Here is a 144,179-nt window from a genome sequence, read left to right as displayed (position 1 = left end):
ATTAACAAATTAATCTTTTGTAGTTGTTAGTCTTTTTATTTGTTTTATATTTAAAAGAGTAGTTTTGATATTATAACAAAATAATATTTAGTTGGTTTCATTTCTTTCTCAATCTATTTAGTTTTGGAGAGATTGAAAATAAAAGTTATGAGAAAAATGTATTTCATTTGATAATCCAAACAAGTGATTGAAATTTAATTTTGTCCATTATATATATATATTTTGAAATCACTCAAACAAGACGAAAAATAAATAAATAAATAAAAATAACTACGTGTAATTTATTATTATTATTAGGTACGAGCTAAAAGGGGCATTTGTGGATGGAGGCATTCCATTTAACAGGGTGCATGGGACACATGCATTTGCCTATTGTGGTAAGGACCCAAGATTCAATGATGTTTTCAACAAGGCAATGTGCGACCACACAAACATAGTTATTAGAAAAATCCTAGAATCCTACAAGGGTTTTGAGCAACTCAAACATCTTGTTGATGTCGGTGGTGGTCTCGGTGTCGCCCTCAACATCATCACCTCCAAATACCCATCTATTAAGGGTATTAATTTCGACCTGCCCCATGTTATCCAACATGCCCCAACCTATCCTGGTATGTTTTTTTTTTTGTTTTTTTTCATTTACAACATTCATTATATAGTCGTCTTCTTCTTCTTATTTTTTAATAAAGTATATTTTTTTATGACATTTTAATTTCTAATAGCTCAATTGTTTTAATTTCATTTTCAAAGAGTTAAATGCGTGTCTAAGTGGTACGCACATGTTCGACGTTGTCAATATTCTTTGCTAGAATTTGAGATTTTTGGAGGAAAAAAATTACACCTATACATAAAATGATTAATTATTGTTTTGGTTAGGAGTGAGCATGACTTGGTTTAGAAGAAAAGCAATACCAAATCACTATGGTTACATGAAGTTTTAAAATCAAATCAAACTCAACCAGTGAAACGCGGTTCAAATCAGTTTGAAGCCACACTATAACAAATAAAAGCTAGATTATTACTATTATTATTATTTTAATCTCAAAAGTTAAAAATTTTTTACAAAAAATAATTGGGAACCAATTCCTGTTGTCGGGAGAATAGTGACTAAAAGGTCAGATGCAAAAGTCAAAATAAGACTTTTACCAATAAAAAAATGATAATGTTACTAACAAATGTACTTTTAAAAACAAAATAATTTGGTGCAAAAAAATAGTAATTTATCAGTAAATGTTTGATTTTGTCACTAAAAATGCAATATTGACATTTGTGGCAATAAAAATATTTCGTTTCTAAAAAGTGATTTTATTATTAAATTTTTATCTCTAAAATCTTAACTTATTGTAGTGACAATTTATAGAAACATGTCATGATTCACAACATGCACATGTAATATTTTTCAAACATAAATTATTTAGATGATTGTTTACGGTTAGTTTTACCACATCAACATGGCTGCAGGTGTAAATGCACCCCACTTTTCTTGAATTTAAATTATTTCAAATAACAAAAATTGTACATTTATATATATATATATATATTTGAACAGTCTACTTTCAAACCAGAATCATAACTATAAAATTATAAATCGAATAAGGAATTACAGTTAAGCTATTTTTAGAACTAAAATCAAATCAAACCACATGATTTGTCCTGAATTAAATTAGATTCTGATTTTTTTTTTAATTCTTTTTCTCAGCCTTAGTTTTGGTCCCAACATTGGTTTGTATTAATTTTTCAAGGTTTGATTTTTATTTATTTATTTATTTATTATTAATTTTTTTTTCTTTTTTTTTTTGGCTATTCTCATTTTTGTTGATAGCTTTTATACTTTGAGATGAAATTGACAGAATTAAAAAGTTAAGAACCAAAATGACACAAAAAGCATAATTTACAAACTAAAAGTGTAATTAGCACTTTTATTATAATTGTTGTTGACATTTAAAGTCCATTTTGATGCAGGTGTGGAACATGTTGGGGGAGATATGTTTGTAAGTGTTCCCAAAGGAGATGCCATTTTCATGAAGGTAAGGCCTATTTTGGCAATTTAAAAAAAAAAAAAAGAAGAAGAAGAAAAGAGAGAGAAGAAAGAAGAAGAAGAAGAAGAAGTCAGTTTATTAATGTATTTGGTTAACATCATCTCTTTAATTTTTTTTTTTTCATATTTTTTCAAAAAAAGTCACTTCCCAAAATAGGCCTAAGTCATAATTTTGCAAGAAAATGTTCTGTTTGGTTTAGTTTTTGAAATCAGTTCTAAGTTTTGAATTGTATTTTGAAAAATAAGTTGTTGAAAAGAGTTTTGAAAATTAAAAATTTGTTTGATTAATGAGTTCTGAAAATAGTTTTGAGATAATTTGTAATTTATTTTATTATTATTATTATTATTATTATTATTATTATTATTATTTTGTAATTGAATAGATGAGTGTGAGAGAAAATTTGATTGATTGATGTGTAGAATATAAGAGAATGAGAGAGAAAAAGGAAAAAGTGATTGATTTATTTATTATTATTAATTAAAAAAAAGAGGAGAGAGGAGAGAGAAAAAATAATTTTGAAAAGAGTTTTAAAAATTGATTAACCAAACATATTTTTTGCTTTTTTGATCCAAATATTAATTTAAAAATTAAATTAAACACTACCGTGATATTTGCATTATGGCAAATTAAGATTTTAGAGACAAATTTAAGAATTAAATCACTTTTTAAAATGTTATTATTATATTTTTAGTGACGAAATTGAATATTTACTAATGAATTACTTCATTTGGGACCAAAATTTTTATCTTGAAAAACAAACTTTATTAGCACCAAATTATTTTGTTGTGCATTTATTAATCACATTTTAAAAATTTTGTCACTAATGTTTTTACTTTTTGAGACGACAAGAATCAGTCCTATAATATTTTTGCTACAAAATTTTTACATTTAAGGAAAAAAAATTTTGGTCCGTAAAACCCAATTGTATTGCCCACATCTAGCATATATGCATGACTTTATGCTTCACATGAATTTAATTTCACTATATATATATTTTTTTCCTTTTCACAACACTGGCGTGAGAAAATAGCATTTTTTTCAAATATATATATATATATATATTATTTATTTATTTGTTTAATTTGTACTACCCTAATGATGGTGATGGTGTGAATCTGATAGTGGATACTTCATGATTGGAGTGATGATCACTGTTTGGAGCTGCTAAAGAATTGCCACAAAGCTCTACCAGAGAATGGAAAGGTTATTGTAGTTGAAGGAATTGTTCCATTGGCACCACCTGATAATACTATGGCTGCTGCTTCTGCTGCAGCAAAAGTGATTTCCCAAATCGACATGATCATGTTGACTCAAAACACTGGTGGGATGGAGCGAACGCAACCTGAGTTTCAGGCCTTGGCTGCTGAAGCTGGATTTACTGGCATTCGATTTGAATGTTTTGCCAGCAACTTCTGTGTCATGGAGTTTTATAAGTAGGTGGATTATTAGACTCGACCTAATAAACTTTTATTATTCCTGTTTGAGATGGTTTTCCCATTAGGGTTTTCCATGTTATTTGTGTGTCTTGTGTTTTGATCTTTGTTCTTTGAATTGCAAATCATATGGTCGATTTCATAATGTTTGGATATTTCATATATTGAATAAACAATTACGGAAATTTTATAGGATGTACATTAAGAACTTAATTTTTCCAGGTGATGGAGTAGTCACTGAGTTTAATCAAATTATCAAACAAAGAAGAAAACTTGTTGCCTTGGATAGTGGGTGTGAGTGAACAACAAGAACTCTTAATCTTGATTATGCTTCTTTAAAAAACAGGTTATGGTTGCAAGTTATTTTGCAGTCTATCATTATTGTCATGCCCAAGGCAGAAAATCTAATGGAGGACTTCAATAATTTTTTACATTGTAATTTTATTCTGTTACACTAATAATTTTTATTTAAAATTCATAACACTCACAATCAGAACAATTTTATTTATTTGTTGTAATTTTAATTTTTTGGTTGACAGTAATCCAATATCTCTAACTTAACAATCAAAACAATTTTGATAATTAATTAATTAAATCGTGTAAGATTTTTATTTAAAATTCATAACATTCACAATCAAGATTTAATTTGGTAAGACTTTCAAAATTTCCCCTTTTACATTCGAATAACATGTTTGGTAAAAAATTTCAAATCAATTTTATAACACATTTTGAAAACATATTTGGTAAGAGTTTTAATTTTTGAATTTTGTGTATCCGGTCGTCTGCCCAGTTGACCGGAACAATATAAATTTTTTTATTTTTTATTTTTACAATTGTCAATTGCCACCTGTTATTTGGACAAAAAAAAATTATGAATTTGTTTGGTTTGTATTTGAGAAACATGTTTTGAGATAAAAAGTACGAAAATTTGTTTGGTTTAGTTTTTTTTCAAAAGATGTTTTGAAAAATTATTTTGAGAGAGAGTTTTGAAAAAAGTGATTGATTTGATGTGTATGAGAGAGATATTTGTTTGGAAAACTTGTAAACCAAACAAGTTTTGGGAAAAAATTTTAGAAAAATTTGTTTGTTTTGATTATTTTTGAAAACTTATTTGTAGAGAATTTTTCCTAAAATTTTTTGAGAAACACAAACCAAACAAGGCCTATATATATTTTTTGATATTTTTTAAATATAAAAATTATTTTTTTAGACCAAAATGACAAATTATTTTTTTGAATTGAATTTTAAAAAGAGTTTGGTTAGAAATTTTAAATAGAATTTTAAACAGAGTTTTGAGTTGTGTATTTGGTTAAAAGTTATAAGTTTTTGAATTGAGTTTTGAAATATGTCACATCAAAAACTCAATTCAAAACTCAATTCAAAACTTATAACCAAACAAATTTTCTTTTTTCAAATTATAATTTCAAAACCCATAAAATCAAAATACAACTCAATTCTCAAATCATAATTTTAAAATTTTACCAAACATTACCAAAAACAATAAACAGTGAAGTGAATCTACATGTTATAATTTTGATAATCAAGTAAAGGACGCTACTTTTTGTAGTGAAGAAGAGGCAGAGGGCCCCCAAACTTAAACCCTATATTGAGAGGTTGTTTGGGGTGTCTTAAATAAATGTATTTTTTAACTTTTTATACTAAAAAAATAAGGAAAAAAATGATTATTTGGGATAACTATTTGACTTTTTATGAAAAAATGTGTATTAAAAAATTATATAAATTAGTGTTTAGGAGAAGATTGTGATGGAATAGGCTGTACAGTAAGGGACAGCGTGGGCAGAGTAGGGGGAGATGGTTTCGTGCTTTTCGGGCAGTGAATTGAAGGTGCTGTTCGGCCCGTGGGGGCCTACCACAAGTCCCGTTTTGCTAATCAAAACCATTCGATGTGTAGAACTCGTTGAGTACTATATACTTGTAAAAAATCACGTTGATCGGATATCGATAACTATCTGATCATATTAGTTTTTTTTCAACCGTTAACTATAATACCATCCATTTTATAAATTTTAATTGACTTGATCATATAGTTACCGATATCCGATCAACGTGATTTTTTACAGCCATATAGTACTCGACAAGTTCTATACATTGTACGGTCTAGATTATTAAAACAAGAGCTGTGATAGCCCCCACGGGCCAAACAGCACAGTGTTATTTGTGCACCTAAATCAGTGCAATTTTTCCAAAAACTCAGCTGCGCCTGTGGGATGTCAGAACTGTTTGAAAATTAATTTTGTATAAAATTAATTTTTTAATATTTTTTTTGGTAAATAATAATAATTTTTTAACTTTTTGAATAACTTTTTAACTTTTTTTAATTACCCCAAACCAGGCCTAAAATGATTGACAAAATGTAATGGTATAATTTTGGCCCGGGCTGGGCCAGGCCCATGTCAAGCCTTGCGGGCTCCTGCCAAAAAATCGGACCGGGCCAGCCCACGAGCCAGAAAACTAGGCCCATGCCCTAGCCCAGGCCTAGGGGTATTAGGGCTTTGGACGGGCCAGTGGGCCGGGCCCTTGGGCTTGGGCCTGGGCTCGAGCTTTGGGGGAGCCTAAACAATTTTTTTAATTTTTTAATATTTTTTCCACTTAAATTTTATTATTTTCCATTAAAAATAACATTGAGCATCGGATGGGCCGGGTGGGCGGGGCCTCGAGCTGGGCTTTTGGGTGGGCCTTGAGCGGGCCAATGAGCCGGGTCGGGCTTCAAAACGATGGCCCTGGCCTTGGCCCAAGGCATCGGGTTGGGCTCGGGCTCGGGCCTTAACAGGCCGGGCCCACCTCGGGCCGGAATTACACCCCTAACAAAATGGTATTTTGTTTTGATAATAATAATAATAATAAAGGTAAATTATAAATATATTCTTGAGATTTACTTAAAATACAAATTGTCTCATGTGGTTTGAAAAATTACAAATATCTCTCTGTCATAATTTTTTATTTAATAGAATTAATTAAAAAAAATAAAATTTCTAACTGTTCACTTATACAATAATAAAATTATCTGAATTATTAATTGAAATAAAATTTTAACATTATTAAAAACTGTTAATTAACTTGATAATTTATTAATAAAATGACATATTTGTTATAAAATTAAAAACCTTAGGAGACATAATGTAATTTCTAAAATCATAAGGGATAATTTGTAATTTAAGTAAATCTTAGTGAGTGTGTTTGTAATTTACCCTAATAATAATAATAATAATAATATTATTATTATTATTATTATTATTATTATAAGTGGTCGAGCGGTAAAGCTTGGAGAATAAAATCCACAGGTCTCAAGCTCGAGTCATACCTTGGGACCACTAGAGATTTGCCTAATTCAGAGTCCTGAGATTAATTGAGATACGCGAAAGCTAACCTGGACACTCAGTTATCAAATAATAATAATAATAATTTTTTATGCAAATATTTTTGTTCACTTTTTCAAAGGTTGAGGATGCTTTGATTGATGGTTTCCCCTATGCACGGGAAATTTTAGTATACACCCATGTGTAGGGGTGTGCGCGGGGCGGGTCGGTACGGTTTGAGAGAAAAATAGAAATCGTATGACGGGTGGCGGATTGATAAAAGTGTCACTAGAATTTGCCATTTTCCTTATCAAAAAACCAGCGGTTCGGTTGGCAAATAATGGTGGATTTGCCTTGGCGGTTCGGGCGGATTGACGGTTTATAAAAAATATAATTCAAATTACAAAACTTAAATCAAAGAGTAAAAAAAAGACGAGAGATATCGTGATGTTAAGCATCTTGCGAAACTTTCTTCTGATGCAGCAAGTGTAGCAATAACATGATAATATCAACGACTATGCCATCAGTTCATTACAAGAATCTGTGGAAGCTACAATGATCAAATACAATACATTAAATTATATCATTCAGGGTTTACAATTTATTGAAAATGTTTACTGTTGAAAAGTATTTAGATTGAAAAGTGAGCTGATGCAAGTTTGCAACATGGCCAGAAAAAAAAAAAAAAAAAAAGATTGAAAAGTGAATTGGAATCCAACTTTATTTTGGATTACTGACATCGTGAATTCCCCTCGAGCAGTAATGTAATACTATATTCTAAGATATAGAACATCAAGCAAACTTAAGTAAAAAAATTTTTTTAGAATCTTATAAAACATCATTTAATAGCGGTGCGGGTCGGTGCGGTTTGGAAGAAAAATAGAAACCGGCGGATTGATAAAAGTGTAACTAGAATTTGCCATTTTTCTTACTAAAAATCGGCGGTTCGATTGGCAAATAATAACGAATTTGCCTTGGCAGTGCGGTTCGGTGCGATTTTGGTGATTTCGGCGGTATTATGCACACCCCTACCCATGTGTACTATATGTACTTCTGGCTATGTCATTTTCTTCTGAACTAACTTTGCTCAGAACCTTTTATGTGTAATACGCATTTAAGAATGCAATGACATCATTGGGATCTATCGTCAAAATACAAAGCCCAATAAAGATAACTCAAGCCTATGAAGCATGGGTAAATATGCCCTACGCGTTCACATTGCCCATAAACCCTAACCTTGGCAATATTTGAACAAAATGGTTGTCCTTGGATCAAACCAACCTGAAAGTTAATAGGCCAAATTTTAACCAATGAACCAATGGCCCTCTTTGTAAATTGTAACAGTAGAGAAGAGTACACATCACATGCAACAAACCAATCACGCCTTTACACTAATCAATGCCATTACCATATACAGCATCTTCTTCCAAATTACATAAACAATATTGCTTGAGTTGTAAGCTCTGGTCAACATGCAACTCCTTGCAGTCATATTCATCTATCGATTCTACTAGCAGCTAAAACTATAGCTAAAGTAATGTCCATCATCCAATCTATTCTTACATAACCGTTATCAAATGCTAGACTCATCACTAATATGGAACACTCCTAAATCGCATATGATTTCATTTCAGACACACTTATACAACTCAACAATCCAGCCAATCTGAAGACCACAATCCTGAGAACACGAACTGATTCTCTGACCCAATACTATCAATAGTGAAACCAACAAGCTCCAAATGCCCTCATCACACATGCACACCAACATTTTCTATTTACATGCTTTGATCCACATAGAAATAGAACACAATAGGCTAGTATTCTATTCTATAACCATAACACATAGTGGTCAACTCATGACATCCAACAAATTACATCACCATAAGAAAAATATAGAAACCACCAAATTGTCATTAATCGCCTGCTATCAGCCTATGATCAGTTCTGTGATTAGAAGGGCACAAGAGAAAGACGAAACCACCTCCAATATAAGTTTGAATGCACGATTCCCACATTATCAATAAAATCAATTAAATTAGCCCAATCACAGTCATTACAATCTTACAAAGTGTACGAACTCTAATTTCAGTAATCAACATTTCTTTTTAACAAACCCAGTAAACCTTATAAACCTTAACTTCAGGAAAAGCAAAACCCAAAATCGATTATCTGATTCCTTACAAAGCATAAAAACCCTAATTTCAATAATTAACCCTTACAAATTATTCAAGATTCAACAAACCCACATACAATCAATTGCCTTAATTTGGTTAGAACTTCAATTTCCTCAAAAACCCAATCATATTTTCTCTCAATTTCTTGAATGTTCTCTTTGAATCCGAACAAAGACCAACATAGATACCAAATACAGATCAATCTACACACACACACACACACACACATATATACCTCCAAAAGCCTTCAACGGTAGAGAAAGTGTCGATGGGGCGAATAGAGCTACCCCAAGCGGCTTGCTTGGACTTGGCTGAAGGGTTGTCAAACCAGAAGGTCCAAGAGAGCTCCAGAGGGTGTGATTCGGTGACTAGAGCAGCCGTAGGCTTGGCAGATGATGACACGTCGTCATCGCTGACAATCTCTCATTTCTCCGGGGCATCGCCATCATCGTCAACGGCGGCGGCGGCTTGTGGGTTCTTGATGATGGTTGGTTCTTCAGTGGCTGATGAAGATTTCTCTACTTCCTCCACCATTTTCTCTCTCCGTGCTTTTTTTTTCTCACAATTTTATCAACAACAATGATTCAGCCCCCTTTTTCCCCCACCCCTTTGACCCCCTCTCTCTCTCATTGGTTACCTTTTCTTTTTCTTTTTCTTTTTTTTTCCTGCTCCTCCAATCACCACCCGCCACGTGACAAAGGGGGTGAGGGGTGACCCCCAAAAGGGGGTCCCAAGCATTATTCTTTTATCAAATGGAGAAAAGCGTATACAAATGCGGGCTCCATTTTACTTTGAACCCTTACTTCTTTGAACACCCACCTAACAATTTGAAAACTTTATATTTTTTTTAAAGCCCCTACCGTAATACCAATCACTTTGCTTGGTTTCCATTTTTTAAAAACAGTTTTCAAAAAATTTTACACTCTTATTTTTCGTATTTTTTTTTGTTTTTACTGAATTTTTTTAATATTTTATACAAATTTTTTACTTTTTAGACACACCTAACATAAATACACTTAAAAAGTAAAAAAATTGTAAAAAAAATCTTTTAAAAATTCACTAAATACCAAAAATATAAAAAATACAAGAATTTAGTACATTTTTTTGTATTTTTATGTATTTCTTAATTTTTTAAAATATTTTTTCACAAATTTTTTACTTTTTAGACATATCTAAGTAAGGTGCATCTAAAAAAATAAAAAAAATGTTTAAAATTTTAAAAATATTCACTAAAAACAAAAAAACACGAAAATCAAAAAATTCAGTTTTCAAAAAACTTAATCCAGAAAACTCAAACCAAACACAGTGAATTATATCCTTTAATCCCAAACCCAAACCCTAGCCCCCACTCCCAACCACCATCTCTGGTTCACTTCTCCGGCCACCGCAGGTGGTTCTTCGCCCATCAGTTGGGGTACCATTTCTGCAGAACAACCACCAAAATCATCAAATCAAACATATACACATACACGTACAAGTACAGATTATATATATATATATATATATATATATGAATTTGTATATATGGATGAAATTAGAGAATTTAGAATCGGGAGGAGTACCAGAGCGAGCTTGTGATAAGTTGTGCGAATGTCTGAAAAGGAGGCGTCCTTACAAATCCCGAGGATGAAGTAGTAACAAGATCCGTCAGATCCTCTTTCTCAATCCATGTCTGGCTTTTTCTTCTTCAACGAGTCTCACTGTAACTGTTATATATGTACCATATAGATATAGATATAGATACAGAGAAAGAGAAATAGAGGGTTTGTTTTAGAGAAAGAGAAGTTGACGTGTGGAGAAAGCTAACCCATTTGCTTACTAGATTTGGGTCGCGACCCAATCCTCCATCTCTGTCGTTGCAAAGAAATTAGGATTTAAAAAGGTTAGGTGTCACAGTGGTGAGAGGTGATGGGAGGGTGGTCGGATCTGCTAAAGAAGAAGAAGATAAAGAAGAAAATAAGAGAGAGAGAGAGAGAGAGAGAGAGAGAGAGAGAGAGAGAGAGAGAGAGAGAGAGAGAGAGAGGAGGTTGTTGGCCAACTGGAGTGGAGTGGAGGTGGATGGTTAGGGTTAGGGTTGGAAGGATGGAGATGAGTAAAAATGTAAATTGGCGTTAGGATAAAATTATAATAAAAAAAATTTAAAAAAATTGTGGGGGTCTAAAGGAAAATGATAGGTGCTAATAGCAGCATGTGGGACAATCTCCAACCCAACACAATATTTCATTAAATTTAAATTTGTTAAAAAATTTCAGTTTTTACTGTTTTAACTTAGCACCAAATGTTTCATCAAATTTAGAATTTCTTAAATCTTTTATCAAATTGAGGATGAATTTTCCTTTCATCAAATCACTATTTATAGTCGTTGGAGCTACAGATTATTTTCACCACCAGACGACCAGCTGGATATTCAGTTGGTTGTCTCCCAGATGACCACCTCCTTATAAAAATTTGTGAAAAAATTATACTGGCCGGCTGATCGGCCGGTCGTCCCCTTATCATCTTCCCGGTCAACTGGTGTTTTGATGAAACCCCAAATCACTTCGTTCAAACGCGCGATATCAAATTAAGATTTTTTTAATCAAACACATTTTTTTTTATCTTTTATCTTTTTGGGGTCATATCATCTCTCTATTTTTCTGCACATCTTTTCGTAAAAAGTCAAAAAGGATAAAAAAAAATGTGTACTTATTAGTACACCCCAAACTAAGCCAAGTCAAATTTGATGAAAATTTTGAACAAAGCGTTGTAGATGCTCTAAAGGATCTGGTGAGTGAAGGTGGTGTTTAAGAATTGATTTTTTTTTTTTAGTGATTTTTTTTTGGTGTAAATTACACAGACACCCTCTGGGGTTTGGTTCAATTACATTCCACTCCCCGACGTTTTGGAAATTACATTCACACCCCTGTGGTTAATAATCTCATTTCACAAACTCCATGCTTATATAAAAAGCAATAGCTCCTAGAAGAAAAACAGAGAAAATTAGATTAAAAAAAAAATGAAGAAATAAAGCAAAGCAAGAAAGAGAGAGTGGATGAATTCAATGTCTTTTTTCCGTCTAAATAATTACAATGACAGTGGGATTAGTATAATTTCTCAATTGTCAGGAGGTAATATGTATTAAACTCAAACCTCAGGGGGTGTAAATATAATTTACTATTTATTTTTTTAACTAAATTTTCACTTTCCCAAACAAGATCTATAGTTATTTTTTATTTTTATTTTATTTTATTTATTTATTTATAACACGCTATCTAAATTAATCATTCAAACACTGTTTTAAGAGTATTCAATCAGAATTGGTTACAAAATCAATCATATAAAATAGAGTTTTTTAAGTTTAAATTTAAATTTGAGAGAATTTGAAAAGCTATGGAGTTATCATTGATTTGGTTTCGATAATTCGAACTATTTATTTTATAAAAAACTCAATAATAAATTATTCATGAAAAAATATATTTATTTGATAATCGTAACATTTTCATTAATTGTGTTAGTTTTCAAAACATGAATGACAAATATGTTCTAAAAATGGATCATATATTTTATTTAGACAAACACGATAAAATGAAAAAAAAATTATGACTATCAGATTTTTCTAATTTTTTTTATTAGTGATATACACAGAAGATCTTACTACAAGTATCTAACTGTTGATATGTGCTGGAATGAAGATCACAAGGCAACAAGGAGGATGGAGATTGTCACGACCCACTTTTTATTACTCGGAGTCATTACCAAATTCATTAACTTAATTCAGTTTCAGAGATAACATGCGGAAATAAACTCATACATTCAATCCGTATAAGTGATTAACAATACTCTCATTCGTATGCAAAGTAAATATTACATGAACATACTTAATAAATTGCCCTTGGGCTTACATCACTTAAGGTACAAGAAGAAGGGTGTAACCCTTTTTACAACAACGGCATTCTGCCAACATAACTGAGACCCCGTGGCCAGTAAATAAGTAGATTCAATTCTTGTAGCTCAACCTGCTTAATACCTGAAAAAGATTCAACAACGTGGGATGAACATATAGTCCAGTAGGGATTTCAACATGGCCCTCAACAATAACAACATACAGATAACTATGATCATGAATGCTCAATCTCATACTAGAATAGTAATGTGACAGTTTATACAAAATACACATAGGTAAGAACTTTTCTTGAAAACAACCATTTCAATCAACGCCATAAGCGATTCATCTTTCCCTTTCTTTTTATTAATCCCTGATCCCAATCTTTAATAACATTAACAATACCTTAGGAAATAAATTCACTAAGCCCATTACTCTCTTTCGTTCTCCAAACATACACAGATAACCCTTCTCAAAATTCATAATTTCTTTTAAAGAAAATCCGTTTCCTTCCCACTTTCCAAAAGACAAAGATGACATTTTGGCTTCTTCCCGATACAATCAACTCTATATGTGCACCGTTATAAATAGAGATAACAACATACCGACATGCGTAAGATAAACCAATGAGGCAACTCGACCCTCCAAAACCATAATCAACACAATCCATGATATTTCCCAAAACACGGAAACATCAACAACAAAACTTTGCTCTACTAGCTATGTGCATAGTAAGCCAAAGATACACTTCTCACAACAACATGCCAGTTTACCAGGCGCTAGCTGGAAGGGTGTGGTACCTTAGATTCTCAACGCATACAGTTCTCCAGGCGCTAGCTGGAAGGTAACGGTACCTCTGATTATTAGCGCAGGTTATAATACCAACAATCGAAATGCAACAGGGCATAACCAACATGTACAACATATATACATAAACCATCCAGATACAAACAATGTGTTAAGGCATATGAACACATAGGTGTGTGGAGTCCATCCCCTATCTTCTCACACACACTGGAGTACAACCCCTCTCTCATCCCTAACAAGTATACATATATAATGCATCTCAATATTTCGTCACATAAGATGTTCAATCAACAATGGTGTAATGCATACACGACAATTCAACACAACCATGGTAGCTTAAGATACAAATTCCACACATGTATGTGTTCAACACTCATGAAACAACAATTCAATTTTCATACGTATTTCAATGTACTTTTCCCATTTCACAAAACAAGTTCCACATTCTTTTTTGTTTTCACAAAATCAACTCCTTCCCTTTTGTTGTTACAAAACCAAATCCATTCTTTTGTTTTACAAAACCACTTCCATTGATAATAAAGTCATAACTCATATTAGTCCACTACATTCATTTCAAACCATTCCAAAGCCAAAGTTAACCCCTTAGGCATTAACACCTTCACCCATCCCACATCAACACTAGAGATTTACAATATAGATTCACTACCCTCCATTTTAATTTATCAATCAATATATGATTTAGGGCTTTTTCCTCTATCAACTACAACATGCTAATTTACACTCCAATTAGCCCAAAACAATCATCAATAACAACAAAACCATTTTCCAACACCCAACCCTATGTTCCTTCTCATGATTTCAAACAAATCCCACATGGATATGATTTTTATGCAATACGGAATTACCACATGTTTATCTATAGACGAAGTATTGAAAAAGAACAAGGAGAATCCCTACCTCGAATGTAGAACTCAAAGAGAAGATGAGCAAAATTCGGAAGTGCTCCAAATCCCAAATTTCTTGGATCGCCACGAAGCCCTCGACGATCAACACGACTTTCGTGAAGACCAAAAGTGAGCAAACAACTCCTACTAGATCAAATCTAAGAGAGAAGGGCCGGTTTTAGAGTGAGAAGCTCTGAAAATGGCTCTTCGAAAAAGTAAGAGAGAGAAAAGATCTTGAAAAAGTGATCCAATAGTCGGATCTTGGATTTATATAAAAGTCGCCCCGCTCGAGCGTCAAACTCCCCGCTCGAGCGTCACTCACAGACTCCCGCTCGAGCGTCAACAATCACGCTCGAGCGGCGGATACACACTCCCAGAACTTTTACAGACAGGTCTCCCGCTCGAGCTTCTAACTCCCCGCTCGAGCGGCACTCGCACAAACCCGCTCGAGCGGCCAATCCCACGCTCGAGCATCGAACACAGCACAGGAAATACTGGATGGGTGAAACTCCCGCTCGAGCGCCAAAACCCCCGCTCGAGCAGACAGGTCAAAATCTGGGCAACTAGTTTTGATTTCTAATCTCAACCAACCTGTAACAAATCTGCCCAACACATCCTATAACTCAAATACAAAGTAAGAAAGGATGTATACCAGGTAATAATCAACTACTATCATTCACGGACACATGTCCGGATCACTGTACAACAAGGGTAAACCCGGGATTTCTATAACCTCCCCCCTTAAAGAATTTCGTCCCCGAAATTTAGAACACGCCAAGGCACAAGGCCAACAGATCACACAGCAACCAACACCCGAGTACTAGGAAAGAAACTATTCTCCCTACAAACTTTCGATTCTCTCTTACTAAGGAAGAGACTAACCAAGGGAACACGTTCCAAATGACAACACTGTAGGCACAAATGCTACAACAAAACCAAACCGTTCCCGAAACAATTCACCAACAACCGACTAGCGCCTCAAGCCAAGTCACTACCCAACAACATAATTTCCAATAAAAGGGTAATCAATGCAAATTTCCTACATTAATATAAGGAAAACATTTTTTTTTTTTTTGCTCATGACACATTTCAAATAAACCTTGCCTTTTCAACGCAAACTCAAAAGTTTTGTAAACATTTTTCACAATACGGTGTTATCCAAAGCACATAACCATCCACAGTTTATTTGCCAAAAAAAAAAAAATTCATTTGGAATTCCTCAAAGCCCTAGAATTAAATCAATTTCTCAATAACGCCTTTAGATGGCCCAAATACTAGGAAAAATTTTGTTTTCCACTTCTTTCCAAAATAACACCATCACAACCATCACTCACACAGTGATGCCACCACCAACACAGAACATAACATTTCGATAATGATAGTTAATAGAAATAACAACAGTACTATCAACACAAAAGGCATAAGAAATTCATGGCTTTGCAATTTCATTCCGCCTCCCTTTACTTAACCAATTTAAAATCATAAACACCTGGCTCAGAACTTGGCCAAACAATTAAATGAGATAATAACTCATATAAAATAGTTTTCACTTCACAATAGATAAGCATATGAGCTATATCAATCTTTCAACAGATACACATTTTGGTGCTGTATCATTGGAGTCCATCCCCTATCTCCTCCCAAACAATATACATATATAATGTAAAAAAAAAAAAATCCAATCATTCACAATGATCATTCAATACACAGATTTGCTGTATTATTATAACCGTCATATTCAATGACACAACCGGATGATTAGTTTCGGTTTTCCCCCAATCAATACACAAAGTCTACAACGAAGGAGACTAACCTCACGGTGACCGATGTCAACCCAAAATCCGATACCAACAAGCTGACTAATCAACTCAATAAACTCCACACTCAGTAATCCATACACTGATGTGCTACTAACCCCAAACACGGAGTTCTCCACACAAACCCCCAAATTTTGGAATCTCAACGGATCTCCTAAAGTCAAACCACACCAACACTATAACCAAGGGAATCTCCATTTGCCCCTCCCTTTTGCTACCTAGCAAGCTTATTTATCTCCTCGGCTCAAGACCGACATGGTCAACCTCAATTTTGAAGGACAATTTGACCAACGCTATTCTCGCTACTCTAGAACTCAAACTGTTTTCCCTTCAAAGAATGCTGCCAGCATCCACTCACAAACCATACCCCACAATTGATAACCAATCACACCACAAACACTACCCCAATATAACCGATGGAGTTACCACGGACTCACTAAGTAGCAAGGCCCAAAACACGAACCAACATACAGGTACCAAGCAAGCAACAACATCAGGGTCATTGATCCCTTCAACAACTCCTCAACAGAAAAAGAGGATTCGAGATTCCAAACATACATCCTAATACACGAGGGTTAAACAAACAACAATATGCATACATAAGCGATACATAAACATGGTGCCTCAGCATCCAACAGTACATCGGTCAACAACAAAATGATTCGTATAATACATCATCGGCCAATAATACAAAAATCCCCTCCAGGGTAATACCAAAGGACTAACTAATAAGTCGCCCCTCGCGAGGCTCTCGAAGCCTGGCCTGCACGTCTCTGGTACTGATAACGTCCCCGACTGGACGGGCACGACTGAGTCTGACTAGGTTTAGAAACACCCGAAGAATTTACACGCAAAGGACAAGAACGTCTGCCATGGCCCAGTTGACCACAAACAAAACAACCACCAGACCCCCTATTCTGAGACTGGTCTGCAACCTGCACCTCCCCGGACCTCCCAACAGAAGAGTCCGAAACCCCTGGCGAAGAAAAGGAACCAGCCCCTGACTGAGCATGTTTTTGCCTCCACCCCTTACTGAGTCTAGAGTGCTTAGGAACTGTAGGATTTACCGAAACGGTCTCCTCCTTAACCCCATCATCACTCACCACCATGGCCTCCACATGGGCCGCTGTTTCGACTAAATAATAATAATCCTTCCAAAAGGATCCAGCTACCTTCTCCCGAATATCGAAACACAACCGCCTTTCAAACTCAAAACAACGACGCTCGTCTGTTGCCACCAACTCTGGAGCAAACCTCGACAAGCTAGCAAACCGCATCTCAAACTGTGCCACAGGAGTATCATCCTGACGCAACTCCAAAAACTGATCCCTCAACCTTTCCCGAGCAGAAGGAGGGAAATACTTGGCCAAAAAGGCCTCGGTAAAAGCAACCCACGTGCTACCTACCGTACTCTTAACATACTTCCACCAATAACTTGCATCACTCTTCAACTGAAAAGTCGCCAAAGAAACCCTCAATTCCTCATCTTCGACTCTGAGCATATCAAGAGTCTTGGTAATCTGCTCTAGCCAACTCTCTGCCTCTAACGGTTTTGCCTCCCCCACAAACTCAGGTGGACTGGAGCAAAAAAACTCCTTAGTAAGTTTGAGTGCATGCCCGCTGCCACCCTCAGTGCGAGCTAGGGCGTCCTGCACTGCTCTTACAATCTCACGTGCGACATCCTCGCCGACAGCTGATGCTGCAACGGCAGGTACTAAAGGAACTGTTGTGCCTCTCTCGGCACTCCTACTACTCATCCGACCTCTACTCCCTCTTGTAGACATCCTATTAAGCACGAAGGCAAAACACACTTAGCGCAAAACACAATAGCCTTCTCCGAGGCATACTCCACTACTGTTAAGTTAAAAGACACACTTAGTCTCAAAATTTACATCTCTATTGCATATAATCATCTAAACAGGTAAACACATAATCGAATCAAGTCCACAAAGATAGCCACTCATCCCGGAACTCTCAAGGAATTCCCATCAGAAACCATGTTGATCAGGCGTGTTTCCAAAAGGACCTCAAAGCAAGTTCACCGGCTATGAATACTATCCGAGAGACTGAATCCCATGCTCACATAAATGCAACACATAAGTCCTAATTTTCATGATATCTATATGCAACGTCCTCACTATACGTAGTAAACCCACTGTGGTAAAGACCACTTCCCACGAGCCCAAAGTATTCAAACACGGCTCGCTCTGATACCAAGTTGTCACGACCCACTTTTTATTACTCGGAGTCATTACCAAATTCATTAACTTAATTCAGTTTCAGAGATAACATGCGGAAATAAACTCATACATTCAATCCGTATAAGTGATTAACAATACTCTCATTCGTATGCAAAGTAAATATTACATGAACATACTTAATAAATTGCCCTTGGGCTTACATCACTTAAGGTACAAGAAGAAGGGTGTAACCCTTTTTACAACAACGACATTCTGCCAACATAACTGAGACCCCGTGGCCAGTAAATAAGTAGATTCAATTCTTGCAGCTCAACCTGCTTAATACCTGAAAAAGATTCAACAACGTGGGATGAACATATAGTCCAGTAGGGATCTCAACATGGCCCTCAACAATAACAACATACAGATAGCTATGATCATGAATGCTCAATCTCATACTAGAATAGTAATGTGACAGTTTATACAAAATATACATAGGTAAGAACTTTTCTTGAAAACAACCATTTCAATCAACGCCATAGGCGATTCATCTTTCCCTTTCTTTTTATTAATCCCTGATCTCAATCTTTAATAACATTAACAATACCTTAGGAAATAAATTCACTAAGCCCATTACTCTCTTTCGTTCTCCAAACATACACAGATAACCCTTCTCAAAATTCATAATTTCTTTTAAAGAAAAATCGTTTCCTTCCCACTTTCCAAAAGACAAAGATGACATTTTGGCTTCTTCCCGATACAATCAACTCTATATGTGCACCGTTATAAATAGAGATAACAACATACCGACATGCGTAAGATAAACCAATGAGGCAACTCGGCCCTCCAAAACCATAATCAACACAATCCATGATATTTCCCAAAACACGGAAACATCAACAACAAAACTTTGCTCTACTAGCTATGTGCATAGTAAGCCAAAGATACACTTCTCACAACAACATGCCAGTTTACCAGGCGCTAGCTGGAAGGGTGTGGTACCTTAGATTCTCAACGCATACAGTTCTCCAGGCGCTAGCTGGAAGGTAACGGTACCTCTGATTATCAGCGCAGGTTATAATACCAACAATCGAAATGCAACAGGGCATAACCAACATGTACAAAATATATACATAAACCATCCAGATACAAACAATGTGTTAAGGTATATGAACACATAGGTGTGTGGAGTCCATCCCCTATCTTCTCACACACACTGGAGTACAACCCCTCTCTCCTCCCTAACAAGTATACATATATAATGCATCTCAATATTTCGTCACATAAGATGTTCAATCAACAATGGTGTAATGCATACACGACAATTCAACACAACCATGGTAGCTCAAGATACAAATTCCACACATGTGTGTGTTCAACACTCATGAAACAACAATTCAATTTTCATACGTATTTCAATGTACCTTTCCCATTTTACAAAACAAGTTCCACATTCTTTTTTGTTTTCACAAAATCAACTCCTTCCCTTTTGTTGTTACAAAACCAAATTCATTCTTTTGTTTTACAAAACCACTTCCATTGATAATAAAGTCATAACTCATATTAGTCCACTACATTCATTTCAAACCATTCCAAAGCCAAAGTTAACCCCTTAGGCATTAACACCTTCACCCATCCCACATCAACACTAGAGATTTACAATATAGATTCACTACCCTCCATTTTAATTTATCAATCAATATATGATTTAGGGCTTTTTCCTCTATCAACTACAACATGCTAATTTACACTCCAATTAGCCCAAAACAATCATCAATAACAACAATACCATTTTCCAACACCCAACCCTATGTTCCTTCTCATGATTTCAAACAAATCCCACATGGATATGATTTTTATGCAATACGGAATTACCACATGTCTATCTATAGACGAAGTATTGAAAAAGAACAAGGAGAATCCCTACCTCGAATGTAGAACTCAAAGAGAAGATGAGCAAAACTCGGAAGTGCTCCAAATCCCAAATTTCTTGGATCGCCACGAAGCCCTCGACGATCAACACAACTTTCGTGAAGACCAAAAGTGAGCAAACAACTCCTACTAGATCAAATCTAAGAGAGAAGGGCCGGTTTTAGAGTGAGAAGCTCTGAAAATGGCTCTTCGAAAAAGTAAGAGAGAGAAAAGATCTTGAAAAAGTGATCCAAAAGTCGGATCTCGGATTTATATAAAAGTCGCCCCGCTCGAGCGTCAAACTCCCCGCTCGAGCGTCACTCACAGACTCCTGCTCGAGCGTCAACAATCACGCTCGAGCGGCGGATACACACTCCCAGAACTTTTATAGACAGGTCTCCCGCTCGAGCTTCCAACTCCCCGCTCGAGCGGCACTCGCACAAACCCGCTCGAGCGGCCAATCCCACGCTCGAGCATCGAACACAGCACAGGAAATACTGGATGGGTGAAACTTCCGCTCGAGCACCAAAACCCCCGCTCGAGCGGACAGGTCAAAATTTGGGCAACTAGTTTGGTTTTTAATCTCAACCAACCTGTAACAAATCTGCCCAACACATCCTATAACTCAAATACAAAGTAAGAAAGGATGTATACCAGGTAATAATCAACTACTATCATTCACGGACATATGTCCGGATCACTGTACAACAAGGGTAAACTCGGGATCGCTATAGAGATCGTATGACGACCAACAAGGAGGATGGAGGTCACAAGGCAGCTAACAAGAAGGATGGATACTTGTGGTAAGGCAAAGGGGAAAACAAGGAACATGGAAGCAAGAAGGCATCAAAGATATCTACACTGTGTTTGTGGACAACTTACCAAATTCAATGAATCCAAAGAGTCTCTCCAATCTTTTTACAAAGTTTGGGGTGGTAAAGGATGTTTTTATTCGACATAAGAGAAGAAGGGTAATGAATACAAGATTCAGATTTGTGAGGTTTGATTGCATTGTGGCTGCCATAATAGCAGTTCAAAAAGAAAATGGTCTTTGGGTGGATGATAAAGCTCTAGAGGTAAAGTTTGTAGATTTTGGCAAGGAAAACGTAAATGATAAAGCTGTAATAGGTCCAGTATGGACCCAAACTAAGAATCAAAATATCCAAAGTGGGGTAGGAAGAAGTGAAGCAAAACCCCTCATAGAGCAGAGATCATTTGCAGAGGTTATAACAACCAAAAAGAGTGTTAGTGGTGGAAACATTACTTTGAAGGCAGAGGAATTTGGAAATAGGTGGTTGTTTGAAAGTGTAGTGGTTCGTCTGAAGGCTAAATATGCCAATGTTAGCTTGAAAAAGGAGCTTGGATCAGTTGGTATTGAGGATATTCTGGTACGGGGAAGTGGAGGAAGAGATGTAGTTATAACATTTAAATCGAAAGAGGATATGTGACTGAAGCTAATAAAGGAGTTAATATTGCACTGGTGCGATCATATTTCTGTAGGGAAACCAGGTTTAGTGCTGGACCAGGAGAGAAATGTCTGGATTAGTTGCTATGGCATTCCACTAAATCTCTGGAACAGTACTAACCTACAAAAGATTGGTGGATTGTGGGGACAAGTTATAGGCTTTGATAGTGATATAAACTAGCCAGAGTCATTTGTGTGTGCTAAGGTGAAGATCTCCACCAATTTTATGGAACCAATTAACAAGGTCGTATATCTAGAAAGTAGAGGTGCAATGCATCCAGTGAGAAGTATGTGAGGAGTAGTTGGTAATAGTGAAAACAGTTAAAAGAAAGTGTGGTTGTAATAAGCCTCAAGATATGGAAGAGAATTACAATTCAAATGCGCTGAAAAGACAAGAGAAGGAAGGGAGCAGCAGTGAAGAGGAAGAAGATGATGACATGGAGGGGGAAGCAGTGAAGAGGAAGATGATGATGACATAGGAGATGAGTCAAACCATGAAATGGAACATATGTCTAATGTGGCACAAGATCATGAGCCAGGTGGGCAAAGTAGGAGTGAGAAGATAGAGAAGGAGGCGGGCAGGAGGAGTGGGACTGAAGTTGCAAAGTCAAGAAGTGGTATGGGAAAAGTGACCAATACAGAGGGTTGCAACACAACGATAGAGGCGAGAAACCAAAGAAACGACTCTATGGATGAAATGGGTAGGAGTTAGAGAATTGATGGCCAACTACTCACGCCTGGTTATGGTAGAAGTTTGAGTGGCTTGAGTCTGTTTAGACCTGGAGTGAATATTGAAGTGGTATTAGGCCAAAATCAATTATCAAGTCAAGCACATGGACTGCAACATGTTCAAAATGGACCTACAGTACAAGTTACTAACACAAATGTAAGAAATGGGACAGTAGGGCTAGTTATTAGAAACTCAAGCATGTCTGAAGCCCATGATAAAGAGCCCAGCAATAGATCAGTAAGCAATACGAAAGGAAAGCTAAAGATAAATAGCAAAAGGAAATACAGCCAACAGTGGGCAAAGAAGGGATATTGTGATTTAGTTAGGAGGTATGGTGGAAAAGGGGCTTCAACAAGTAGAGCAGCTCCAAAAATTGCAATTTGGAAAGCAACAACAGCAGCAATCTCCTTATCAGTATCGATTGAAAATGAGAGGGATAAATGGAGGTATGTTTTGGATGAAGCTCAAGTAACTCTCAAGATGGGAAAATTTTTGGGAATAGAGTACAATGAGAAAGTAGATGAAGTGTTGACTAAGATTGTGGAGCTCGAAATGAAGGATATAGAAAGAGTTGAAGGGGGAAACAAAACTGGGGCCTAGGGTACTCGAAATAGGGTGTTACAAAGGAGTATTATTATGTTGCTATGAAGATTTTATCATGGAATATTAGAGGATTGGGAAGGACGAAAAAGCAAGGTAAGATTCAGAAGATGTTGAAGGAAAGAAATGTGGATGTTGCAATGTTTCAAGAAACAAAAAAGTCTCAAATCTCAGATGTGGAAGTCAGAACAATGTGGGCTAGGGAGAAAATGGAGTTTATGGGTGTGGATGCTCAAGGTTCAGCAGACAGATTGTTATGCATTTAGGATTTAGATATTTTCTAGATTTTTAGAATGTTGCAGTAATAGAAGGTTTATCATTATCTCAGGTACTTTTTTCAATTCATTTGAGTGTACCTTGTTGAATATTTATGCACCTAACAAAGTGGGTGCAAAGGGAGAATTATGGGAAAGACTGGTAAATTTGAAAGAGAAGTTCCCCAAGCCTTGGTGCCTAGCTGGGGATTTTAATGAGATAAGAAGTATGGGCGAAAGGAAGGGGTGCTCTAGAAGAGATAGGGGTATGCGGGAGTTGAATGAGTTCATAGACAAATGTGAGGTATCTGATCTACCACTATTGGGCAGAAAGTTTACATGGTGCAATTCAGGAGATAGGGAAATGTGGAGTAGAATAGATAAGGTCTTAGTTGATCCGAAATGGTTTGAGGTGTTTAATTTGAAACTGTGGGGTTACCTAGAGTGATCTCATAACATTGCCCTTTATTATTAATGGAGGATGAGAGAGACTAGGGCCCTAGACCATTTCGGGTGCTAAATGCATGGTTTTTTACATAGAGATTTTCAAGCTTTTGTGGAAAATAGGTGGAAAGAGGCTAATGTAGTGGGTTGGGCTCGGTATGTCTTACTCAATAAGTTGAAGACTCTGAAATTAGGACTCAAAAAATAGAATGTGGAGATATTTGGGAATGTGACCAACAAATTGAAGACAACAGAGTCAGATTTGCATAAATTTGATCTCCTGGCTAAAGATAGAGACCTTACTGACTCAGAAAAAGCAACAAGGAGATAAGTTCGAGAAGAGGTTTAGAGATTGAGTATAATGGTGGAATGGATGTGGCTTCAAAAATCATACAAGATTTTTTCATGTAATGACAAAATGTAGGCAAGCAATAAATGAAATTAGCTCTATTACAGTGGGAGAGGTGGTGATTGAAGATCCTAGGCATGTGAAGGCTAAGGTACTTGAGCATTTTACTAACCAGTATTAAGAACATTGGGCATCAAGACCTCAATTAGGAGGGCCTTTCAAATCAGTGGAAGGAACCATGGAGTATGATTTTCTGGAAAAAGAGTTCACAGAAGCTGAAATAAAAGCAGTAGTAAAGGAATGTGATAGAAATAAAGCACCTGGGCCAGATGGCTTCAATATGTTTTGCTTTTAAAAGTTTTGGAAAATTATGAAGGGGGAAGTGATAAACTTTGTAAATGAATTTCATAGGAATGGAGATTGTTGAAGGGAATCAATAGCTCTTTCATAACTCTTATACCTAAGAAGGATAACCCAATAAGGCTATCTGATTATAGGCCTATAAGTTTGGTGGAGTCAATTTATGAGATCATAGCCAAATTATTGGCAAATAGATTGAAAGTAGTATTGCCTCACATAATTAGTGAAACACAATAAGCATTTATGAATGAAAGGAGCATACTAGATGGTGTGTTAATTGCTAATGAGGTTGTTGATGGGCGGAAGTTAACTGAGAAGAAAAGGGTGGTTTTAAAATTAGATTTTGAAAAGCCATATGATTCCATTAATTGGGGCTACTTATTCTTTATGTTATCAAAGTTTGGGTTTGGCTCTAAATGGTCTAGCTGGATTAAGGAGTGTGTCTCAATTGCAAGGATATCAGTGCTTGTTAATGGATCACCAACTGAAGAATTCAGTCCACAAAGGGGGCTAAGGCAAGGGGACCCTTTCTTCCCTTTCTTGTTCAATATAGTAATTGAAGGACTCCATATTCTTTTAACCAGAGCTCAGGATCTTGGATTGATTAATGGAGTGAAGGTAGGTTCAAATGGTGTTGTGCTTTCCCATCTCCAATTTACAGATGACTCATTGTTATTTTGTGAAGCAAATGAGGCAGAGGTGAGAAACTTGAAAAGAGTGCTAAGATGCTTTGGGATCATGCCAGGTCTGAAAATAAATTACCATAAAAGTGTTGTATGTGGAGTGGGTGTATCAGATGATGTTTTGAATGGTTTTGTTTTATTACTTCATTGCAAAATCAAATCCTTGCCCATCATTTATCTTGGGCTACCTTTAGGGTCTAACCTAAGGAAGAAAGCTACATGGAAACATGTTTTGGATAAAGTTAGAAGTAGGTTGGCTGGCTGGAAAAGGAAGTTGTTGTCTTTTGTAGGAAGGTTAACACTTATAAAAGCAGTAACATCTGCACTACCAGTGTACTACTTGTCTCTATTCAAGATGCCTAAGGGGGTAGCCAAAGAATTTGATAAACTTCAAGCTTTATTTTTGTGGGGGTGGGTTAGAACTTAAGAGGAAGATTCATATGATCAAATGGGATGAACTATCTAAAAGGGTGGATCAAGGAGCGCTAGGCATCAGGAAAGTTAAGGAAGTGAATAATTGCTTGTTAATTAAATGGTGGTGGAGGTTTGGTTATGAAGATGAAGCTTTGTGGAAGAGAGTGATCTGTAGCAAATACAAGTTAGAGGTTAGAAGTTGGTTCCCATTATTTACCTTTTCTGGTAGACACTCTACTGTATGGAAAGGAATCCTATCTATTGCTGAGCATAGCAACACCTTAAAAGAGTTCTTTATGATGAATTGTCATTTAAAGGTTGGAGATGGTAGAAGGATCAATTTGTGGACTGATATTTGGTGTTAGGCAGCAAGTTTCAAGGATATGTTCCCAAGTCTTTATAGGCTGTCCATGGAAAAGAGTGTATCATTAAGAACAATCTATGATAGAAAAGCTTTGTCTGGAGAATGGAATCTTGCATTCAGAAGAAAATTATATGATTGGAAGGAGGCGATCTTGCAAGATTGTTAAATCATCTTATGTTAGGCCCTGAAGTGAGATTAGGGCATATCGATAAGATTGTCTAGTCAACATCTCCCTTTGGTGAGTTTTCTGTATCATCAATGTATAAATCTGTTGTGAATAGCCTTGGGCCATCTCTGAGAATCAGTAAATTGGTTTGGCTAAATTATATTCCTCCAAAGGTGCAAGTATTTGGGTGGTTCGCTTCGAAAAAGAAAGTCAAGACAAAAGAGTTCCTTCATAAAGTAGGGGTACTCAATGGGAATATCTCCACAATATGTGTGTTCTATAACAGAGACAGTGAATTTGTGGATCATATGCTAATTTACTGCCCTTTTGTTTGGCAAATTTGGGCTAATATGATGAATTGGTGGGATGTTCAGGGTGCTATACCAAGTTCGGTGGATCATCTATTGGTTTGGTGGGCTGGACAGATGATGAAAAAGATGGAGAGGAAGATCTGGAGTGCTGTTCCATTAGTTATACTATGGTCTATCCGGAAGCATCGAAATGAATGTGTGTTCAGAGCTGCTATTCCAAATCTGAGTGAGCTATGTGAGTTGATTAAGATTAGGATTGCTTTGTGGATGAAACTAGTATTGAAGGATTTTAACTTTTTAGTCCAAGACTTTATTTTCAAGCTAAGACAGATCAGGAAGTGCTTGGGGAGTTGACAAATTGGTTGAGTGCCCAATCTAGCAGGTGTTCTGTTTATTATCCTTTATGCAGCTATTTGGTGCAAGAGAAGAAAGTGTATACTAGGTGAAGTATTGTATCAGTAATGGATGACGAATGCTATGGATTAAGTTTGGTGCCCAGCAACAGATGCTCTATTTAGTTCTGTGTGAAATTGAGAAGGTGAAGTATTATTTTAGTTATGGTGGTTGAATGCTATAGCCTAAGTTTGGTGTCCATCAACAGAAGCTATATTTAGTTGTTTTGTTTAGCACCACCAGTTGGCTATTTGTGTGAATGGTTGATTATTTATCTAATTGGAAGATTTTGCGGGATGGAGTTAATGGTAGTAGGGTGATACTGCTGTAGAGGTTTGTGTTGAATGGAGCTCTTGAGTGATGCTGCTGCTGCAGAGGTGTATTGCTGCTACTGCTAATTGGTATACAATCAGTAATATGTGCTGTGGCAGTTGAGTGGAACATATCAGATTGGAACATACTGGTTGAGAATGGTTTTGATATACTACTAATGGTTGCTGTTTTTGATGCTGCTAATGGTTGCTGCTGCAGTGCTAGTCTTGGTATTGGGCTAATGCTTGATGCTGCAGTTTTGTTGCTGCTGTAGAGTTAGTGTTGGTGTTGTGCTGTTGTGATGGCTTTGGTGTTGTTTTGATATACTTAATTTTGTTTATCTTGGTCTTTGAAAATAGAGGATAGTTGCTGCTGTGTGCTGTTTTGTTCTCGCCAATTTTTTTTTCTTGTCTTTGGTTGGTTTCTTGCCAACTTTGGATGGTTTGCTAGCAAGGGATTGGGCGGACATATTGGTGCCAACCTGGTTGGGATTGGTATGTCTCGCTATGATACTTTTTGCACCCATTCCTTTTCCTTTCTTGATGTAATGAGTTCTTTGTTTATCAATAAAGGTTTTTCTTTTTTTTTTCTTTATTGATAAAAAATAAAATAAAAAATAAAAAATAAAAAAACACAGAAGATCTTACAAAATTAACGGTTTAAATAATCGAAATGAGAGTTGTGGTGTGACTCACAGACCCTTTAAATTCGCTCAAGTTCAAATTTAAACTTAAAAAGAATCCAACTTTATAAAATATGCCATGCAATTTGAATAAATATCTTTTATGATGGACCTACCATATGGTATATGTGATTAAAATTAAATTTTTAGTCCAATTTTGTGTTTGTAGTATGGTAGAAAAAAGCTTCTATTTTCTTTTTTCTTGAAATAAAACATATGGATACGGTATGCTCAGGGACGAACCAAGAATTCATTTGTGGGAGGCCAAGATATGAATAATTTTTTTTATATGAATTAATATAGATTACTATTTTTTGAATTCAAAAAATAAACTAAAATTTAATATTAGATTAGTACGTAAAAAATTAAACAGCCATATATGCAGCCATAATATATAAATAAAAGTAAAGTCATCTATTAAATAATTTTTTATACAAATCAACTCAATCATCTATCGAAATAGAACTCGATATTCTTTCCTATCTTAAAAATGATTGACTTTATGGTAAAACTTTCAATAATTTCCTTTTCAATGTACACAAATAAAGAGTCCATAAGAAATTAATTCTCTATTTAGTTGCGAAGTCTAGTTTTGATAATTTTCAATTTGAAGAAATAAATTTTTTATTATATTTCAATTTTCATCTTGGTTCCATAATGCGAAAAGCTGGGGGCCAATTATATATTAGGTTCAAAAGTATCATTTTTTTTTTCTGAAATCACCCGAAGGGGTATGCTTTGATTGGATTTTTTCGTTGGACAATTTTCACATTGAGCAAAAAATGGAAAATTCGTTGGACAATATTATAAGATGATTTGGTCCAATTTTATACGAATTTTTGAATACATGATTCATCTTCAATTTTTGAAATAACTAATTGTACTCGACAATTCTATTCATCCTCTAGTAATAACAATTTAGGATCGAACTTATTATGATAAAGGAGGCAGGTGTGGCTAATTTCTCTCAAATTTTACAAATTCGTGATAAGTTTGATGCAATTTCAAATATTTATAAGAGAAATAAACATTTTGATCCCTTAGAAATTATATAATTTTATTCCACTTTGAGTTCAAATTGGCATAATAATTCATGTATGCAGTAGATTTACTTTATTCCATTCTTTTTTAATTTTTTTAAGAATGTATTAAGACAAGATAGAGATCTAAATTTAAATTTCTTCTCATTGTCTTACATAATCTAATGATTAAGAATGAATCAAGATAAAGAGATAGAGATTATAAAAATAGAAGATATGTCCAAAAGATTGCTCAATGAATTGAAGTTTTAGGGACACTATGCAACACAATAGTTTCCATAGTCATCCCTGGTCCAAATCTAATAAGAACACCACACTCAAATCCTTCACTAGTGCTTGTGCTTTCTTCCACAACTGATCATTTTCTCATCTCTACTAAAACAAGTATCACACTTGAACTCCACATATTTCCATACTCACTCCACCACCCTGCTCATTTTCAGTTTCTTCTCATTCAACTCAAGTTTTACCTCAATTCTGTCTAGAATTTTTCGACCACCAAAATGAACCATCCAAAACAACGAGTTCTAATCGCTAATCCCAAGAGGACTAAAAGCTTCAACTAAACACTTCTCAATATTATTCACGACTACACTAGATAACTTCTTCAACAAGTAATAAATCAGGCCAATTTTATGTAACCGCCCTCCCACCGCATCATCTGACTTTGGTAAAATCGTTTGATTCACAGAAATAATCTTGAAAAACGGGCATTCGATCAATATATTGGGATTCACACCAACTATGATAGCAGTAGCGCCATCGCCAAAGATTGCATGGCCCACAAGAAATATCCAAATGGGCATGCGAAGGACTGCAACCTTGCCATCAGAGAAAATTACAAGAACCTGAGCACCATATTGTTGTTCTTAGCTAGGTCTTTGGCTAGTCGGAAGACAGTTCCACCACCATAGCAACCCAAGTGGTACAACATGAACCTCTTCACAAAGGGGTCAAGGCCAAGGAGATTGATGAGTTAATAGTCCAAACCTAGCATTACTGTGCCCAAAGTTAAGTGAAATACAAGGTGTGTAATGCTTGATTTGGGTTACCCCCAATCTTTGATGGCCTTTATTGCAGCTTCTGCACCGAGTTTGGGTATTTTCGTAATTTCTATATCTAGGCATGTGTCAAGAGATGGTGTCATCTGGGCAGCTATGTTTGGATTTGGCTTTAAGATTTCCTCAGTTACATGCATGTAACGTTTTGTGATCATTGATTTTTCACCTGAAAACCAAAATCGTCATATTTTAAAGAGTTGATTATCACAATTAGAACTAGAGAAGCTAAAGTGAAATTATTGTAGAAATGTAATAATGATACATGTAACAGTATGTGTCATGACCCAAACCTGCCCCTATAGGTTTAGTGTCATAACTGGCCAGTAACCCTTGGATTACCCAAGGCCTCTTAACAAAAAGACACATGATAAGGGGTTGCGGAAGCAATTATAGAAATACAAATTGTCCATAGAGCTGTGATAACGTAAATGAGATAGAAATTTCCAAAACAAACTTATATAAATATATGTGACGTCGTAGATACATTAGTCTTACGTCACCCATATGTACAGATGTAATCAAAAGGAAACTTATCCCTAAGTACAGATAAGCAAAAATAACAACAAAACATCTTTGCCAGGTTCACAAAACTTGACTTCTTCAAAAAGGGAACCTCCCAGGGAGGCACAGTGGTTGGCTGACTTAACAATCCAAGCAGCAGCTGGGCCTGGTCATGCGCTTGCTCACCTACATACATAAAATAAATAGTGAGCAAGACCCTAGTGAACAATAATAGAGTAAAGAGTTTTAATGAATGATGTCCATGACAGATTCAGAAATCAGAGTTCATATCAGATATAGATTTATAATCATGTTCTTGTTCAAACTACATATAGAAATCAGAGTTCATGCTTAATCATACATAGTACAACCATTAGCGCTAACATGCTTGTTAGTTCCTTTAAGGAACCTTCGGTACCGAGAACTTGTAACTTGCTTGAACCATAGCATTATTACCCCCGGTCAAGGGCCTTGAAAACCACGATATTATTACTCCCAGGCAAGGGCCATGAGACCACGGTATTGTTACCCCTGGGCAAGGGCCTTGTACTTGTAGACCACGATATTATTACCCCCAGGCAAGGGCCTTGTGCTAAGGATGCCACGAATACATTTCAAAAATTTGGACAATCATTCATTCATACAGAACATCTCATTTCAAAAAACTAATCATTTCATAGCATCAGAAAATAATTAAAGTTAAATATAACTTTACAGAGTTATTACTCACAGATGGCTCCACTTGCAAAACAGACAAATCAGATAACTTGTGGCGTGTAACTTACACATATAGCAGAAAGGCATAATGAAACACACACTTGGCTGGTACTTAACTCTTTTCGTTTTATTCTTAGTGTGTTTCTAAGTCTTAACCTCTTAATTGAGTCTTAATCATGGCCTAGGAATGCTTAGAACGCAATGTGGATGCTAAAATGCACTTTGGTACCCTTAACAAAACTTGCTGAAAACATGGGTCACGCTCGAGCGTAGATTCCTTCTCTCGAGCTGACATGCAAACATGTGAGGGGTTACTTGAGCACAGATTCTCTCGCTCGAGCGGTCTGCAAATTTTGAAAAGCATTGGTTATGTGATTTTCACGCTTGACGGACGCTCAATGGTCGCTTGAGCGTGAGGCTCTGGTCCTTGCTCGAGTGCAACTTTTGTCGCTCGAGCGGTCTGTAAAAACATGAAACTTCTGTGAGCTTACATTTCATGCTCGAGCGGACTTTTGGTCGCTCGAGCAGAAGTGTAATATCACAGAGTGGTCTCTCAAGTGTAGATCTTGATGCTTGAGCGGAGAGCAAAATTCTAGGATTTTCATATTGCTCTTCTCAGCTCAAAACTCAAATTCAAAGTTGTAAAACAAGGTCTTTTGGGCCAAAAGCTTAAGGAAACAATTGTAAATGGTGAAACCATAGTGAATTCAAAGTCATTTCACAAGATCAAGGCCTAAAAGGTTGCCAATTGTTTAAGACAAAACGCAAATCTTTGAAAACATAGCAATATATATCATGCATGTAAAGGTGCAAGTTCCAAGCTTTCAAAACATGATCTAATGAGGTATCTAACTCAAAAATATGTTGAATTCTTAGACCAATGCCAAAATGAGGACATGCAAGAGGGAATTCTTTGAAAACAACTTCAAATTATGATGAAATGAGCATGCATGCATGATATGGTTTATTTTCCTTTAATTCTAACTCAATTCTTATATCAGCCTACTTAATTCTTTAGACTTCATGTCCTACACATCATAATTGCACAATTCAAGGGTTGAATTCTTACCTAGGCTTCCCAAGATGTGTGCTAGAGACTTAATTCTTAAGTTTCCAAGTCCACTGCCTTCAATTCTTAGCAACTCTCCCTTCTCCTTGCTTTGATTCCAAATTCCTTCCTTCTCTCACTCTTTCTTACATTTTTCTCTCTAAGTGGGGTGATATGAGAGTGTATAGTGAACTAATAAGTTCACATGAGCCTTATATAGGCTTAATTAAGTTATTGATTAAACTAATTAATCAGAGATTAATTATTCCAATTTAATCATTTCGAATTGAATTTTAATTAAATATATCATAAAATTCTAAAAATCCCAAATAACACATAAGTCAAGTCGATTTCGTAATCAGATGCCGATTAGGCTTTCAATTCGCAAAATGAAACAGAAACGGAAACAAATATTTCTACGATAAATAGATATAAATACAATCACGTAACATAGACATGCAATTAATTCAGAATTTCACCTTAATTACTGATTAGACTTATTTAATCATGAATTAACATTAATCAGAGGATGTGGTCGTTACAGTATGATTTTTGTATTGACAAGACATAAAAAAACTATATCTAACTAATTTCATTAGGGAAAATAACACAACAAGGTAACCTTTCAAATATATATATATATATCAAATTAATAGAAAACTTTATACATATTCATAATTAAATTTATAAATTTTTTTTCATGAATTTGTAATTTTCTTTTCCTGAATTCACTGACCTGTAATAACCCATTTTCATTATGCTAAGTCTTATATGATAAGAATATACAGCAACAACAACCGAAGTCAAAGCTCCTGAAGCCACATCTCATGCTGCTGCAGTCTAAGTCATCAGAGCCACCACTATATCAGAACTCAAGCCCATCTCACAGCTAGAGCTCCAGATCCAGCTTAACATCTATTCATGTATCTGTCTGTTAGAGATATTAGATATTGGTTAGAGTTAGATATTAGTTGGAGGATTAGTTACAAGTTTGTTAAACATGTTGTTAGATTGTTAGACAGCTATTATAGACAATTATTATACAGTGTCTATGTAAACAATAATGTAGGTAGCAATACATTCATTGAATAAAGAATTGAGGGTTTCATTGTTTCTACATGGTATCAGAGCTTTGTGATGCTTTAACGGGCTTCATCGATCTATGGCTTCTCTAATGGCGTCTCTAAGACCTTCATCTTCTCCGTTTTCTATTCCTTCCAACTTAGCTTTGTTGATTACTAATCTGTCATCTTTGTCACAGTTAAGCTAGATGCATCAAATTTTGTCATTTTGGAAGAACCAAGTACAAAATGCTCTTTGAACAACAAATTTTCTCAGATTTGTCCTCTTTTTTTGATTCAGGACTCTACTGGAACAAAGATTCCAAATCCAGGTTATCAAAAATGAGAGGTAATTGACGTTCATCTATTGAGCTGTCTTACTGTAACATTAGTTCCTTCCATTTATTCTACTTTTCTTCATCTCAATCATTGTTTTGAAGTTTGGTCTATTTTACACAAATGATTCACCACTTTGTCTCGAAGTCATATTCATCAGTTGAAAAATAAGTTGAATAGTATCACTAAGAAATGTGATATAATGGAAGAATACTTGTCTAAGATCAAGGACATTGTTAACCAGTTAGCACTTGCATTTGTGATTATTGATGATGAAGACATAGTGCTACTTGTGTTGAATGGGCTACCAGATGAATATGATGCTTTTAAGGTCGCAATCTGAGCCAAATCAAAGACTATTTCCATGGAAGAATTATCTTCATTATTATGTTCTGAAGCACTTTATATGGAGTCCAAAAGCAAGAAGCACTCTGAGCCTACAGTTGCTTTTTCTATTGTTAAAGGTTCCTTTGCCAATCTACCTACCAAAAGTCAACCCTATACCTCTTATGGAGGTAAATCATCTTCTCGAGGTGGTAGATGAGACAGATCACCTGGTTTCTATTGAGGTAATGGTAGATCTAGCTTTGGATCGGCTCGAGGCAGAGGAAGTTTCAATCACAGGCCTGTCAAATCTGTGGAGTTTTTGGTCATTTGGCTCTAGACTGCTAGTATAGATTGGATCCTCAGTATCAATCTTCAAATTCAAATTCCAATCAACCTTTAAACCAATACAACTTCAATGCTTATTCTCAACCACCACGAGCCTTTGTGGCTACTGCAGCTTCCTCGTCTGTGCTTTCCTTTGTTCTTCTCAGGTACCTTGGTATCTTAACTCAGCTACAACAGATCATATCACTAATGATTTGAGCAACCTCAACTGTTATCAACCATATCATGGTTTAGAACAAATAGGCAATGGTAACTCTATTCCCATCCACCATACTAGTAATGGTCTCTTACCTACACCTCATTACTCTTTTAAACTACGAAATGTTTTGCACTCTAATTTTATGACTTCCAATCTTGTTTCTATTTAGAAGTTGGCCTGAGATAATAGTTGTGTTATTATTCTTGATGCTCATGGTTTTGTGGTTTAGGACAAACTTACGAGGAAAATGCTTCACAACGGCACTAACATTCCTGGCATATATCATTTCTTGCCCCTTGCTGCTTCTGCTAACCATGTTGATTCACCATAAGCACATTGTCATTCATCTCCATCTACTGCTTCCACTGCTTCTAGTTCTCTTTTGCACCATAAATTAGGTTATCCTTCTCCTTTGAAACTACAACATCTCACACATCATCTCGGTATTAAGCTTTCCAAGCAACAATGCCTTGAGTGTATAGAATGTTCTGTTGCCAAGAGCCACAAACTTCCATTCCATCTTTCTAATTCTACTGTTAATAAGTCTCTATCTTCGATTCATAGTGATGTATGGGGACTATTTGAGTATTCTTCTTCTTACAAGTATTTTGTTCTCTTTGTGGATGATTTTAGTAGGTTTACATGGTTGTACCCCTTGAACTACAAAAGTGAATTTTATACTAAGTTTCTTGAGTTTAAAGCTTATGTTGAGAAGCAATTTTCTACTAAACTCAAGATTCTTAGAACTAATGGTGGAAAAGAATTTATGAATAATAAAATGAAAGATTTTCTATCCACACAAGGCATTGTCCATTAGTATTCATGTCCTTATACACCACCACAAAATGGTGTGGCTGAGAAAAAGCACAAACACCTTACTGAAATAGCCATTGCTTTGATGCATCATTCATCTCTTCCTTTACAATTTTGTTTTGATGCTATTGCTTGTGCCACTTTCTTGATAAATAGGTTGCCATCTTCTAAGCTAACTCATAAAACTCCCTATGAAGTTTTGTTTCAGACTCTTCTAGATATTTTTTTTTTCTATGCTTAGAGTGTTTGGTTGCTAATGTTTTCCATGGCTTCACCCTTATTCATCTCACAAATTACAGCCTAAGTCTTTTCCTTGTGTTTTTCTGTGCTATCATTCTTTTGGTAAAGGATACAGATGTTTGGATCCTCTTTCTGGCAAGATTTATTTATCTAGACATATGGTATTCAATGAACACATTTTTCCTTTTGCTCTCAAGTCCTCTGCAGCTTCTTCTTCCTCTGGTAATCTTTCTATAGCTTTTTCTTCCTCTGGTAATCTATCTTTTCTTCATTTCTTTTTTTGGTCTCCTATTTCCTCCGCTGTTGTTTCTTCTTCAGTTTCTCCTTCTCCTTCTCCACTCATATTTCTCCTACCATGTCCGTTTCTGCTTCTTTATCTCATGCAGCTTCTTCTCTGCCTCTAGTCACTTCTCCTCTTGCTCCTTGTATTCCCATTTAGTCTATTTCTATTTAATTGCCTATTTCTAAATCCATTCATTCTTCCAATATTCATTCCATGACCACCAAATCTAAAGTTGCTACACTAGTTACCTCCACTACTACTTCTCCATCCTTTACTGCCACTGAGCGTCCATCTCATAAAGAGGCTTTGCTTTCTCCCATTTCGCATCAAGCCATGACAGAAGAACTTAATGGTCTTCATAAACAACATACTTGTTCTCTTATTCCTTTACCATCTAGAAAAAACTACTATTGGATGTAAATGGGTGTTTAAAGTGAGACAAAATTCTGATGGAACCATACCCAAACACAAGGATCGATTGGTTGCTAAGGGATACCTTCAACATGAGGGAATTGATTACCAAGAGACTTTTAGTCCTGTTGCCAAATTGCCTACAATTCAGATCCTTCTTCGTCTTAGTCTTCATCATAATTGGTCTATCAAGCAGCTTGATATATCTAATGCTTTCCTTCATGGGGTTCTTGAAGCAGAAGTTTATATGTTCCGATGTCCTGGATTTGTTATCCTACTCAGTCCACTCATGTCTGCAAACTTCACAAGGCCTTATGTAGACACCCCATTTTTGACCGTCCTCAAGACTTGGACGTCACCGATCGAACACTCGGTGATTACTTATGTTTGTGTTTCGTTTTGAGTTCCCGGAGGTCTCGGCTACGCGCCTTGCCTCAGGATCTCTCAACTCGACTGTTCTGTGTTCGGTTTTGCACCAAACACTTGTGTTTTTGCTTCTGAGGGTAGAAAGTAGCTTGTTAGCTACCCCTAGCACCCACCGGCCGTGGTTTGAGGCCACCGGCTATGTTTTGAGGCTACCGGCCATTGGTGAATTATACCATTGGCCGGTCGGCATTCAGTATGGCCGACCGGCCATCTGTTTTGCCAGTAACCTCCTTTTCTGGTCGGTAATACCTTTTTACCTTCTTCAGGCATGGTGCATGCCAGCTGTGCCAGCTGGAATGCACTAAACCTACTCCGGGGTATACATGTGGCTGTTTTGCCCCTTTTGTCCCCTTTTGGTCAAAGCTTCTTGAGGAAGCTTGACCCTTTGGCAAAGCTTCCTCAAGAAGCTTGCCAGCTGTCCTAGCTTCCTCAGGAAGCCTTGCCCTCTTTGCCCCCTTTGACTCTTTTTTGTTTAGCTTCTTTGAGAAGCTTCAAAGCTTTCCCTTGTCTATATAAGAGCCTCTCCTCCTCCTTTGTTAGGGTTGAGCAAAAAAACCAGAGCTATACACATAGATATCTGATATATATCATCCTCTCTCTCTATATCTCCCTCTCTCTCTTTATTTTGTGTGGTTTGAGGGCCTAAAGTGTGTGTTTGTTCTTAGTTTTGCACACAAACACACACTACTATACCATACTTCAAATTTGAGAGGCGTTGGGGGTTTGTTCTTGAGGTTTTGGACTAGTTTTGATCAAAAGAAGGAGGCTGCATTTGCTGTTCATCAAGGGTTCTTCAAGGGTAACTCTTTTACTTTAGATTCCCCAATCTTGCACTAGACTTTTGCTTATCTTGCTCATTGTTTTAGACTTTGTGTATAACTGAAAAAAGGCTTGTATTTGCATGCTCAAGATATCTCATTTAGGTTGTTTTGGCATTGGGGGTCAACCTCCCCCTCTTAGGCCTTGTTTGGCCCCTTTTTGAGCTTTCTTTATTAAGTTTTGATTTCTTTGGTGTATTAGCCTTCTCACCACTGAAATCCAGTGGATTTTCAGTGGTGAAGAAGGGGGTTTGAGGTCTTGCATAGGGGAGGGACACCCCTCTCCCTTGGTCTCTCATTTTGTTCATGTTTTGGCTCATAAGGGTAGCATGTATGCCTAGCTTTGTTTGGCTTAATTTCAGAGGTTATTTGGTGTTTATTTAGCATGTTTTACCTCTGTCCCATGTTGGTTTTTTGGCCCCTCTCATGCTTAATACACTTGCTTTGTATTCCCCCCATTTTGCCTAGAAATGCATCTAGCCATTGGACCATCATGCTTGCATATTCTTGCCTAGCTTTGTGAAGCTTTTGGTCATGATTTATCATGGTTGAGGTCTGTTGGGTACTGGTTTGGTCGTATTTGATATGTTTGGTATAGCCCCTTTGTATTTTGGCTTGTGAGCCTTGAGTGTGTGAGCCACTAGCATGCTTTAGTTGGGTTGTTTCAATGACTTGTAGTCATTTCATATGCCATTTCAGTCCCTAATCCATGCTTGTATGCTCACATTCATCATCACTTTCTTGCCTTGAAAGGTTGTTCTTTTGTGCCTTGGAAAAGGTCATAATGCATGCCTTGTGATTAAGTCATTTGGGCTGCCATATCAGTGGGTTTTGGGGGCTCATTTTACATATTGAAACTCTTATTTGTATTGAAAAGTGCATGCCATGAGTGGTTGGGGGGGTTGTAGTAGAATGCTCCCTTTTGTGGCCTTGAATGCCCTTGTTTTGGACTCATTCCTTGGCGTGTTTTGACCATGATCTATGTATGATTTAGTCTTGTTTTGGAGTCCCTTGGGACTGTTTTAGGTCATTTTGGTCCTTTAAGGTTTGGTTGACATAGCTTTGGTTTGACCCCCTTTATCGGCTTCAAGTGTTGGTCATTGTTGCATGCCTTGCTTGCTTGTTTTGTTTGATTTGGCATCATTCTCTATTCATTTTCAGAGCTTAGCATGTTGGTTTAATGCCCATATATATCGCCTTTAAGTATGCTTAGAGTTGTCCCCTTTTATGCTTAGGTGATGGACCTGATGTGTGCATGCTTCCATGCATCATTTGTGCTCTTGTGCATCCTCTTAGGCCACTATTTTGGGGGTGGACTGAGGTCCTCTCGTTTCAGTATAAGTCCATCTTTGCATATTTTGCATGCTTGCATGTTGCATTGCATTGGTAGCATGCTTACATTGTATCATTTTCGCATGTTTGCATGTTGTTTAGTTAATGGCATTACATGGTCTTCTTGTATGCTTGATATGTCCATATTGCATTAGTCTCGCATGCAGGATTAGATAGTGTCATGTTGCATTAGCTTAGCATGTTCATGTTACCTTGCATGAGTTGCATCACTTTGCATTGTATATTGCATCCATGCATTACATTTTTGCTTGGTTTGGGGTGTCAAACCAAGTGTGAGGATTGAGAAGTGTTCATACTCCGAGTGATGTAACACGTCTCAACCCTCGGTTGTCAACCCCCTTGACCTCAACATGATAGGGTGTTGGCATTCATGTGTTTTGTTTGCATGCATTTACATCAAAGTTGCTAACTTGGCCTCTTAGGTCATCATGCATCAAAAATGCATAATTGATGGCCCGAGGGTCGAGGGCCATGCTCCCTTGAGTCCATTGCATGATAGGGAGTGTGCCCATGCTCACATTTGCTTGAGAATTCCATGCCATACACTGCTTGCCCTCTGCTGCTGTCAACTGTAGGTTTCAGCAGGAGGATTTGGCCGGACGGCAGTGTTGAGTGCCGACCGGCAAAGAACTTTGGCCGAGAGCACAATATTTAGCCGATAACCTCATTCCCATGGCCGGTGGCCTTTTGATCTGGCCGGTGGCACTCCACTGCACTCAGAATGAAGTTCAGAGCAATTCTGGAGACTTTCATAAATTTCAGAAGGGTGAGGCAGTGTAAACGGAGGCAACAGTGCTATGGCAGCGAGTTTCCGGGCGAGACGAGTCAAGCATGCATCATTCACGCATCCCGAGGCAGGGCTGTGGCCACCTTCTTTCTATATTTAATTTATTAATTAATTAAAAATTCTGTAATAATTAATTTAGTATTATTTATTCGGACTGTAATATTTATTCGGACCCTCCGAGCAAGGGCAATTGTGTAATAAGTGTGTGTGAGTGTGTGCATGTCTTCCAACCCCACGTCTTTCTTCCCTTTTATTTACTAGCTTTCGATGGTTAGTCTCGGGTATGTTCAAATTAGCATACAGTATGATAGCATGTTTGCATTCATTCATCCGTTTTGCATGCACCAGGCTCGGCGCATCATGTTAACTGCATTTGTATTTTAATTTCAAATTGAATACGTGTTAGGTGTAGCATTTCACATGTCATTGTAGATTAGCCGAGTCTGTCCAGATTGCATCCTTGCATGTGTTACATTAGCCATTTTGAATATGAACTAGGATCATGCATATGATTACTAACTAGTTTCTGTTTTGGCTTGGAGTACTCTGTAAGTTCTTTTGCTTTAGCATCCTTGCATGCGTGTGAGTGTTGCCATGACAGCATGATTACCATGAGGCTAGTTGCTTATGTGATATAAACTGCTTGAATGCCTGTGGGTAAATGTTGGATTGTTTGAGTTGGAACAACTCGTTGAAGTCCGTGCTTTAGCTTACTTGCGAGTAGCAAATTTCAAACTGTTTTTCAAACAAGCGGATATGCAACGCTTCGTTCCAATTCAGGCGATTTGGTCTAGACTTGTTTGCTAAGCGCATAACGTAGTAATTCTAGGCTAATAACCGGAATAACAACACATAACGTTTTAAAAACGGATATCACGGTTAGTAGAGGCCGATCTTCGGATCGGGCGAGAGGGGTTGCTCATAGCTGACCTTCCCCAATCGTACCCAAGCTTCCGAGCCGAGGCAACTTTGGTGATGACGGACACGTGGCCTTTGGCACCGAGTCAGGGTTTCCTAAATTCCCCTTATAAAAAATATTTAGGTGGCGACTCTGTATCTGGCAAAGCAGTTCATGTTTGGCACTTCTTTTCTAAAAATCTGTTTTCTCAAAACGATTTGCCGGATTTGGACTCTTTGGTTCAGATTAAGAACCGTGACAATTTGAGAGTTCGAACTGTAGCGGGCCCAAAACGAACAGAACGGAACTCACCCTCCCGGGGTGTTCGGGGACGTCTACACCTTATATGGGCTCAAACAAGCACCTAGAGCCTAGTACTCCAACTTTTCTACCTTCCTTCTTTCTCAGGGCTTTCAGAATAGTAAATGTGATTCATCTCTCTTCATTCAAAAGTCTGATAGCACTATTACAGTGCTTCTAGTCTATGTTGATGACATTTTGCTCACTAGAAATAATGATACTCATATTACATCTCTTATTGCTCATATGCATAAAGCTTTTTCTATGAAAGAATTGGGCAATGTGTCTTATTTCTTGGGCATTTCAGTTCAAGCTACTACTACTAGTTATACGCTTTCTCAACAAAAGTATGCTTATGACATTCTTGTGTGAGCCGGTGTAGACACCTCATTTTTGACTGCCCTTAAGACTTAGACGCTTTATTCCAAATACCCGATGATAAAAGTTACACAGTGCAATCTTTTGAATTCTCAGCGGATAGATTTGGATTCAAGCTCTAACCCCAAACCTTACACCCCAATTTGGACCAAAACTTTTTTGACCAAAATTATTTTAGACCTTAAAACCCTCTCTTTCAAAATATTTTTCCAAATGCTTCTACAATGTTCCGAGGCTCACATTTCGTTAGAAATTACACTTTTCGGTAAACCGAGCAAGTGTAAAGTGGAAATAAATGGAAGAGAGGTGAACTCTTTGAAAAAAATCTTTAAAACATCTTATTTAGAGGTTTGGAGTTGAAAAAAATTGGAGAAGAAGGAAGAAACCTAGTTGGGGAAGAAGTTGGGCAAAAATCGTTGAGAGATAAACATGCAGCCTCACTAAATCAGGTCTATCTTTTCTTACACTTGGACTTAAGTTGTGAGGCAACGACCATTTCAAAGTGGACTTCAGGGGCTTACTTTTTCACCCAAGAATCTACTAAAGCCAAGTCCAGATGAGGGAGATATATCTAGTTGAAGTTAGGCATCAATCTGGTTAAGACAAAACTGAGCAACCTTCACTAAAATAGGCATATCTCCTAGTATACTTAGAATTTTGATGTTAGGCTACTTCTATTGGAAACTAGACTTCCGGGACTTCAATTTAAACTCAAGAATGACCTGCAAAGGAGTCTGGATAAGGGAGATATTCCCGTTTGAAGTTGGGCCTGAATGCAGATTTTGAGGGTCGGCCGTGGATCAGTGAGAGCCGGCCGTGGATCAGTGAAGGCCGGTCGGGCTTCGATGGTGGCAGACAGATAGTTGGCGGGAATTGAACAAATATATTTTTTTTGAAGATATTTATGATATTTTTGGCTCAAATTATATAAATAGAGCCTCTTCTTTCAGAATTCAAGGTTAGAAAAATTTCAAAAAGACTTTGAAGAGCAAAAAGGACCTTCCCCCTCTTCCTTATTCCTTTAACCTTCAAACCTTTTTTGAGCTATGCATATACAATACATACGCCATTGCACACCATTGGAGCTTGTTCTTGAAGCTTTGTTAAGATTTCAAACTAAGTTTCATAAACTTGAGGGTGTTGGAATCAAGTTTGTTAACTAAGAGCTTACCTCTCTTTCAAAGGTATAACTTTGCACTTTTTTCTTTCATTTTCTTCTACTCTTTTCCTCTATTTTTCTTGTCTTTACATGCTGATTTTTAGGGTTTAAAAAGGCTTAAAAATGTGATTTAAAGGTTCCAAAAGTGGAGGGGTTAGCCACCCCTCCTTAGTCTTGCTTACTAGTTTTGTACCTCATTGTTATCTTTTGGTGCTCTTTTAACATGATTTTAGCTACTGTTTTGAGGCTATTTTTGGACTATTTTTGGGCTATTTTCAGAGGCTAAAATATGTTTTAGAAGTCTCAAAAGTGGAGGGGTTAGCCACCCCTCCTTAGCTTTGTTTACTAGCTTTGTGCCTCCTTGCTTTTGGCTTTGTTTTGTGTTCTTTTAACATCATTTTAGCTACTGTTTTTCGCATGTTTAGGGGCTGTTTTAGGGCTGTCTTAGCCTTTAAAATTGTTTCATGCTTTGATTAGTTTGCTTGTTGTCTCATATGTTCATATGCATAGCTCATTACATGTTTGTTCTAGCTTTTCTTTAAGTAATTTCCTTGTTTAAGAACCTCATTTTAATAATCAAATTACCATTTATTACTTTCATTTGTGAGTTGTTTCAAATGGTTGATGGTTGTTCAACACATGAACTAGAGTTTCGCGCTTAATGGCTTAATCTCTACGGAGATTCATTGTCAATGGTGTAATCTCTCTTTCATGTTGAGAATTACTTCCTATTTGACGCTTCTATCCTTTTAGAGGACTTAATCACCATGGACAAATGGACCAATGAATGGCAAGGCCTAAAATAATTGGTTTAAAATTTGGATCAACACACCTAAAGAAAAATGGTTTAAATAGCTTGAACTTGGCCGGACGTCATGCCAAGTTCCTTGTGTCAAGGGTCATCAAACACCAATCCATGGTGTTCTTGATGTCCTTGAAGCGTCTCAACTTCTCTTTTTGAGTTCATTCCATGACAAAAAGGGAAGGTTGGTCTTTTGCATTATATTCATTGATTTTTGGTCCAAAATGACATCCGAGAACATCAAGCAATCATATCGCTCATTGGTGGTTTTAGAGTCAAACCCAACCTTCTCTTCAGGTTTTCCTATGACAGAGGAGGAAGGAAGGACAAACAGAGCTTGAAAATGCTCTATCTGCACTGATTTCACCTCAGAGCACAAAAATAGAGTTTGCACCAAATCAATGCACAACCGGCCCTCTGTAGGCCTTGCCGGCCATCAGTAATGCACGGCCGGCCCTTGGTGTGTGGCTAGCAGTGCAGTTTTGTAGAAATAGAGGCAGTGGTTGAAGGTGAAATAGAGGCAGTCTGGGGTAGATAGAGCAGCTTTTAGGGGACGCACATGCAACCTCCATCCATCTTCCGTCATGCACATATCAAATGCGCTTGGTTATTTAATTGTTGTAATATTTAATTAGCCTAATTAGTTATAGCTAATTAGTTTGTGTTGTAATATTTAATTAGCTTAGCCTAGTTAAATTCTTAATTAATTAGCTTAGATAGTTAGTTAATTACTCATTTCAAGTGTTATAATAATTAGTTAATTAGTTTATCCATTTATTCAAGTTTCGTAATAATTAGATTAGCCTAATTAGCTTAGCATAGCTTAGCTTAGCTAGTTAGCTTATTCATTCGGAGCCTCCTTCGCGAGGGCGTAATGTTTTAATAAGTGTGCGTGCGTATATGTATGTATTTCAATCCCACATCTTTCTCCCTTTTATTTAATCACTTTTGATGGTTAGATTAAGGACATGTTTTGATTAGCATATCATATTCATTCGTATTGCATGCACCGAGACTCGGTGCATCATTTAAACTGCATTGCAATTTCAATACTTTTTTGAACATGCGTTTAATCGCATGTTTTTTAAATCAAATCATATGCCATATTAGCAGCTGAGCCTATTAATTGCATATTGCATGTGTTGCATTAGATACTTAACATAGTTAAGAATCATGCATTATTTTCTAACTCATATTTTCCTAGCTTGGAGTACTAGGTAAGTTTTTACGCTTTAGCATACTTGCATAAGTGTGAATGTTTCCATGATTAGCATGTTTGCCATGAAGCTATGTGCTTACTTGCTAAATTGCATAAATGCCTGTGGATGAAGGCTTGTTGTTTGAATTGGAACGATTCAACGAATGTGCGTTTTAAGCACACTTTGTTGAGTGGCAAATCATATTTTAAGCCCACTATGTTTGGTGGCAAATCCGCAAACTTTAAGCCCACTTAAGGTGGAAAATTTAATCCATTTTCGCAAAAAAACTTGAGTTGAATTGTTCCAAATTGAGCAAACTAGTCTATACTTGATTGTGCACATCACATAGTAAAGTTAGTTTAATAATCGGAATAGGAACACATAATGTTTATAAAAAAACTCATATCATGATTAGTAGAGGCCGATCCTTGATTGGGCTAGCGGGGGTGCTCAATTCATGACCTTCCCCCTTCATACCTAAGTTCTCGAGCCGAGGCAACTTTGGTGATGACGGACACATGGCCTTTGGCATGAGTCATGGGTTTCCTAAATTTTTCCAAATTAAAATATTTAGGTAGCGACTCTGTATCTGACAAAACAGTCCAATTTTGGCATGTTTGATTCAAAATCAATTTTCCAAAATGAATTGCCGGATTTGGATTCTTTGGTGTTTATCAGTTTCACAGTTTACTTGTGAGATTAGATTCAGAACCACGGGAGTCGAACTATAGGGCTTTCTTTCAACCTTTTGAAAGGAGGTGCAAAAAAAGGCGAGTCCACAGTTTCTAGCGACTATGCTGGGGACTTAGAGAACTTGACTCGAACTCAATGATATGTTATTTTATCTACACTTATGTGTTTCTTTGCATTTGTATTTGCATCGATGCGCCTAAGTCACAGTGTTTGCCATTTGCTATTTCTAAGCGGTTTGCTGGAGGCTTGCTTGGAAAAGCTTGCCAAAAGGCTAACCGGTTGCGAGCTTTGCCACGATGGGAACACAACCCTTGGATTTGGACTACCGCTGTACCGTTTGATCCTCCTTTCATTTCTCGGTGTTAGGTGTGAGAGGTATATTAGGTAGTCTTGCTGAGGTACCCTTTTTGACCAACCGACCTAGTTGCATATCGAAAAGAATAGAGACTGTTCGAAACTAGGACAGGTTGCTTACCGAAGTGCAGGAATTGCATGAAACCACTTGTTTTGCATAGTGAAACCTTGGCTCCTAACAAAACTAGAACATGGTAACCCTACCCATCATAGGGGTGTTTTGGCTCTCAATTAACTAGTATGTGCTTTACAGTGAAACTATACAGGAATGTGCATATCAGTTGCGAGTTTGGTATCTGATTTTGGGGTAGAATTCAGCAAAGAGTACAGTCATTCAACTATGCTCATATCTGTTTTAGTGAAATCAGGCTGAGATGCTGTCTGTTTTCTCCTTTGCTAGGTAGTCCTGGAACTATAGCTTCAGACGGCTCCGATATCCCTTGGGTACTCTGGACTAGTGTCGATAGGCTTTGTCAAAATCAAGAGCAACTAGTGTTTCCTTTGCCGGTGGCAGGGCCAAAAAGGACCAAACAGGGCTCACTGGTTCCACTGATCTGACAGTCACCAGTTAGATCACCTTTGGCAACTTAGCAGATCCGTGATGAAACAGAGTCCAAAAGAAGTTGCAGCCATGATAGCGTCATTAAACCAGGGAATCTCCATGTAGGATGAGACCAATGCTGAAATGCAACGCCCATCTGGGGCACCTACCACAATCCAGTCTCGGGATCCCACTGAACTTTGATCTACCTTCGTCAACTAAAAATTTGCAAGGTCCGGATCCTCAAGAATGGTTGGCTCAAGCTCGAGTTTTCAGATCTCTGGTTCATCCTAATGAGAGGCTTTATCCCCTTGATACTAATGATCTCAATCCGACCTCGGTAAAAATTGCTAACCTTGAGAAGTAATTCAAAAAGGCACAGGGCCTTAACTCCATTCCTGACATTGAGGATGGGTACATCGAGGCTGCCGTAAGACTCCTAAACAGGTTCAAAATGCCACGCATTGACCGTTTCGATGAGTTTGGAGATCCTATGGTACATATCCGGATTTTCTTGGACGTTCTGAAACTGATGGGTCTGACTAAGCCTCAGAAACTCTCTCTGTATGGAAGAACCCTGTCGGGTATAGTAGCCACTTGGTATGCCAAGTTAGAGGATATAGTGAAGCAAAACTGGGAAGAGATGGCTGAGGCATTTATCAATCAGTACTCTTACAATACCCAACTTGAAATGACCATTCAATATCTTGAAGCAATCCACCAGAATCCTAGAGAACCTTTTGTGGAATTTGTTGCAAGGTGTAGAGCAAAGGCAACACATATGACAGACCGACCTTCTAAAAGGGACCAAGTGCGAATAGTGGTGCAGAACCTTGAGCCTGATATACTGCAAAAGTTAATAGTTGCACCACTATTCACTTTCAAAAATTTGCATGAATTAGGGGTTCAAATTAAGAGTGCATTTAACAAAGGGATTATTCCTAGAACAAGCGAACCAACCAGGAGGGTGTTTTTCGGGAGTACCAATGCTGGCGGTAGCATTATTTCCAAACCCACTGAAATCAATACCATCACCAATCCCAAAACTGCCAACCCTTTTACCATGACCAACCCACAAACAACCGGCCCAACCCGAGCTCAAGGCAGAACTTTCACCCCCTTCTATATGAGCCTAACTAGCGCACTAAAAGTCTTGATAGAAAAGGGTATCTCAAAGCCCTTGATCCCCAACCTCTTCCTGACCCACTCCTTGCCAGATATAACCCCACCAAATATTGTGTATATCATCAGCAGCGCGGTCATGGCACTGATCGTTGCTACTGCTTTCGTCATGAGGTCCAGAATCTCATCGACAACTAGATGATAGCTCCACCTCAAGACCCGATCGACCAAGTACCTCATCTATACCTCAACCTAATCCATACACTACCATCCACTTACAATCCCAGCATATACATCTCCCCAGCCCATTTAAATAAGCTTGAGGTGTTCATTCCAGAAAGCACAGACTTGTGCATGATGAATGCACTTGAACCCCATCATCTCAAACCCACGAACCCACTACTTCTGAGCTAATGAGCATGATTGAAGATCTTCAGAGAACTGTGGTAGATCTAGCCTTTGGGGTTTTGGCTTCATCATCGACCACATCACATGCCAGAAATTTCACGCCAAAATGCTCCCCAATTTTAGGGTGAGCTGCAAGTGAAAATGGCCAACCTAAAGTTATCTCAGGTCTGGGCAATGACATGTCGACAACAACTAGGCTCCGCTCTGATATAGCGACCCAATCCCTTGGCAAAGTGAAGGCAAGTAGTAAGAACAAGGTCGGGGCAAGTATCGATCCTTACAAATATCTTCAATGGGCTATTAAGGTTTTCATGATTGAAGGACTGAACAAACAGCAAATGCTCGCAGTTGTTGCAAAGACTGTGGATGACACTTTTGCTATTCAAGATGAGAGCATACTGAGTCAAGGGGCAAGCCGGGAATAGGGATGTCGTACCAGAAATGCCCCTTTCAGCTCCAATCCTACACTTGGAAGAGATCATCAAACGTAGTCAGCACCTGCCAACCCCTTTGCCGGAACATCCAACACAACTTCACAAACCTCAAGCCATTAGGCCCGAGGTCAGAGTGTCTTGACCCCGCTTTACATGACCTTATCCAAAGCCCTCCAAATCCTCGTAGGACAAGGCCATCTCAAACCCCTAGACCCTCGGCCTCTCCTGGATCACCTTCCAGCCATGCATAATGCTGCCAAGTACTGTGCCTTCCATCAACAACCGGTCATGACACTGACGATTGTTATCATCTTGGCCATGAAGTTCAAGATCTGATTGACAATGAGGTCACCGTCGCACCAGGTCCTACAAAGTCTATTGGCACATGATCAATGAACTGGAGGGATAATGTGACTATGTGATTGGGGAGGAACCACCTCCTGATGGCACTCATTTTTACTCTAGATATGGCGGATGACACACACTATTTTAAGCAATTTGCATATGCTGTTTATTGTACTTTCTGACTTGGGTATCGAGTCCATTCTATTGTGTTGTATTGAGTCTGTCTTGTTGTATCGAGTCAGTCCGGTTGTGTTGGAGTTAGATGATCTCGGGGGTGTTATCTCAATCGTCACTATCTTGTTTTGTGTTTGTCTTTTATACTCTTTCTTTTGCGTTTGTTTCTGCCATTGAGCCAGTTGCGCTAGAAGATCTGAATGAAACGACAGAGATTTTCACCTACTTTTCTGTGCCTTAAAATCATTGCATTGACCCAAGTTTTTCAAAACTTTTCTAACACTATAATGAAAACAAAGAGGGAGGAATTCCTCGGGATTTGCAAAAATTTGATCAACTGAGAGGAAGAGAGGCATGCTAAGCCCTTAATGAATGAGATCATGTTTGTTAATATGAGTATTGAGAAGGATCCTGGCTTGCTCTAGATTGGTTCTGCATTGTCTTCAACGCGAGCGACTAGTCATTTTCTTAAAAGATTTCAAAAAAAGTTTTGCGTGGTCCTACGAAGACATGCATGGAATTGCTCTCAGGATTGTACAACATAGGATCACTCTCGGCCTCAAAACTCAATCCCTTTGATTTCAAATTTTGGTTCAGAATGTTCAATGATCAATCACAATATAAGGCTTGTATGGCCGGATTAGAAGCAGCCCTTGAACCAGGGGCAAGAAGGTCAGATCGAGAACATCAAATGTCATCAAAGGGAGCTTTCATAGCTAAATGAGAAGTAGCCCTTGAACTAGGGGCAAAAAAGGTCAGATGTGCTCAAAGATTCAAAAGATAAGTCATTTCACAAACCAATGAAGACTGGTAAGAAAGCCAAATCCAAGAAATGGAGAGAAGAAAGTTTATTGCCAAAGGACAATCGAGCTCCTATCCACAACACTAAGGGCAAAATCAGACCTGATTGGATGGACTCCTACATCATCAGCGAACAGCAGCTATTCTATTGTATTGAGATGGCTTCGAGATCTCAAAACCATTCAACATGGACAAGTTAAACTTTTTAATCCTTGAGTGCCTCGTTGGGCTGAAAACCAGGAAGGGCGACCCAGGCAAAAGTTAGAGCAAAGAAAAGAGAAAGAACCAAAAAGGAAAAAATGGAAAGAAAAAAAAAAAGAAAGAAGAAAAGAAAAGAAAAGAAAAGAAAAAGAAATGAAAAGAAAAGAAAAACTAATCTCACAAGGTTGAAAACCTGGAAGGGCAGCTTTGGAAAAAGTTAGAGCGCAAAAGGAGAGTGTTAATACCCGAGTGTACCTTAACCCCGGAACTACATACGGCCTGATTCCCGTCTGTGGGATACGTACGCAACTTCATCCTGAAGTTCGACCCCAATCATTTTCATCCTACTTGGGTCATCCATGTTGATTGGTTTATCCTTGTTCAAACTCAGCTATCTTATTCATGTGCAAATTGGCCTATCTTCATTAAAATTCGGGTGTCCTATTCCGTTACAAGATTTAGCTGCGAGACAAATCAAATTCAGATATGAGATTGTGCATCTCGAGAGTAAATTCTATGTTGGTTAAGCAATGGCCATTTGCAAAAATAGTTTTGAAGATTTTTAGTGAGGTTGACTAGTTTTCTCAAAAATTATTCCATTTTTCCAAAAACTGGACCATTTCTTGGACCCAAAAAAAGAAAATTTTCAGTGCTCACAACCTAACTTGCATGATTTTAAAGTAGAAAGTTGAACAAGCATGTTAATCTAACTCTCATGTTGGTCAAAATTGTTTTAGTAGAAAGCCAAAAACAAAAAATGGTCAAAATGATGAACTAGGGGGCATGGTCAAGTCAAGTTTTCTGTCTTTTCCCTAGAAAGTCCATTATCAACGTACTCGCCAGAAAGGGCACAATTGAAGTTAGCCTCAGGAGCCAAAAGCTCTCTCATTCTCCAAGCAATGAGATACCAAGCCAAGTGCGCAGCACAAACTGAAAATGGAGCTGGATATTCGATTCCCTTATTTGGATGATTACACCCAAATTAGCGTCTGACCCGGAATGGGGACGTAGAAAACACAGCGTGTGAGACCAATCAATTGTATGCATGGCTGGTGGGACATGTTGTAATTCATCTCGATCAAGCTAAGCCAAGGGCATCGTCAATCGATGTCAGTTGCAGATCTGTTGCACATCCATTCACATCACGACCCCTCTATGGGAGAGCTCACTAATTGTGAGAGAAAGAAGGAGAATCTAGTAGAATACAAAAGGCAAGAGCCCACAACTTCCTGCTTATCCATCAACCACCCAGGGTAGAGATGAAAAATAATAAGAGAGATTAAAGAACAGAGAGATGTGTGCTAAGAGAAAAAAATGAGAAAATGGCTTTTCAGAGAAAAAGAGATTGAGTGCCAAAGTGATGTGAGAATCACAAATAAGAAAGGGTGGAAAACAATACCTGGAGGAGTAGGCTCTCCATGAACCGAGAGGTCTTTCGTCATTGGAACATATCCGAGTGTTGTGTTTGTTGTTTTTGTTTGTTTTGATTCTTGTTTGAGTCGTTTTGAGTATCAATAGATGTGTTTAGGTTGTTTTACTTTGTTTTCCCTTTATTGAGTCGTTTTGACTGTGGTCAGTACTAGGCTCAATACCTGGTCAAGAACTCTTTTTCAATTTCAATTTCAAAAAATAAATCGTTTTGTGCACAGAGTGCCGTGCCATTCTCAACATATGTGCAAAACAGGATTCTTTATTTCATAAAGTGCAAGGTCCACCCCCGATCAAGAGAGAACAATCGAATCAAGACCTATCTGAAGCTATATGGGTTCCAGACTATAAAGCAAAAGAAAAGAGGGAAAATTAGAGCATCTGAGTGTGTTTCAACTTTAGCAAATTCCAAGTCTGCATTGCAGATGCACCTTTGCCAGGCCTCGCCATTGCTCTAGAATATAAGTGTACCTCGACCCTGAGTTCAAGCCCGCTTCAAGTTAGAATGGCAATTAAAGCAGCATGCAAATGTTACCTCTCGCCAATATGAACAGGGTGTATTCTTTTTGAGTTGAGCATGTTGTAAAGTCCTCCGAGAGGTAAATCGGAGGCACCAAAGCACATATTCAATTCTCTTCTATTGCGTAGAATGTACACTTTCATATACACTTATGTTGCATACATACCTCGTATCGTTTATGGTTCATGCATAAAATATGCAACATACTTTCAATGTCGCATAGAATCTGCTCTTGATTTATGCATAGAACATGCAACATGCTTTCAATCTTTTGCATAGAACATGCTCTCATTTTGCATAAAACATGCTCTCATTTTGCATAGAATATGATCGTATCTTTTGCATAAAACATGCTCTCATTTTGCATAGAACATGCATCGCACTATTTTATGCATCTTACTTGCACTATGTTTGTGCATTTCATCGCACTATTTTGTGCATCTTATTTGCACTATGTTTGTGCATTTCACTTTATATCGCACTATCCTGTGCACTTGCATAGCACTATCTTGTGCATTTCGAATTATATCGCACTATCATGTGTACTTGCATAGCACTATCTTGTGCATTTCATCTTACATCGCACTATTTTGTGCATTGCATAACATTGTCTTGTGCACTTCCCCTCACGCTATCTTGTGCATTTCATCGCACTGTCTTGTGCATTTCATTTTACATCGCACTATTTTGTGCATTGCATTTTTGTATAGGACTATTTTGTGCATTCATTCACCCTCAATCGAACTGTCTTGTGCACCTTGTTTTTTTTTGTTATATCACTCGCACTGTCTTGTGCACTCCTTGGTCTGGGAGACCTTAAATACGCTGAAGGTACAATTCCTTTAGTGTTTGTCGTGCTCGAATGAATTTCGGTGGTCTAGTATAGCCACTTGCCTGTGTTTGCGGTGAGTTCCTAGGAGATCAACTGAGATGGTAGAAACTAGAGTTCGAATGGCCGAGGCCTAGAACGTAAAAGTTCAGAATTTTTGAGACTAAAATCTAGTTTAAATACCCAGGGGTGTATCCTCGGCTTGAAATTTGTATGGCAGCCCCATAGGTTGAGGTAGCGTGTATGCGCCTCAATTCTGGATACTGAACCAACCTAGTCTGTCACCCTGTTAGAGAATAGGGAAAATTGCAAACACAGTCAGGGAGAAAAGTAGTACCTATGGTTCAACCAAAAAAGGAAAAAAAAAATAGAAGATCCCCAACAGCATAATGTGAGTCATCACCAATTGCCTCTGTAAGGTACTTTCACTTCCTAGCTACTACATTGCATTTATTATCTATTGCATCACATCTATCACTTCTATTACATATAGAATTTATTACATACATCTATTGTATCATACCATTTTATTGTCTGCATCCTTTCCATGTTAAGTTTGGTTTAGCATGTGCCTATACCTTTTCATGTTAAAACATAGCTCTGTATGTGTACGTGCCTATTCTGCAAGAATTGTGGTCTGAGGGTTTCGGTACCTTTTTTGCGTTAGACATGGTTTGGTTTGTGTCCATGCCTTTTTTAGGTAAAACGTGGTTCAGCCTACGCCTTATTCACTGCATCCATTGCATCGTACTTTGTTTTGTTGCATTCAGTATTTAGGATCATTATCTTTCCTCAGCAGATCATTCCTCACTTATATCATCCCACCCAATTACTTGTACTCCTTCTCTTTCTACGAAAAACATAGTTCTGTATGTGCATGCGCCTATTCTGCAGGAATTATGGTTAGAGTGCTCCGAAACCTTTTCTATATAAAACGTAGTTTGATTTGCATTGCCATCCTTTATGATATTTGTGTTTTTTGCATTGCTTGTGGTTTGATTATTTTGTTACATTCTATATCATTTGCATTGTTTCGTTTTGTTGTGTATCATTCACATTCTGCCCCTGAACTACGTTGGTTTGATTCCTTACAAAGGGATACATAGGCAACTCTCGGGTTCAACCAACTGCATCTACATTTTGTTTGTTTGCCCAAGTCTTACGGCCTTGTCAAAATGGGTCGTCTTTGGGGTTTGACATTCACTCACGTGATTTCATGACTTCGAGCTTTGTCAAAGAGGGGCAACTGTAAACACCGTATTTTTGACCGCCCTTAAGACTTGGGCGCTTTATTCCAAACACCCGATGATGAAAGTTACACCGTGCAATCTTTTGAATTCTCAGCAGAGAGATTTGGATTCAAGCTCTAATCCCAAATCTTACACCCCATTTTGGACCAAAACTTTTTTGACCAAAATTATTTTAGACCTTAAAACCCTTCTTTCAAAATATTTTTCCAAATGCTTCTACGATGTTTCGAGGCTCGCATTTCGTTAAAAATTGCACTTTTCGGTAAACCGAGCAAGGACAAAGTGGAACTAAATGGAAGAGAGGTGAACTCTTTGAAAAAAATCTTTAAAACATCTTATTTAGAGGTTTGAAGTTGAAGAAAATTGAGGAGAGGAAAGAAACCTAGTTGGGGAAAAAGTTAGGCATAAACCATTGAGAGATAACTGGACAGCTTCACTAAATCAGGTCTATCTTTTTGTACACTTGGACTTAAGTTGTGAAGCCACCACCATTGAGGGAGATATGGCTGGTTGAAGAATCTCCTAAAGCCGAGTTCGGATGAGGGAGATATGGCTAGTTGAAGTTAGGCATCAATCTGGTTAAGCCAAAACTGAGCAACCTTTCCTAAAATAGGCATATCTCTTAGCACACTTAGAATTTTGATGTTAGGCCACTTCCATTGAAAAGTAGACTTCCAGGGCTTCAATTTAGGCTCAAGAATGACTTGCAAAGGAGTCCGGATGATGAAGATGTGCTTGTTTAAAGTTGGGCCTAAATGCAGATTTTGAGGACCGACCGTAGATCAGTGAAGTCCAGCCGGGCTTCAATGGCGTTAGACAGACAGTTGGCGGGAATTGAACAAATATCTTTTTTTTGAAGATATTTATGATATTTTTGGCTCAAATTCTATAAATAAAGCATCTTCCTTCAGAATTCAAGGTTAGAAAAATTTCAAAAAGACTTTGAAGAGCAAAAAGGACCTTCTCCCTCTTCCTTATTCCTTTAACCTTCAAACCTTTTTTGAGCTATGCATATACAATACATACGCCATTGCACACCATTGGAGCTTGTTCTTGAAGCTTTGTTAAGATTTCAAACTAAGTTTCATAAAGTTGAGGGTGCTGGAATCAAGTTTGTTAACTAAGAGCTTACCTCTCTTTCAAAGGCATAACTTTGCACTTTCTTCTTTCATCTTCTTCTACTCTTTTCCTCTATTTTTCTTGTCTTTACATGCTGATTTTCAGGGTTGAAAAAGGCTGAAAAATGTGATTTAAAGGTTCCAAAAGTGGAGGGGTTAGCCACCCCTCCTTAGTCTTGCTTACTAGTTTTGTACCTCATTGTTATCTTTTGGTGCTCTTTTAACATGATTTTAGCCACTGTTTTGAGGCTATTTTTGGACTGTTTTTGGGCTATTTTTGGAGGCTGAATGTGTTTTAGAAGTCTCAAAAGTGGAGGGGTTAGTCACCCCTCCTTAGCTTTGTTTACTAGCTTTGTGCCTCCTTGCTTTTGGCTTTGTTTTGTGCTATTTTAACATCATTTTAGCTATTGTTTTTCGCATGTTTAGGGGCTATTTTAGGGCTGTCTTAGCCTTTAAAATTGTTTCATGCTTTGATTAGTTTGCGTGTTATCTCATATGTTCATATACATAGCTCATTGCATGTTTGTTCTAGCTTTTCTTTAAGTAATTTCCTTGTTTAAGAGCCTCATTTTAATAATCAAATTACCATTTATTACTTTCATTTGTGAGTTGTTTCAAATGGTTGATGGTTGTTCAACACATGAACTAGAGTTTTGCGCTTAATGGCTTAATCTCTACAGAGATTCATTGTCAACGGTATAATCTCTCTTTCATGTTGAGAATTACTTCCCATTTGACGCTTCTATCATTTTAAAGGACTTAATCACCATGGACAAATGGACCAATGAATTGCAAGGCCTAAAACAATTGGTTTAAAATATGGATCAACACACCTAAACAAAAATGGTTTAAGTAGCTTGAACTTGGCCGGACATCATGCCAAGTTCCTTGTGTCAAGGGTCATCAAACACCAATCCATGGTGTTCTTGATGTCCTTGAAGCATCTTAACTTCATTTTTTGAGTTCATTCCATGACAAAAAGGAAAGGGTGGTCTTTTGCATTACATTCAATTATTTTTGGTCCAAAATGACATCCGAGATCATCAAGCGATCATATCGCTCATTGGTGGTTTTAGAGTTAACCCCAACCTTTTCTTGAGGCTTTTCTATGATAGAGGAGGAAGGAAAGACAAATAGAGCTTAAAAATGCTCAATATGCATTGATTTCACCTCAGAGCACAAAAACAGAGTTTGCACCAAATCAATGCACAGCCGGCCCTTTGTAGGCCCAACCAGCCATCAGTAATGCACAGCCAGCCCTTGGTGTGTGGCCAGCAATACAGTTTTGCAGAAACAGAGGCAGTGGCTGAAGGTGAAACAAAGGCAGTCTGGTGCAGACTGAGCAGCTTTCAAGCGACGCGCATACAACCTCCATCCATCTTCCGTCATGCTCATATCAAATGCGCTTGGTTATTTCATTGTTGTAATATTTAATTAGCCTAATTAGTTGTAGCTAATTAGTTTGTGTTGTAATATTTAATTTGCTTAGCCTAGTTAAATTCTTAATTAATTAGCTTAGATAGTTAGTTAATTACTCATTTCAAGTGTTGTAATAATTAATTAATTAGTTTAGCTATTTATTCAAGTTTCGTAATAATTAGATTAGCCCAATTAGCTTAGCATAGCTTAGCTTAGCTAGTTAGCTTATTCATTCGAACCCTTCTTCGCGAGGGCGTAATGTTGTAATAAGTGTGCGTGCGTGTTTGTATGTCTTTCAATCCCACGTCTTTCTACCTTTTATTTAATCACTTTTGCAGGTCAGATTCAGGACATGTTTTGATTAGCATATCGCATGCTTACATCCATTCATTCGTATTGCATGCATCGAGGCTTGGCGCATCATTCAAACTGAATTGCAATTTCAATACTTTTTTGAACATGTGTTTAATCGCATGTTGTTTAAATCAAATCATATGCCATATTAGTAGCCGAGACTATTAATTGCATATTGTATGTGTTGCATTAGAACTTAACATAGTTAGGAATCATGCATTATTTTCTAACTCATATTTTCCTGGCTTGGAGTACTAGGTAAGTTTTTATGCTTTAGCATACTTGCATAAGTGTGAATGTTGCCATGATTAGCATGCTTGCCATGAGGCTATACGCTTACTTGCTAAATTGTATGAATGCCTGTGGGTGAAAGCTTGTTGTTTGAATTGGAATGATTCAACGAATGTGCGTTTTAAGCCCACTTTGTTGAGTAGCAAATCATGTTTTAAGCCCACTATGTTTGGTGGCAAATCTGCAAACTTTAAGCCCACTTGAGGTGGCAAATTCAAATCATTTTTGCAAACAAACATGAGTTGAATTGTTCCAAATTGAGCAAACTAGTCTATACTTGATTATGCGCATCACATAGTAAAGTTAGTTTAATAACCGGAATAGAAACACATAATGTTTATAAAAAACTCATATCATGATTAGTAGAGGCCGATCCTTGATCGGGCGAGTGGGGGTGCTCAATTCATGACCTTCCCCCTTCGTACCTAAGTTCCCGAGCCGAGGCAACTTTGGTGATGACGGACACGTGGCCTTTGGCACGAGTCATGGGTTTCCTAAATTTTTCCAAATTAAAATATTTAGGTGGTTGTAACAGCGCCCGCGTGGGCCTCGTGCTACAGTTCGGGCTCGATTTGTGTCACGGTTCTTAATCTGAACCAAAGAGTCCGAATCCGGCAAATCGTTTTGAGAAACAGATTTTTGAAAAAGTAGTGCCAAACATGGACTGCTTTGCCAGATACAGAGTCGCCACCTAAATATTTTAAAATGGGAGAATTTAGGAAACCCTGACTCGGTGCCGAAGGCCACGTGTCCGTCATCACCGGAGTTGTCTCGGCTCGGGAGCTTGGGTACGATCGGGGAAGGTCAGCTATGAGCACCCCCTTTCGCCCAGTCCGAAGACCGGCCTCTACTAACCGTGATATCCGTTTTTGAAAACTTTACGTGTTCTTATTCTGATTATCAGCCTAGAATTACTATGTTATGCGCACAGCAAACAAGTATAGACTAGATTGCCTAATTTGGAAATAAATATTGCATATCCGTTCGGTTTGAAAATGCTTTGGAATTTGCTACTCGCAAGTAGGCTAAAATACGGATTTCAACGAGTTTTTCCAACTCAAACAACCCAACCTTCACCCACAGGCATTCAAAACAGTTTAACACATAAGCATCTAGCCACATGTTAAGCATGCTGTCATGGCAATATTCACACTCATGTGATATGCTAAAGCGGAAATACTTACATAGTACTCCGTGCCAAAACAAAGAACTTGTTAGCAAACATGCATGATCCAAGTCCATGTTAAGTGCCTAATGCATCGCATACAAAGTGTTGTTAGAATAGGCTCGGCTATCCTAAACATGTCATGTGAAAATGCACAATTATCACGTATTCAGTTTGGGAATTGAAGTATTGATACAATTAGCGTGATATACCGAGCCTAATGCATGCAATACAAATGCATGGATGCACACATGCATAGCATAAGGTATGCTAAATTAAACGTGCCCTAATACTAACCATTAAAGCGGGTAAGTAAAAGGGAAGAAAGAAGTGAGGTTGGAAGACATACACACCACCCACACACACTTATTACAGAGTTGCCCTCGCTCGGAGGGACCGAATAAATATTACAAATTAATTAACTACGCAAGCTAATTAATATTACAAATTGCCTAATTTAATTAACAAATTAAATAGACTAATTAAAACAGGAAAACGCCTTGGGAACCGCGCCGCCATGCGCAAGCTGCCTCTGTTTTCCTTCTTTCACTCCTCTGGAGGCTGTCAAAACCTCAGGGTTGCATCCCTAGGCACTGGGGAGTACCACCGGCTAAGTGGAATCACCACCGGCACTGGTATATGTCCATCGGCACAAAATTGAATCTGTCGGCAGAGAAAAGGTTGCCGGCCGGCACCTTACACTGCCGGTCGGCAAAGAAAGTCTGCTGGACCTGCAACTCACAGCAACAGAGGGCAAAACAAGGCATGGCAGCACAATTCAAGGCATGTATGCATCAACCATATCCCTTATCATTGTAATGACTCAAAGGGGCATGTGCCTCGATTCTCGGACCACCAATCACGCATTTCCATGCGTGATGGCCCAAAGAACCAAGCATGCAACTTTGATTTCAAATGTATACAAACCAATCAAACAAAACTCCTAATCCCTATCACCCAAGTCGAGGGACAAGGAGTGCATGCATGATGCAATGCAACCTAGGCGTACAAGCTAAGGATGCAACATGGCATGGCAAGGCACTTATGCAAGCATACAAGCATACATATGGCAATGCAAATGGATGGCAAGATGGACTTATACATGAATTAGGCAACTCTAATAAGGCCTAAAACAGTGGCCATAATGACCAAAACAAGAAGCCAAAACACATGCGCACATACACATGATGGAAGGCCTACACTTAGGCACAATTTAAACAACCCTCAAGCACACTTGAAAGGGATAAACAAGAGCAATTAGTATGCAACATAAGCATTGAAATCATGTCATAAAATGATGCCAAATCATATCAAACAAGACAAGCAAATGCATGCAAGCATGGTCTAAGTACTTGAGGCAAGTCATGAAGCTTTGAAGCATGTTTTATCACAACAAACATGGCATGCATTAGGCAACCTAAAACAGGTTTTTAGCACATAACATAAGGCCCAAAAGACCACTTAGATGGCATCTAGATGGCTCAAAAAACAAAGGCATGCAAAGGCACCAAAACATGAAGCATTGCTACACAAGCTTATGAGACATTAAAGAGGCATGCAAGGTAATCAAACAAGCATGGAAATGGGACTGAAATGGCATATAGAATGATCCCAAATCACCAAAACAATGCAAAGATGCTATGCTACACATGCACATGCTCAAGGCCAACAAGCCTAAATACAAAGGAGCTATATCAAGCATGCCAAAATCAACCCAAATACTTATGGACAGATCTAGAACATGGCAAAATAAGCACATAATCTTCACAAGACTAAGCCTAAAACATGCTCCAACAAAGGCTAACAACCTAAGACATGTTAAGGTATAAACAAGGCATTACATGGCAACTATGCTAAGCATGCATGGAGTTCCAAAACCAACTCGAAATCATGTTATATTATGGATATATAAGCATGAAAAACAAACCAAACATGCTCAACACACACTCAAGCATAGGCTTCCTTAAGAGGTCAAAATATGCCCTTTTCAAGGACAACAAGGAGAGGGGGTGGCCCTCTCCTTCTTGGGACTTCAAAACATCATCTTCACCACTGAAATCCCTCAAGATTTCAGTGGTGAAGAGACCTCAACACCAAAATCCCGGAGCTAACACAAAATGGCTCAAAATGAGGCCTTTTGAGGCCTAAGGGTGGTCAAAAACCCTCAAACAACAAAACACTCTTAATAAACAATAAAGAGGGCCTAAAAATAGAACTTTTTTATGTTATACAATAATCACAAAAACAACTCTAAGATAGGTATAAAATCAATGCAAAAATGGGGGAAAAAGGGACTAGAATCTCACCTTTGAAGACCCCTTCACAAATGGTTCTCCAATGGCCTCCTTGAGCTTGAATCCAACACCAAAACTTCAAAACAAACTCTTTAGAACCTCAACTCCAAGAGGAAGGTGAAACACTAGGTGTTTGTGTGCAATAGTAAGACACAAAGCACCTAGTGAACAAAATGAGAGGGAAAGAGAGATAGAATGTGTATCTCACCCAAACCCTAGAACAAGAGCTCAACAATGGCTGTTTTACTCTCAAAATATCCTAAGTCTCTAACCTAGCCTCTCCCTTTTTGCCTTAGAGAGAGCTTCTCTCTATAAGCCTCTTGTAAAGCTTACAAGACAAGCTTTGCAAGAGGGAGATCCCTCCATACACGTGTATGGAGGGGAGCAAAAGCAATACAGCTGTCTAAAAATATCTGCAAAAGCAGATGAACAGCAATCGGCCGGCCAAAAATGCCATCTTGGCCAAAAAGAGTGCCGGTCGGCAACAAATAGTGCTGACCGGCAACAAAGAGTGCCGGCCGGCAAACTATATTGCCGGTGGCAGCAAAAACCAGCCGGTGGCATCTAGCCACTGCCGGTGGTGGGTGGGGATGGTCTACAAGCCCCACCCTACCTCTCAAAGGCAAGATGCAAGTGTTTGGTGCAAAACCAGACACTAAACGGTCAAATTCGGGGATCCTGAGGTATGGAGCGCGAGCCGAGACCTCCGGGAACTCCAAACGAACACAAACATGGATAATCACCGAGTGTTCAAACGGTGACGTCCAAGTCTTGAGGACGGTCAAAAATGGGGTGTCTACAGTTGCCCTTCTTTGACAGAACTCGAAAGTCATAACAATGACGGGAGTGAATGTCAAAGCCCAAAGACGACCCATTTTTGACAAGGCCGAAGACTCAGACAAACATACAAGACAAATAAGATATGCGCCCGGAGGCAGGGGCAAAATGCAAGACAATGCAGGGAGCCGAACATAACTTATGATCATGCAAAGAAAGCTGTAATGAAGCAAACATGCGACGATTTTAAGCTAGCATACCAAACTACACTACAATGCAGAAAGGATGTAAGAGAATTATGGAATTCTCAATACGTCTCACTCGGGAGATACAATACCTATGCGGCTCGTCTGGTTGCACCAGCTTCAAATGAACCGTACATACAATATCGTGCCTGCAAAGAAAACAAACTTAACAGGTACAATATGGTTAGCAACATGCATGACAATGCAAGAATAGTGGTGTACTCGAAATGCGTGACAGCGCAAAGCAAGTGAGGAGCATAATAATGCTGTGAAAATACGAACATGGGAATGGGGCATGCGGTCTACGCAGGCAACGAAATTGATCATAAGCATGCGGTCTACGCAGGTAATGAAATTAAACATGCGGTCTACGCAGGTAATGGAATTAAACATGCGGTCTACGCAGGTAATGGAATTAAACATGCGGTCTACGCAATCAAAACATGCGGTCTACGCAGGTAATGGAATTAAACATGCGGTCTACGCAATCAAAACATGCGGTCTACGCAGGTAATGGAATTAAACATGCGGTCTACGCAATCAAAACATGCGGTCTTCGCAGGTAATGGAATTAAGCATGCGGTCTACGCAATCAAAAACATGCGGTCTACGCAGGTAATGGAATTAAGCATGCGGTCTACGCAATCAAAACATGCGGTCTACGTAGGTAATGGAATTAAGCATGCGGTCTATGCAATCAAAAACATGCGGTCTACGCAGGTAATGGAATTAAGCATGCGGTCTACGCAATCAAAAACATGCGGTCTACGCAGGTAATGAAATTGAACATGCGGTCTACGCAATCAAAACATGCGGTCTACGCAGGTAATGGAATTAAACATGCGGTCTACGCAATCAAAACATGCGGTCTACGCAGGTAATGAAATTGAACATGCGGTCTACGCAATCAAAACATGCGGTCTACGCAGGTAATGGAATTAAGCATGCGGTCTACGCAATCAAAAACATGCGGTCTACGCAGGTAATGAAATTGAACATGCGGTCTACGCAATCAAAACATGCGGTCTACGTAGGTAATGGAATTAAACATGCGGTCTACGCAATCAAAACATGCGGTCTACGCAGGCAAAACATGCGGTCTACGCAGGCAAAACATGCGGTCTACGCAGGTAAAGAAATTGATTACAAACATGCGGTCTACGCAGGTAATGTAATTAACATGCGGTCTACGCAATCAAAAACATGCGGTCTACGCAGGTAATGGAATTAAGCATGCGGTCTACGCAATCAAAAACATGCGGTCTACGCAGGTAATGAAATTGAACATGCGGTCTACGCAATCAAAACATGCGGTCTACGCAGGTAATGGAATTAAACATGCGGTCTACGCAATCAAAACATGCGGTCTACGCAGGTAATGAAATTGAACATGCGGTCTACGCAATCAAAACATGCGGTCTACGCAGGTAATGAAATTGAACATGCGGTCTACGCAAGTAAAGAAATTGATTACAAACATGCGGTCTACGCAGGTAATGTAATTAACATGCGGTCTACGCAAGGAAAGAAAAGATTACAAACATGCGGTCTACGCAGGTAATGTAATTAACATGCGGTCTACGCAAGGAAAGAAAAGATTACAAACATGCGGTCTACGCAGGCAATGTAATGAGATGCGCAAAACCGCGCAACGGGGTGCAATGCACAAAACAGTGCGACGATTTGAAATGCACAAAACAGTGCGATAGTTTGAAATGCACAAAACTGTGCGCCGATTTGAAGTGCACAAAACAGTGCGACGGTTTGAAATGCACAAAACAGTGTGATGCGCAGAACAGCGCGAACAATTTTGAAATGCACAAAACAGTGCAATGCGCAGAACAGCGCGAGGTTTGAAATGCACAAGACAGTGCGATGCACAAAACAGCGCGAGCAATTTTGAAATGCACAAAACAGTGCGATGCGCAGAACAGCGCAAGGTTTGAAATGCACAAAACAGTGCGATGCGCAGAACAGCGCAAGGTTTGAAATGCACAAAACAGTGCGATGCGCAGGACAGCGCGAGGTTTGAAATGCACAAAACAGTGCAATGCTAAGTGCGACATGCATGCCACACGGAATGTAAATGGGCTTAAATGCGCAACAACGCCCGTATTCCAGAATGCATGACAATGCATGGAATAGAAATGCAATGATGATGCATGAGAAATGTGCACGATAATGCAAAGGGGTGCGTGTTGCAACGCATGTAACACGTGCATAACAATGCAAATGTGTGGCGCATGACAGCGCAATGTAGTGCACCGAAGTAGTGTGATGAACTCGTGCAACACACATGGGGCAACTTTTGAATTTAAAAAAAGGATACAAAAAGGATACACCTTGCATGAATTCGAGTGCCACGCACTGGAGACACGGCCCGAAGTCAAAACGGAGGCCGGTTGAATGTCGGAGATGCACTTTCTTGCACTTTCTTGAGCTATGAAGACCACGAACTTCTCATATGGCCTAAACAAGGCCGTGGGAACCCCACCGGCCGAAAGATGAGGCCACCGGCTGGCCATCGGCACAAAAACAATTCCATCGGCACAAAAAAGTGCCGGCCGGCACAAAACATTGCCGACCGGCAAACAGTTGCTGATGCGGGGCAGTTTTGACTTTTCACCTTGGGTGTTATAAAATAGGGCTTCAAGCCCTATTTCCTCATTTCCTCCACGCCGAAATCCCTTGCTCTCTCTCTATAGAGCTTTTTCCTTTCCTCGTTTCTCCGTTTCTTCGCGTTCTACGCCCGTTTCGTCGTCGGATTCACGTTTCTCTTCGCGTTTCGGACATTTTCGACCGATCACATTCTCGTTTCGGTGCCTCGTTTGGCGTTCTCGCCTTTTCGGGGTTTGTTCCCCTCACTTTCCTCTTCATTTCCGTGCCCTTTCACATTCCGGCCTTCCCGGCCATTTCCGACCTTCTCGGGAGTTGACTTTCCGGTTGACTCTTCGTATTCCGACTCGGTTTTCCTTTTCCGGGCCATTTTCACACCACTCTCTTCATGGCGGACGACATTCCACGTGGCGGGACTCCCCCGGACCACGAGATGGATCCCGGGGTCGAGCTCTTACCACTGAGCGAGCGCCCGTTCGACCCGGCGACCTACCGGCCGGCGATCCACGTTCTGCCCCCAAACGGCCTGCGTCAGTTCCGGAGCTTTGAGAGGTACGCGGCGCCTGAGCTACTACTACGCGAGCCTACCTCCCATCTGTCTTTCAGCACTTCCGAGGTAACTTTTCATCTTCTGCTTTACTTTCTGCAATGTAGGATACAAAACTGCCATAGTTAGTTGTATTCTCTAACTGCTGAAATCTGATATGCCGTAGACCGTAGTTGACTGTAAACATACATACAACTGATATCTGCTTGAGACTGACACATGCACACACACTGCACTAGCCCTGAATCACTCAAACACACTGTACTCACTGTATTCTACTGCACACACACTGGTACCCAGTATTTGTCTGAATCTGTTAGATTTGCACATATGCTACATCTGTTCTGAAACACCCAAACACGCTGACACAGCACACGTATTTTACTGTAAGCACACCGGCACCCGGTATTTGCCTGAATCTGACAAACTTGCATACATGCCATATCTGTCCTTTCAAAACTGCATTTTGAATGTTGTCTTGCAATTGTCATTTTCTGTTTGCAGGAGGGTTCCCATACCATTCGCGGGTATGGGAATACTGGTGCACGGGAGTGGTATGATGAGCTCCCTGATGCGGTCCAACGCATCGTGGACCGGGCGGGCTTCGGCACCTTCTACCGAGGGCTTTCTAGGTTGTCCACATGCAGACCTCTCCTTGCCGCTCTGGCAGAGAGATGGTGGGACACCACCTATTCTTTCCACTTCTCTGCTACAGGGGACATGACGATGACCCCTTATGACTTCTCGATGCTCACAGGCATCGGGGTAGGGGGTGATCCGATCCCCTTCGACACCGACATGGATGAGTGGACCGCCGCTCAGGTCCATTTACTGGGGGAGGCCCCACCACTAGCTCGTCCAGGCTTCGTGCGGTACTCCTGGTTCGAGACACAGTTCAGGGTTCAGCCCGTTTTGGAGGAGGTACAGATGACCCCAGAGGACGAGGAGAGGTATGCTCGCGGCTTCCTCATGTTCTTGTTCGGGACTACCATCTTCGCCGACCGGGCGAACACCGTGCCTCTCTGCCTTCTCAGCGCACTGGTGGACGTCCGGGATATTCTGCACTATGACTGGGGCGGCGCTGCTCTGGCCACCCTTTACGGGTATATGAGCTCGGCTTCTCGTGGCAGCGGCCAGCTGCTTGGAGGTTACTGGCGAGCTTGGGAGGTACATTTCTTCTCCACTTTTTCATTCCTGTCTCGTACTTTCTGTACTCAGTACACTGCACACACTGTAGTCTGTTTTACACTTGCTGTATACTGTACACACGGCACATACATACATTCTGCTTTACACTGACTGTACACTGCTCACACTGTACACTGCACACAATACACTGCACACAATACACTACACAACACACGGCTCTGCCATTTCTGCTTCATTCTGTATATCCTGCTTTATCCGATGGTCATACTGACATCTGTTTTGCAGTTGTGGGTTTACGCCTACTTTCCTAGGCTTGCCCCCGTGCCAGTCGCGGAGCCTCCTCCGGCTGTCCCGTTTTCGAGTCGCTTCGACGGGAGATGCACCCGGCGACCACGGGAGACATTCGGCTTCTTCCGCCGATATTTTGACACCATCACCCCGGCCGAGGTATGCTTTACTTTCAGTTCATTTAGCTTCGCTTTCCCACTGCATATTTCAATAACAGTAGATAACAAACTATCTGTCACTTTCAGATCACATGGCGGCCATGGGCCTCCTTGCCGTCGGCGATGCGGGGTCGGTTCCGTGGTGCTGAGGAGACCTCGCGTTTCCGGATCTTGCTAGAGGGCCCGGTCTGTCGGGCTTGGTACCTGGGGGAGCATTTTCTACGCCAGACCCGCGGGTTACCTGAGCAGATAGTCCCGGCTCACCCTCCTGCAGAGATGAGGGAGACCGAGGGGCTGACCACTGAGCAGCTGGATGATTACTCCATCGGCTGGGAGGAGGCCGGCTTCCGAGGCACCGGCGACTATCAGGAGTACGTGCGGACGTACCTGATGCGGCCTCTGAGTGGCCGTCGAGCAGAGGGGGCCAGGCCTGCGGCATCGGCGGTTGGGGCCAGAGCGGGAGCAGGGGTTGGATCCTCGAGGAGGGCCCGGGTCCGTGGTAGGGGCGGAGCGCAGGGAGGACGAGGAGCTGGCTGGCCTGCCCTGCCTGCTGTACTGACTTTCCAGGGGCAGGGTGGGTCGACCTATCAGATCCCCTTCGCCCCTCCACCGGCTGGTCACGAGTTCATTGATGTCCCCGACTTACCTCCGGTACGTATTACTGCATTTTTGTACAGTCATTCATCTCAGTTTACTTGATATTCCACAGAATATTGATGCATCTGATACTTTTGCAGGCCTCTTCTGAGTACACCCGTCAGTCGTTGGCGATGAATGCCTCGATGATGGGGATGCTTCAGCGGACTTTTGACCTCCTAGCCGTCTACAGCATACCGGTATGTCCTTCTGACATTGGCCTCAAACCATTCATATACTGATTTGCATAATCTGATGCACGGCACAACACCTGATACGCTGATCTCACAGTATCTGACACACTGTATACACTGCATTCTGCACCGTACCCTGCAATGATAAACTGCTCACAGCATTCACTCACTGTACTCATACACTGCATTCTGCACTATTATACTGCTCACGACATTCATACACTGTACTCACACATTGCATTCTGCATTGCTAAACTGCTCACGGCATTCATACACTGTACTCACACATTGCATTCTGCATTGCTAAACTGCTCACGGTATACTGATGCATTTCCCTTTTCGTGCACTTTTCAGCCTCCTTTCCAGATTCCCATGGCAGGAGGTGCTCCAGCTAGACCTTCTGTCCCTGCTCAGAGGAGAGATGAGGAGGGCAGGATATTTCCCCGTACCAGGGGAGGGCGTACTCACGTCGGGAGTAGCTCGCGAGCTCCAGTCCCGGACGATGACGACGAGGAGGAGTCAGAGGCGGAGGCAGGGTCATCGGAGGAGGAGACCGGAGACAGTTCTAGCTCGGGCTCTGATGACGACGCTGATGATGCTCCTGGACCCTCGTCCAGGAAGAGGACCAGGACGGACTGACAGCCCTTGGAGCGCTTGACATAGATGCAGATTTTTGCTATCTTTTCTTTCTTTTTTGTACTTTTCTTTTTGGTTGGTAGATAGATTACCTTGTACTGCCGCAGGCAGATTTTGTTTCCAAAACTTGTACATTTGAAAAGATAATGAAATGAAACGGACTTTTTATCTGAAAAAAAAGTGTTTACATTTACACATTTCATGCATTGCATCGCATCTCATCGTGTTACACCTCAATGTAAACGAAATTGATTGGTTATTTGAAAATTGAACACTTGCACTTGTAATAATCAGATAACTTAAACAGCCAACAGCAAAATAACCCAAGCAACCCACTGCCTGATTCTGGACACACAGCCCTTACTCTGTTGGGGATTAATCTGCATACAGCCCATAACACAGCATTCGGTTTATTCTGCACATAGCACACCCCGAACAAACAGCCCAATCTGACAAGACGGAGCTCAAAGATGGAACCGGTTGGAGTCGAAACACGTTCAAATGTAGAGAATGGCACAGCATTCCGAGTGTAAATGATTTTTGAAATCGAATGAGGGTTTTTCAAACCGGGATATCGAGCCTACAACTGAACACAGCGGGGAGGACTCAAATACAGGTACACGACCTAAACACGGCGAGACACGCTCGGGAAAGACTTAAAACAAAAGATGAGACCGCCAAATCAAAAGGACACGACACACAGACGCTTTAGCGAAGATGGGGGACCTCGGACCACGAGGAGCCAGTTCAATCTGGGTATTGTTTCCCACCCTTTCTGATTTGTGATCCTCACATCACTCGACTCTCAAGCTCGGATTTTTCTCTCAAAACCCTTTTTCTCGCTTTTCTCTCAACTCACACCTCTCTATTCTTCATTCTCTCATTTTTCATCCCTCCCCGGGGTGGTTGATGGATAAAAAAGAAAGGTGTGGATTCATGCTCAACATTGTTAGCTCACAGCTATTTCTTCTGGCGGGTAGAGCGCCCTTCTGGCAAGTACGTCGATGACGGGGGAAAGACAGAACGCCTGGCTCGACTGTGCCCCTAGTTCATCATTTTAACCATTTTTCGTTTTTGCTTTTCACTAAAACAGTTTTGATCAAAATGAGAGTCGGATTAACGTACTTGTTCGATTTTTGATTTGAAAAGCATGCAAGTCAGGCAGCAAGCACTGAAAGTTTTCCTTTTGGGTCCAAGACAATGGTCCGATTTTGGAAAATGGAATAGTTTTCGAGAAAATGGTCAACTTCAGTAAAAATTTTCAAAAACTATTTTTCAAACAGCTGATGCTTAACAAGCATAGAACTTACCCTCCGGGATGCGCAACCTCGGATCGGAGGCAATGGAAAATTGCCCCTGGTTTGAAGGGGGGTGGGAGGCAACGGAAAGTTGCCCCTAGTTTGAATGGCGGCTCACGGTGGCTTGTGGCAACGGAAAGTTGCCCCTTGTTTGGGATGGTGCCGCAGCAATCTGTAAACAGTCTTCATCGGCGGTGGTCGAGCTCTTGGACACAGAGATGACGAAGACGGTCACAACAAATATATGGACACAGTCGCCTTTGGAGGGTGTTGGCGGCTGGATTTTGAGATGAAATCGAAACCATTGCATGGACTGAGACGCTATGAAAGCGTTGGGGGCTGGACTTCATGATGAAGTTGCCTACGTATCCCAAACGTGGGAATCAAGCCTTACGTAGTTCCGGTTAAGGTCCACTCGGGTATTTTAACCTTCACTTTGTTTGGCTCTCACTTTTGCCAAGGCGCCCGATGCGGGTTTTCGACCTTGCGAGCTTCTTTTCATTTTCTTTTGTTCGTTTCTTTTTCTTTTCTTTTTTTTTTCTTGCTTTTTCTTTTTTTTTTTCTTTTTCCATCTTTCTTTTTGTATTTTTCTCTTTTTTTGTATTTTTCTCTTTTTTTTGTATTTTTCTCTTGCTCTAACTTTTGCCTGGGCCGCCCTTCCGGGTTTTCGGCCCAGCGAGCCTCTCAAAGGGTAAAAATGTAGCAAGTCCATGCCAAATGGTTTTTTTTTTTTTTAAATTGAAGCCTCTCTGTGTCTAGGAGAACGGCTGTTGCACTGATTTGCAGAGAATCCATCAGGGTTACTCTACGAGCTTCTTCCGGCGAGATCTACTCCTTCTGATTCGGCCTTGATGCTTCTTGATCGAAGGCTACCTCAAAACTGGCCACACGGGCCTTTCATGGCGTTTGTCCGTTGAACTTTCTGAACATTCTGAACGGGTTCAAAGTTTGAACGGGTTGAATCTTGAGGCTGAGAGCGATCCTAGGCTGCGCAATCTCAAGAGCGATTCTACACAGGTCTTTGCAGGGCCGCGCAAAACATTTTGTTTTTGAAAGTTTTTAAGAAAGCGACAGATCGCTCGTGCTGAAGACAGTGTGGGACCAATCTGGATCAAGCCAGGATCCTTCTCAGTACTCGCGCCGACAAGCATGGCTTTATTCATAAAAAGGCTTAGCACGCCTCTCTTTCTCTCAAAATGATCAAAATTTTACAAAACCCGAGGAATTCCTTCCTCTTCGTTTTTATCACCGCGGTGTTCAAAAGGTTTGTTTTTTGAAAATCTTAGGTTAATGCAATGAGTTTGGCACACAGGAGAGTAGGGGAGATGTACTGTCAGCCCATTCAAATTCTCCGGCACTTATGCTGAAAGTAAGCATGAAGTTGAGATAGCAACAGCTGTTTCAATCGGTTCTGTTGGTGCAACTAGCCCCTCGGCAGAAATAGACTCAAAACAAAAACAGATAATTACAAAACAAAACGGTGTTCGGGACAACAACCCCAGAATCACCAGGTATTATATACAACGGGGACTGACTCGATACAACAAGACAGACCCTTAAGCAAAAGACTGACTCAAGACAAAGAGACAGGCTCAAAACGAAAGACTGACTCGATATCCAAGTCAAGATTTACAAAACTCGGTTTCACCGATGCTCAAAAATGCGTGCCAGACGCTTCAAAAACACACCAAATGTTGCCCGCAGGCGGTTCGCTTTACATACTCGCAGTATCTGAGCCCTCGAAATCCAACAACTGAGTGGTGACGGGCTTGCCTGAGGTGGGTGGTAGGATAACCTTGTTATCAATCAAATCCTGCACTTCATGACGAAGGCGGGAACATCCATTGGTACTGTGACCGGACTGTTGGTGGTACGCGCAGTACAAGGTAGCATCATGAGTGGCGGGGAGATTCTTCGGGAGTGGCCGGGGCTCCAAAGGCTTAAGATGCCCATTCTTCGCCAATATTAGCAATGCCCTAGACAAAGGCATGTGGAGGTCGTGAAAGACCCTGCGCCCTCGGGGCAGGTATTTTGCAGTTTGAGGATTCTTGCCAGATGCGCTGGTGAAAGGATCAGCTGGCGCTGCCTTGGCCTTTTAAACCTTTCCCGGTGCAGGGTTGGGAATTACAGGAACTGTCTGGGCATGACGGGGCCCATCCCGGTTTTCTGCCTGGCTTGAGCTGCCTTTGATCGGAGTGGGGAAAGCATCATCCACAGCTTTGGTCACTATTGCAGACGTTTGTTGCTTGTTCATCCCTCTGACTTTCAGAGCCTCGACTGCCCACAGCAGTTGCTCAATGGGGTCGGCATCTGCCTTCATTTTATCTTTTCCTCCGGCCTCAGCCTGGTCAAGGGTTTGGGTTGCTACTTCAGAGCGAAACCCAGTTGTTGCTGACATGTCGCAGCTGTAGCCGGAAGCCACCTCTGGCTGGCTGAGCTCTATCACAATCCGCCCCAGTAGCGGGGGCTCCTGTGGTACAAAATTCCCAGCATACGGCACCGCTGGCGGTGAAGCCGACATTCCATAAGCAAGGTCTGCCACAGACCTTTGGAGATCGCCTATCATCCCCATCAATTCGAAGGTGGTGGGCTCACGAGCCTGGTATAACTGGGGAGCCCAAACCGGGTGCACAACGGGCGATCTGGGCGGGTATGACATACTGATGCCGGTCTCACTCTGCGGAGCGGTTCCCTGCTCCAATGCAGCCGTCATAACCACAATTTCTTCTGAACTTTGTGCCGCCATAAATCCTGCCTCAGCAAAGGGGAGACACTGGCTGTTCTGTATCAACTCTGCAACTCTCCTGAACCTTGAAAGAAAAATAGACAGCATTTCAGCCCAAACTGATCAATCACGGGTGTAGCCAAACAACTGTACCCTACTGCTGATCACTGTTCCCAGAAGTCACTGTTCCCGAAAGCTGAACCAATACCCGCGGATAACTGATTCTCACAACTGATACTGATACTGGTGTCCCCAGGTTTGATACTCAAACTTGCAAACTGACATGTGCGTTCCTGTAGAGCAACACTCTAAAAGCACATAGCAAGTAAAGAGAACAAAACACCCCTATGTTGGGGTAGGGTTTCCCTGTCCTATTTTGTCAGGAGCTAGGGTTTCACTACGCACACAGCGGTTTCAAACAACCTATAAACGGGTAAGCAACCTGTCCTAGTTTGGAATGGTCACTATGGATCCGAATATGCACTAGGTCGGATGGTCAAAAGGATGCCCCGGTAAAACCGGGGTTTGTGTTCCCATACTGTCAGAGCCCATAGCCGGTCAGCCTTATGGACATGCCTTGACAAGGCAAGCCTCCGGCAAACCGTTCAGGAATGGCAGATGGCAAACACTGTGTTCCTAGGCGCACCAATGCACATGCAATGCAAAGAAACACATAAATGAGATCAAAACAAGATATCACGAGTTCGAGTCAAGCTCTCTAAATCTCCCCAGCGGAGTCGCCAGAAACTGTAACAGCGCCCGCGTGGGCCTCGTGCTACAGTTCGGACTCGATTTGTGTCACGGTTCTTAATCTGAACCAAAGAGTCCAAATCCGGCAAATCGTTTTGAGAAACAGATTTTTGAAAAAGTAGTGCCAAACATGGACTGCTTTGCCAGATACAGAGTCACCACCTAAATATTTTAAAATGGGAGAATTTAGGAAACCCTGACTCGGTGCCGAAGGCCACGTGTCCGTCATCACCGGAGTTGTCTCGGCTCGGGAGCTTGGGTACGATCGGGGAAGGTCAGCTATGAGCACCCCCTTTCGCCCAGTCCGAAGACCGGCCTCTACTAACCGTGATATCCGTTTTTGAAAACTTTACGTGTTCTTATTCTGATTATCAGCCTAGAATTACTATGTTATGCGCACAGCAAACAAGTATAGACTAGATTGCCTAATTTGGAAATAAACATTGCATATCCGTTCGGTTTGAAAATGCTTTGGAATTTGCTACTCGCAAGTAGGCTAAAATACGGATTTCAACGAGTTTTTCCAACTCAAACAACCCAACCTTCACCCACAGGCATTCAAAACAGTTTAACACATAAGCATCTAGCCACATGTTAAGCATGCTGTCATGGCAATATTCACACTCATGTGATATGCTAAAGCGGAAATACTTACATAGTACTCCGTGCCAAAACAAAGAACTTGTTAGCAAACATGCATGATCCAAGTCCATGTTAAGTGCCTAATGCATCGCATACAAAGTGTTGTTAGAATAGGCTCGGCTATCCTAAACATGTCATGTGAAAATGCACAATTATCACATATTCAGTTTGGGAATTGAAGTATTGATACAATTAGCGTGATGTACCGAGCCTAATGCATGCAATACAAATGCATGGATGCACACATGCATAGCATAAGGTATGCTAAATTAAACGTGCCCTAATACTAACCATTAAAGCGGGTAAGTAAAAGGGAAGAAAGAAGTGAGGTTGGAAGACATACACACCACCCACACACACTTATTACAGAGTTGCCCTCGCTCGGAGGGACCGAATAAATATTACAAATTAATTAACTACGCAAGCTAATTAATATTACAAATTGCCTAATTTAATTAACAAATTAAATAGACTAATTAAAACAGGAAAACGCCTCGGGAAGCGCTCCGCCATGCGCAAGCTGTCTCTGTTTTCCTTCTTTCACTCCTCTGGAGGCTGTCAAAACCTCAGGGTTGCATCCCTAGGCACTGGGGAGTACCACCGGCTAAGTGGAATCACCACCGGCACTGGTATATGTCCATCGGCACAAAATTGAATCTGTCGGCAGAGAAAAGGTTGCGGCCGGCACCTTACACTGCCGGTCGGCAAAGAAAGTCTGCTGGACCTGCAACTCACAGCAACAGAGGGCAAAACAAGGCATGGCAGCACAATTCAAGGCATGTATGCATCAACCATATCCCTTATCATTGTAATGACTCAAAGGGGCATGTGCCTCGATTCTCGGACCACCAATCACGCATTTCCATGCGTGATGGCCCAAAGAACCAAGCATGCAACTTTGATTTCAAATGTATGCAAACCAATCAAACAAAACTCCCAATCCCTATCACCCAAGTCGAGGGACAAGGAGTGCATGCAAGATGCAATGCAACCTAGGCGTACAAGCTAAGGATGCAACATGGCATGGCAAGGCACTTATGCAAGCATACAATCATACATATGGCAATGCAAATGGATGGCAAGATGGACTTATACATGAATTAGGCAACTCTAATAAGGCCTAAAACAGTGGCCATAATGACCAAAACAAGAAGCCAAAACACATGCGCACATACACATGATGGAAGGCCTACACTTAGGCACAATTTAAACAACCCTCAAGCACACTTGAAAGGGATAAACAAGAGCAATTAGTATGCAACATAAGCATTGAAATCATGTCATAAAATGATGCCAAATCATATCAAACAAGACAAGCAAATGCATGCAAGCATGGTCTAAGTACTTGAGGCAAGTCATGAAGCTTTGAAGCATGTTTTATCACAACAAACATGGCATGCATTAGGAAACCTAAAACAGGTTTTTAGCACATAACATAAGGCCCAAAAGACCACTTAGATGGCATCTAGATGGCTCAAAAAACAAAGGCATGCAAAGGCACCAAAACATGAAGCATTGCTACACAAGCTTATGAGACATTAAAGAGGCATGCAAGGTAATCAAACAAGCATGGAAATGGGACTGAAATGGCATATAGAATGATCCCAAATCACCAAAACAATGCAAAGATGCTATGCTACACATGCACATGCTCAAGGCCAACAAGCCTAAATACAAAGGAGCTATATCAAGCATGCCAAAATCAACCCAAATACTTATGGACAGATCTAGAACATGGCAAAATAAGCACATAATCTTCACAAGACTAAGCCTAAAACATGCTCCAACAAAGGCTAACAACCTAAGACATGTTAAGGTATAAACAAGGCATTACATGGCAACTATGCTAAGCATGCATGGAGTTCCAAAACCAACTCGAAATCATGTTATATTATGGATATATAAGCATGAAAAACAAACCAAACATGCTCAACACACACTCAAGCATAGGCTTCCTTAAGAGGTCAAAATATGCCCTTTTCAAGGACAACAAGGAGAGGGGGTGGCCCTCTCCTTCTTGGGACTTCAAAGCATCATCTTCACCACTGAAATCCCTCAAGATTTCAGTGGTGAAGAGGCCTCAACACCAAAATCCCGGAGCTAACACAAAATGGCTCAAAATGAGGCCTTTTGAGGCCTAAGGGTGGTCAAAAACCCTCAAACAACAAAACACTCTTAATAAACAATAAAGAGGGCCTAAAAACAGAGCTTTTTTTATTTTATACAATAATCACAAAAACAGCTCTAAGATAGGTATAAAATCAATGCAAAAATGGGAGAAAAAGGGACTAGAATCTCACCCTTGAAGACCCCTTCACAAATGGTGCTCCAATGGCCTCCTTGAGCTTGAATCCAACACCAAAACTTCAAAACAAACTCTTTAGAACCTCAACTCCAAGAGGAAGGTGAAACACTAGGTGTTTGTGTGCAATAGTAAGACACAAAGCACCTAGTGAACAAAATGAGAGGGAAAGAGAGATAGAATGTGTATCTCACCCAAACCCTAGAACAAGAGCTCAACAATGGCTGTTTTACTCTCAAAATATCCTAAGTCTCTAACCTAGCCTCTCCCTTTTTGCCTTAGAGAGAGCTTCTCTCTATAAGCCTCTTGTAAAGCTTACAAGACAAGCTTTGCAAGAGGGAGATCCCTCCATACACGTGTATGGAGGGGAGCAAAAGCAATACAACTGTCTAAAAATATCTGCAAAAGCAGATGAACAGCAATCGGCCGGCCAAAAATGCCATCTTGGCCAAAAAGAGTGCCGGTCGGCAACAAATAGTGCTGACCGGCAACAAAGAGTGCCGGCCGGCAAACTATATTGCCGGTGGCAGCAAAAACCAGCCGGTGGCAGCAAAAACCAGCCGGTGGCATCTAGCCACTGCCGGTGGTGGGTGGGGATGGTCTACAAGCCCCACCCTGCCTCTCAAAGGCAAGATGCAAGTGTTTGGTGCAAAACCAGACACTAAACGGTCGAATTCGGGGATCCTGAGGTATGGCGCGCGAGCCGAGACCTCCGGGAACTCCAAACGAACACAAACATGGATAATCACCGAGTGTTCAAACGGTGACGTCCAAGTCTTGAGGACGGTCAAAAATGGGGTGTCTACAGTGGTGACTCTGTATCTGGCAAAACAGTCCGATTTTGGCATTTTTGATTCAAAATCAAATTTCTAAAATGAATTGCCGGATTTGGACTCTTTGATATTTATCAATTTTACATTGCACTTGTGAGATTAGATTTAGAACCACGGGAGTCCGAACTGTAGAGATTTCTTTCAAACCTTCCGAAAGGGGGCGCAGAAAAAGGCGAGTCCACAGCTGGATTAGCTGAATGCAAGCCTTGTTCTTTCCCCATGTCTGTCTAGCCTAGTCTTACTAGTTCTTCCATTGATTTGTTTGGCAATCCTTCTCTTTATCGCAGTATAGTTGGGGCTTTGCAATACTTGACCATCACAAAACCTAACATTTCTTTTATTTTCAATCAGTTGTGTCAACATATGCATGCCCCTACCCTAAGTCATTTTTCTGCTGTAAAACGATTACTTCGGTTCATCAAAGGCACACTCTCATGGTCTCTCCTACTCACCCAGTTCTTTTGATATTCATGCCTTCTTTGACTCTAATTGGACTGGAGATCTTTCTGATAGAAAATCTACCTTAGGATACTATGTGTTCTTAGGCTCCAATCTTATCTCTTGGTCGGCCAAGAAACAGCCTACTGTCTCTCGTTCTTCCATCGAAGCTGAGTATTGGCCCTTAGCTCATCCTGTAGCAGAACTGTCTTGGGTCAGCATGTTCCTCACTGATTTGTCCATCATTCCTCCTACCCTTCCTATTTTATGGTGTGATAATGTCTCAACTATTGCTTCAGCTTCCAACCCTGTGTTTCACTCTCGATCTAAGCATATCAAAGGTTGATTTCCATTTCGTCCGTGATCAAGTTCTTGCTAAGAAACTCATTTTGCAGTACATCCCTACCATTGATCAAATTGCTAATATATTCACCAAACCTTTATTCGTGGCTTGGTTTCTCTATCTCAAAGTCAAGCTTATGGAGTTTCAACCCTCCATCAGCTTGCAAGGGCTTGATCAGAATATACAGCAGCAACAACCGAAGTTGTAGCTCTTGAAGTCACAGCTCATGTTGCTGCAGTCTAAGTCATCAAAGGCACCGCCATATCAGAACTCAAGCCCATCTCACAACTGGAGCTCCAGATCCAGCTCTGCCTCTATTTCTATATCTGTCTGTTAGAGATATTAGATATTGGTTAGAGTTAGATATTAGTTAGAGGATTAGTTACAAGTTTGTTAGACAAGTTGTTAGATTGTTAGACAATTATTATAGACAGTTATTATACAGTGTCTATATAAACAATAATGTGGCTAGCAATACATTCATTGAATAAAGAATTGGGGGTTTCATTGTTTCTACAATGTTGATATATATATACACTTGCGGAGGGTCTCGAACTTAGCTTTCAAGTCAGACATGTGGTGGCTTTTGGTGACTTGGAAATAGTAATCTGGATAGTCCGTTCGATAGAAACAGTTGGTGGATTTGCGGTGCCAATTCCCAGAATCATGGTTTGTCCACCTTTTTGAGTTTCTTCTTTCACCAATTTCATTTCTATCTGGTTAATTAAGTAATTCTCTAAAAGCTTGTAATGCTGTTGATTAGAGGGAACCTTGAAGAAAGTTATCACCCATGGCTTGCCATTTATATAGGTGAAATTTTTACTCACCAACTAAAAGGGTCCGAAAGATTAAGAATTCATCAAAATCTTACGCTATAATAAATTAAAGTTTTAAAAATAAAAAATTATGAATAAAATTATTTTTTAAGGATTTAATATCTTAATTATCAAAAATGTTATAATTGTATTTTTAGCGACGAATTAAATATTTAACAATGAGTTAGTATTCTTGTCAGACAAATTTTCTTCTAAAAGAGTAGACTTTTTTTGTCACCAAGTTGTGTTTTTTTTTTTTTCCTCGTAAAATTGTATTTGTTAGTGATATTTTTGGAGTTTGTCACTAGATTTTTTTAAAATTTCATTTTTTGAGATGATCATTTAGTGACACTACAAGAAATGTCACTTTTGGCTACCAAAATATTGGTCGCCAAAAGTCTAATATTTAGTCGCCGAAACCATTTAGCGACTAAAATATTTTGTCGCCAAACTCGTCGCCTATACCCTGTCGGCGATAGTATTGGCGACTAAACTTTGTTTGGTCGCCGAAAGTGACTACATTTCGCTACTAAATTATGTTTAGTCGGCAAATGTTATGTTTCCGCCACTAAAACTTTAGTCGCCGAATGAGGCCTTTTGGCTACTAAGTTGTTGTGGTCGGGGAAGGTGTCACCTTTAGCTACTAAAAAATTAGTCGCTGAAAGTACACATTTGGCTACGAAACATTATTTAGTCGGCAAAAGGTGCATTCCGTGACTAAAAATTTAGTGGCCAATAGTTTCTTTCTCTCATTCTCAATTATTTTAGCTACTAATTATTTGGTCGCCAAAACTTTTTAGGTTATGTTTTGCTACTAAATTATTAGTCACCAAAACATTTGATTACGTATTTGGCTACCAAAATATTTGGTAGCCAAATGCTTTAACGTGTTTTTTTTTTTTTTTAAAAAAAAAAAAATTTCTAAACAACCTGTATCCATTATGAATATGACCTGTACCCTGTATAAATAATATAATCCATCAACACTAATGTTATCAAGCATTCAACAATGTGCACACATTTTAGCTCCAACCATCCAAAAAATTAATATTGAACGTCCAATTATATATTTATTACAAATTCCATAAGAACCAAGTGTAATCCAACGTCAATAATTTAATTTCATACATAATGCAAAAAAAACCAACTACTCCCATTACACATTTTAGTTCCAACCATCCAAAAATAAGTTCTAATAAGTACAAGATGTCGTCCTGACATCACTATAAGCTCCCATTGTTCGAGTCCTTCCATAAAACCCTTCAATATTGTTCTCTTACTTTTATTGAGGACAATATGGAGGGAAGGTTGCTTTTCAGTCCTTCCATAAGTACAAGATGTCGTCCTGGCACCAGAGTCGTCTTGCTCTTTAGTCTTGCGACTCAAACTTCCAGGCAACGATGTTGGATCGGTAGTCTCACCAAAAGAATCATAGGCTGTCCTACGGTCATTCTGCTCCTCCAGTCTAGTTGTGGCTAGTAGCTGGGAAGGTGGTGGTGGTGGTGACCGGCTCTTTCATTTCGACTTTATAGATAGCGTCCTTAATGTGCGGTCAGTGTAGAGCAAGATCCATGGATGGCCTGAAAGGAACATTGATGAGTGAAAAAGATTAGCATATTTACAAACAAATTCAAGATTAAGTCAAGAAAATGGTATGGGGAAAAAAAAGTGAATGATAAAAATTGATGTTTCTAAACATTCAGGTATTGTTCTAGGGCACTGGCATGCTCAGGAGACAAGCCGAAATTGCGTTGGTGGAATCTAGTGTCACACTATTAAAAACCAATTCCATGCTAAATGTTAAATTTGTTTAAAGAATCATGGTCTAAGAAATGATCACTCCATTTGAGAGTTCAACATGCATCAGACCAAATAACTCCGCCATTAAGATTTTCAAATGCCTTTAAACTGATATACTTCCAAAAATATTTTGAAAAAGTCAGACACGAGGCAACCATTCAACAATAGAAGTTGATTAGGCCAGCAAAACCTGTGGGCCCCAATCATTTTCATAAAAATGTATCCTCACACCTTTTTGGCTCTTTGTACTAACATAGGAAGAATGATATGTACTGGGAGACACAGAAAGGCAATACACATATAGGACCATTATGTACTTCGTCTCATGATCTTGCTATTCTTGCTTCAGTTGGTAAGAAGGAGAAGCACCTGTGAAGAATATCCACCATTATCAATACCAAGCACCAGGCATTACACAAACTGGCCATAATTAAAACATAAAACCCTTAGACCATTTACAAAGCTTTTTTGTAACAAGTTTCTATTGGTAGCTTAGTATCCACCGAATCATGTCAAATTATATCACTAAATTTCCAATTACAGGCTCCAACAAATGATAAAAAAATTTCCTAATTGGAAGAAACCACTCAAAAATAAATAAATAAATAAATTGCAAAGATCTAATAAGTAAAGAAACAAAAAGATAAAAAGGTCCATATTCATTTCAACTTCTGGTGTTCAAAAATGCAGCAGAAAGAAAAATATTTAACGACAATAAAAGTAAGACAACAATATGGAGGGAAGGTTGCTTAGATAATGTGGTTTGCACTGGTATCAAACAAATTATTGAGTAAAGTTATTTATGGAAACAATAAAATAAGTAGTTCATGATACAGCAAAAATACTTCACATCCCAATTATTTACTGAAGGATCAAAAGGTTGGTGACAATATGCGTAAAAAAATGCAAGAAGCCCCTATATGTTCATAATTCGAGGAACTTTCCCAAGCTCTCTTTTCTGACTCCAAAATAGTTATTTTATCATCTGCCAAAATGCCAAATGTAAGCCATACTAAAACTTAAATTGAAAGGCAAACTCATTCACACAGAATAATATGAATGAATTCTAACAGGGTACGCCTGTTAATGTGACTAGACCTAATCTCGGTCATGATGGCCGAAGATGATGGCATAGACAGCTGAATTGTGAAAAATAGTACATGAAGCCAACAAGAAGTAAATAGAATAAAAAGCTTTAATGAGTTGAGTACGCATTTAACAGGTTCAGCTTTATCATGTGTTGCCAAGACTAGCATATTACAAGCTCGTAAGACTTTGTTTTAATTTCACCTCAACGCATATATTAATGTCGTGAATCATGATGAAATCAGTCCTAATCCAAAATACAAAACCAATAAATTGTTTTTCACTCCTATGCATGTCTACAAAACTTGCCCAACCAATAAATCATTAAATTGTTTATATATAATAGAATTTAAATTTTCATGACGAATACATACACTTCCCCAACCAATAGAATTCCCAATAAAACTTTGTCTAACTTTGTAATAGTTGGTAATAGTTGGAAGCTTCAAGGCATGAATGGAGTATCGAGTTGCAGTCACAGGAACCACTGCATCAGTGTCTCCACTGAACAAAGAAATTTATCTCAATGAATTATTAAGCATGACCAATTAAACAAAAAATTGGAAACAAAAATGAAGTGTCGAACTTTGTTATTTGTTTTCAACTATAGGAGACTGAACAAATCAGCTGTAGAAGATTTGTTATTTGTTATTTGTTACTTGTTATTTGTTTTGACTGCAAAGATTGATTTGCACTTCTGCAAAAATACTATATGTTAATACTCTGCCTCTTTAAAAACCTCAAGGGTCAGGATGTGGTTGGAGATTGTTTAATTATCAATAGAGAACCAAGTGAAGTAACCTTGTGAAGTACTGATATCAATTTTAAATGTTGCTTCTACAGTGGCATGATTGGTATTCATAAGAAACAAAAAGCAGAAAATTGGTGTTAAAATATATGATTGGTATTCACTGCATGATCCAGACTAATAGAATCCTAAGAAACAAAAGGTAACTAGATATCATATGGTTGCTGAGTGTGAAGTTCTTGAGTGTGAAGTTGGTGTTAAAATATTACCTGTCAACAAGAATATTTTGCATGATAACATCCAACATGGAATGCGCATAGGTGGTTGGCGGGAAAGTTCATTTTGATTTTAGGTGGTTGGCGGTAAGGCTACCCAGCCTTTTTTTTTTTTTTTTTAATTATGCTTACCTCCTTTGATATTTTCAATAATTATGCCTCCGTTTGGGAACTGAGTTGGCTTTTTGATTTTTTGACTTTTTTGGCTATTTGAGCCTGGGCTCAAAAGCTTGGTTTGGAAAGGGCTTTTTGGCTTTTTTGACTTTTTTTGTGAGAGAATAGGGTAATGATTACGGGTTGTATGTGATGTTTTGTCTGTTATGGTTCAAATAGCTTATTCTGTCTTTTGTAGCTTAAAGAGCCAAAAGAGCCCAAATGAATTCTTCCCAAACGACATCATCTCCACTTTATTTTCTTAGCAAAACAGTAACCCCCTTTGGAAAATGAGAGATTTTGGGTGTTTTGGTTTGTGTTTGCAGAGTAGTTTTTGAGATAAAAAGTACGAAAATTTGTTTGGTTTGCCTTTTTTCAGAACAACTCCACTATGTAACTCGAATGCGTGAGAGCTCGAATTCTTCGAAATCCCAAAACGATGTCGTTTTGGGATTTTTTTTATATTTTTTATTTTTTCCTTCTCATTTGTCTGAAGAAAAAGAAGAGTCTGAAACAAAGAAAGAAGAAGAAGAAGAATAAGAAGAAGAAGCAGAAGATCTGAAATCAAACCCACTTCCCTTCAACCACAAAATTGATTCAACCACAAAATTGAACACAAAATCAAAATCAAACCCACCCACCCAAAAATCAAACCCAATCAAACACAAAAATCAAACCCACCCATAGATCTGGATCATCATCAACAACAACAACATCTTCATCAACATCACCATTATCAACACATCATCTTCATCTTCAGAGCCAGAAAAAAAAATTTAAAACATAGTCTGAAATCGCACCCGCCCCTCCATCACTGTCGCACCACCATCGCCCCGTCCCGCCATCACTGTCGCACCACCATCGCCTCACCCCGCCATCACCATCGCCTCTCTCTCTCCTCTTCTCTCTCTCTCTCTCTTTCCCTCTCCCCTGTGTGTTCAGATATAAACGAGGGGAAAAAAAATTGTAAAACAACGTCATTTCATCAATTCGGGCCATTCAAGGAAAAAAAATTTCAAGCTATAAAACATTTTTTTTTCAGAAATTGTTTTGGAGAGAGAGTTTTAAAAAAAAAATGATTGATTTGATGTGTATGAGAGAGAGAGTGATTTTGAAAAGTAGGTAACTAAACAAAATTTTGAGATTTTTTTTTTGAAAAATTTATTTGATTTTATTACTCTTGAAAATTTGTCCTAATATTTGTCCTAAAATTATAAATTAAAAATATTAAAAATATTAAATTATCTTAAATATTTGTCCTAATATTTTTTTTACTGAAAAATATTATAATATATTTTAAAATTTTATATTATTATATTCTTATATTATATATATATATATATATATATAAAATAAGAAAGAAAAGAAAGAAAGGAAATAAAAAAAAAGGAAAAAATTAAAAAAAAAATTTTTTGAGCCAGCTCAACCCGTGTTTTTTTAGTCGCCAATTACTTTTATAAATCCCTCAAATTTAAATTAGAAATGTCTCCCTCCAAATTTAAATTAACAATAGTGTTTGATTATTGTTAACCGTGTATAACGTAAAAATAATTTTAAAAAGTTGAAAAAATTAATTATTAAAAAATTAAGAAAAATTTTAAAATTTGAAATAATATCAATAAGTCTTACAAATCAGATTTATTTACTCATAAGTCATGAGTGAATTTTTTTTACACACTTAGCCCTCGTTTTGATAATGAAATTTTTTTAAAACTTTTTAAATATATGTTTTGTGTCTGTGAAATGATTATTTCATTAGTACTAGTAATAATATTGAAAAATTTATTAAAATGATAAATAATTGGGATATTTTGTCTTTTATTTGTGAATTTTGATTTTTTCTTAATTTATTAGTGTTATTGAAATATGATGATGTAAAAAGTATAAATAGTTTAATTGTACTTTTTAAAAATAATAAATTTATTATTAAAAATTAAATTCATCAGACTAACCTGTAACTATGCCTTTAAATTTTTGCAATGTAAAACTATCGACAAACAGACAATAACAAGTTGCCCATTTTAGCATACCTTTCACGTGAGGGCCCAATTATTAAAAGATGTGTTCAACCATCAAATGAAAGCCGACTACTTCTTCCATCTAAAAATAATAATCTATTTTCAGAATTTAATTTCTTTTTATAATACAATTATTACATTTTAAAAATATTAATTTTTCAAAATTACCTTTTGATAGTATATTTTTTTAGACATATCAATTGTCATAATTGTACTTTTTATATTATTAATGGATTTAAAAAAAGGACAAAATAAGAAATTCATATTATTTTAATAATTAATTTTTTTAAAAAATTAATATTTTGAGATAATAAAAAAAAAATAAGATATTAATATTTTTGGATGGTGGGTGTACAACCTCTTAATAAAAATAAAAATAAAAATAATTAATTTTCTTAATTTCATTCGGCTACCAAACAATTTAGTAGCCGAAAGTAGGTATACGGCGACTAAAAAAAATTTTGTCGCCGAAACCTGACATTTGGCGACCAAAAGTTTGGTCGGGAAAGATTAAAAATTAATTTTTTTATTTTCATTCAGCTACCAAACAATTTAGTAGCCGAAAGTAGGTATACGGCGACTAAAAAAAATTTTGTCGCCGAAACGTGACATTTGGCGACCAAAAGTTTGGTCGGGAAAGATTAAAAATTAATTTTTTAATTTTCATTCAGCTACCAAATAATTTAGTAGCCGAAAGTAGGTATACGGCGACTAAAAAAAATTTTGTCGCCGAAACCTGACATTTGGCGACCAAAAGTTTGGTCGGGAAAGATTAAAAATTAATTTTTTTATTTTCATTCGGCTACCAAACAATTTAGTAGCCGAAAGTAGGTATACCGCGACTAAAAAAAATTTTGTCGCCGAAACTTGACATTTGGCGACCAAAAGTTTGGTCGGGAAAGATTAAAAATTAATTTTTTTATTTTCATTCGGCTACCAAATAATTTAGTAGCTAAAGGTACCTCTACGGCTACTAAATTTTTATTTAGTCGCCAATTGTCATATGTTTAGCTACCAAAAATTGTTTTAGTCGCCAATTGTAATATCTTTAGCTACTAAATTTTTTTTAGTAGCCAATAATCAACATTCCCCTACTAAAAAAAATTAGTAGCTAAAAAGTTGACTTTTGCCGACTAATATTATTTTTGGTAGCCAATTCCGTGACTTTTGGCGACTAAATTAGTTTTGGTAGCTAAAAGTGGTCGGCAAAAATGCTTTTTCTTGTAGTGTGACAACGCATATGACCACTGGAATTGTTCTCTTAATAATTTTTATAACAATTTTTTCAAAGACCAAAAAATTTAATTTTTAAAATCTCTATATTATTAAAATACAAACAAATTTGATTTTAAGAGTTCAGGATTTTAAACATGTTTTAATTTCTTTCAAATTATTGGGTCTGCAAAGTTTAACGTGGAACACGTGGTCTACAAATATGATTGACCACAATCATATTTGAACAAATATGTACCAAAAACCTTGCATACCTTATTTTAATTGTATTATTCTTTGATTTATTTTAAAAATTATTGTGTTAAGAATTTTGATTAGCAAGGTTTGGTTTTAAAACGTTTAGGATTTTAACTATTGTGAAAGAGATAATTATTCAGTAATTTCGGAGTATGGAAGATAAATCGGTGAGGTATTGTGTTGGGTGATTGAGAAATATGAAGGGGCGTATTGAATGAAGATTAGTTAGACAGTACAGACATATAATTCTCTGTGAATATTAAATAATTTTCCTTTGGAAAGACTTCTCTTCAGTTTAAATCGAATTAAAGGGCAATGTTAGGCCAAAGTGGGCCCACCATAGAGCCCGCATCGATGATCTGAATTATTCAATGTGTAGGGCTCGTCAAGTATTTCATTCTTATAAAAAGTTACATTGATCGGATATCAATAACCACTTGATTAGATTATATTTGTGTTAACGGTATGTATAATTTTTAAAATAAATTATCGATACAAATATGATATGATCAAGTGGTTATCGATATTCGATAAACGTGATTTTTTTTTACATAGATGAAGTACTCGACAAATCTTACATATTAAACGGTTCAAATTATGAATGTATGTTCCATGACGGCCTTACATAAGTCCAACAACACTCCAATTAGGAAACCTAACTAGAGAAAATTCCCTTCGTTAACTAATCATTGTAGTATTAATTAGTTGGCTGTTTTCAAATTTAATTATGTCTATCTTTGTGGAGTGTACATGTATGGAAAGCAATTATATATTATCCATTTAATTCTTGAGGTTCATCAATAAAATGTTTTCTTCGCGGATAAAAAATAAAATAAAAATTAATTAAATAATTTCTGGCACAATTACATAAATTTAATATAATGACCCAATTAAGGCCTCGTTTGGGGACTAGTCGGTTTAGCCAAAAAGCCAAAAAATTATTAAAAAAATCAAAAAGCCAACAACTCATACCAAAAAATCAAAAATTCTCTTTTCTCTCTATTTTTTGCACATCTTTTCCTAAAAAACCAAAAAGTAATCCCAAACATACTAATTTTTTTTAGCTTATATTTTAGCCAAATAGCCAAAAAGTTACTTGATTAACCTGTTCCTAAACAAGGCCAAGTCTCATCAAATGGTATATGTAATGAAAATTGTAACATATACGCTCTGTTTGATTAGATGGATTATAGTATTAAATTGGTATTATTAATACATTTTTTTTTATCAACAAAAAAAATGAATCTTTATTGATGATAATAAAATATACATTACATATTGTTATACTTACAAAAAAAAAAAACTCAGTCATATGCTTGGCCAGAAACAAAAAAAATATATATATATATACTCATCGTAGTATACCTTCCTAATCTCAACTATGTTGATATCAAAAAAAAAAAAAAAAAACTCAACCATATACTATTTCAAGCCAAGAGGTTGGTCCGAAAACCAACCATGGAGGAAACAAAGCAAACTACCAGTGGACAGCAAGCCACAGCCCACAACACTACTACACTATAAACAGCTAAATAATAAAACCAGCATGAATTTGATTGTAATTTTTGTTTTCTAAATTAAATTTTCAGGGGCATTCTATCCAATATGAATTTTTTATTCTACAACTAATAATGTAAAATAAATATATAATTGAGATTATATATTTTCATATTGCAAAACCCCTAATTTATATATTCATATTTTCAAGTTAAAGTTACATAGAAAATTGGGTAAATTACACCATTGATCCATTTAGTTTCAACAAAATTTCACTTTGCTCGTCATAGCTTTAATTTAGATAATTTGAACATTACGCTTTCAATATTGTTGCAATGTAGTTCCTCAGTCACTTTTTGTTAGAATTTTTAATGAAAAAAGACTATGCACAAAACTAAAGAGATTAAAGTAAAATTCAAAAAACTATATAGACTATCGATTTAATGAATAAATTAAACCACTAGTCTCTATAGTTTTTTTAAATTTCACTTTAGTCCCTTTAATTTTGCACGCGATCTTATTCCGTTGAAAAAATTAACAATGCATAAAGAAGAGACAACACTGCAATAAAATTGAAAATATATAACTTAAATTGTTCAAATTAAAATTACAAAGACTAAAGTGACACTTTTCGCGTAAACTAGAAGGATTAATAGTGCAATTCACTCTATGAAATTCCTAAATTTACATTTTAAATTTCCAAATTTTAGAATTTCATGCAAAACTCTTTTATGATTTTTAGTGTTTTTTTTTTTCTTCCCCAAGTTTGTCATCAACTTGTCAATGAAGTGAGAGGGAACGCCATGTACTATTTGATGAATTACCATTTTTTCTTCCCTAGCCTTGTCGCCTTTGTTAATGAAATGAGAAACAGAGAGAGACCTAACACACCAAAGATTGATCTAGAAAAGAAGAGTACAATAAGAAATTGCATCAATAAAATGGCAAGGGATTCCATCTGCATCATGGCTTGAGCTAGTTTATCTCCCATCAAGGTGATGTGCAATTCCCAAACCAAGTTCTAAGCAAAATAGTGGAGCTTGAACTAAAAGATAACGAAAGAATTGAAGGGGTGTGTGGTGCAGTTGCCTAGATTGCAGCTGCCTAGATTGCAGCATCAAAGGGGTCTGTAAGGAGTGTTATTAGTTCTTTATGAAGATATTAGTATGGAATATTAGAGGTATTGGTAGGAGTGAGAAGAAAGGAAAGATTAGGAAGTTACTACAAGAGACAAACGTGGATATTGTCTTCATTCAAGAAATAAAGAAGGAAGATACATTAGAAACAGAAGTTCGAGCAATGTGGGTTAGGGATAGAATGGAGTTTAGGGCAGTGGGCTCAGATGGTTCAGCTAGAGGGCTTTTATGCATTTGGGATCCTCTAGTATTCCAATTGGTAGGCTGTTGCAACAGTAGGTGATATATACTTCTATCAGGTATACTGTTTAATTCTTTTGAATGTGTGATCTTGAATATATATGCACCTAATGAAGTGGGAGCTAGAGGGAGATTTTGGGATAACTTGTTGAAACTCAAAGAGGACTTTCCTAAACCTTGGTGTTTATATGGAATTTTAATGAAATCAGATTTATTAGTGAAAGGAAAGGTTGCTCTAGAAGGGATAGGGGAATGGATGATTTGAATGAGTTCATTGAAAAATGTGAAGTACATGACTTACCATTATTGGAAAGGAAGTATACATGGTGCAACTCAATGGAAGGGGACAGATGGAGTAGAATAGATAGGATGTTAGTGGAACCAAGATGGTTAGAGGGGTTCAAGCTTAAACTGTGGGGATTGCCTAGACTAATCTCTGACCATAGTCCACTACTATTGATGGAGGATGAAAGGGATTAGGGTCCTAAGCCCTTTAGGTTTGTTAATGCTTGATGTTTGCATCCTACTCTTTTTCCACTTGTGGAGAAATCTTGGAAGGAGTCTGAGGTAGTTAGTTGGGCTGGGTTTACACTTCTCAGTAAATTAAAAGCTCTGAAGCAGGTACTCAGAATATGGAATAAGGACGTGTATGGGAATGTTTCAACCAAATTGAAAGCAGTAGAGGAGGAATTACATAACATTGACCTTCAAGCTAAGTTAAGAGAGTTGGATCAGATTGAGAAAGTTCAAAGAAGGGCAGTTAGAGATGAGGTATGGAGGCTAAATGAGATGATTGAATGGATGTGATTACAAAACTCAAGGTTGAATTGGGCATTGAAATGTGATAGAAATACTAGATTCTTCCATGTGGTGGCTAGGTCCAAACAAAGTAGGAATGAGTTAACATCCCTTACAGTAGGGGATTCAGTGATTAAAGATCCTGCACGGGTGAGGAAGGAGGTTTGTGATCACTTAAGAAGCAGTTTGCTGAGGATTGGGTATGGTTAGGCCCAAGTTAGGTGGTCTATTCAAATTAGTTCAATGTAGCCCTCAGTTTGCAAGGTTAGAAACACAGTTTTTAGAGGCAGAGATTAAGGCAGCTGTGAAGGATTGTGATGGCAATAAGGCTCCAAGAACAGATGCGTTCAACCTTTTTTGTTTTCAAAAATTCTAGAAGGTGATGAAAGGTGATCTTATCTCTTTTATGAAGGATTTCCATAAGAATGACAGATTAGTGAGGGAATTGAACAGTTCCTTTATCACTCTTGTTCCTAAGAAGGAGAACCCTGTGGGAATTTCAAATTTTAGGCCTATTAGCCTTGTTGGATCAGTGTATAAGGTTCTAACTGAGGTACTTTCTAAAAGGCTAAAAGCGGTGCTTGCTTCTGTGATCAGTGCAACTCAATCAGTCTTTTTTGGAGGGAGAAACATTCTTGATGGTGTAGTAATTGCTTATAGTGATTCCGGTTTTGACCCAACCTTGTTGTATTTCCAGACTCGACTGTGGTTTAATATTGTTATCCATGCCTTATTTTCCCTCTTTTGTCTTTGAGTTTGAGTTTTAGAATGTGTTGGTTGTGTTTGGAGCAGGTTGATTGTTAGTTGGTCTAGATTGATGTTGCCCAGATTTTGGCTTCTTCACTCGAGTGAGCTTTGTGATCTCCAAGTATTTCCTTCTGACCTGCAAAATTTCTGGGAAAGTAATGTTCTTTGCTCGAGCGAGGCTTCTTGTACTCGAGCGACGATGTGCGTCTGTAAAACTTCTGAGGGTATGTATTCTACGCTCAAGCGACGCTTCTTGCGCTCGAGTGAGGTCATTTATTTTGTCTGGTCGCTCGAGTGATAACTCCTTCGCTCGAGCGAGCCTCACGTATATCAGTTCACAGCAGCTCATTTTTATACAAAAATTTTGTATCTTTTCACCCCAAAACCCTAAATCGACTCTCTTTCTTTCTGAAATACTCTCCCTCTCTATAAATACTCCAAGTTCTAAGAATCTCTACCCTACTTCCTTTGAGAAAAATATGGAGCATCTCGTGGGCTTCCATTTGATCTGAGTAAAAACGAGTTTGGGCAATTTTTGAAGTTCTTCCTCTTCTTCTTTGGGCTTCTACTCTTGAGGTAGGTATATTCTACAATTTGTTATAATCTTTAACCTAGTTATTTGTTGTTACGTATAAATGATGAGTTTTGGGTGTGATCTGGGTAAAGATAGGGTTTGGACTCAAATTGAAAGAGGGGTTTCTATGTTGGGTTCTATAAATAGATTTGGGGCTTTGAATATGAGGTTACTTTGTGTTAAAATGGTGAAATTTGGCCTTGGGGTTGATATTTGAAAAAGTGGGAGATTTGCCCTAATTTGTGTTGAATGATTATTTTGCATAAATAATGAAATTGTTATGGAAAATGTGAAACTAGGAGGATGAATGAATGAATGGTGTAGTTGGATTTGTTAAATTACTCACCTATAGAAATTTGATAAAATATCTGTTATATGGATTGTATATCTATTTAGAAATATCTATTTTGGGCTATCGGTGGATGATAGCTAAGATTGTTGTAGAAATTACATGAGGATTAGGTGGATTGGAACCAATCATTTGAATTACGTCATTGAATATGACGGTATGAGTAAATCATTGAATATGTATTGTGGATAGTCATTGTATATGACGATGTTTTGGATACATTGTATATGTATAATTGTTTGGGAGGAGAAATGTGATGTACTCCATTATTTGGGAGGTGATAGGGGATGAACTCTATTTAAAATTAAGTTGGCCGGAGTGTCCAGGGTGAAAGTCTTGAAATCTTGTATATATATATATGGGTGTCGACTCCCTCGGATGAAAATTCCGTAAAATGACATGTTGAAGTGTTTTGAATAATGGATGTTATTGAATTGTGAACCAATGAGTTGTAGTCTCATTTGAGTTGTTTATATAACAATGAACTAGACTCATGAATTGGCTCAAAATGAACGAATGGAAATGGATTGAGATGTGAATATCAATATTGAATGGTCATGGAAAGATGTAAGTTGGTTATGTATATTGAACACTTATCTTACACTTATATCTTAGTTAAACCTCATATATTGTGTTAGTCTATCTCTACTGTGCTTTGGCTCATCCTACTTAGGAAATCATTTTCAGGTACAGATGATATGCTTCCTCCAAGAATGTAGCTTGGGAGAACTTAGGAGCTGGAGACTCTATTTTGTTATTTTTGTGTTTAACTATTCATTCAAGCCGATGACTTTAAATGTATAGAGCTTAAGACTCTCTTTTGTTATAGCCAAGCTATGTCTTAGAAAGATGTAAGCACGTAAGGGGTTTATTTTGTTATTGTTAATTAGTGTCACATGCTGTAGTTTCAGAATGAATATTTATGAAAGTATAATGTATATAATACCTTTTGTAATATAAACTCTGATATATGAAGTATATTGATTCCGTTTATATTCACATCGCTTATGAGTTGGATTATTTGTATTATTTTTTGGGGTGTGACATTGCTAATGAAGAGGTGGATGTGTGGAAGAAGTCTAAGAAAAATGGTGTGATCATTAAACTTGACTTTAAGAAGGCCTATGATTCAGTGAATTGGGGATTTCTTCACTCAATGCTTCTGAATTTTGGGTTTGGGTCAAGATGGTCTGAATGGATAATAGAGTGTGTCTCCACGGCTCAAATTTCAGTTCTTGTAAATGGTTCTCCTATGAATGAGTTCTGTCCTCAAAGGGGTCTTAGATAGGGTGATCCAATGTCCCGTTTCCTATTTAACTTGGTGGCTGAAGGATTAAATCTGTTATTAACATGGGCCTATCAAATGGGAATTATTAAGGGTATGAAGATAGGTGTGGGGCATGTGGTGTTGTCCCATTTACAATTTGCAAATGATTCCTCACTTTTGTGTAAAATTGAAAATAAGGAGGTTAGAAGCTTGAAGAGGATCTTAAGATGTTTTGAGGTGATATCTGGTTTGAGGATAAATTATCATAAAAGTCAGATTTGTGGAGTGGCTAGTGTTGGATAAGGTTAGAAGCAGATTAGCTAGTTGGAAGAGAAAACTTCTATCCTATACAGGTAGGCTTACTTTTATTAAATCTGTTCTTGCATCTTTGCATGTGTATTATATATCTCTGTTTAAAATGCCTGATGAGGTCGCTAGAGTGATAGAAAGGTTGCAGGCCTCATTTCTTTGGAGAGGCTCAGAAGTAAGAAGAAAGGTACATATGGTTAAATGAGAGAAATTGAATAAAAGTTTGGCACAAGGAGGTCTGGGATTGAGAAGAATGAAGGTGGTAAATTCTTTCCTATCAATTAAATGGTGGTGGAGATTTGGGTATGAAAAAAGCATTGTGGAGGAGAATTATCTGTAGTAAGTATAAAGTGGACTTTCGAGATTGAATTCCTTTTCCTAGATCCACTGGTAATATGTCTAGTGTTTAGAAAGGTATTATCACTATTGCAGAGTCTGATAGTACCCTCCTAGAGTATTACATGAATAACTTTCAGATAAAGATTGGGAATGGATTTAGTGTTCGATTCTGGATGGACAAATGGTGAAATGCTTCTTGTCTCAAAGATGAATTTCCTGGTTTGTATAGCTTGATGGTAAGAAGGAATCACTTAGATCAATGTATGACAGAAAGGTTTCTGAAGGGAATTGAGAGTGTCAGTTCAGAAGAAGGCTGTATGATTAGGAGGTTTTTGAGGTTACCCGGCTTAGAAACTTTCTTGTGGCAGCTCTAATCATTGTAGCAGATCAATCTGATTGCCCTATGTGGAAGACGTCATCCTTAAGGAAGTTCTTAGTGTGTTTTATATATCAAGGATTGTTAGCTTCAGCAGATATCCTCAATTAAGATCAAGTAAATTGGTGTGGATTACTTATTTGCCTCCAAAAGTCCAATTTTTCACTTGGCTAGCTTGAAGAGGTAGAATTAAGGCAGTAGTATTCCTTCAAAGAATTGGTGTCCTTTTACGTAATGTTTCAACATTGTGTGTCTTCTACAAGACTGAGAATGAATCTATGAATCATGTGTTGGTTTCTTGCCCTTTTGCTTAGATGGTGTGGTCGGCAATGTTGAATTGGTGGGATCTTGAAAGGGCTTTACCTAATTCTGTTGAAGGTATTCTCTGATGGTGGGAACGTCAATGTTTTAAGTGGTTGGAGAGGAAGATCTGGAGAGGTGTCCCTTTAGTTGTGTCGTGGTCTATCTGGAAGTACAAGAATGATTGTGTGTTCAATGCATCTATTCCTACTTTGGTGGAGTTGTGTGAAGTGATAAAGGTGAGTATTGCATTATGGATGAAACCTAGTTACTCTAAGTATTTGTTTTTAGTGCAGGACTTACGTTTTAATCTCAGGCAAGTGAGATTTTGCCTTCGAGGGAGAAGTGTGTAACAATCTCAGTTTTTTGTGTTTTGTTTCCTATGTTGCCTGTATTTTTGTTTTTTAAGGTTGGGCTCTCTCCAACTTTGGGTGGTGCTAGCAAATGCTTGGGCTAGTTTGCTGGTGCCAACCTAATTATGATTGACTAGTTTAGCTTTGATGCTTTTTGCACCCTCGGTCTTTGTTGATGTTCCTCTATTTTATTGTACTGTTTGATTTACATCAATAAAGGTTTTTTTTGGCTGTTTCGAAAAAAAAAAAATCTAGTAGGTCAAGAAAACTATATATTCTTCTGCTATTGATTGAGTACACAAACAATACGAACTTCCTAAAAAATAGGATAATTACTCACAAACCTAACACACAGGACAATCTGACAAAAAGTCGGTACACCCAAAAAAAAAAAAAAAAGAGGTGCTTTTTGAGTTGCAAATTGAATGTATTGAAGTTGTAGGGACATTATGCAACGCAAATAGTCTCCACAGTCACACCTGGTCCACATCCAAGAAAGAACACCATACTCAAATCCTTCACCAGTGGTGGTGCTTCCTTTCACAATTGACCTCTTTCTCATCTCATCCAAAACAAATATCACACTCGAACTCCACATGTTTCCATACTCACACAACACCTCACTGCTCGCTTTCATTTTCTCCTTCTTCAGCTCTAGTTTCGCCTCAGTCCTGTCTAGAATTTTCCTCCCACCAGGATGAACCAACCAAAACAATAAGTTCAAATCGCTAATTCCAAGACGACTCAAAGCTTCAACCAAGCACTTGCCAATGTTATTCTCTACTACACTAGATAACTTCTTCGACAAGTAATAAATTAAACCAACTTCACGTAACCGCCCTCCCACCGTGTCCAAATAGTTTGATTTGCATAAACATTCCCAAAAAGCGGGCATTTGATTGACATATTTCGATTTACACCAACTATGACAGTAGCAGCAGCACCATCATCAAAGATTGCATGTCACACAAGAGTATCTAAATGGGCATGCGAAGGACCACGAAAAGCATTGACCATGACTTCAGAACACATTACTAGAATCCGAGCACCATTGTTGTTCTCAACTAGATCTTTGGCTAGTCGAAGGATAGTTCCACTGGCATAGCAACCCAAGTGGTAAATAACGAACCACTTCACTGTGGGTCTAGACTAGGGGTGACTGTACAGCTTAGCGTGGGTATTCAATTGAACACTTTGAAAATCTATACACTTATATATAAGAGGGAGTTGGGTTGTGCTAAGTAGCATGGCTCTCTTTTTTGTTTTTCCTTTTTACCCTTGTCTTTTTTTCTTTTTTTTTGGGCTTGCAAAATTTGTAATTTTTATATTTTCTTTAAAATTTTTTCCTCTTTTGATAACACTTATAAATCAATTATGTAATAAAAAAAAATTCACTAATTGTGTTTGGACGCAATTTTAGATTATAATTTATTACATTTTTCAACTAATTTGAAAAAAAAAATGAGAAATATTTTTAAGTTGTAAAACATAGTTTTTGAAACTTATTTAAGACTCTTAATCCATGTGGACAAAATAATTCTATTTCTATTGCCTTAATTATACAATGTTAGATATTTGCATTTAACGTGTAACCAAACAAATTTATGACTTATTTTAATTCTTTCAAACTAATAATCTAAAATGTTATAATCATAAAACCACAATTACAAGTGATACCAAATTGAGTCACTGCCCTCGTTTGGCATAAGGTTTTTTTGAGGTTGGGGGCTAATTTAGCCATAAAAAAGAAAAATAGACTAAAATCAATAAAATAAAATGTCACATTCAAACCATAATCATTTCACTTTTTCTCTTACATAAGTGAAAAAACCTAAACCAAACTGGGACCAAATTTTTTATCTCACAAAATAAACTATTTTGAGATTAAATTATTTTGTCCCTAAAAGTCTATTTATTAGTGACATTTTCAAAATTTTGTCACTAAAAACCTTATTTTTAACTTTTCGGCACAATCTTTTAGCGATTATCCTCATGACGATATAAATTAATCCATAAATGTCTTTTGTAACAAAGTTTTCACTTTTAGAAATCAAAATATTTAGTCTCTAAAACTCTTATATGTTGTAGTGATAATAAATATGAGTAGGGACCCATTAAATTACTAAAATTGTGACACATGAAATGAAAAAAATCATTGAGAGAGATCATCATCAACAAGCCATTCATCATCAACAACAACAACATCTTCATCATCAACCATTCATCTTCATCATCAACAACATCATCAGATCCAAAAAAAAAAAAAAATCAACTTCGTAATCAACAACATCTTCATCAACATCACCATCATCATCATCAACATATCAGCCAACAGTTTAATTTTTTTTTCCCCTTCATTTCAGATAAAAAAAAAAAAACGGGTTGCGACGATCGGAGGCGGAGGCTCTCTCCATTCCCTCTTCCCCTCTCTTCTCTTTCTCGTCCCCTCTCTTCTCTCTTCTCTCCCTCTTTCTCTTTCTCTTTCTCTCCCTCTGTTTCAATTTCAGACTGCAGAAAAAAAAAATGAAACTGCCCAAAACGACGTCGTTTTGGGCAGTCGGGGGATTCGGGGAAGGGAGGATTCGGGAGAAAAATCATTTTCCTAATATTTATTGTTATTCAATGATGACAAATACTAATATCCAAATATATATATTTTTTGAGCTGGTTTTACAAATATTTTTAATGAAGTTATAAATTTATTACTTTGTATGATGAGGTTATTATTTCTAGAAAAAAAACCTATGTATTTGACAAAATAGAGAGCCATGCTACTGGAGCACAACCCAACTCTCTCTTATATATAACTGAATAGATATATATTTGGCAAAGTTTAAGTGACTTTAAACTATTGGATAGGACAATAATAAATGTTGCTTCAGTCCAGTTAACTAAAAAAAAATGTTGCTAAGAGAAATGTTGCTTAAGTAAATAAGAATTTTTTGGGAGTATATAGAGATTAAAAATGTCAAATATTGACAGGTAGTCATCTAAAAAATAATATATTTGTTGAAGATACTCTTATGTCACTTCAAATTTTAGTTATTAAATTCAACGGAAATTATATTTTAGATATTTTTTATACACATGGATTGAGTTTAATGACTAAATATAAATTTTTTTCGTTTGCTTTATTTAACAAAAATAGGCAAATGGTTTAGATTGAAAACAAATCAAAAGTTTAGAATTTAAATTGACAAAATTAAAATTTTATTTTGTTGCATTGTTCAAACCCTAGGGTTATTTTTATTTATTTATTTATTTTTTTGTAATTTTCCCAATAGAATTTTATGCGAATTTATATACAGAATAATATAACTTCTTTTGAATCAAAATAACTTCATAATGACTTCTTTTGTAATTTTCATTTTCAATCAAAATACAATCTATCATTGTCTTCATAATTTTAAAAATGTCAATGACACTTCATTAAAAAAAAAAAATTAAAAAATTCCTGTATAAATTTTTTTCTTGTAAACAATTTTTCTTTTATGTAATTTTAAAAAACTTATATTGAGTAATGTTTAGTTTATTGGAATAAAAGTGAAATGTAATAAAATAATTATTAGGGGAAAAAATCCAAGGGTTTGAATCCTATAATGAAATAAACTTTAGATTTTTAATTTTATCAATTTAAATTTGTAGGAGAGGGTTCAAGAAAGGAGTTGGAAAATTCGAAAATCTTCGAAGATCCTTGAAGAACAATTTCGAATTCTCTAGAATATGATGAGAGGCTTAGATTCTTCAATAATCTCAACTTAGGAACACAACAACAAAGGAGATGATGGAGATAAGAGATTGGGTGAAGAAGAAGGCAAAATGGCTAGAGAATAGAATAATGGCAAGGCTCTCCCATGGATCTCCCACTTTCACTCTCAAGGTTGATAATGGAGAAGGGAAATTAGTTCTTTCCCAAGAGTTCAAAAATCTCCAAAATCCATCCCTTGTAAAGCTATGGGTGGGTGCTATTTATAGGCACCTCATGATGTAGGATGGAGCCCATGTGCAAGGCACATGGGGGATATTCTCTCTAACCACCTTGTCCGAGGAGGTGACCTCTCCGAGGAGGTGACTTCTCCGAGGATGAGAAAACCCCGAAGAGGAGATCACTCCCTCGGCGAACCTTTCTTCTTAGCCACACCTAACCAATGATCCCCAATCATCCCAAAGGGTCAGGGGTAGTCCCAGAGGACGTCCTGCCGCAAAAATATTGCCGAGTCTCATGGACCCCCCCGGGGTCGTGCCACCTCGACCCGGGTATAGGCTAGTTTAACCGAAGAGTGAATTTATCTCCACTCACCGTCCTCGGGATCGGGTCCTTTGTTCGAACTCCATTACGCCCATGGTTCTGGTGCGTAGATCCCGGAAAGCTCCGAGCCCGCAAGTGTTCTGGGACTCATTAACGAAGCGGCTTCTAGATTGCATCTGAATCCGTTCGAAGCCAAGTGCTTCGGATCTCTAGATTCGTAGGTCCGAATCCTTTCGAGTCTGAGTGCCTCGGATCTCTAGGCTTGTTCAACACCCTTTCGAGTCCGGGCCCGAGTAAGTCTCTAAGTCTCTAAGTTCGTGGATCCGAACCCCTTCGAGGCTTAGAGCGATTCAGCCCGTTTGATGGCGATAAATCTGGGCCCACCGATCTTGGACTTGCGATAAATTCGGGCCCACTAATCTTGGGCTATTGGGCCTAAATAATTTAGTGGGCTTAAATTAGCTCCTCTTACAAAATTCTAATATTTTTATATGTTTGTAATCTAAACCATTTATCTATTTTCAATAAGTAAAATTGACAAAAAAATAATAGTATTTTAATCATTAAACTCAATAAAAATAGTATTTTAGATATTGTTTATACATTTATATTGAGTTTAATGACTAAAATATTATTATTTTTCTGTCCATTTTATTTAATAAAAATAGACAGATAAACAAAGTAGAGTTTAAATTGATAAAATTAAAAATTAAAAATTTATATTTTATATAAACGATATGATCTATTTTGTAATAAACTAAACACTATGTTCAGTAAAACTAAAAGTATTGTAATTGAGAAATTTAAATTACTATAAAATATATTTGTGAAACGTAAATTTATTACAGTAGTGTCTCGTGTCTTGCGCGGATATTTTTTTCTAATTATATATATATATATAGGTTTGTGTGTGTGTAGTTTAATATTAAAGTTTTATGTCGAACGCGCTAATCCACTTTTCTGAACATCTAGCTCAGTGGAACGAGCAAGGATCCTCTAGAGTTTTTTTTCCCTAAAGTTTCCTAGAGTGGTGTGTTGTATGGTTGAGATTTAATGACAAGTCACATCAATTTTTTAGCATTAAATCTCACCCATACAACACACCACTTTAGGAAACTTTAGGAAAAAAAAACTCTAGAGGATCCTTGGTGCAGTGGAACACCTAAGTCACTTTCTTAAACATCCAACCTTTTTTTTTTTTTTTTTTTACGGGCAAAACAAAGAAGTTTCATTGATGTAAAATATAATATAAAATACAACGAAAAATCCATCAATAAAAAAAGATAAGTGTAAAAGTATTACAATGGGCTGAATCATCCCAACTAAGTTGGCACAAAAAAATCCATCCTATCATTTGCTGGCACCCCAGAGTTGGCGAGCAGCCAACCGAAGAAACAGAAAAGAAAACAAAAAACATCCACCAGCTACACCAGATCACCAGCAAAGCATAGTGCAGATTCACCCCCCTTCCAAACATTAGTGCAGCAGTGCAGACTCAACAAGACCATTCCACATTCAAAAACAGCCACTAACAAGACCAATCCATATTCAAAATGCTACTGCTGCATAACCATTACAACAATTCAAATGCTGCTGCAACAATTCAAATGCCCCACCAACAAGTCCAAAAGCCCCCGTCCAGAGCTAACATCCATTGAAACAATACAAATGCTGTTGCACAACCATTTCATAATGACCCATAGAGCTTCAAAGTCAGCACACCAGCAAAGCAACCAACAGCACCAAACCAGCAACAGTACTCCATGTAATCAGAGAAAAAAAACATAACAGATAGAACATCAACAACAGGTTCAGCTCGCAGAGACAATCCCAGAAATAGGATAAATATAACAGATAGAGCAAACATAACGGATCATACACACCAACTACACTAGAACACCAGCAGAGCATAGTGCAGATTCACCCTGATAAACATTAGTGCAGCAGTGCAAACTCAACAAGACCATTCCACATTCAAAAGCAGCCACCAACAAGACCAATCCTCATTCAAAATCAGGGAAACAAACAAGACCACAGTCCAAATGCCCTAGACTAGAACTAACACCCATTACAACAATTCAAAGTCAGCACACCAGCACCAAACCAGTAAGCAACCAACAGCACCAGGACAGCAGTAACCCAGTGAGCAACACCATCATAGAGCAGACCAAAAACAGATGAAGTTTTTACAATGTACTCCATGTAATTAGAAATTTTTTTTTACAGATCAAGCAACAACAGGTTCAACTCACAGAGGCAATCCCAGAAACAGGACAAATATAACAGCTAGAACAAACATGCCTTACACAAGATCATGCACCATTTTTGCTGCACAACAAATAGGCCCATCAGCTGCACAACAAATCAGCCCAACAACAAATAAGCCCATAGCTAAGCAGCCAAGAGCCAAACACCCAATAACAGCCAGCACACCAATAGCAGCTTACTTTGTTCCACCCAGCAGGTGGTTAGCTTAACTCCCATTCCTAATACAGTATTGAACCTGAGGCAAATTGAAGACTACATCATTGATAGAGAACTCCATTTTAGCTGGGGAGGCTTAGGCCCACAAAGAAATTCGAGCATTGACAACCTCACATAGTTCCTCAAAATTTGGCTGGGCACCATTAAATACACAATCATTTCTATGCTTCCATGTGCACCACAAAACAACCAAAGGCACAACCTTCTATAGCAGCTTCTCAGTCTTTTTCATTTTGCAAAATGACCACCATTGCAACAGCCCTTCCACTGAATTTGGCATAGCCCATTGAAAACCTCACCATTTCATAATATTAGGCCATAACAGCCAAACAAATGGACAGGAGAGCAAGATATGATTGATAGATTCCTCCTCATTTTGACAGAAGACACAGCCCACATTGGCAGATGCAGCTAATATCCCGATTCTCTGTAAGAAGCTAGAGGTTTTCACCTTGCCTTACCAAGCCAACCACCCGAAACATTCGACTTTAGAAGGGGCACAATTATTCCAAACTACCACTGCCATACTTCTAATAGGACCCAAGGAGTATTCATAATTTTTATACAATGATGCAACAGAAAACAAACCAGATGGGTCAGCCTTCCACTTCCAAGCATCTTGTTTGGTGACCCTCATTGCTGGAGCATTCATAAGGAGGGAATGAAGTCTCCTAACCTCCTCCCCTTCCCAGGCCAGCAGAGCTCTCCTAAATTCTAAATTCCAAACCTAAGACCCTTCACTCCTAATATAAAAGTTAGATACTACCTATTTTATCATTGGACAGCGAAAAAAGTTTGGGGAACTCCTACTTAAAGCTTTGCTCCCCAGCCCATTTATCCAGCCAGAAAAGAGCTCTCCTACCATTCCCCAACTCAATGACTGAGTTTGCCAGGTACAGATTGTGTAGCATAGGAGTAGATATAATTGCACCAATGATATCAGACCAAATTTTTGAGTTTCTGTTGTTTCTTTCCATACATGGCACCCATCTTCCACCCCTCATATTCTACTTAGAGCATAGAACATCCTTCCACAAAGTATAAATCTCTGACCTAAACTTCCACCACCATTTCAGCAGTAAGCACTTATTCATAACTGTGATACTTCTAATCCCTAAACCTCCCAAATGTTTACTTTTGGTAACGGTATCCCATCTAACAATGTGAACTTTCCTTCTGAGGTCGGATCCCCTCCAAAGAAAGTTTGCTTGAATCTTCTCACTTGCTTTAGCCACCCCCATAGGTATTTTGAGCAGAGACAAGTAATAGATAGGCAAGTTACTCATGACGGACTTAATTAGTGTCAGTCTCCCAGCAAATGAAAGCAGCCTTCTCTTCCATGTAGATGACTTTTGTTTAAACTTGTCCAATACTGGCTTCCAAGTGCTTGATCTACTAGGATTAGCTCCTAAAGGAAGACCTAGATATTTAAAAGGTAACCTCTGATGGGCACAATTTAGTCTAGAGGCAAAACTCCGTAGCAACACTTCATCCACTCCAATGCCCGCAATCACACTCTTATGGTAGTTAATTTTCAGCCCTAATAGGATTTCAAAACATCTCAGAATGCGTTTGATGGTCACCACTTCCACCAACTCAGCTTCACAAAATAGTATTGTATCATCTGCAAATTGTAGATGCGTTACTATGATTCCATTATTCCCAATGGTAGCCCCTTTTATCAAACCCATTTCCTTGGCCCTAGCAAACAAGATATTCAACCCCTCGGCCACAATATTGAAGAGGAAATGGGACAATGGGTCACCTTGCCAAAGACCTCTCTGTGAGCAAAATTCCTCAGTATGGGAACCATTCACTAAAACTGACACTTTTGTGGAGGTTACAGTACTTTTCATCCATCTCACCCATCTATCACCAAAGCCAAATTTAGATAACATATTAAATAAGAATTCCCAGTTGACTGAATCATATGCCTTCTCAAAGTCTAATTTCAACACCAAACCTTTCTTGTTTGATTTTCTCCACCCGTCAACTATCTCATTAGCAATGAGAATCCCATCTAGGATATTCCTTCCCCCAAGAAATGCGGATTGAGTCTTACTAATAATCCTTGGCATCACTTGTTTCATCCTATTGGCTAAGATTTTAGCCAAAATTTTGTACATGGATCCAATGAGGTTTATTGGCCTATAATCCCTCATGCTTGAGGGGCTGTCAACTTTTGGGATTAGAGCTATAAAAGAGCTATTTAAACTACTCACTAAAGAGGCATTTTGATGAAATTCTCTTAAAAATTGCAATACCTTAGGTTTGACTACTCCCCAACATTTCTTATAAAAGGCCAAATTAAATCCATCAGGTTCAGGTGCTTTATTACCATCACTATTCTTGATAACATATCTGACTTCCTCTTCAATAAAATCTTCCAATAGCTCCGCGGCTTGACGACCTCCAATATTTTTGAACTGGCCAGACAGTGAGGGTCTAGTAGCCCAAGATTCAGAGAAATGACTCATGAAGTGAGACTTCACCTCCAACCGAACCACTATAGGTTCTTCCACTAATGAGCCATTCACCATAACTGAACACAAAGAATTTCTGCTATTTCTATTAGAAGCCATAATGTGAAAATACCTTGTATTCCTATCTTCTTTTGATGCCCAATTAATTCTAGACTTTTGTAACCAAGTCCATTCCACCATTTTGTTTAACCTCCAAATTTCACTCATAATTTCCTTCTGTTTAGCTTGTTTAGTTCCTAGAAGTGTTCTTTCTTCGGCAATTAACTCTATGGCATGGGCTTCCTCTTCTGCAGCGTTAAGATTAGATTCAATTATACCAAACTCTTCAATATTCTACACTTTTAATTTGTGTTTTAAGGCTTTCAATTTCATGAAACATCTATACCCGGCCCAACCTTCAACCTGGAAATCTGACCAAAATTTGTCCACTAAACCTGCAAACTTAGGATGAAGGGTCCAAGCATTCAGAAACCTAAAAAGTCGAGGACCCCAATCTCTTTCTCCTCCATCAAAAGGATAGGGCAATGATCATAAATCAATCTAGGAAGACCCCATAACTTGAAGTTGAAGTTCTGTACCCATTCATGATTAAGCAAAAATCTGTCTATTTTACGCCATTTCTCTCTAATTTGTGAGTTACACCAGGTAAATTCCTTCCAAGCATGGGCAAGTGTAGACACCCCATTTTTGACCGACCTTAAGACTCAGACGTCCCCAGTTGAGCGCTCGGTGATATTGCATATAGTGCTCGTTCAGAAGTTTCAGAGTCTCGGCTGTGAGCCTTGCCTCCGGACTTCCGGACTCTTTCGTGTCTTGCCTCGGTTTGCGAACCAAGCTCTGTTTTCTCTGTTTTCTCTTCCCGGAGGGAGGGAGGGGTCTCGTAGATCATCTCTCAGTGGCCGCAGGCTACATTTTGTGGTTGTTGGCCATTTTTCCCATTCGGAGCCCGGTTTCTGATTTTTCGGAGCCGACGACCGTGTGCCTCGGTTCGGGACCCCCTAACCACCTCCGTTTGCTCCAATTTTTGGTATACACCTCATTTCCTCCCTTTTGAGGGACACTGGGGTCCGAGAGACCAACTTCGTGGTCAAACGCTACCTCCGGTGCTTAACAGCCCATTTTCGGGGCCTCGGGCCCCGCGTTTCGGTCCCTGAACCTCCGTTTTGCATCCGTTTTGGTTCATTTTTGGTGGAGACCTTATTTTCATAGTTATGAAGCTTATAGGAGAGTGGGAGGCCAGCAATTGTTCCAAAAAACCAGTTTTATTTCTTCATCGCTCTCCGACGCCTGTTTTCCTTACTTGAAAGCCAATGTTGACCACCTTGGAGCCACTTTCTTGAACCCTAGACCCCATATTTGTGATGTACACACCTGGGAGGCCACCAATATTTGGTGGCCGACCAGTAATTGTTCCTGACCCTTTTGACCCCCTCTAAAAAATGGTCTTTTCTCTCTTCTGGTTCACTTTTTCTGGGTTTCAATCACATAGTTGTGTTATGCAGACATGGGAGACCACCAATATGAGGTGGCCGACCAGCAATTGTCATTGACCCTTGGTCGACCGGCCATGGGAGGTGGTCGGCCGACCACCTGAACCCGCAGAAACTGGCCGGCCATGACCCCCTCACCTGGTTCCTTACAAATCTGACCTTTTTTTCCCCACAGATCCTGTATCCGAGGGGAACTCTTTTGGGGGGGGAATTTGAATTCATTTCCCCCCCTTTTTCCTCCATTCTTTGGCCTATATAACCAGCCCCTCAGCTGCATTTTGAGGGGTTACAAAATTGGTTTAAGGCCATTGCATACAACTCTCCCTCTCCCTCTCTTCTAAGCCTCAAAACACCCTTAGCCCTACACCATTTACCCTACACCTCATAGCACAAGGCCTCCATCCTCCATTCCATCAACTTGAGGCTGCTTTTCAAAGGTAAAAAACTCCCAAACTTGGCTCAAAAGTTGTAGGAGCATTGGTCTACAAGGGTGAGTCACTTTCTTCCCTTTTCTAGTCTTTTTTTGCTTTGTATATAAGCCTTAGTTTCTTGCATTTTTGGGCTCCGACCCTAACTGTAAATAGTCATATTTTGAGCCCCTTTTCATGTTTAATTAAGGGTATTTCTCTGTTTGAGGCCTCCTTCTATCACTTGCTTCTTTAACTCTCTTTTAGGCCTTATTTTTGCATAGTATTTTTGGCCTGTTTGTGAGCTGTTTTGGACTTTTCCATAAACTTTAAAATAGCTTTTTTTGAGCCCCTCTTCAACATTGTTGAAGGGCTCTCCTCTGTTTGAGGCCTCCTGCTATCACTTTCTTCTCTATCTCTCTTTTAGGGTAATTTTTGCATAGTACTTTAGGCCTATTTGTGAGCTGTTTTGAATCTTGCCATGAACTTTAAAACCTCTTGTTTTGGGCTCCTCTTCAACATTGTTGAAGGGCTCACCTTTGTTTGAGAACATTAGCTGCCACTTGTCTCTTTATCCGTATTTTAGGCCTTTTCTTGCATGATAGTTTGGCCTTACTTGTGATTATTTTCATGGCTTTATGTAAACTGTAAAGTGCCTTTTTTTGAGCCCCTCTTCAACTTTGTTGAAGGACTCTTTTCCATTTGGGGCCAGCTGCTGTCCCTTTGTGTTTAATCTCTCTTTTAGGGCCTTTTTTTTTGCATGATAGATTAGCCCTATTTGCATTCATTTTTGGGACTTGTTATAAACTGGAAATATGCATGTTTTGGGACTTTATTGCCTCTGTCTTCACGCTTCATGATAAAATAATGCATGTTTTGTATAGCTATAAGCCAATGCGCATGCCTAGTTTTGTGTTTCGGGGCCATTCCACGCATCGGGAGCCATGTTTCCATGTTTCGGGATCATTTTGCATCACATTTCAGTGCTGAAAATTGCATGTTTGTATGCCATATTCCATGCCTTGCCATGTCTTGTTAGAGTGGCATTTGTGCCTTAGGATCAGTCCTCGGTTTGCGTGCATGTGTGCACGCATTTCGAGTGTCTCATTTTCATCTAATGGCCACTAATGTGAGTGTGGCTGAGGTCCATTCATGTTGGTGTAAGCCCATTGTGCATTGTGTATGCCATTTCATTTCATAGCATTGTGTATGTTAGGTTGTATGTTAGCGCATTGTGTATGCCATGTTACCTTGTGCATTGTGTATGCCATTTCATAGCATTATGCACGCTAGGTTGTATATTAGTTGCATTCATGCATGTCATGCATATTGCATTGTGTTTGGGATAGGAGTTAGCCCGAGCACGGGAAACGAGGAACGTTTCGTACTCCGAGTGACGGAACGTGTCTCAATTCCCGGTCGCCGACACTCCGGATTATCCATGATGGAGTCTAGGCCTTGTTGTGTCCATATGTGCATTCATTTCATATTGAGTCATGCAATTCGACTTCTCGGCCATCATGCATCGATATGCGTGATTGGTGGCACGAGGATCGAGGACTACACTCCCTGAAGAGTAGTCATGCATACATATGTGAAAATACTTTGCCATGCCCCTTTGTTGCTCTCTGTTGCAGCAAATCAGAAATCGGCAACCTTCCGGAGCTTGACACGCATTCCAAGAACAATTGCAAACAGAGGCAAACCGGGGCATCGCGAGGGATTCTCTGCACAAGACAATCCGAGCATGCATCATTCATCATCCGGTGTAGATTTGAGGCAGTCCCTGGCTTGCATGCCAATTTATTGCTTTCCTAATTTAATTTGTTAGTTAAATAGGGTTTTGTACATATTTGGACTGTAATTATTCATTTGGGACTGTATTATTTATTCGGACCCTCCGAGCGAGGGCACAACTGTAATAAGTGTGCGTGTGTGTGATGTATGTCTTCCAACCCCACGTCTTTCTCCCTTTTATTTACTCGCTTATGATGGTTAGATTAGGGCATGTTTCAAATTAGCATACAGTATGACAACATGTTTGCATTCATTCATCTGTTTTGCATGCACTGGGCTCAGCGTATCATACTAACTGCATTGTATTTTCAATTTCAAGTTGAATACATGTTAGCTGTAGCATTTCATATGTCATGTTTAGAATAGCCGAGCCTGCTATAGTTGCACTTTTGCATGTGTTGCATTAGGCATTTCTGTATAATTAGGATCATGCATGGATTTCTAATTAGCTTCTGTTTTGGCTTGGAGTACTCGGTAAGTTTTATGCTTTAGCATCCTTGCATGCGTGTGAGTGACTGCCATGATAGCATGCTTACCATGAGGCTAATTACTTATGTGATATATCTGCCTGAATACCTGTGGGTGAAGGTTGGGTTATTTGGATTGGAATAATTCGTTGACTGTGAGTTTTAAGCCCACTAGATAGTGGCAAAATCATGTTTTTCTAAGCCCACCCGAGGGTGGCAAATCCACGTCTTAGCCTACTTGCGGGTAGCACCATCAAACCATTTTCAAACAAACAAACATGAAATGTTTTGTTCCAATTCAGACGATCCAGTTTATACTTATATGCTGTGTACATCACATAGTAAATCTAGGCTAATAACCGGAATAAGAACACATAATGTTTTCAAAAATAGATATCATGGTTAGTAGAGGCCGATCTTTGATCGGGCGAGCGGGGGTACTCACGAAGTGACCTTCCCCAATCGTACCCAAGTTCCCGAGCCGAGGCAACTTTGGTGATGACGGACACGTGGCCTTAGGCAAACGAGTCAGGGTTTCCTAAATTTCTCCAAAATAAAACATTTAGGTGACGACTCTGTATCTGGTAAAGCAGACCATGTTTGGCACTTCTTTCAAAATCTGTTTTCTCAAAACGATTTGCCGGATTTGGACTCTTTGGTTCAGATTTAGAACCGTGACAATTTGAGTCCGAACTGTAGTAAGCCCAATATCGAACGGAACGGGGGACTCATTCCTTCTAGAGCGTTCGGGGACGTCTACAGCAAGTCAATCAACTCCATTTGTTCTACCATGGCATTAAGGTCCTTCATTCCTCTGTCTCTTCTTGGGCACCCAATGTGTTCAGCAATATTCCTTATTTCATTGAAATCACCCCATACACCAAGGCCCCAAGAAAATACTCTTCAATCGAGCAAAAAAGACCTATAATTCGTTCTTTTTGACCACTTTGGATGGGCCATATACATTGACAATCACACAATTAAAAGAGGAAAAAAATGTACCTGACAATAGGATGAAGTTACGGTGGCCGCAGCAAGCCTCTAGTTAAAACACCCCAGTACTCCATATACATAGCAGCCCTCCAGCTCAACCTTCTGCATCCACTTCCATATACTCAAAATTATCATCATACCAGAGAGACTTTACTAATTCAGGCGAAATTGATGATCTCTTTGTTTCTTGAATCATCACAAAGCTGATTTTCCTTGCTGCCAAACTTTGTTTAATTTTTCTCCTTTTCCCTAGTCTGCTAAGACCTCTAACATTCCAAGATAGTAACTTCATAGTAGAAAGCTTTTTCACTAAAGACCCCCTGTGCTTGTAGCTCAATGAATATCCCCACCCTTTGCACCTCTTTTCCCCTTATCTGTGGCCTCCAGTTCTTCTAACTTACTAATCATCTCCTCCTCCTTGCCATCACAATCTAGCCCCAACACTTTACCAATTTGGATGGATGATGATGCCTCTGATAGCCGTACGCCTCCTCTACTAGATTTACTTGCCATTGATAGGGAAATGGCAGCTACGGTAGACCTGAACACTGCCCCTTTCCTCAGATTGAGTGTTTGCTTCATAAATTTCTTCTCCATTTCAAGTTTCCCCTTCTTCCGCCGTTTGTGACTGCCATTTTCCCCACCTCTCACCTGCAAACTCTTCTTACTAATAAGGGTTGAGCCCATTCTGATGGGTATATGATTGGGTTGCCCCACTCATTAACAGTTGCACTCATAGGATGAATGTTGGCCTCAGCTCTAAGACTTGTTAACATAGCCATCTGGGCCAACCCATCTCCACTTGAGTCCTCTTGGGCCCTATTTAAATCCACCTCCAAGATAATGTCTTGTTTCTACCCAACAGACCCACTCATACTTCTAATAAAACCAGGGGCGACCACTTCATCATCAGCTCTACACCTACCTCCCTTTCTTGTGCCACCCTCTTCTAACACTCCTTTGCAGAGCCTCCTTATAGAGCTCTCCTCACGTGCAGCGCCAACCTCTGACACACCCATCGTCAGGTCTGTCTCTTCCACCACCGAAACCTCCCTGAAGCTTGCTTCCCCTTCCATGGCAGTAGTATAGTCATGATCCACCACCTTATCCCCTGCAACCACCTCACCTCCTGCATCAACCTCAGCACCGACTTGGATTTCCACCTCATCACCTTCTTCCCCTTGTCTGCTGCCTCTATCTGCAATAGTCTCAACTTCATCCTCGAAGCTGTAGCTGGTTTCATTGTTCCTCAGAAAAGATTGATAGATACATTGTTTTTTCACTATTGTTGGGACTATGATTTGTTCCTCTAAGATCCTAACTGGATATAGTACACCCTGGCAATCTAGATTGAGAAGATGATTAATGGAATCCATGCATCTTGTCTCAATCTTGACTTTCCCACAGTAGAGAGACTCAATATTCATTGTGCCTGTATCCATTTCAAGCACCTCTCCTCACTCTCTACCTCTTGTGCAAAATGTATTATTATTCCACAAGACCAGTGGTACACCATAGCAACTTAACCACACCTACCTCACCTGGTCAAAAGCCATGCTTTCATCCCATTGCTCAATCGAGTCACACTAGTTTGTGAGCCAGTCTTCATTAGCAATAATTTCTCTCTCATATCACCCACTGATTGAAATGAAAGAACTAGATGTCTTCCACCTCGTACTCTAACTTTGATGTCTCCATAGCCTCTTCTTTGAAGTTCATCCTGAAACTCTGCAACCGAGTGTAGACACCCCATTTTTGACCGTCTTCAAAACTTGGACGTCACTGTTTGAACACTCGGTGATCATCCACGTTTGTGTTTGTCTTGAGTTCCCAGAGGTCTCAACTACGCGCCTTGCCTTAAGACCTCTCAACTCGATTGTGTTGTGTTTGGTTTTGCACCAAACACTTGTGTTTTTGTTTGGAGGGCAGGGAATGGCTTGTTGGCCATCCCCACTCCTCACCGGCCATGGCTTGAGGCCACCGGCCGTGTCTTCTTGCCACCGACCATTGGTGATGGCCGGTCGGCACTTTGTGTGGTCGACCGACCATTTAGTTGGCCGATGGCATCCTTTTCTGGCCGGTACCACATTGTTGCCTCTTGCAGGCATGGTGTATGCTAGCTGTGCCAGCTGGGATGCATAGACCCTCCCCCACACACGTGTGTGGCTGTTTTGGCCCCTTTGCCCCCCTTTTTTTGATCCAAACTTCATCTAGAAGATTGCACCCTTTGCTCAAGCTTCTTGAGGAAGCTTGACCCTTTGTCTTAGCTTCCTCAAGAAGCTTGGACCTTTGGGATAGCTTCTCTTAGAAGCTTGGTCCCTTTGACCCTTTCATTTAGTTTCTCTAAGAAGCTTCAAGCCTTTGCCTTGTCTATATAAGGAGACCTCTTTTCTCCAATTGAGAGGTTCAACAAAAACCAGACCTTATATGATATATATTTGATATATATCACTCTCTCTCTATATCTCCCTCCCTCTCTTCATTTGTATGTGGTTTGAGGGCCTAAAAGTGTAGTTTGTTCTTAGTTTTGCACTAGAACACCTACTATTACACCATACTTCAACTTGGGAGGTATTGAGAGGTTGTTCTTGGAGTTTTGAGTTGGTTTTGATCATAAGGAAGAGGATGAGGTTGTTGTTCTTCAAGTGTTCTTCAAGGGTAACACTATTTGCTTTATATTCCCCAATCTTGCACTAATTTTTAACCTACTTTGCATGCTGTTTTAGACTTTGTGTATAACTTGAAAAAGTCTTGTATTTACATGCTTAAGATCTTTCATTAAGGACATTTTGTTGTTTGGGGTCGACCTCCCCCTCTTAGGCCTTGTTTGGCTCTTTTTGTGCTCTCTTTGTTAAGCTTTGAATACTATTGTGTTTTGGCCTTCTCACTACTAAAATCTAGTGGATTTTTAGTGGTGATGAAGAGGGTTTGAGGTCTTGCATAAGGGAGGGACACCCCTCTCCCTTTGTCTCTTTTTTGTTTGCATTTTTGGCTCATAAGGGTAGCATGCATGCTTAGTTGCTTTTGGCTTCATTTCAGAGGTTTTGGGGTGTTATTGGGTCATATTACATCTCTATTATTGGTTGAATTCATGCCCCTTTGCATGTATAATATACTTGCTTTGCATTCCTCCTCTTTGCCTAGAAGTGCATCTTGCCTTTAAGACCATCATGCATGCATGTTCTTGCCTAACTTTGTGAAGTTCTTGGTCATATTTCATCATGCTTGAGGTCTGTTAGGCACTGATTTGATCATATTTGCCATGTTTGGTATAACCTCTTTGCACTTTGGCTTGTGAGCCTTTAGTGTGTGAGTCATGAGCATGCTTGAGTTGGGTTGTTTTAGTGATTTGGAATCATTTCTCATGCCATTTCAGTCCCTAATCCATGCTTGTATGCTTGCATTCATCATCCCTTTCATGCCTTGAAGTGTTGTTCTTTTATGCCTTGAAATAGGTCTTAAATGAATGCCTCTTGGTTTGTGTCCCTTAGCTGCCATATCAGTGGGTTTTGGAGGTCCTTTTCGCATGCTAAAACTTTGTTTTGTATTGAAAAGTTCATGCCATGTTTGCTTGGGGTAGGTGTCGAGTAATGCCCTCTTTTGTGCCCCTGAATGCCTTCTATCTTACGCCCATCCCCTAGCATGTTTTGGCATCATTTTTCGCATGCTTTTCAGAGTTTAACATGAGTGTTTAATGTCCATGTATATCACCTTTGAGTGTTCTTGAGAGTAGCCTTCCATGCTTGGGTTTTTGGCTCATTGGTGTGCATGTTTGCATGAGCACTTGTCCATCATTTTTGGCACTTTTGGCCACTGCTTTGGGGTGTGGCTGAGGCCTCCTATTTCAGTTTAAGACCACCCTTGTATATAGTTGCGTACTTAGCATGTTACATGTTGCATTCCATTAGTTGCATGCTTACATTATGTCTTGTTTACATGTTTGCATATTGTTTAGTTAGTTGCATCACATAGTCTTGTTGCATGCTTGATATGTTCATGTTTAGCTTGCATGAATAGGTAGCATGGCATTGCATTAGGTGCATTACTTTGCATTGTATATGGCATACGTCGCATTACATTTTGCTTAGTTTGGGGTGTCAAACCAAGTATGAGGATTGAGAAGTGTTCGTACTTGAAGTGACGAAACACGTCTCAATCCTCGGTCGCCAATGCCCTTTATCTCAACATGATAGGGCATTGGCACTCATTTGTTTTGTTGCATGCATTTACATTGATTGGCAAACTTGGTGTCTTAGGCCATCATGCATTGGAATGCGTGATTGGTGGATCGAGTACCAAGGGCCACACTCCCTTGAATCCATAACATGATTGGAAGAGTGGCCATCCACACATTTGCTTGAAAATTCCATGCCATACACTGTTTTCCCTCTGCTACTGTCAACTGCAGAATTCTGCAGGAATAAATGGCCGACCGGCCATCTCTAGTGCCGACCGGCCAGCAGTGTCCTGCCGATGACACCATATTTGGTCGATAAGCCTGTTCCCATGGTCGGTGACCTTTTGTTCTGGCCGGTGGCACTCCACAGCACTCAGAAGGAAGCTCAAGGCAGTTCTGGGGACTTTCATAATTTTCAGAGGGGTGAGGCAATGTAAACAGAGGCAACAGTGGCATGGTACCGGGTTTTCGGGCAAAGCGGATCGAGCATGCATCATCTATGCATCCCGAGGTAGGGCTGCGGCCACCTTCCTTCTGCATTTAATTTGTTAAATAATTAGAAGTTCTGTAATAATTAATTTAGTAGTATTCCTTTGGTTGTGTAATATTTATTCGGACCCTCCGAGCGAGGACAATTGTGTAATAAGTGTGTGTGAGTGTGTGTATGTTTTCCAACCCCCACTTCTTTCTTCCCTTTTATTTACTAGCTTTCGATGGTTAGTATTAGGACATATTTAAATTAGCACACCTTATGTTATGCAAGCGTGCATTCATACATTTGTCTTGCATGCATCGAGCTCGGCGCATCATGCTAACTGCATTGTATTTTAATTCTAAATTGAATACGTGTTATCTGTTGCATTTCACATGCCATGTTTAGGATAGCCGAGCCTGTCTAGATTGCATCTTTGCATGCGTTGCATTAGCCATTTTAAACATGAACTAGGATCATGCATATGATTACTAACTAGTTTCTGTTTTGGCTTGGAGTACTCGGTAAGCATTTATGTTTTAGTATCTTTGCATGAGTGTGAGTATTGCCATGATAACATACTTACCATGAGGCTATATGCTTACGTGTTATAACTGCCTGAATGCCTGTGGGTGAAGGTTGAGTTACTTAAATTGGAACAATGCATTGAATGTAAGTTTTAAGCCCACTTGAGGGTGGCAAAATTCATGTCTTAAGCCTACTACTTGCGGGTAGCACCATCAAACCATTTTCAAATAAACAAACATGACATGTTTCGTTCTAATTTAGGCGACTTAGTCTATACTTGTTTGTTGTGTGCATCACGTAGTAAATCTAGGCTAATAACCGGAATAAGAACGCATAATGTTTTCAAAACTAGATATCATGGTTAGTAGAGTCCGATCTTCGGATCGGGCGAGAGGGGGTGCTCATAGCTGACCTTTCCCAATTGTACCCAAGTTCCCGAGCCGAGGCAACTTTGGTGATGACGGACACGTGGCCTTAGGCAAACGAGTCAGGGTTTCCTAAATTCCTCCAAAATAAAATATTTAGGTGGCGACTTTGTATCTGGCAAAGCAGTCCATGTTTGACACTTCTTTACAAAAATCTGTTTTCCAAAACGATTTGCCGGATTTGGACTCTTTGGTGATTTATCAATCTTACATTGCATATTGTGAGATTAGATTAAGAACCGACACAAATCGAGTCCGAACTGTAGCATGGGGCCCAAGGGCGCGTCTACACCGAGAGATGTGATTTCAATCTTGCCACTGCACTTTCATACAACCAGCCATTTGCACCTTTCTGTACCTTAATGGTACGGACCTTAAACGTCCAACTTAACGCGCCTCAACCCAACCCATAACCCATCAACTGGAAAGGAAAAAAAAAATATAATAACAATTTTTTTTAAATTTTTTTTTATTGCATGTTAAAAACATATGAGATAAGTTATTGGTTGAAAACAATAAAATTGAAAATTAGGGCTAAATATTTGGATGAAACAAGTTGGTCTCTCTCTCTTTTCTCTCTATATTCTTCTTCTTCATCAAATCTCTTCTGTTATTTATTTTATTTTATTTTTTTGAAAATTAGGGCAAAACATTTGGATGAAACAGGTCGGGCTCTCTCTATCTCTCTTTGTTCTTCTTGTCAAATCTCTTTGGGCAAATTAGAAAGTTGATCCCTCTATTTTACTCCATGTGTCATTTTAATCTTACACTTTTAATTGACTTGATTTTGACCTTTAATTTTAGATTTTACGTCAATTTGGTTCAATTACTAATATTGTTAGTGTTTTTTAAGAAAAATTACCACTAAATTTTTTAGATTAATTTACTGAATTGGATAAGTTTATAATTTTGTCCATAAAAATTATCGTTAGTGTTTTTTCATAAAAAATGCCAAGGGTTGTAACCAATTGTACTAAATTGAGATATAGTCATAAATAAGAGGTTAAAATCAAACCAATTAAAATTACAAGAACTAAAATAAAGGACCAAAGTATATGACTAACGTTGGAATTTCTTCAATCTCTTTAGTTATTATTATTTTTTAAATTAGGGCAAAATATTTGGATGAAACCCCCCCCTCTCTCTCTCTCTCTCTCTCCCTCTTCCTCTTCTTCAAATCTCTTATAGTTGTTTTTCTTGAAAATTATTGCAAATTATTTTCTTTATTTTTTTGGATTTCTCTTATTTTCTTCATCTTATTATTTTTTTGAATAATCTTTTATGATTTTTTTTTAATTTATTTATAGAAATCTCACGTTTTATTTTTTGAGTTTTATTCATTTTTTATTTTTTTTTCTTTTATAAAGACATCTTTTTTTGGCTTAACTAGCATCCCTGTCAATCCTCTATTTCAAACCTTTAAGCATTTGATTGGATACTAGAATTTATCAAGTCTTCAAATTGGGTAAACTACTACCTCTATGGACTCTGCTACCTTTGTAATATTACAGTCCATAGAATGTTGTATTATTAGTTGGAATTCCTAAAATAAGATAGAACTGAAATTGTAATTCATAAGTGTGTTTTGTTTAATTGTACACTAAGTGCTACATTACTTTGCATAAATTTTGTTTTCATTTTTGTTTTTTTTTTGTTCTTGATTAGTTTTGCTATCATGGGTAAAAAATTAATCGAGTAATCGAATGGAGATCGGTGGATGAATAATTGTTTGGTTACTTATATTGAAAATGATGTATTTAATAATATTGATAATGGGGAAGTTATACAACAATTTCAAAATATGAAATCTCGTTGGTTGCAATTGTAAAAGTTTATGTAGACCCTTGATGGCGGATGAGAGAGATTGGGGACCTCGCCCATTTAGATTCATCAATGCCTGGACCTTGCATGATCAGTTTATTCAAAGAAATTCTGGTCAGAAATTTTAATTACTGGGTGGGTTGGGTTTGTTCTATGGAAAAAACTGAAATTATTAAAAGATGTGCTTAAGAAATGGAATGTGGAGGTGTTTGGCAATACAACTCACAAGCTCAAAGCTGCTGGGGAAGAGCTTCATGCACTTGACCTGATGGCTGAATCTAGACCCTTGAATAATTCTGAAATCAGCAGAAGAAGATTGACAAAGGAGAATTGCTGGAAACTCAGTAGGAAAGAAGAATGGATGTGGTAGAAAAAGTCTAGCTTGACTTGGGCATTGAGAGGAGACAAAAATACTAAGTTTTTTCACTTGATGGCTTCCCATAGACAGAATAGGAACTCTTTGAACTCCATTTCAGTTGATGGTTGCTTGCATGAGGAACCCCAAAGAGTGAAGCATGAGGTCTTCTTGCATTTCAGAAAACTGTTCTCTGAGCAATGGCAGTCCAGACCTAAGGTAATGGGCCTTTTCAAACCATTGGGGGTTACCAATCAGCTCAACTTGAAGCTGATTTCTCCGAAAACGAAATTTGGGCAGCTATAAAAGGATGTGAAGGTAACAAAGCTCCTGGCCCTAATGGGTTCCCCCTACTTGTGCTCCAAAAGAGCTGGTCTGTCTTCAGACCTGATATTACTCAGTTTTTTAGTGATGTTCACCAGCCGGGGCAGCTACTTAAATACCTAAATAGCTCCTTTGTTGCACTATTACCTAAGAAGGAAAGCCCTATCAATTTATCTAGCTATAGGCCTATAAGCTTGATTGGGTCCTCGTACAAAATTTTGGCTAAGGTTTTGTCAGGTAGATTTAAACTGGCTATACCAAGGGTAATAGGTGATGTACAATCAGCTTTTGTGGGTGGCAGAAATATCCTGGGCGGTGTGCTCATTGCCAACGAAGTTCTGGATTGGTGGAAGAGATCAAAAAAGAAAGGTTTGATTTTGAAACTTGATTTTGAAAAAGCTTATGATTTTGTAAATTGGGAAATCTTGTTTTCTATGCTTTCCAATTTTGGTTTTGGACCTACATGGATATCTTGGATGAAAACTTGTGTGTCTACTGCAAGAATCTCAGTGTTGGTCAATGGATCCCCAACTTCTGAATTCTGTCCTGAGAGAGGGCTCAGGCGGGGGGATCCCCTCTCACCTTTTCTGTTTAACTTGTTGGCTGAAGAGCTTAATATTTTGATGGTAAGAGCAAAAGAATTGGGGTTGTTTAAGGGTGCAAAAATTTGGCAGAATGAGGAGGTCTTAACTCACTTACAATTTGTAGATGACACAATTTTCTTTTGTGAAGCAGACTGGCAGAATGAGGAGGTCTTAATTTTCTTTTGTAGATGACACAATTTTCTTTTATGAATTTGAAGAGTATTTTATGATGCTTTGAGATTATGTCAGGTCTTAAGATTAACTACCATAACGTTGTGTTTGGTTGGGAGTTTTGGAGAGGAATTTCGAAAGGAAAAAGAAAAGGGGTGTGAAACTCGGTAAAATGTAGGTATATTTTATTCACATTTCACTTACCTTTTTCATTTTCCTTTCCAAATCCCTCATCAAATCCCCCAAACAAACATAGCATAAGAGTCGTGTATGTGGGATTGGTGTATCTGAAGATCTTGTTGAAGACTTTGCTTTTAAACTGAATTGTTCTAAACAAAAGCTCCATTTCACATACATAGGGCTGCCACTTGGTGCAAGTCCAAGAAGAAACAGTACTTGGGAGCCTGTAATTGCCCAATTCAAAATGAGGCTTGCATCATGGAAGAGGAAGTTCCTATCTTTTGGTGGCAGACTCACCTTGATCAGATCAGTACTTTCCAGTTTACCTATTTATTACCTGTCTCTGTTTAAGATGCCTGAGGGAGTAGCAAGAAGTATTGAAAGACTTCAGTCTGCTTTTCTTTGGGGTGGGTCTGATCTTAAAAGAAAGGTCCACATGGTTAAATGGGAGGACATTACCAGAAGCAATGATCAAGGGGGTTTCGGTATAAGAAGGATTAGGGACTGCAATGACTGTTTGCTTGCAAAATGGTGGTGGAGGATTAGGGACTTCAACAGACAAAGATGGTTCCTTGAGCTTGTTTTTGGGAAATGAAGTTTCAGTTGGCTCTTGGAAGCTGTATTTCAGAAGATCACTTCATGTCTGGGAGGAAGAGGAGGTTTCAAGGCTGCTAAACAAGTTGAATGCAGTAGCACCTATGTTGTTAAATCATGAAGATTATCTCAGATGGAATGACCCTTCTTCAGGCCAATTCAAAGTGTCTGCTCTGTATTTTAGGGATGAAATGGAGGCAGTCAAGTGTGTCCACATTTCTGACCTGCTATGGAGGAATGTTGCCTCCCAAATGTACAATTTCTGGATTGGCTGGCTTGGAGGGGTAGAGTCAAAACCTCTGCCTTCTTACAAAGAATTGGTGTGATTGGTGCCAATGGCTGCAACTTGTGTATCTTTTGCAACACTGAAGTGGAAATTGTTTAACATGTTTTAATGCTATGTCCCTTATTTGGAAGCTTTGGTCTGATTGATAGATTGGTGGGGAGTTCAATGGGTCATGCCAGGATCATCAAGTGCTTTTGTTTGAGTGGTGGTCTAGTTACAAGTATAAGAAGTTGGAAGCTAAGATCTGGACAGCTATATTACTTGCTGCACTGTGGTCGATTTGAAATCACAGGAATGAGAGTAAATGTAAGAAGTTGCAGCTAAATCTGGTGGGTCTCACTGATCTAATAAAAGTTAGAGTGGTTATTTGGGTGAAGTGTAACTCGGGTGATGTCTTTTATTCTATACAGGACTTTGTGTCTAACTTGCCTCATATCAGGTTTCCCTTGTTGACTACTTGCTACTAATTGGCTTTTGACATCTGAGGTGTATCAGCTAAGGTGAAAAGCTATTTGGACCCCTATAGTCTGTGTGCTGCTGCTCATATTTGCTCTGCTTCCTCTGCTGTGGTGTGCATCTAGCTTGGCTTTGAACTGATTTCAGTGGTTCTTCTAGAAGTTTGACGTTAAGTTTGGGTGCTTTTTGTTTTTTGTTCTTTCTTTGCTTGGTTCATTGTGTTTGGTTTTCACCAAACGCGGTGTGGTGCTAGTATCATATCAGTGCCAACATAATTGGGACGTGTATGATATGCTATGATGCTCTGTACACTTGCCTTCCCTCTATTGATATTATATCATTGTTTTTGTTACTTTTAGTTCATCAATAAAGATATTTTTTTTTTGATAAAAAAAAAATGTTTAAGATAGAACTTAAATAATCATGGCCTCAACAATGAATTTGGAATTTTATTTGGTTTTTGTGTTCTCCTTTTTTTCATCAACATTTTTAATATTTTTTTTCTTATTTTTGAGATGCATTTAAAAAATAAAATATATTTAAAAAATCTGAAAAAAATTATTAAATACAAAAAAGTTAAATAAATAATTCATTTTCGTGTTTTTTTTCTTTATTTTTTTTTATATAGATTTTTTCACAAATATTTTGTTATTTGGCTTTTCCAGTTGGTTTTGGCAGATAACAAGAATGGAATTTACGAGAGCATTGAGCACAGAGCAATCGTGAATTCGGAAAAAGAAAGAGTCTCCTTAGCCACATTTCTGAGTGCAAATCTGGATGGAAATTTGGGTCCGGCGCTAAGCCTCATCACTCCTCGAACTCCGGCATTGTCCCGGCAAGTCGGTGTGGAAGGTCTTATCTTTATGCCATGAGGATTCAAAATGAGAAAGAAAGCCAAAAGATTTGAGAACTAGCTACCTATAAATATATATGGATTTTGAAAAACTAGTGTTTCACAAGTTGTATTCAAATAAGGGGTGTTAGGTTTTATTCTTGGCAATTTCATTTGACAAAACTCCTTTCAGTTGTATTTATTTTCACACTTTTATTTTAATGAGGCTATGAGTGTTTAGATGTGAATCCAACCCGAATTGTGCCTTTCAGAGAAGTTTGTGATGCTAATGCTTTCAAGATTGTCACTTCGCTGATTATGACGGGGATCGAGAGAAGTTTGTGATGCTAATGCATTCCAAGTTGCCTGTCCGCTCGAGCGGACATTACCCTGCTCGAGCAGAGAATCCCTGGTTCCAGAAGTTTTGATCGCCTATAAAAGTACTGAGCTGTGTGATTTTGCGCTCGAGCGGGTTCTCTAGCACTCGAGCGGACCTCTGTTATATTTCGCGCATATTTTGCTGAAGCCGCTCGAGCGAGCTGTTGGGCGCTCGAGCGGAGATCGCAGGACAGATTCTATAAATTCTTGTGTTGGGTCAGATTTTAGGATGACTACTCCAGATCTTCTTTTTGGGTTCTAGGGTTCATATCTAGGGATACTTTGTGAGTTTTCTTTGATGTTTTATTGAGTATTCAACTCATGGTTTAAAGAGAGTACATCAAAGGTTTTGTTTGTTTTACAAAAGAGAGAGTTGTTCTTCGGTGGATTCTGAAGAATTCGAGCCTGAAGCTTTGGTGGATTCCGGGGTGGCTCAATTGTAAAGACAATTCCGAGGTAAAGACGCGTTGGAAGAGGCACATAGAGGTTGGTTCAATTAGGTGTGGATTTGCTAGGTAATTGAGAGTATACCTGTGTAATTCCTTTTAAATCTTCTTAGTGGATTGTTTTGTGGCTGTTGTCCGTGGTTTTTTTTAATCACAGTTGGAGGTGTCCAATTGTGGTTTTTTCCACGTTAAAATCGTTGTGGTTCTTTGTCTTGATTGTTTGATTGGGATTGTTATATTCTGCTTAAAATTGTTACATAATCACAAATCAATATCTAGGGGATTTCTAGATTTTTCAAGGGGGTTAATTGTACCATATCACTATATTTTTATTAAAATTTTATTTTAATTCCTACATTTTTAATTGTGACAGTTAGCTTATCGCTGTTTAAGTAAAGTTGCAATGTCATTGTTTTATTCATTTATCGTTAATGAGGTTGACGACAGTTAAAAGTGGAGGGATAAAATTGAGATTTTAATAAAATTTGAGAGATATTAGTGAAGGTATAAGAGTGCTAATGAGGGGAGAATAATGTTATATATAATTCATATGATAAGTTTCATCGACCTAATTAACATTAAATGAATAAAAATATAATATTAAAATATAACTTAAACTATAAAAGGTTGACAAAGTAAGAGTTGAGTGGCCATTTTAGTAAAAATATAAGAGTGTCAAGTATAATTAACCTTTTTAATAAATACTGTTATACATTCTACTTATCATCTGTATTTATTAATATAAACTGTACTATTTTTGTGAGTAACCAAAAAAAAAAAAAAAAAAAGGTCTAATAAGAAATTTATGTATGGTAAAGACTGTTGGAAAATACACAAACACGCACAGCAAAAGTTTTGATACTATTTTAAAAGTACGAAGAAGTCTAAAATGTTTGTTACTTTTATTTCGAAAATATCCCCCCAAAGGTTTTAAATTTAAATTTAACTATGGCATCATACACAATAGTTATAAAGAGTCTTATATAAATTACCTATCTTTTTTTTTTCCCTCTTAACATTAACGTTAACATTTATTTATTTATTTAGTACTAACAATTGATCAATTTCTTATTCCACTACAACATACAAAAGTTTTAGAAACCAAATGTTTCGATTTCTAAAACTGAAAATTTTGTTGCAAAAGATATATATGGATCAATTTTAATCGTCATAAGGATAGTTGTTAAATGATTGTCCTGAAAAGTAAAAAACAAAGCTTTTAGTGACAAAATTTTGAAAATATCACTAATAAAAAGAATTTTAGAGACAAAATAATTTAGTCTCAAAATGATTTATTTTTTGAGACAAAAAATTTGATCCCAAAAGAATAATAATTCATCACTAATATCTAATTTTTGTTACTAAAAATATAATAACAATGCTTTTCGCAATAAAAATATTTGGTCACTAAAAAATAATTTTATTCCTAAATTTTGATCTATAAAACTTCGATTTTTTATCCTGTTCCTCTCCTTCCAAAAGTCCTATAACAAGCCTATCTCCCTTATTATTTTAAAAGTCTTCAGAAGCTTAAAATGTTTTTTACTTTTTACAAGTCTTATGAAGCTTAAGTGTTTTCTATTTTTTACGTATCTCACAAAGATTTTGGATTTAACTCCAACTACACAAAAATGATAAAGAGATTTATATAAACCAATTGTCTCTTTCCTTTTTTTTTTTTCTTTAACATTAACATTAACATTTATTTATTTAATACTAAAAAATGATCAATTTCCTATTCCTCTTCTTCCAAAAGTCCTATAACAAACCTTTATCCCTATTTTTTGAATTGATGATTGAATTATAAAATCTTTCTTATTTCCTCTATCTACTTCCATACTAATGTATATATTATTTACAACTGTCCATCATATCCATCATGAATTAGACCGCTGTGAATATTTTGGTGTTAGTAATGGACGCCCATGTGGCATGACCTTTTAAATTTAAATTTGATCCTTATCCAAATAGGTTTTGAATTTGAATTCAAACCTATTTAGGATAACCACTCAAGATACAGATGTTATCAGTTTTAACTGATATGGATAGATATTATAATATATTATATATCTGATATATGGTTATGGGTAATCCAAGTGAGAAACAACGTATAGTCTGTTTCTACCCATATACTGACTCTCTCCCAAAAACACAACGATCAAGTCTTTGACACTGTGGTTTGTGTGGGTGATATTCAATCTGTGATATCACTCCACTGCTGGGTTGGTTCATCAAGAAGTTCCCTAGAAGCACGTGATTTATCCAAGAAGGTTTTATCATCGAAGAAGGTATGATCTGATTATTTTATCCGCTGCATATTCTGTGTTTTTAGTTTACATTGGTATCAGAGCCTGTTAATGAATATTTTCGTGTTTCCTTTAATTATGTGTATACTTTTATATGTATATGTATATATTATACACATGAATATTTGTAGAGGAAGAAAAAAAATTTCAGATTAGGAGCATAAATATTTTTTTTATGTTCATTAATGTCTTTTTTCATACAATAAATAGTTTTATTTTGAAAAAAGGAGTCCGGCAGTACAAAAATCGGACCAGAAAACACCCTGGGAGACGGCGCGTGGTCTGCACGCGCCACATGATGCCGTGAGACGTGCCCACGCGCCTCCACGCGCATCCACGCGCCGCCACGCGCCAGCTGCTCTGCCGACGCGCCTGCACGCGCCCTCACGCGCGCGTCAGCGGCGCTGTCCACGCGCGCGTCCTCCGCGCCACGCACACGCGCCGCGCTCTGAGCCGCGGGCTGAGCCGTGAGCCGAGCTGCGAGCCGAGCCGCGCGCTGAGCCGTTAGCCGAGCCGCGAGCCGAGCCGCGTGCCGAGCCGCGCCGTTTTCCTCCGTCGGCTCGGCTGGCTTGGCTGCTGGCGTATTAGGCGCTGTTTGTTTTGTTTTTAATTCTGAATCGCGTTAAATGGTCATAATTAATTCATTACATATTTGTTTTATGCGTGGCTTGTACTGTTAGACTCAGAATTAATTTTTCTACATTATGTAAAATTTTGAAAATTTTCAGAAAATAGAAATTATTTTTCCTCTGTTAATAATTCATGTTTTATGCTTTAAACTGCTTCTGGTATTGCATAAATAATTTTCTAGGGCTGAAATATTTATTGTAGACTTCTGAAAGGTTTTATTATTTACTGGTAATATTGTCTCATTTTATCAGTTTCTGGATTTTTTATTTCTAATTTTATGTGTATTTATTAGTCATTTAAAATTCCAGAATATTTCAGAAAAATTTCAGAATATTTCAGAACAATGTACATTTTAATTATGGCATAATCTGAATATTGTTTCTGTTTACTAGTTTCTGGATTTTTTATTTCTAATTTTATGTGTGTTTAATTAGTTATTTAAAATTCCAGAAAATTTCAGAAAATTTCAAAAATGATATACACTTTAATTATGGCATAATCTGCATATTAAATACAACATTTTTTTTTGTTTTTTTTTAATATGTTGCAATTAAAGAAGCATGATTAATTATTTATTAGAATTCCATCATTAAATAAATATAGCATGAGTTGTTTGTAAATTTATATTGAGATGCTATTGTATGGAATTTATCATGCTTTGTATATGCCATAAATAGTGGGAGATTGTTTGATTGTTTTTTTGCGCATGGAATGAAATTAAATTTTGATAATTATCACTAGAGGCGCAAGAGATGATTACGAGCATAGCAAATTTTCGATCTTGAGACATGTGTAAAATTATCATTATTTAATTTAGATTCTTTTTTTGCTGCAAAATATTTTGTTTTGTGTTGCTATCATTAATATCCCCTGCGCATTTATTTACTCTGTATGTAGAAATGGCTGCTAAGACAGTGGTGGCAGACTTAACTAAGGGAGAGAAATTGGATGGCGACAATTATGACATATGGCGCCGTAAGATCCAATACCTCCTCAATGAGCAAGAAGTGTTGACCACACTTGAACAAGTGATGGTTGAGCCAGAGCAGGGCAATACAGCTCAACATCGTCGTGATCTTGAAGCCTTTCAGACTTGGCGTAACAAAGATCGGTGTGCGCGCTTTACTATGTTAAGCAGCATGCACAACGACTTGATTAGTGAGTTTGAGCATTGCCCGACTGCATTTGAGATGTAGGAAGCTCTCAAGCAAAAGTTTGGTATTACCTCTTTGGCAAAGCTACGTGGGCTGACTATGAAGTTTGACTCATATCAAAAAAGGGCGCATCACTCGATGAAGCAGCATTTGAGAGTCATGTCAGCCATGATACGTGAGCTTGCGGCTGCTGGGCATAATTTGACTCAAGAGCAGCAAGTACAGGCTGTGATACGCTCTCTGCCAAATTCTTGGGAGCAGATGAAGCAGAACATGATGCATAATGAGAGTGTGAAAACATTCGAAGACATATCGCGTCATTTGGAGCTAGAGGCTGAGCGCCTTGAGGCGGCTAAGTCTGATGGTTCTGCTATGGTGGTTGAGTCATGCTCACGTAGGACTTCTCAATTCAAACGTGGAAAAGCAAAAGGTGCCCCTAAGAAGCAAGCAGCGGCTGCGCTTAAGCCTAATGGCGCTAGAAATTTCAAGCGTAGGGGCAAGAGAGGTGGTAAGAAGGCAAAGGCTAAATTGACATGCTTTAACTGTAACAAAGAAGGACACTTCGCTCGGGATTGCCCTGAGTAGAAGAAGGTACTCCCTTACTTAATTTCTCGCATTCAATGCTTTGTGTCTAGTCAAGCATTAATTGCTCATTCTCCTCATTTTTGGGTTGTAGACTCCGGAGCAACAAACCACATCGCGAGGGACAGAGTAGGGTTCGTTGAGTATCGTCGAGTACCTGCTGGGAGCAGAAAAGTTTACATGGGGAACGAGTCCAGTGTGGAGGTGCTTGGAATTGGCACATTCAAGCTGGAAATGCGACGAGGGCGCACCTTGTATCTTCATGATGTTTTTTATGCTCCGGATATTCGGCGAAACTTAGTTTCAGTTATTAGCATGATGAGCCTTGGTTTTAGCTTTTGTTTTGAGAATAATGGTGTTAGCATTTATTTGGGAACAATTTTTTATGGTTTTGGTTATCTTTCAGATGGTTTTTTAGTTTTGGATGTGGATGATTCTAGTATTAATAAAAATGCCAATGGCTCTATTTCTAATATTGCATCTTTTTGTGATAATGATTCTATGAGATGGCATGCTAGATTAGGCCACATAGGGCAAGACAGGATGACTAGATTGGCTAGAGAAGGTCTTTTAGGCCCACTCGCTAGAGTCACTTTGCCTACTTGTGAGCACTGTCTTGCTGGAAAGGCAACAAGAAAACCATTTGGGAAAGCCATAAGGGCATCTATCCCATTGCAACTTATTCATTCTAATATATGTGGACCAATGAATGTGAGGGCAAGGCATGGAGCCCCTTATTTCATCACATTTATAGATGATTGCACACGTTTTGGTCATGTCTATCTGATTTCTCACAAGTCAGAAGCATTGGATTGCTTTAGACGGTATGTTAATGAGGTTGAGAATCAGTTAGACAAGAGCATTAAAGCTCTAAGGACTGACCGAGGACGTGAGTATCTATCTGAGCAATTTAAAGTGCTCTGTGAGGAAAAAGGAGTTATCAGGCAATTGACAATTCCTAGGACTCCGCAACAAAATGGTGTAGCGGAGAGAAGGAATCGCACATTGCTTGACATGGTTAGATCAATGATGGCGCAAGCTAATCTTCCAATTTCTTATTGGGGAGATGCTTTGTTGACTGCTGCTTACGTCCTTAACCGTGTGCCCTCCAAATCAGTTCCTTCCACCCCATATGAGATGTGGACTGGCAAAAAGCCTGATTTGGGAAATTTGCGGCCTTGGGGTTCAGCAGCTTACATACACAACGCTTCTCATAAGTTTGGGAAGTTGGGCCCTAGAGGAAAGAAGTGTATCTTCATTCGCTATAGTGAGCATTCTAGGGCTATGTGTTTGTTGGGGAGCATCCGGATGGAAGTGTGACTGAAATTGAGTCGCGAGATGTGGATTTCCTAGAGGAGGATTTCCCTAGCAGAGGTGAGGTAACTAGAGAAGTAGAATTCTACGAGATGGAGGATCTACTTGAAGGCGCACCTAGTAGCTTAGTAGAGAATGAGGAAATAATTCCTCAAGCTCCTAGGGACAGTGGGAGCGATCTACCTACCCATGGATTAGATCCAATGGATGAGGATTCTCAGGATTCTCAACTACGTAGAAGCAAACGTGGAGCTATACCCCGTCGTCGTTTTGAGATTGAAGGGGAAGCATTCATGATTGCTCCGAGTGATGAGATGGAGCCTAAGAATCTCAAAGAGGCTCTCTCATCCCCTGCTAGTAAAGAATGGAGTATTGCAATGAAAGAAGAAATAGAGTCTATGAAGAAAAATCATGTCTGGGACTTGGTTGATTTGCCGCTAGGGCGCAAGACTATTGGGAACAAATGGGTTCTCAAAATCAAGCGCAAGGCGGATGGTTCCATAGAAAGGTATAAGGCTCGCCTAGTGGCGAAAGGTTACACCCAACGAGAGGGTGTGGACTATGAGGAAACTTTTTCACCAGTTGTAAGGTTTGCCTCTATTCGCCTAATCCTGGCCATAGTAGCTCAGTTGGACTTAGAGCTATATCAGATGGACGTTAAAACTGCATTTCTCAATGGAGAATTGGATGAAGAGATCTATATGGATCAACCAGAAGGCTTTGTGGCAGTAGGTCAGGAGCGCAAAGTATGCAAGCTTCAACGATCTATTTATGGCTTAAAGCAATCATCCAGACAGTGGAATCTGAGATTTCATCGAGCCATTGTTTCAAATGGGTTTACGATGATTGATGAAGATCACTGTGTGTACGTTAAGCGGTCCAAGGACATTTTTCTGATATTGTCATTATATGTAGATGACATATTATTGGCTGGAAATGACAAGGAGATGATTGTCGCCACTAAAATGTGGTTGTTCTCTACATTTGAAATGAAGGACATGGGTGAGGCGAGCTATGTGCTCGGTGTTAAGATCCTCAGGGATCGCTCTAGGAGACTTCTTGGTTTGTCTCAAGAGACTTACATTAAGACTATTCTAGAGCGGTTCCAGATGCAGAGCTGCAAACCCATTGACACTCCTGTTGCAAAAGGCGAGAGCCTAAGCCTTGATATGGGTCCTAAGACTCAAGAAGAAAATGAAAAGATGGCCCGTGTTCCCTATGCAAATGCTGTTGGAAGCTTGATGTATGCTATGATGTGTACACGTCCTGACATTTGTTATGCAGTCGGATTGGTGAGTCGTTACCAATCCAACCCAGAACCAGCTCATTGGAAAGCAGTTAAGAGGATATTACGATATCTTAGAGGAACTGCAGATTACACACTTTGCTACCAGAGTTCAGATCTACATCTAGTTGGCTATTGTGATGCTGACTGGGGAGGAGACCTAGATGAGCGTAAGTCTACTTCAGGATATGCTTTCATGCTTAGCGATGGTGCTATTTCTTGGAGCAGTAAGAAGCAATCCTGCATCGCCTTATCGACCATGGAGGCTGAGTTTGTGGCTTGTTCATCTGCCGTTCAGGAAGCCGTGTGGTTGAGGAGATTCCTTCAGCATTTGGATGTTGTCACACACACTTCAGACCCTGTGACTATCCATTGTGACAGCATGGCTGCACTCGCTTACGCTAAGGATCCTAAATACCATGGCAGAACCAAACACATTGATGTGAGGTTCAACTTTATCAGAGATATTTTGGCGCAGAAAGAAGTGATACTGGAGCACATCCCTACGAGTCGCATGGTTGCGGACCCTTTGTCTAAGCCCATTGCTAGAGATGTTTATCATACTCATGTTAGGGCTTTAGGACTACGTAGGTGGTGATATTTTTTATGTGTATTCAGTTGAACTCATTTTTTGGGGATATTTATGCCATTAGTATTCATACTTATTTCTACCACACATTTATGTTTACTACTTTTAGTAATGGTTTGTGAATTAGCATACACAAAATAATTAAATTGATGTTAGCAGGCAAGATTGGCTCACTCACACGAGCAATCGCCCTTAGCGCTGGGTAGCGAGTAAGGATGAGACTAGAAGCTAAAATTATCCACTAGCTATGTCGCCTTGGTTGGAGCCAAGATGAGGTCTTGTTAGAGACCGACCATGGATATGAGAGTACCCACTTTTCCATGATATGTCTGTTATGGATAGCCAGATGCGAGATCTCATTTGATGCCTGAGAGGCGAGCAAATAGAGAATTCGAGTTAGGCGCTAGGAAGCGACTCGTGCGCTTAAGAGCGACTAGACTAAGATCTGTATGGTGTGTGAGTTTAACATCACTCTTTAGAAGAGTAACTCCACTATAACATGCAGTCATACTGCATGTGCTTATCGACCCGTTAGCGAGATGAAAGAATGGATCCCTGCTTCTTCACCGTGTGAGTCCTAAAAGTCATTTTTTCCTAAATGACTTTACTTTGTGCCTTTTGTGACCTTTGACTATGTCATAAGATGAGGAGTTGATGTTCAGCTACTTTGGTATGTTGCCTGCGGTCATGTATGATTCGGCTTTAAGGGACATTACTGGGAAAGCGGTCAATTTCAAATTGAATGATATGAGGGTGAAGGGAAGATCATCTAGTTCTACATCTCTGCTCTATATTCACTATCGACAACTCACATCGCTCTTTATAGGATGCTGATTGGGTGTGAATATAATGCGGGACCTAGGAGAGTCAAACATGCTCTTTGAGGGATTAGAGATGTTTTTTGGACTGATGTAGCTAGATGGGTCTGGGTACATGAGACACTATTTCTGTTCTTTTTGGGTTGATGTCTCTATGCTGACTCATATTGAGTTTCTAGTATAGAGCTCCCACTTGCAGGTGTTCTCAGCGGTCGCACGGTACATTGGCTAGTATGAGATTGTTCTTTTTGGGAAGATTGAGATAGAGATGTGGCAGTGTCATGCCAACTCATGTGCGAGTGGGAGATGTTAGTAATGGGCGCCCATGTGGCATGACCATTTAAATTTAAATTTGATCCTTATCCAAATAGGTTTTGAATTTGAATTCAAACCTATTTAGGATAACCACTCAAGATACAGATGTTATCAGTTTTAACTGATATGGATAGATATTATAATATATTATATATCTGATATATGGTTATGGGTAATCCAAGTGAGAAACAACGTATAGTCTGTTTCTACCCATATACTGACTCTCTCCCAAAAACACAACGATCAAGTCTTTGACACTGTGGTTTGTGTGGGTGATATTCAATCTGTGATATCACTCCACTGCTGGGTTGGTTCATCAAGAAGTTCCCTGGAAGCACGTGATTTATCCAAGAAGGTTTTATCATCGAAGAATGTATGATCTGATTATTTTATCCGCTGCATATTCTGTGTTTTTAGTTTACATTTGGGATGAATCTTAGGGTTGTATTCATTTGTTCAAATCTACACAAAAATGCTGTGAATATTTTGAGTTAAATCTTAGAGTTGTGTGCATCTATTCGATTCTACATAGAGGGAGACGCATCTGATTTTGTACTACATCTCATGAATTTGCAGGCTATTTTCTATACACTTTCTCTTTGTTTAGATTTTTAGAATTGTATTATTTTGCATGATACTTTAATAATTCACATATGCTATCAAAATTTTAAATAACAACCACTTTCTTTTATTTAATTTTTGAAAACTATTTTTCAATTTTGGATTTTTCATATTTTTTATTGATTTTCATTTCATATTTTTTCATTCTTAGTGATTAGTAATAGTGAACTTTTTTCATATCATATATATAATACTTTTTAGATGTATATCCAATCTAAATATAATTAAAAAGTAAAATATTTATGAAAAAATTACTAAATACAAATAAATATGAACATGTACTGATTTTTCATATTTTATTCATATTTTCTTGTATTTAAAATATATTAATATTTAGCATTAAAAAATTAAAAAAATTACACAAATAAATTAGTTTCTAAATGTATTTAGATTAAAGAATATATTACATTATTACATTATACTGGTAGCAATAGCAGTGGAAAGAAATGAGTCCTAACGGAGCCAGCCATTACAGGGTAGAATTTGACGGTATTTGAAAGTTATTAAACTTTTCCTTACTGATATAAATCAATAAGATACCCAAAATTGTATTTAGAATTTTCCATAAAAAACAATAACGTATAGTTCAAATTCATTCTACATGTGAATTCACCATACACCAATTGAATCTCAACCACACTTCATCCATAACAATTTTCTTATTTTTGTTTCATTCTACATGTATATCTCATAATACACTAATTAAATCTCAACAATACTTCTTGATTCATGGCAATTTTTTTGACAAATTTTCATAGTAACTAAACTTTTCCATATATAGAATTAGAATAAATCTGAATCACACATTGACGTTTATAAACAAAAGTTCTGGGTGTGTCTTTTAATTTATCTTAAACCTTATTTAACTTACAATTTCAATTTACGAGGACTCGATCTATTTGAATTGTGTTTCACTTTGATTTCATCAATTCATTATCACATTGTATAGATTGAAATTGCACCAAACCATGAAATTCTTGTTCATTTGAAACTTTGACGGAAAGGTGTTTTTTTTAATTTTATTTTGTATTGAAGGTAGTTATAGTTCGATTGTTTTTGTTTGGGTTAAGATTATTATAATTTAAATAATAATAAAAATAAAAATAAATCAGGTTTCTTGAAATTTCTTATTAAGTTAAAACTCTATCTCAAAGTTTTTATTTAAAAAAAAATAAATTTTGTTCGACAAGCGGTATGCATTATTTTGTTCATGATTCCAAAAGCCTTGTGGATTTGCTTTAAGAAGTGTTTTCAATTTCTTACTATTTTATAACAATAAGTCGGGTGATTTTATTTGAATTCAAATAATAACTCAATACACCCAATAAAATTTAAAATTTTAATTTGTATTATACCCTAATATAAAATTACTAATAAAGACAATACATATTAAATTTTAAAATAAAATATATATTTTTTCTCATGGTACCCCCAAACCACTTATACGTATTCTTCATATTCAACTCTATTCATCTTTTTCTTCAAGTTTCAATTATTTTCTCATCTTTTTCCCTCCCTCCAAACAACACAAACAACAGCCACTACAAGAAGGTTTAGGTCGTCTGTGGAATAAAAGAACAGAACAGGTAGAAAACAATAAATACCAAATGAATAAGTGTAATGAGAAATCTATTTAAAGGTTTTTGAAATGATTTTTCAAAGTGCTATAATTTAGGATTTGGACGTACATTGAAGGATAATCTGGAAAAAAAACATAGGATGTATTGAGAGTAAATTATAACTCTATATAATTTAATGGGAGAATATTGAAAAATCGGGCGTACTTAATGATTGTTTTGGTATAAATAAAATTATCCTAATAAGTCAAAACACACAAAGTACTAAACACAGAATGAGATAAAGATGTCTTACAAGGAGTAGGACCTAGATAGTGTGAAACTTCATATGTAAAGAGTACAACTTGGTGTGAACTTTTTCACATTTTTTAAAATTTCTAAATTTTTATTGTGTAACGGCTTTAAATTTTGATAACTACTTCAATTTTATTTTTTTTACATTTATATGTTTTTATTAATTAATAAAAAACAAGATCCCCATTTACATTTGATTGGTTGATTTGATGGCTATAGCACACAACCTTACACTATGTTTAAACATACATTTTAAGATATTTATATCCAAATTCCATACAATTTATGCCTATATTTTGATTATGTAATGTAGACAATTGCACATGAATTAATTCACACCTGAATTTATGTTTTTTACATTGCCTGACTTTAAGTTCATTTTTAAATGATATACAAGAAGATAGTACCCCACAAAAGTTGATCTTAAATTTTTTCAAAATTTTGCTTAAATCCATAAATACTACCTTCTACCATTAGTGGAAAAATGAGTTGGACCAAAATAGCCACGCGCTCCATGTGTGCTTTAACTAGTTTTGTTGTAAATATAGCGGGAAAACTATAATACGACACACTATTATTGGTCCAACACAAAGGTGAAAGTTCACTCTTTTCCATCAACTCTACTCTTATCTCTCTTATTTTTTTCTCAACCCCCACAATGGAGAAAAAATGCCACTCTCCATTCCCTTAATCTTCAACTCTACGATAATTTATATATAGACTCTCCAACAATGTAAACAGACAATGTGAACACTAAACTAAGATATACGACAACACAATTCTAACTTGAGTTCTCTAGCCACCATTGTTGAAACCGCCGAGCACCAACCTTCACATTCGGCCTTTCCACTTTCTCTATTTCTGGCAGCGGCTTCTTGAACTCTCTTCTTTCTTTTTTTCTCTAGTCACTACAACATATAAGAGTTTTAGAAATTAAATTTGTCGGTCTTTAAAAGTAAAAATTTTGTTACAAAAAATATTTAGGGACCAATTTCTATCGTCGTGAGAATAGTCACTAAAAGATCATTACGAAAAGTCAAAAATATGACTTTTAGTGACCAAATTTTGAAAATGTCACCAATAAATACACTTTTGAGAACAAAATAATTTGATCTCAAAAAGTTTTTTTTTTTTTGTAGACAAAAAATTTGGTTATAAAAGGATAATAATTCATCACTAATGTCTAATTTTCGTTGCTAAAAATATAATGACACTTTTCGTAACAAAAATATTTAGACCCTAAAATAATTTTGTCCCTAAATTTTGGTCTCTAAAATCTCAATTTTTTGTAGTGTTATACAAGTTGAACTATCCAATCAAATTAATCTTACGAACATGATGAAAGCAAGTTGGCCACTCCCACCTGACATCATCTAGGCCGTCCAAATGCCGAAGATCCAACGATCAAGGACATAAAGCAAGTTGGTAAGTTGCCCGACCAAGACCAAACAACACGCAGAACCCTTCGATCAAAATAAAGATCCAATGGAAGAGGTTTGAGTTAGAATAGCTATAAATAGACAAATGGACATAGCAAAAAAAAAAAAAAAAAAAAACTGACCAGTTTCAATAAACATACTTATTTTTCTATAGAAATTATATATGGCCAATTAATACACTAACTTGACCGTTGAAGGGTTTTTTCAACCGACCCAGGTCGGGAGTGATCACTAATGAGTAGTTTCTCTTCTCAAATTGCAAAGAATTGGGCTTATCATCTCACTTTTCCCATGGAGATAATTTTCACCTTCCACATGTTTATTTTTAGAGATGGAAATTTTGGCCCAAAAGATAGTAATTTATTATTAAATGTCTAATTTTATTACTAAAAATATAACAATAACATTTTTAGTAACTAAAATATTTGGTACCTAAAATGTAATTTTGCTTCTTAAATTGTCTCTAGAACTTTAATTTGCTAGTGTTATGAATTTGAAATAAATTAACTAAACTGAAAAAACTAATTATTTGGAAGAAAATGAAGAGCTGTTTTTAACTTATGATTTCTGATCATCAAATATTCTCGTTCTCTTAGAGGTTGTTTTTATAATGTTAAAATGTTACTTTTGGCACTAAAAAAAGTTCAACTCCTCTTCAGTGGTGATCCAACTCCAATCGGAGAGTGGAGAGATGTTGTTCGACTTTTTGCGTCAATTTTCACTCTCGATTGTTTAAATTATTTATTTTGTAGTATGTCAAGAACAATATTCATGTAAAAAGATCAAATTAAATGGATATTAATAGTTAAATGACTGAATTATATTTGTTTTAAAAAAATAGGCGATATATTTTCAAAATTATATTTGTCACCCAATTTTATAAAATAAGTATAATTTGAATATATAATTATTAATATCTGATCAATTTAAATTTTTATATAAATTATTATATTAATAAACTTTATATAATAAATAATTTAAATTCTCAAAATAAACTAACAATAATTGGTGACAGAAGTCATCCCCAAAAGAATAAAAAAAAATCCTCGGGTAAGTTTTTTATTCATCAAATCTGTGAGCTCTTGCTCTTGATAATCTTGATAATTATTGTCGGTGGTTTGAAAATTGAAATTCACTTATACAAGTCATTGACAATTATCCACCCAAAAAAAGTCATTGGCAATTGTATTAATATTTGTCTCTCATGAATTATAGTGGTGCTCTTGTAATTGCATCTTATGTCAGTTTATTTATATAATTTCAATTGTATTCATTTATCATTTACAATATCAACTTAATTCAATTGATAATATTCATTAATAAATTAAATAAAAGTTTAAAATAAAATGGTTTGTTTAAAAAAGGTTGAAGGATTTCAAATTATTAATCACATTGAAGAGAGTGACAAACATAAATGTTTCTCCATATGAATTGAACCTGTAATCTCATACCATTTTGTGGTTATTTGATGACATCTTATCTAAGTTTGAGCTCAAGACTAGACTGTTCAGTCTGGCCGATGGGCCTATTTTTTAGCCATGTTTTGATAATCTGAACCGTTTAATGTGTAGAAATCGTCGAGTATTATATCTCTGTAAAAAATCACATTGATCGGATATCGACAACTATGCGATCGGATCAAATTTCTGTCAAATATTTATTTTTTCACCGTCCATTTTTTTAATCCAAATATGATCCGATCAAATAATTATCGATATCCGATCAAAGTGATTTTTTACAAGGATATAGTACTCGACAAGTTCTACACATTGAATAGTTCGAATTATTGAAATGGAGCCCAAAAAATGAGTCTATGAGCCGGACTAAACAGTCCAATCTTAATCTCAAATAGAAGACAAATAAAATATAAATAGAGAAGAGAAACACTAATATAAGCTAGTTAGCAATAATGGATCACATATGCTGGGCCGTGTGCACACAATCGAGTTGGCTCAGAAGGCTCTTCTAATCTAGTTAGTAGTTAGTTATATATCTATCAACATTTAACATATCAATTTTTATTTTATCACAAATTTAATTATGTAAAAAAAAAATAATCATATTATTAGGGATGAATTCTAAATTATAACTAGTAAGTTTCTAACATTATTTATTTATTTATTAATTAATTAATTAATGAATAAAAAGAGACAATAACTTTTGGTACTCGAGGGAAGAATATCCAACCAACATTTCATAAATAAAAATGTTAGAAATCTCAAAAAAGATTATCAAAAATTTTATATTACACTCACATGGTTGTGACCCATGTGAGTATTATGTAGAAATTTTAATAATTTTTTTTTAAATCCGTGACATTGCTCTTTCATAAAGCCAACCCATCACACAAAATACACTATTAAAATTTTAGCTTTTTGCGACGGTAAAATGCTGTCGTTAATACTCCTAATATCGTCGCAAAAAATTTTTTACGACGGCAAATGACTTTTTGTGACGGCAAGAGGGGGGTCGCAACTAAGGGCATTGCAAAAGAGTTTTTACGACGGCATAGTGCCGTCATTAATGTTTTACGACGCATTTTAGCATTTTGCGACGGCACTTTACAGTCGCTAATAATGTTTGAAATTTCTTGACTTTTTGCAACGACACTATTTTACCGTCGCTAAAAATGTTATTTGAGATGGCAAAAAATGCCGTCGCTAATAGTCTTTTTTTTTTTGGCAACGACAAAAATACTGTTTTTGCGATGGTGTGGTGCCGTCGCAAAAAGTATTAAAAATATAAAAATTTCTATTTTTTGCGACAGTGTACTGCCGTCGCAAAAAATATTAAAAAAATAATAAAATTTCTATTTTAAATAATAAAATTTCTATTTTTTGCGACAATTTAGTGCCGTCGCAAAAAGTAAAACCTGTAACAAAATCAATAAAAATATTAAAATTTTCTGTTTTTTGTGACGATATAGTGCCATCGCAAAAAAGAAAAAAACATCCTGCGATAAAATTATTAAAAATATTAAAATTTCTCCATAATAATTGCATAATAATATAAAAATTCCTGTATAAAAATAATAATTTCTCCATAATAAAATATTATTCCATTCATAATTACACATCAACAAAATTATCCCACTACATAATGTTCCATAATACATATATAATGTTTAAATACATGATTTTGTTCATAATTCAAAATAACATAAACCAAAATTTAATGTTTTTCTCATCATTCTTTGTAGATAACAAAAACAAAAGTTAGTTACATTCTCCACAGACATGCATTCCACAAGAAGCACACTCCTACATGGGAAATATCTGAAAAAATAAAAATAAAAATAAAAATAATTAATGACAATATAATTATGTGTTAATATTTGACTGAAATTACTATGTAAACAAATTATGACACTTGCTACACTACCAAACAGATATATGCATTAAAAAAAATTCAAGATCATAATTAACAAAATAATAATTTGTAAATAAAATTTTCCATCGATAGACATTTACAAGACAAAAAGTATCAAAAAAAGATTTTATAAAATATTTTACAAAAACAAAAACAAAAACAAAAAAAACAAAAACAAAAAAAGATCAAAATATAATAAAAAAATATGATATAAGCACTTTTTCCACATTGATCACTGTTACATTGAGTCGTGATTAACATCAATTATATCCATAACCAAAGATCATTTTGATTGCAATCAAAACCACCATAATGAATCGTAATGCACATCACTTTGAAACATAATCAAACATCATAATACGATGTAACTATTTATTATTTATAACTAACATTAATTTACACTAAAATTTAAATATGGTATATATAATGTGTATTATAACATGACTTTAGCTAAAGGCTTCAAATAAATTGAAACTTAGTGTGGGAAAATGTTAGGACTTGGGGGGGACATTTACAAACAAATATAGTATATAAATTAGTATTTTTGAAATAGATGCAGGGGCCACGGGGTCCCCCCAGCCACCCCCTGCATCTGCCATGCCTTTGTATCTAATGTTAAGAAAATTGAATGAGAAATCCATTTATGTATAACATTAATCATATCTGTGTATGCAAATAAACCACATAAACAAAAAGGAAAGAAAAGAAAACCTAGGAACCATTTGTGAACTAATTCTATTTTGAAACTTTTATTTGTCAGAAGCCTATCGTTTAGCTTCATTTGGCAATTAATTTACAAATTTAGACCAAAAACTATAGTTGTTAACAAAATATTTTGAAATTTTACTTTTGATTGCGTACCTTCTTCACATAACATTGTACTTAACTACTTGAGAAAAGTCATTTGATGGATCAGAAAATGAAAATGAACTTGTGCTTACCGTTGGATAGTTGATGCTTGATAATTTATAAGACGGGTCAGATAGTACACTATGATCTAAGTAAAATATCTGAAGGAAGTTTTTTTCACAAATCCAAAATAATAATTTATAATTTTTTTCACAAACCCAAGGAAGTTTGAAGTTAGAAATGTTACTTCATTGATATGCAGAAATGAGTGTGCAGCATATGATTTTGTATATATTATTGGAAATTCAATTTGGTAATAGGAAGAATTATTAGAGATTCAGTGAAATCCGAACCAGAAATCTTAATTCAAACATGCACGCACACAGTACATTTAGTTTGGAATCTTAATTCAGTCATTAATTTACACAACTGCAAGGACTGGCATCAAAAGCTGTTATCACAACTAAAACCAGAAATGAAGAAGAGGAAACTGAGATCCTCTATTAATTTCAAACAATAATCAGAGGCTCAATAAGCATTTACGAAAGAAATGTCAAATTAAACATTCCTCTAAGATGCCAAAATAGCCCCGAAAAAGACATTTAAAAAAAATGCATAAGCAATAATGGCTTATTAGTCTTTTAAGAAAAATCCTTTTAGAACAGATCACAGCATAAATGCAGTTTGCAGTATGATAAATTAAGGCTCAGAAAGAGAGTTGTGAATACACCTTCTTTTGGATTGTTTTGTCTGTTGTATCAACATCAACATAAAAGCTAGCTTGATGAATCATGTCCTTTACCTATTAAAATTGAACACAAGAAGACATTCAAATTCCATAACTTTTGGAATGTGCAAATGAGAGAGACGAAGAATGCTTGTTGATATATGGTGACGACTTTAAAACCCTAGAGACATCGCAGTTGTTTACAAGCCAATTTTGCAATTATTTTCTGTTCAAAGGAATAAAAACATAACAGAATAAAGGCCCAACACAAACATATCAAAAGTGTAATTTGTACATGAGCTTGCTTTGAATTTCCAATTCTAATAAACAAAATCCTATATCTGCCATGGTTAAACAACCTGTAATGCATATGGTTCGGATTTCACTGACACTGGGCAAATATGTTAACCAACCTGAAATTCAATTCATATATGTATGTATGTATAAACATGTGTGTGTGTGTGTGTGTGTGAGAGAGAGAGAGAGAGAGAGAGAGAGAGAGAGAGATGAGTAAAGAGTAAAGAAAGAAAGACATAAGAGATGTTGAGGTGGCGGAAGAGGAGCCCGACGCTGCTCCTCTAGCAACGACGACGCTGCTCCGACGCCGCTCGCCGTCGATTGAGACACACAGAGAGAGAGAGAGAGAGAGAGAGAGAGAGAGATGGGGGTAAGAAGAGATTAGGGATTTTTGGGTTTGAGATTGGGGATTTTTTGTTTTGGGGGGAGGGGAGAAGGGAGCGGGAATGGAAAAAAAATGGGGGGAAGGGAGTGGGAATGGGAAAAAAAAAGAAGTGGGAATAAAAAATAAATTTTTTTTTTGAGTCACAAATGAAATTTAAATAACAAAATAACACCGTTTAACTCTTCTTCTTCTTTTTTTTTTTTTTTTTTTTTTTTTTTTTTTGCGACGGGGGTTGCCGTCATCAAAAAAAATTATTTTTTGTTAAAATATATATATTTTTTTGTAGTTAATGAATTTTTTAAAAAAAATTTCTTCTTTTTTTTAGTTACTAAGATTGAAAATTTATTTGTTTCATTTTTATTTTAATGAAAAAAACTATTATTATTTTTTATTTGGTAGAAGTAGGAGTAATATTTTAATGAAAAATATTTTCCACTAAAATAAAAGTTAATTTTCTATAGTCAATGAAAACTATTTTTCTGCGGCCTATTTTTTTTTTGTTACTAAAAATCATGAACTAATTTTTTGTGGTAGAGGAAAGGGAGCGGCAGTAGTGGTGAAGGTGGTGGATAAGAGATGATGGTGGTGGTGGTGGTGGTGATGGTGATGGCGAAAGAGATTAGTGGTGAAGTTGTGGTAGTAGTAGTGTAAATGGAGTGGCAGGGGTGAAGGAGAGGTAATGGTAGTAGTAGTGTGTCACGACCCAAACCCGCTCCTATGGGTTTAGCACCGTAACTGGCCAGTAATCCGAGATTACCAAAGGCCTGCTTAACAGTCAGACAATAATACAGAGTACAGGGGCATGACAGAAGCCAAAACAGTAAATAAACAGTGTCCAATGAGCTGTGACAGTCTATAAGCTAAAAGATTTTTCAAACGTATATACATGAACAGTACAGAATAGTATGTACAACATTTACAGTCGATCAGAACAGGGACCTAATCCCTGTTAGACAGTACAGTACAGTGCTATCAGTCTATACAGTTATTAAAAAAAAGATACAGAGACAGACGGGGGAAATTAAAACACCCCTAAGCCATAGCTTGGCAGGCTCGGAACCTCGCAGTGAGGCACAGTGATTGGAATGACAAAAAAGGAGTCTAACCCACGCTTCTAGCTTCGGTCTGGTGCCTGTACACCTACGTATATATATAAACAGTGAGCTAAAGCCTAGTGAATAGCATAATGCGTAAAGAGGTTAAGAATGAATGTCCTTACAGTATTGAAAACAATCATTTCAATCAGTATATCGGTTATTCAGTCATTACAGTCATATGTGGTACATCCATTAGCATAGCAGTATAATAAATAGTAGGTCTTAAGAGACCGAATAGTCAATGATGGCCATCATATCAGTAAACAGTAGTGGTTCCAACATGGGAACCGACAGAGATCTCTGTAACAGTTAGCATAACAGTAACAGTAATAGTAGTTGCTAAGGATGCCATAATACAGTTCACAATTAGGACATCATTCATTCAGCAACAGTATCATTTCAGAAAACAGTACAGTTCAATTGTTCAGAAGGTAATCATATTTGAACATATCTTTACACAGTTGCTACTCACAAAGTTCTGGGCTGTAGTTGAGCTAGAACGCGTCCTCAGATGCCACCCCTACACAGTTTACAGGATGAACACACACTAAGTTCACATTCGGGAAACAAAGACTTAGTCCCTACTTAGACTCGGTGTGGTTCTACATCTATATCCTCATTAAGATGCCTTAAACTAGGCCTAAGGATGCCTATGATGAAGTGAGGATGCGAAGATGTACTTTAAAAGCATTTTCAGAAAATAGGGGTCCCGCTCGAGCGTAGATTACTCCGTTCGAGCGGACATGCAGACAAAGGTTTCCGCTCGAGTGTATAATTACCCGCTTGAGCGTTCTGCAAAACAGTCAAAAGTGTTTGATAGGTGAAATTCACTCTCGATTGGGCGCTTGACACCCGCTCGAGCGTAAGACACAAGGTTCCGCTCGAGTGGACATCAAAACAGTGTAAAGTACTGGGAGCACGAATTTCTCGCTCGAGCGCCACTTTTCCCGCTCGAGTGGGAGTTCAAAATCTGGAATTTTCAGATTTGAACTTCCAAGCTCAAATCAACCTTAGATGCATCAAAACCATACTTTTTGGGCCAATTTTCCAGAAAACATTCCAAAACTCAAAGTTTAACATGATTCAAAGCTCAAATGTAAAATCAAAGCTCCAAAGGAAGATCAATTGAGCCCAAATTGAAACTAAATTTCATGAATATGAAGAACATGCAAACATGCATGAATTTAACCAATTCAAAGCTTCTAACACTTACTCTAATGAGCCAATTCTTACAAAATCAAGATGAAATCATGGTCTACTCTCAAAACATGGGCATGCATGTGAGGAATTATGAACTATAACCTCATAACTTCAATACATATACATGCACGCAACAATTAAGCTTCAACACAACAATTTGAGCCGTAAATTGGCTCTAGTCTTCAACTTTGCTCTAAACCATGCAAGAATCAATTTAAACACAAGAATGAGAAGATGAATTTCTACCTTAAGTCTTGAATTATAGGCAAGGAAGCTTAATTTTTCAATTCACTCCTTAATTCCCTTAATCTTCAAGCCAAATTGAGAAAAAAATGAAGCTATCTCTCTATACTCTCTCTCTAGTTGGCAACAACAATGAAATTGGCTGAGGAAATGTTTTGTTGGAAGGTAATAAGGCTCAAGTATGGTCTTACGTAGTGGCCCACTAGTGGTGGCATAAAGGTAATTAGCCTAATTCATGACATTACACAATTTAATCTAATTTAATCATACCAAATCAATGTTCAATTCAATACACCATAAAATCACATTAATTTTACTGATCTTAAGACACTAATAAATTTCAGATTCGGCCACCGATAAGGCCTTCAATTAGCAGTTTAAACACAAAGACATGAACAGATAATTTGGCAGGCAAACAGATAGAGTTGCAATTTAACGAATATACTCAATCAATTCGGCTTCAGTTTTCAGTCAGTCAATCAATTAACATATTTAGCCTCAATTTAACAGTAATCAATGGCTTATCAGTAAACAGTGGTGAGGGTTATTACAGTCTCCCCTCCTTATAAAGAGTTTGGTCCTCCAAACTCGAATTACCTTCGTTCTGGAAGAAAACAGGATTCAGTGGAAATAGTTCAGGATATCTTTTAGCCATGTCATCTTCCCTTTCCCAGGTGGCATACACGCCACCATGGTTTTGCCAGTCAACTTTCACTAACGGGATCTCTTTGTTTCTCAACTTCTTGATCCATCTATTTACAATCTGAATAGGCCGTTCCTCTAAGTGTAGTCATCAGTCAGCACTACACGAGTAGGCTCTATCACATGGAAAGGATCCCGGAGGTAGTCCCTCAACATAGAAACATGGAAGACGTTATGTATATGCTCCATTTCAGGAGGAAGCGCAACTTGATACGCCACTAGATTGATTTTCTCAATAATTTCATACGGTCCGACGTATCTCGGCGCCAGCTTGCCCTTGACTCCAAAACAAGTATGGCCTTTCATCGGTGTCACTTTCACAAAAACGTGATCACCCACTTTATACTCTCTGTCCCGTCTTCTGACATCCGCATAAATTTTCTGTCGACTCTATGCAATTTTCAGTCTCTGTTGTATCAGTTTTACTTTCTCAGTCGTTTCATATACAATCTCGGGCCCAAGCAAAGGCCCATCTCCAACTTCTGCCCAGTAAATCAGAGATCTACATTTCCTGCCATACAATGTCTCGAAGGGCGCCATACCAATACTTGAATGGAAGCTGTTGTTGTAGGCGAATTCAGCCAATGGCAAATGGCTTTCCCAGTTTCCCTGAAAATCAAGAACACACATTCTCAGTAAATCCTCTAGAGTCTGGATGGTTCTTTCTGACTGGCCATCTGTCTGAGGATGATAGGCACTACTCAGTCTCAGTTCAGTACCCAATGCAGTCTGTAAGCTTTGCCAGAATCTCGATGTAAACTTCGAGTCCCTATCAGAAACAATGGACACAGGCACTCCATACAATCTAACAATCTCGTCAATATAAAGTATACCCAATTTGTTCGCATTATAGATTGTTTTGACAGGTAAGAAGTGAGCATATTTGGTCAGTCTATCAACGATAACCCAAATTGAGTCCATACCGTTACTGGAGCGGGGCAATCCCACAATAAAATCCATGGTAATATGTTCCCATTTCCACTCCGATATAGGTAAGGGTTGCAGTAAGCCTGCGGGTCGTTGATGTTCCGCTTTGACTTGTTGGCAATGAAGACATTTCGATACAAAATCAGCAATTTCTTTATTCATTCCCGGCCACCAGAAATTTAATTTCAAATCTTGGTACATTTTTGTATTCCCTGGATGGTGTAGACGCGCCCGCGTGAGGCTTTCGTGCTACAGTTCGGACTCAATTTGTGTCACGGTCCTTAATCTAAACAGATTTTGAGAAACAGATTTTTGAAAAGAAGTGGCAAACATGGACTGCTTTGCCAGATACAGAGTCGCCACCTAAATATTTTTATGGGAGAATTTAGGAAATCCTGACTCGGTGCCAAAGGCCACGTGTCCGTCATCACCAAAGTTGCCTCGGCTCGGGAGATTGGGTACGATTGGGGAAGGTCAGCTATGAGCACCCCCTCTCGCCCGATCCGAAGATCGGCCTCTACTAACCGTGATATCCGTTTTTGGAACAAAGCATTGCATATCCGTTTGTTTCGAAAAACGTTTTGAGGTTTGCTACTCGCAAGTAGGCTAAAATACGGATTTCAGCGAGTTGTTCCAACTCAAACAATCCAACCTTCACCCACAGGCATTTAGGCAGTTTATAGCACATAAGCATCTAGCCACATGGTAAGCATGCTGTCATGGCAAACACTCACACTCATGCAAGATGCTAAAGCATAAAAGCTTACCTAGTACTCCGTGCCAAAACAAGAACATGTTAGCAAACATGCATGATCCAAGTCCATGTTAAAGTGGCTAATGCAACGCATACAGAATGCAATTAGGATAGGCTCGGCTAATCCTGAAATGGCATGTAAAGTGCGGCAAGTAGCATGTATTCAAGTCAGATTTGAAATACGATGCAGTTAGCATGATGTGCCGAGCCCGGTGCATGCAATACTGATGAATGATGCACGCATGCATAGCATAAGGTATGCTAAAGTAAACATGTCCTAATACTAACCATCAAAGCAGGTAAGTAAAAGGGAGAAAGAAGCGAGGGTTGGAAGACATGCACACACGCACCCACACTTATTACACAATTACCCTCGCTCGGAGGGTCCGAAAGAATAATACAGTCAGAATAACAAACCAACTATCCTAGCTAATTAATTATTACATACCAACTAAATTAGTTAAGCAAATCAACTAATCTAAGAAAGCGATAAACGGCTTCGGGAAAAGAGCCCAATGCAATGCATGCTCGGTCTTGCTCGGAAGTCCACTGCCATGCGCAAGTTGCCTCTGTTTTCCATACTATACTCCTCTGAAAACTGCCAAAGTCTCAGGATATTCTCACTGGATGCTGGGGAATGCCACCGGCCAAAGGGGATCATCACCGGCTGTGATTTGGTGGTCATCGGCTAAATATGAATCCATCGGCCACCGATAGATGGCCGGTCGGCACTCTGTGTAGTCGATCGGCCAAAAATTCCTGCAGGACCTGTTTGACAGCAGCAGAGGGCAAAGCTTTGCATGGCAATGAAATTCAAGCGAATGTGTGCACCGATACGTCCCTTGTCATGTTTGTGACTCAAAG

At 38.0% G+C, this 144,179-nt stretch overlaps 1 protein-coding gene, 1 long non-coding RNA gene and 2 pseudogenes across 3 annotated transcripts in view; 1 reads left to right on the top strand and 3 right to left on the bottom strand.

Moving 5' to 3' along the window:
• The window catches only part of LOC114298482 (caffeic acid 3-O-methyltransferase), a 6,671-nt gene extending 2,916 nt beyond the window's left edge, over positions 1-3,755 (top strand). The window contains exons 2-4 of the mRNA XM_028243048.2: positions 298-608; positions 1,960-2,024; positions 3,159-3,755. Of these exons, the coding sequence (XP_028098849.2) occupies positions 298-608; positions 1,960-2,024; positions 3,159-3,473 (691 nt within the window). The 3' untranslated portion in view covers positions 3,474-3,755. The remainder of the gene's footprint in view (positions 1-297; positions 609-1,959; positions 2,025-3,158) is intronic.
• A 25,489-nt stretch (positions 3,756-29,244) lies between these two features.
• LOC114298481 (orcinol synthase pseudogene) lies at positions 29,245-77,502 on the bottom strand (annotated as a pseudogene).
• Positions 77,503-78,653: 1,151 nt separating this feature from the next.
• On the bottom strand, positions 78,654-81,558 carry LOC145799056 (uncharacterized). 2 transcript variants are annotated; one of them, XR_014341052.1, is made up of 3 exons: positions 81,511-81,558; positions 79,639-79,776; positions 78,654-79,187 (listed from the first exon to the last, which is right to left on the bottom strand). It is a non-coding gene; the product is annotated as an uncharacterized LOC145799056 (long non-coding RNA). The 2 variants fall into 2 exon arrangements; XR_014341053.1 differs by having other exon boundaries at positions 80,868-81,551.
• A 12,273-nt stretch (positions 81,559-93,831) lies between these two features.
• LOC114298469 (chalcone synthase-like) lies at positions 93,832-99,558 on the bottom strand (annotated as a pseudogene).
• Positions 99,559-144,179: the final 44,621 nt, after the last annotated feature.

This window comes from Camellia sinensis, chromosome 9 (assembly GCF_055761805.1).
Source record: "Camellia sinensis isolate YWXY chromosome 9, ASM5576180v1, whole genome shotgun sequence".
In the NCBI taxonomy this organism is placed as follows: domain Eukaryota; kingdom Viridiplantae; phylum Streptophyta; class Magnoliopsida; order Ericales; family Theaceae; genus Camellia; species Camellia sinensis.
The sequence above is the reverse complement of the archived record's forward strand: the minus strand, read 5'-3'. Positions and strand labels throughout refer to the sequence as shown.